The 121,734-nt window shown below is 46.2% G+C and overlaps 5 protein-coding genes and 2 non-coding genes across 11 annotated transcripts; 4 read left to right on the top strand and 3 right to left on the bottom strand.

Annotated features, from left to right (window-relative positions):
- Positions 1–3,283: 3,283 nt before the first annotated feature.
- On the bottom strand, positions 3,284–4,556 carry LOC124667994 (GDSL esterase/lipase At4g10955-like). The gene is made up of 2 exons (XM_047205206.1): positions 4,412–4,556; positions 3,284–4,288 (listed from the first exon to the last, which is right to left on the bottom strand). Exons 1-2 carry the CDS (start codon positions 4,540–4,542, stop codon positions 3,295–3,297), a joined length of 1,125 nt encoding a protein of 374 aa, XP_047061162.1. The 5' UTR covers positions 4,543–4,556; the 3' UTR covers positions 3,284–3,294.
- A 593-nt stretch (positions 4,557–5,149) lies between these two features.
- On the top strand, positions 5,150–7,507 carry LOC124667170 (cell division control protein 48 homolog D-like). Its single transcript, XM_047204488.1, has one exon. The coding sequence runs from the start codon at positions 5,150–5,152 to the stop codon at positions 7,505–7,507; it is 2,358 nt and encodes a 785-aa protein (XP_047060444.1).
- Positions 7,508–16,493: 8,986 nt separating this feature from the next.
- Positions 16,494–16,566, bottom strand: TRNAR-ACG. The gene has a single exon. It is a non-coding gene; the product is annotated as a tRNA-Arg (tRNA).
- Positions 16,567–16,709: 143 nt separating this feature from the next.
- On the bottom strand, positions 16,710–22,116 carry LOC124666184 (high mobility group B protein 14). Its single transcript, XM_047203532.1, has 5 exons — positions 21,884–22,116; positions 18,049–18,106; positions 17,925–17,969; positions 17,070–17,150; positions 16,710–16,989 (listed from the first exon to the last, which is right to left on the bottom strand). The coding sequence occupies exons 1-5, from the start codon at positions 22,066–22,068 to the stop codon at positions 16,951–16,953; spliced, it is 408 nt and encodes a 135-aa protein (XP_047059488.1). The 5' UTR covers positions 22,069–22,116; the 3' UTR covers positions 16,710–16,950.
- A 287-nt stretch (positions 22,117–22,403) lies between these two features.
- LOC124668942 lies at positions 22,404–22,556 on the top strand. Its single transcript, XR_006992004.1, has one exon. It is a non-coding gene; the product is annotated as a U4 spliceosomal RNA (small nuclear RNA).
- A 6,430-nt stretch (positions 22,557–28,986) lies between these two features.
- LOC124660904 (tetratricopeptide repeat protein 27 homolog) lies at positions 28,987–55,634 on the top strand. 5 transcript variants are annotated; one of them, XM_047198746.1, is made up of 21 exons: positions 28,987–29,390; positions 29,624–29,759; positions 30,573–30,880; positions 32,200–32,281; positions 32,792–33,092; positions 36,083–36,141; positions 36,490–36,579; positions 36,945–37,036; positions 37,122–37,220; positions 37,309–37,386; positions 39,801–39,885; positions 39,984–40,042; positions 40,111–40,180; positions 41,006–41,097; positions 42,062–42,124; positions 42,195–42,261; positions 42,626–42,841; positions 42,918–43,037; positions 44,038–44,190; positions 46,045–46,138; positions 54,966–55,634. In XM_047198746.1, exons 1-20 carry the CDS (start codon positions 28,993–28,995, stop codon positions 46,135–46,137), a joined length of 2,661 nt encoding a protein of 886 aa, XP_047054702.1. In that variant the 5' UTR covers positions 28,987–28,992; the 3' UTR covers position 46,138; positions 54,966–55,634. The 5 variants fall into 5 exon arrangements, with proteins under 5 accessions (XP_047054702.1, XP_047054705.1, XP_047054704.1 ...); XM_047198749.1 differs by having other exon boundaries at positions 46,045–46,163; XM_047198748.1 differs by lacking the exon at positions 54,966–55,634 and adding an exon at positions 54,375–54,950.
- A 5,890-nt stretch (positions 55,635–61,524) lies between these two features.
- On the top strand, positions 61,525–63,867 carry LOC124663397 (lipid phosphate phosphatase 2-like). Its single transcript, XM_047201104.1, has 7 exons — positions 61,525–61,767; positions 61,866–61,953; positions 62,113–62,222; positions 62,344–62,437; positions 62,573–62,761; positions 62,852–62,911; positions 63,655–63,867. Exons 1-7 carry the CDS (start codon positions 61,525–61,527, stop codon positions 63,822–63,824), a joined length of 954 nt encoding a protein of 317 aa, XP_047057060.1. The 3' UTR covers positions 63,825–63,867.
- The last annotated feature ends 57,867 nt before the right edge of the window (positions 63,868–121,734 follow it).

The raw sequence follows: 121,734 nt of genomic DNA, 5'->3' as shown, positions 1-121,734 counted from the left end.
AATAAGTGTCGCAACTTTGTGTACATACAAATGTATCTAGACATGTTTTAGTGTCTAGATACACCCATATTTAGAAAAATTTGCGACTCTTATTGTGAAACGGTGGGAGTATAAATTAAACTGTTTTCATTTTATTGGAAAGATGGAGTTCAGGTTTACATTGTGATCATGAGAAAACAAAAACATCAGTGGACATCCCAGGTTGTTGGCCACACATCCTGTAGGCCCTTTGCTCCAGCCATTGCCCACAGCGTCGCTTCCTCGTTGATCTTGGCAAGCAAGCTCTGGAGTATAAATTAAACTTGAGCATAGCACAACTTAGTAGGAACAATTTGGTGCATAACTAATAGAGAATGTAAAAGGAACTCAACACTGGATATTGTACTTGCATGAGCAAATGGTTGCAGATAAAATATACGCTATGGTGGAATTCCACTCGAAAATCATTGCACCGGACTGCAATACTATTGACCATGTATTAATTAGCTACTCCTACAAATTTCCGAAGCTCATTGAAGAAGAAAAGATCTGAACCTTCTATTGATTTGAAAGCTCAGATAAGATATATACCACACAATATATGGAGAGAGCAATTCGTGCGACATGGTAACTCACCTTCGAGACCTACTAATTCCCTGGGAACTCCTACATGTATTGTAGCTTTGGCTGGGAAATCACAGTCTTCAGGTTAGCCTATCAAAAATTGCCTTCAGGTGGTTCAGTAGAAAATGGCTAATGGAGAAGTCAATTGGTACATTAAAATGAACACCCGCGTTCGATTCAAACAGAACCTCGCCGAGGCGCCACCGCATCGCCAAGCCACCGGAACCGCGGCGGCGCAGAGCCACCGCATCTGGAAGGCCTGCAGCCCGGGGCAAAGGCCGAGCGTTTCGTCGCCGGGAGGGAGCCCCCAAGCTCCACCGCCCGGAGCACAAAAGCCTCCAGGGTGCATAAGGCCGGTGGCCGGCGCCGCCCCGGCTCCGAGTCAGACACGCCGTCGTCAGATCCGCCCGAGGAGGAGGACAACGCGTCGCCGTCCAAGAGGTTATCGCGCGCCCAGAACCTGCCCCGGTTCCTCCCCACCCCTCGAGAAGGTACCGACCGCAGGGGGGGCGCCAACAGCTCCGGCGGCGCGGCCGGCGACGGAGAGGAGTTTGGGCAGCGCGCCGGCGCCGCGTCCTCGAGGTCGCCCTGGTCGCCTTCGTCGTCGCCAGAGCCCATCTTACCTGTTTTTTTTGCCGAAAGGGAGAACATTCAGTCGATCGAAGTATAATCACGATGATATAGGATCGCATTGGTTAGACCCATTCCATCAAGATGTGTGGCCTTTGCAGAGCGGCTGTGGCAGATTTTGCATCTCCTGCGTGGGGAAACTGTCTCGCTGTTGCTTGCGGCTGCGGCCGTCCGTGTTTCTTGTGCACGGCAGCATGCGGGCATCGAGGTTTGGGGCACGGAGGCACAAATCGTGGGCGGCTGGTGTGCGGGCGTGGAGGCGCAGGGCGCGACGCCGTGGCGTGGGCGTGGGGTGCACAGGGCGGCGACCCGCTCGTGGGTGGAGATCGCGGATGGTGAAGGAGCACAACCTCGCACAAAGAAGGCTTGCTGCGAGGAAAGCGAGATTAGCGGAGTAAGTTGCGTTGGAGATCCAGAATGTAATCATCTGAAGCGATGCCGCCACGTTTGACGGAGAAGTGGTGGGGAGAATGGAAAGATCGTGTCCGTATGATGTGATTGGATATTTGGATGTACGGTGTAGATGTAATTTTCCTACGGCACTTCATGCCTTTATAAGTAGTAGAGATTTACAAATATAAGATGACTTCATAGTGAACTAGATATACACTGTAGTGAGTGAATCTACACATTAAAAATAGACTACATACATAATAAAAATAGATAAATCTACTAAAGATGAAAATATCTTATATCTTCTATCTTATATTAGTGAACTGGGGAGTAGTTTGGAACTGATTAAGTACTATGCCACTGGATGTAAATTGACTGAGATAAGACCGACGTTATTTAGGAAAAAGAGGCACAAAATACTTAGGGCATGATTCGTTGCTCGTAGTGATTTTTCCGTTTCTTTTCGTCGCATTTAATTTAGCCCAATAGCAACCGTATGAGTGAAAATTTGACTTGGGGCAACTTTGATAGTAGGTTTGGAAGCTAACAATTTCACTTGGGTTGGTCGGAGAAACGAGACGCACTACGATTGGTATCCTGCATGTTGAGGAAGGTTGTGATTAACTAAACTAGTTCAATCATAATCATCTTCAATCTTTGTAACCATTTATTGATTCGAGATAAGGTCTACGTCGAAAAAGACGCGCCTAGATGTGTGATTCCATTCCCGTCATCTGTTCATCGTCTCGTCGAGTGTTTCAAACTTGGTTTTGTGTTCCTTTTTGAGCCCTTTGTAAACAAGTTTTGTCAAATTTTCGCACACGGTCAACCATTTCAAAATTTCTTTGGGGAGTAGCTTGACCTCACCATTTCGTAGTACTTTCGTATTCAAAGTTTTTGGGTTTGACATTCGTAAACGAGTATATCTACAATTAAGTAGAGTTAGATGTGCTCGTATACGACAGTGAGATTAAGCTACTCCTCGAAGGAATTTTAAAACGCGCTACTGGTTATGAAAATTTTGACTATATTTGGCAAAAAAAAAGCTTCAAAGGGAATATGAAATTGCCATTCGATTGCTCCACGAAACCAAAAACCGTTCAAGGAAATTGATTCGTAACGTCAATACACATCTTTTTCGTGTTCATTATATTTTAAACCGACCCACCGTTTTGTAGATCGGGGAGAATGAAATAATGCAAATTAGTGGCAAACTTACTCCAGCCACGAAGGGGCCACATCTGAGCTCGCCAGAGCCTGATCACAGAAAAACTGCCGAATAAGCGTTTTACTTGGATTAACTTTTCTTTGCAAGCTCGTGGATGATGTAACTTTATTGGGATGATGGGCAGCGGGTACCAGACGCACTCTTTTCCTTCCAGAGTGGAGGTTTTTAATGAGGCGGTCTGCTATCCTTTTAATAGAAAATATTTCAAAAAAAAAACTTTTCTCTGCATTTGGACTGCTTTGAGAACCATGCTATACTGAAAATCTTTTCGTTGTGCCCTACCAAACAGCCCGTTTTCATCGCATACAAAGAAAACCAATTGTGAGCAACAATCAGGCCCTTCGACATGTGCATTTGTTCACTTTTTTGGGGTGAAATTCTTTTGTACTTATTGGCTCTTGGTTACAACGACAAGTCGACAACACAAGTGGCACACGAGCCTATCTCCGTGCGACCTGCGCGGCGTAGAGCGACCTGAGTTGGCGCCCTATGAGCTTGCTGTCGTTGAGGACAACCTGCAGCTCGACATCGTCCGCCCACCACTGCTCCAGCCCGTGCGCGGCGAGGAATTTGGTCGGCCCTTTGGACACCATCACCATCGTCGCCACCCCGGCCTTGCCAGCGCCATTGCCGGCCCCGCCGCGGTTGTCGACCGCCACGGCCGCCGTACCGCCTGCCGCATCGCTGGTGTAGTGGCAGCAGATGTAGTCGTTCGTGTTGATGTACAGGTAAGGGATCCATCTTGCCATCCCGGCTTGTGCTAGCGACGCCATCGCCTCGCTCTCGCTGTTGCCGCCGCTCGTGTCGGGTGCCGGCTGGGAGCCCACGAAGGGGATCCATGCACGCGCACGGCCCCACAGCTCGCCGGCCGTCTCGCCTAAGACCCTGAGGCTCATGGCCAGCGAAACGGACGGCGGGTTGAAGACGTGGCACTCAACGTTGACGCCCTCCTTGGCCAGCGCCTTGCCCACCTGCAGCGCGAACCCGGCGCCCAGCGAGTGCCCGCCCACGCACACGTTGCTGGCGCCGAACCTGCGCGCGACGTCCCGCAGCGCCGCCAGCGTGCCGGGGAAGCGGACGGATCCCTTGAGGCTGTCCCAGGCCAGACACCGGAGGTCGTCCACGACGTCGCGGCGGAACGTGGGCGCCCTGAGCAGCGTGCCGCGCAGCGCCACGACGGCGGCCGGCGCGCGGGTGGGGCGGAACGGGATGTAGTCCGACAGCGCTGCCTGGTGGTCCCACTCGAGGACGGCGCCGTAGATGGAGCCGTCCCGCTCGTCGACGAGCGGCTGGAGGAGCCTGTACTTGAACGGCCGCCACCACTGCGGCGCGAGGCCGGTGCGCTCGTCGCGCTTCTCCTGCCGGTCCAGCTCCAGCAGGTACGCCCCCTGGATGAAGCACGCGATCACCATCCGCCGGTAGCTGGGATTCTTCCTACATCCATCATCACACACAACAAACGTCTAGTAACTCCCGGCGGCGAAGCTGGCTGGCTGGGTACGATGCAGCCATGCAAGTGCGGGTGAGTGTAATTGACTAGCTAGTGAGTATACTGACCAGCTTGAGTTCAGGAGATCTCTCCAGTTGGTGCAGGGCAGGTTGCGGGGGCCGTACACATGGAACTCGAGCGGATTCGCTGCCGCCGTCGCCGCTTCTCCGGCTTTCTGGTCTGGCATCGCCTTGGCCATTGTCCCCTCGAGAAAATCAAGAGCACGCAGGAGGCTTGGGCTTGCGGATGATAAATATGTAAGGTCGGCAAGAATAGTTTGTTTCAAGTTGAAAAGAATCTCTATCCTATCATCATCCAACATCAGGGGAATATGGAACCTGCTTCTTTCTCCTCCCGGTTGCGCTTTCTCGTGCTAAATTAGAGCTAGCTAGTGGATCACAGTTGGAGTTGGGCGCACAGGATTCCCTAACAATTTGCGATCGTTAGGCGCTCCCACCGCATGGTGCGCCCTAACGAGCGATTCCGCTAATTATGGTACTCCGTATCGTAATTACAGGCTTAACGTGTTGAACGCAGAAATAGACCCAAGGCACAAAAGTCAATCGGTAGCCCACAAGCCGTCGGACATCTGCCAAAACGACTCACCAAAACAGGTTGTGACGCGACTCGGGAACAAAGCAAGAAACAGACTTCCCGATCGGACTCGAGTTCCGGGACGAGGCGGAGCAATCCCGTGTTTAAAAGGCAGGACTAGCCCGGTGTTTCGTCCTCACCAGAACACGATCAGATCGCAGATCGACCTGCCAAGCACCCAGAGTAGCACCACAGTTCGTTCTTCAATCGCGATGGCGAGCACGTTGTCTTCGAAGAAGGCGGCGAACCGGCTGGTGGTGGAGGAGGCAACCACAGACGACAACTCCATCTGCAACCTCCACCCGGCCACCATGGAGGAGCTCTCCATCTTCAAGGGTGACATCGTGCTGCTCAAGGGCAAGCGTCGCCGCACCACCGTCTGCATCGTCGTCCCCGACGAGACCTGCGAGGAGCACAAGCTCAAGCTCAACAAGGTGGCCCGTTCTAACCTCAGGGTGCGCATCGCCGACGTCGTCTCCGTGCACCTCTGCCCCGACGCCAAGTACGGCAGGCGCGTGAGCGTCCTCCCCGTCGACGACACCATCGAGGGCATCACAGGCAACCTGTTCGAGGCCTACCTCAAGCCATACTTTGTCGACGCCTACCGCCCGGTGCACAAGGGTGACCTCTTCCTCACACGTGGTGGTATGCGGAGCGTCGAATTCAAGGTGATCGAGATCGACCCTCCGGTCGACTACTGCATTGTGGCGGGGGACACGGAGATCTTCTGCGACGGCGAGCCGGTGAAGAGGGAGGACGAGGAGAGGCTGGACGACGTCGGCTATGACGACGTGGGCGGCATGGGCAAACAGATGAATCAGATCAGGGAGCTGGTTGAGCTGCCGCTTAGGCATCCGCAGGTCTTCAAGTGTCTCGGCGTCAAGCCTCCCAAGGGCATCCTTATGTACGGCCATCCCGGCTCCGGCAAGACGTTGATCGCTCGTGCGGTGGCAAACGAGACAGGGGCCTTCTTCTTCTGCATCAATGGCCCTGAGATCATGTCCAAGATGGCCGGAGAGAGCGAGAGCAACTTGAGGAAGGCGTTTGAGGAGGCCGAGAAGAACGCGCCGTCCATCATCTTCATTGATGAGATTGACTCCATTGCTCCTAAGAGGGACAAGACACACGGTGAGGTCGAGAGGCGTATTGTGTCTCAGCTGCTGACGCTCATGGACGGGATGAAGGCACGAGCGCACGTCATCGTAATGGGCGCCACAAATCGTCCCAACAGCATCGATCCTGCTCTCAGGCGCTTCGGGAGGTTCGACCGTGAGATCGACATTGGCGTGCCGGACGAGGTTGGGCGCCTTGAGGTTTTGCGCATACACACCAAAAATATGAAGCTCTCGGAGGACGTCAACCTGGAAGTGGTGGCCAAGGACACGCACGGCTACGTTGGCGCCGACTTGGCCGCGCTCTGCACGGAGGCGGCGCTGCAGTGCATCAGGGAGAAGATGGACGTGATCGACCTCGAGGACGACACCATCGACGCCGAGATCTTGAACTCCATGGCCGTCACCAACGACCACCTCAAGACTGCTCTAGTCGGCACTAATCCTTCGGCGCTTCGTGAGACCGTCGTGGAGGTTCCCAACATCAGCTGGAGCGACGTTGGTGGCCTTGATGGCGTCAAGCGAGAGCTGCAGGAGACCGTCCAGTACCCCGTGGAGCACCCCGAGAAGTTTGAGAAGTTTGGCATGTCACCTTCCAAGGGCGTCCTCTTCTACGGGCCGCCAGGCTGCGGCAAGACGCTGCTGGCCAAGGCGATCGCGAACGAGTGCCAGGCCAATTTCATCAGTATCAAGGGTCCCGAGCTGCTCACAATGTGGTTCGGCGAGAGTGAGGCCAACGTGCGGAAGATATTCGACAAGGCGAGGCAGTCGGCACCCTGCGTGCTCTTCTTCGACGAGCTCGACTCGATCGCGATGCAGCGGGGCGGCAGCGTGGGAGACGCCGGCGGCGCGGCGGACAGGGTCCTTAACCAGCTGCTGACAGAGATGGACGGCATGAACGCCAAGAAGACGGTGTTCATCATTGGTGCCACCAACAGGCCGGACATCATCGACTCGGCGCTGCTCCGTCCCGGTCGCCTCGACCAGCTCATCTACATTCCGTTGCCGGACGAGGCCTCGCGGCACCAGATCTTCAAGGCCTGCCTCAGGAAGTCTCCCGTGGCCAAGGACATCGACCTCGGCGCGCTCGCGAGGTTCACGACGGGCTTCAGCGGCGCCGACATAACCGAGATTTGCCAGAGGGCATGCAAGTACGCCATCAGAGAAGACATTGAGAAGGACATCGAGAGGCAGAGGCTTGGAAAAGAAGCCATGGAGGTGGATGGCGGGCAGGAAGATGAAATGGCTGAGATCAAGGCGGCTCACTTCGAGGAGTCGATGAAGTACGCGAGGAGGAGCGTGAGCAACGGCGACATCAGGAAGTACCAGTCGTTCGCTCAGACGCTGCAGCAGTCCAGGGGCTTTGGCACCGAGTTCCGCTTCCCTGCGCAGCCACAAGCTTCTGTCAACGCCTTCGACACCGCCGTGGCAGCTGATGAGGATGATCTGTACAACTGATCCAGTAACCACAGTTAGCAATTAGCTAGGCTTATAGCCTTAGACATATCTCCATGTATCTCTTTCCACTAAATAGTTTGCATTGCATACAATCCGAATGTTCCTGTTAATTCCTTACAAGATGCAGTATGTTTATGTTTTCCAGTTTCACTTAAGGACAGATTAACACAAAGTTCATATTCGTTTGACTCCATGTATCTCTTTTCTATTCTAAATAGTTTGCAATGCATACAATCCAAGAATTAAGAATGTTCCTGTTAATTCCCTACAGATGCAGTATGTTTAATGTTTTACAATTTCACGTGCGTGTCCTCCGTTTACAAAGCACAGAGATGGAGATTAACAGTAAGTTCCTACTCGGTTGACAGAAGTGTATGCTAGTTGACATTTATCCATACATATGCACATTATGATGAGCCCCTTCTCCCGCTTGGCGGGCTTGGTATGATATGTTCGTGATTCCCATTATCAAGAATAGGGTGACTTCTAAATGTACAGATAGAACTAGAAAGTCACGCCCGCTCTTGAAAAGGGGTCTCGGAAGGAAGAGAGCATTATGAATTGCCGATTTTTGGAGTTAGGTTTGAGTTAGGAGTTCTAGTTTTTTCCCGGAAGTGGCACACAAGATGAAGCATGGCCTTGGCATATGAGATTTGGCCATTTGCACTTGATAAAAGAAGATGAAAAAGCTAACATGGAAACTGGTGAGTATGTGAAACAGATCTTTCACGACCTTGCTCCGAATGGGCGACTGGCGATATGCCGTTCTAGAACCTTCCAGGCCTCTTCCCCCCTCGTCATCCCTCTCACCTAGGCCTACTCTCTTCGCCGCCTCCGTCCCCATGGCTCCTCTCTCCACTGCCTCCATCCCCATGGTTCCTTCCTCCTCCCCGTCCTCCCACAAGATTCCGGCTAACTTCACCGCCTCCATCCCCATGGTTCCTCTCTCCACTTCCTCCATCCCCATGGTTCCTTCCTCCTCCCCGTCCTTCCTCAAGATTCTGACCAAAATCTCTCAATCCCTTTTGCCTCATCTGGTGGTCCAGTGGATTTCTTTGAAAGGAAAGCTTATTTGGCCTTCTGATTGGGGAGATCTAGAGAGAACCGCCCTGAATCAGAGCTCCCTCTGGAGAGACCGGAGAAGCAATTTCCACAAGAATACTCAGATTCTTGTGATTGAAGACTCTGCCACTCTAATTAATCAGGCTAGGGCGCCAGCCTTCAAGGCGCCAGGGGATCAATGAAAGCCTTGGGATGGAATTGCCAAGGCATGGGCAAGGGTCTTGGCAATCCTAAGATGCTCCACCTTGCTAGAATGATCTCTGCAACGAAAGCTCAGGTAACCTTTATTTCCGAAACCAAGAACTGCAAATTCAATCGTTTAGATATTTGCTCTCGCTTTAATATGCATGATGCTGTCGTAGTGCCCTCGCTTAGAAAATCTGGGGGTCTCTGGATGATGTGGACTGACGAATTAGAAATCTCTGTACAAAGTGCTACGTTCCATCTAGTTTTAGCAGTAACTAAGGATAGGTCTAATGATCAATCGTTTGGTCTGGTCTGTATTTATGGGGATCCTTATCATAGGCAGACAGCTGCCATCTGGGATCAGATTGCAAATTTTGTGTATGATAATAGCAATCTGCCCATGCTTTGCATCGGAGACATGAACGATCTTATGTATGACTCTGATAAAAGCTCTCCAAATATTAATCGTGCTCGTCTGTATAATTTTCGTCAACATGTAAGAAATTGTGGTTTGTTTGATTTAGGCTTTAGCGGCCCTGCTTATACTTGGACCAATAGAAGATTCTCCTCTACGCCTTTATTTCAACGTCTTGATAGATGCTTGGTTAACCATGATTGGTGTGTTGCTTACCCAGTCTCAAATGTCTACAACATGCCTCTTTTGCATTGCTTTAGTGATCATGCACCTATCCTGTTATCTACTGATGGTAATACGGTTAAGCCTAGAAATTCCTTCAAATTTGAAAATTGGTGGCTTAAAGAGGATGACTTCCATGAATATGCTAAAAACAGTTGGCGGAAAACAAATGAAAAATCCTTTTGTAACAGAACTAATCATCTGGCCACAAGTTTAAAAGTTTGGTGCAGGAAAAAGAAGCCGTTACAGGAAGAGCTCAAGGAGCTGGAAGGAAAAATAGCTGCAATTCAGTCCAAGCCCCTTCATTTACAGGACCACTCTCAAGAAACAGAGCTAATCACAAGGTATGAACAACACATTACTAAACTCAATGATTACCATGTTCAGAGAGCCAAGAAAAATTGGATTAAGGATGGAGACAGGAACACTTCCTTTTTTCATAGAGCAATCGCTAAAAGAAGAAGGAGAAATACAATTTTTTCGGTTAAAGATGAAAATGATCAAATCCAATTTTTGCCTCATAGAATTGCTACCACTTTTGTGACTTATTTCAGATCTATTTTCACTTCTTCTATAAGTAACCACACCTATCAAAATACTGACAACCTTCCTACCAATTCTGATGATCCAACTTACACCATTCCGAGCAAAGAAGAAATTTGGTCCATCCTCAATGATATGAAGAGGAATGCTTCTCCAGGACCAGATGGTTTTAACGTTGAATTCTATCTGGCGACTTGGGAATGGATTGGTGATGATGTTCTTTGTTTGGTAAGGAATTTTTTCACCGATGCTATCCTGCCGGATCATGTTAACAACACTCACTTAGCTCTCATTCCTAAAAAGCTTGTCCCTCTTGTGCCTGCCGACTACAGACCCATAAGCCTTTGCAATGTCATATACAAAATCATTGCCAAATGTTTGGCTAATAGACTAAAACCCCACCTGCCTGATTACATTCATCCCTCTCAACAAGCTTTCATACAGGGCAGAAGAATTAGTGACAACATAATCATAGCGCAGGAGATCACTCACTCTTTTCAGCTCTCTAGTTGGAAAAATCAATCTTTCATGCTTAAAATTGATCTGGCTAAAGCGTTTGATAGGCTAGAATGGAACTTCATTCTTGCAGCTCTAGCTCGTAAAGGGTTGCATGGTCACTTTATCAAGCTCGTCCATTCTTGTATTTCTTCTCCGAGATTTTCTGTGATTATTAATGGCCAAGCTCATGCCAGTTTCTATAGTTTCAGGGGAATTAGACAAGGATGCCCTCTGTCTCCATATCTTTTTGTCATGGCCATAAATGAGCTATCTCTATCTCTACAGGAGGCTCTTGCAAGCTCTCAACTTACGGGTATTACTCTTGGTCCTAATTGCCCTCCGGTGCACTCCCTCCTCTTCGCTGATGACCTGCTTATTTGTGGCAAGGCTACTCTTCAGGAAGCGCAGCAAATGAAGCAAATCCTCATGTCTTTCTGTAATGTCTCGGGGCAGTTCCCAAACTGGTCTAAATCAGGCATCATCTTCAGCAAATATGTTGATGCTACCACTAAGCAGCAAATCAAAGCTTTCTTCCCTGTTCCACATATTGATGACTCTTTTACACACCTGGGACACCCACTCATTCTACCGCCAAAAAATCGCTCTGAGGCCTATAACTTTGTTTTAGACAAATTTAGGACTAAGCTTTCTACTTATAAGGCAAATTCCCTCTCTCATGCGGCTAGACTGGAATTGATTAACTCTGTTTTCTCCTCCATCCCGGTCTATTACATGTCCAACATAATCTTCTCTAACAAATTCCTTGCAAAGATCACTGCTATTATACGCAACTTCTGGTGGACGGGAGTCAATTCTGAACCTGTTTCAAAACCTCTGTGTCTCACGGCTTGGAAGAACATTTGTGCACCCAAATCGGAAGGGGGCCTTGGCATAAGAAATATTAAAGCTGTAAACCATGGACTCATTTTATCAGTGGCTTGGCGCATTGCTGACAACCCCGAAAGTCACCTTCACAAGATCTTAAAATCTAAATATTTTTATGACTCGTCCATTTGGAGGCCAAAAACAAATATCCCAAAATCTGCTTTCTGGACTTCTCTTCTCAAGGTCATTACTTTGCTACAGCAAAACTCTTTCTATCAAATTTCTAGCGGCAACATTTCCCTCTGGAGTACGCCTTGGTTTTCAAATTGGCAAGACATTTATAATGATCTAATCATCCAGGAGCCGGGTTATCAGTACCCTGCCTTGGTAAAAGACTTGTGGCTTCCTGACACCAAGGTTTGGAATACCCCTTTAATTGACACTCTCTTTCAGCATCACACTGCTGCTTCAATTAAATCAACTATGGTGATCCCTTTCGATGACGATGACATTCTCTGTTGGAATTTAACCCCGAATGGTAAATGCTCGACCAAATCTGCCTACAAAACTTGTCTCGAGGCTTTGCAAAATGCAGGTTTGCCAACGCCCGACACAGTTGATACAGTTACGAAACAAATCCTTCACAAGGTCTGGAACTGCAAGAAGATGATCCCTAGAGTGAAAACGTTTGCTTGGCGAATTCTGCGGCGTGCGATTCCTACAGGAGAAAGAGCTTCAAGGTATTCCAAACATATAGACCGTATCTGCTGCAGATGTGGCCTCCCGGAGGATGATTTCCATTTGTTCTTTACTTGTACTTTTGCTAGAGCAGCCTGGTTTCATAATCCATGGTTTATTAGAACTGACATCTTTGTGCAGAACGCCACCTCTTTGGCACAGGTCATCTCCAACATCTTGTCCTTGCAGCACCCCTACTCGGACCTCCAACATATATTCACTTTCCTCTGGTGCATGTGGAAATCAAGAAATGAATTCTTATTTCGCAGGAAAGACAGCTCTCCGCATCAGGTGGGAGGCAGAATGCAGGCACTCCTAAACGATCTAGAGATGATGGATCTTCGATCGAGCTCTACCTTAAATATGTTGACTACTGCCACCAACAGAGACCCAAAGCAAGGATTAACAGTTCCAACTGATTTTGTTTTCCAAGGACCCAAATTCTACTCTGATGCTTCTTGGAAGAAGAGAAGTGATGGATCTGCTGCAACGGCAGGATTAGGTATTTATTTTCATATGCAGGACAATCAACTCCACACTGATGTCTTCCTGCTAGCAAAGCACAGACAGGTTTCGTCCGCGTTGCAGGCTGAAGCTCAGGCGCTATGTTTGGCAGCTCAACTAGCCTCGTCGATGAATATTCAGATGCCAGTTTTTTTCACAGATTGCAGCAACTTGGCTCGGGCTGCTGCTGCTCCTGGTGCAAAAGACCCGGCAGTTCTTTGGGAAATTAGAAGGCAGGTTATTCAATTTCAGAAATCGGCAAAACCTCTGGGATCTTCAGTCTACCACATCAAAAGAGAAATCAATGGGGTAGCTCATGGTTGTGCAAATCAGGCAAGACGATCAGTACGATCTGAGCCTATCAGTTCTTGTAGGAACTCAGCTCATAGCAATATTACCTGTCCTGTGTTAGCTGCTGTCCAATCCATGCAGTTACTAGGATCTGTAATCATAGATGTACAATGCTTCTGAGTTGAATGAAATTTCAGTAGGGTGCGCTGCACCCTTCTCCGTTCAAAAAAAAAAAAAAAAGCTAACATGGAATTATGGAAACCGTAGAGGGTCTCCCCGCTGCCGCCTCCTCCTCCTCCCCTCCCCACCTTCCTCGTCGCTGCCAGAGGGCGCGGCCGGGCAAAGCCCGGTTGGCGCCAGCGATGGCGAGGCTCTCTCATCCTCTTGCTCGGGTCGGTGGACGCGGGGAAGCACATTTGGGCTAGGGCATGGCGTGCTCGTCGGACGCCACGGAGTGACGGCGCTCGGGTCTGACCTGTAGCGGTGGCGGACGGCGAGGTGGTGGTGTCGTGCCTAGTTAGTCGACGATGTCGGCTGGGATGGGCAGCGAAGGCTTTGGGCGACGCGGGTTTCGGTCGGCCGCTAGTGGAGGCGGCGTTGTGGTGGTGACGGCTCGAGCTTTCATCTGCGGAGGGAGGTAGGGAAGGTCCTGGCGGAGGGCTAGGCAACTTGGAGGCTGGTGGCATGCATCGCAGCCCCTATGTCACGCTTTATCTCTCGCTCGAACGAAGGTGGAAGAAGGAGAAGAATGCACTGGTTTTCCGGAGGCAAACTCCACGGCGCACATACACCGCTCCTTCTTATATTTCAGCTGGCTCACACCAATACTCACTAAGGCTGGACCACTTTCCCCCTTCTCGTCTCTCCTACCGCTTTTCCCTTGAGAGTCTCAGACGAGGGTTCGGGCCGAACCAGAGCCTCCTCCGGCGGCACGGCCGGCCAGAGTTGGTGATGGGGAGGTGCCGGTGTACATAGTAGCTTTAGTCTAGGGTTGGTTTTGGACACTATGGCCTTGTTTGGCGCTATGCCATGCTTTCAGGTGCTCTGGCTGCGAGCGAGCTGCAGCTTGGAGATGCTCCGCCTTCCTCTGCTCCAGGCGCTCTCATGGTGGGAGACGGAGTTAGAGACGGAGGTGGTGCGAAGATCCTATTCAATAAAGCTTGTGTGCGGGGGTTTGATTCGTGCGGATCTTGGGGATCTTGCTCCCCCTCCTTGTGGTCGTGGTGGTGAAACCGGAGGATGAGGAGGACCCTGTGCTTCATCGATTCAGAGCTCGGTGGGGTATATGTGTGCGGGCGCTGCTCCGCATGTCGGAAGGTGCGACTTTTGGAGTTCTCAAGCGGCGACTGCAGTGCGTCGTCGCTATCCAAGGCAGATGGAGCCACTTCGAGCTCGGGTCGCGCGACCCGAGCATCTTCTTCCTTCAGGCCGATGCGCCGATGCGAAGGATCTTCCCCGACCTTGGTAAGGGATCCATGGTCGCTGTCACCCCAAGTGGCATGTTCCCCGACGGCGGCGTAGACCCCCGTGCCTTGAGGTCTTGCAGATGCGGTGGAGAAGACCAGGGACCTGATTGCGTTTTCATTTTTCTTTCTTGGGTCTTTTCTGTAAAAAACTAGCCTTATCTTATATTCCCATATCTTTTAGGGGCTTAGATGTAACTTTGTGCCCACAGCTTGTTTAATGGAGCTTCCCGGGCCTTCGGGCTCCTACCCGTTCAAAAAAAACACCAATACTCACCACTTTCACGAGCATTATTACATAGGTTTTTTATACCCAAGCTAACACACAAAGCACGCACACATCTACTCTTGATGCTCGATCCGCATGATGCGGCCAGCGTGCACACGACAAGCACACACGCGCATGACACGGCTGCCTCCAACAGTTCCAAACGACCCCTATGTACTGCACACTAAGTGCAAACCAACACGAACATAGACTCACACACACGAGACACGCGTGGTTTATTTCTAACAGGGGCGACTCTGAGCCATCATGCACCAAACCAGAGCGCGTCTACGGCGGAGTGTCCACCGATGGCTTGAGGTCGACAGAGTGGCGTCTACCTCATAGAAGCAGCAACATGAGGTAGGAGGCGGTGTACAAGGTTGGCGGCCCTAGGATTATGTTGCAGCGAGGGTTGGACGAGGGTGGTGTGGGGGACGACATCGGATCCAGACTAACTAGGGTGATTGGCCGGATATGGGGAGGTGACTCGTGCGTGAGGAGTCGTTCCCGATTGTTCATCAGTGGATGAAACCGATTGGGAAGAAGGAGATTGATACGTCTCAACCGTATCTATAATTTTTTATGTTCCATGCTACTTTTATGATGATACTCACATGTTTTATACACACTTTATGTCATATTTATGCATTTTCCGGCACTAACCTATTGACAAGATGCCGAAGAGCCAGTTGTTGTTTTCTGCTGTTTTTGGTTTCAGAAATCCTACAAAGGAAATATTCTCGGAATTAGACGAAATCAACGCCCAGGGTCACGAAGTGGGGCGACGAGGCGCCGCCACGCCAGGGCCGCGCGGCCAGGCTAGGGCCCGCGCCGCCCTGTTGTGTGGGCCCCTCGTGTCGCCCCTAAACCTACCCTTCCGCCTACTTAAAGCCTTCATCGCGAATACCCCAGTACCGAGAGCCGCGATACGGAAAACCTTCCAGAGACGCCGCTGCCGCCAATCCCATCTCGGGGGATTCAGGAGATCGCCTCCGGCACCCTGCCGGAGAGGGGAATCATCTCCCGGAGGACTCTTCATCGCCATGATCGCCTCCGGAGTGATGTGTGAGTAGTTCACCCCTGGACTAGATGGTCGTCTTCTCCTCATGTGCTATCATTATCATGATCAAGATCATCTATATGTAATGCTACATGTTGTATTTCTTGGGATCCGATGAATATGGAATACTATGTTATGTTGATTATCAATCTATCATCTATGTGTTGTTTATGATCTTGCATGCTCTCCGTTACTAGTAGAGGCTCTGGCCAAGTTGATACTTGTAACTTCAAGAGGGAGTATTTATGCTCGATAGTGGGTTCATGCCTCCATTTAATCTGGAACAGTGACATAAAGTGTACTATTTAGTTTGGCCGGGGGAAGAGCTAGTGGGAAGGAGAGACATTTTTTGTGCAAAAAAAGTTAATTAGTTGTGACATTATACGCACAAATACTCATACATCGAGGTTAATGTATTATTCACTTCTTCTATGTGAGAGACTAGCCATTGATTGCAGTTGAGGAAGAAACTTGTACACCTCCTAAATAAAATGAAGAAAAATACAACATTCCTCTCACATTGTACAAGAATATCTATAGCATGTCGGTGACTAAATTTAAGTTAGTAGTATATAAATAGTTGTAAACCTTCTTTATATGGATAAGAGGTCCTATTATATTTTACCTAGATAAAATCCTAACTTTTATTTGTGATGGATGATGTGTACGTTTTCTTTCTATGCACACAAATGTTTATTTACATCAGAAAAGGGATGAAACTAGATGACCGTAGCAACGCACGAGCATTCAACTAGTAAATGATAATATGTGGACAATCCCGATATTTTTCGCTAGAAAGAAAAATAAAATATGAACATTCCTTTATTTTCAACATGTGGAGAACTCCAATATTTTCTGCAAGAAAGAGACATAAATTATGAACAATGCTTTTTTTCCAAAAAAAAAAATAGCGACTCCGCTGGGGATCGAACCCAGAATCTCTGGTTTCGTAGACCAGCGCCTTATCCATTGGGCCACGGAGTCCTTGCTTGCAAATGTTGGACCTGCAACACTTATTAACGAGTACTAGTAGGTGTATGCTAACTTAAACAGACCTCACATTATATTTTGATTTGTTTCATGTGAAACTTCAACATTCTATGCCAACCCTTCCCAGAGAGCCGGCCTTATGAATAGGGCTATTGAACTCTCACCGGAGAACAATATACGTATAATGCACTACGCAGCACAAATAATATTCTGGTAATAGCACCAGTACAAGATTTGGTGTCAGTGTAATACTGACCGTCACAGGAGTCAAACTATCTATAGATAACAGAGTTCATTACAAAACTTAGTCATGCAATATACAATTGGTTGATTCATCCAATTACTTGCGGAACCATCAGAACAACCCAATGTTCACTTCTACTCGTAGCCTGATTCCTCTGACAATTCACCATTTATCTGCATGAAAAATAGGATAAAGTATGATCAGATGAATGAAAAAGGATAAAATAAGTTAATATATATTAAAATAAAATCACCTTTTTCTTGTTATATTGAGCCATCGCCTTCTCAAACTCAGCACGCCTTTCCGTAGCTAGATCGTAATACTTCACTTTTTCCTGGTGCAATGAACAAGATGAAAATGTAAACATCAGTAGACGAAGTATGAATCATACTGTCTCAGTCTAGGAGGCATATTTTTCCGTTAGCCATAGAAAACTGATATACAATTCTACCAAATTGGCTAGCTGATGGCTGGTATTTAAGGCTTGGAAGAAGTCAGTTGATCTCTAAACATCACAGCAGTGACCTGTTTCTATTTTCCCTATAGACTAGATGTCATGAAGATAATAGCAAGGATGGGTTATTTTCATCATCAACGTGAGTAACTGCAGCTGTCAATTATTTTAGTGTTTTTAGCAAGTAGACACACCTAATAGCCAATATGTAAATCATAGTAGATGTGCAATAGTGTATCATCATGATCTATCTTAATCTTAGCTGACATCCTACAAATATATTCTGAGTATACATATCATTAAACTTCTACAGTTACTATGTCAATGCATCCTGTCAGTCAAGGCAATGGCTTGTATTTGACCGAATAAACCTGGCTACTGAATGAATAAAATATCAAGGCAAGTGGATTATATTTGATGATTTGAAAAAGAAGAAGTTTCTATTGATTTCCAAACACAAAATCACAAAAGAAGTGAATCATCAAATAAGCCGAACTACAACTCCACTTCACATGTTCCTATCAACCATGCTACACCATCCTCACAATGCAATATGTTCCTACGAGGCAGCAACATTAGATGACACAATTTTGTAGTGACTATCTACCTGATGCAACAAAACCATCATTAGGCTGTCAGAGGGAAAATACCAACCTCAAATGTCATTTTATTCCATTTCTCGCCGCATGCCCTCCCTATCTGCAGTGTAAGGTATATTACATTACAACGTGACTAAGAAGCTAGCCTGAAGTTTCAGATTTAACTGAAGAAAACTCACCTCCCGCATTGATTTTACACTTGGATTTTCTTCCTTAAATGCTACCCTGAAATCCTCCCTTCAAGAGAATATGGCAGATTCAGTAAAATGGTTTAGTGCCACAGATGAAAATTGTTAACCAGGCCAGTAAAATGAGCTTATAAATTTAAACAACATTGAGCACTTGCAATGCAGGATTTTTCTTGATCCCCACAGGAACTAACTGCATCCCCAGAGGATTATTTAAACAATTAAAATACACGAGTACGAAACGTAAGGACCGCAGAGAAATCTATCTATGAGTTGCAACAGGACCGAAATCAGGTTTTGCAACATAAATCACATGAACTATTCAAATGTTGCTGGATACTGTACAACGTTGCACTGTTTAGTTGATCATTTTATCCTAATGCTCTGGTTAAGAGTCTATGATGGAAATGAGAATGCTGTTTATTGCTACAGTCATCATGTGCATGATGAATTAATGTTCAGCACCAGGAGCAATAAGAAATAACTTATTTGTTTGTGTTACGCCTGATGCAATGTGAAAAAACCCCAAGGACAAACAATCAATGCGTTCAGCGATGATAGTGCAGCTAGAATATCCTATTGCAGTTATACTTCATCTTTTTTTTTTCCATGGAGCAGTTATTTTTATCAGTCCTTAAAGCATATCTGAACAACCAAGGAACATATTCGAATAAGTAAACACAACATATATATTTCCTATACATCAGTGATCAACCATTTACAGTGCTACTGTGAACTGAGTACATAAAGCTAAGGACTTGCAAATCAGGCATGTTAATCAAATTAGGAACAAAGGTGGTGCCTTTTGCGCACTTTGGAAATGGACATATCAGCATCCGATAGTCTCAGACCCTAAGTTCTCGACTTCCAATATGGGATCACAAAAATAAACTGCCTTCTAGTCTAGCCTACAGCAGTGAGTTCAGCCACCACCTGGCGAACAAGCGAACGCACCTGCTGTGAGACTGAGATAAAATTGTAAGAGCATGTCTAGTAGAGCCCCTAAACCCCTAAATCTGTAAAAATAACCGCTTTTTTACAGTTTTTGACGAAAAAATCGCAAAGACTAGAGCCCCTAAAACTGTAAAACTGTAAAAAAATTCCCAGGTCGGACTCGGGAATCCCTTCTTGGCCTGTAGAAACGAGGGTTGGGCAATCCAACCCGTCCCCGACCTGGGAACCCCTCGGACACGCGCGGGAGGGACATTTCAGCTCCCTCTTCCTCCCTCTTCCTCCCTCCCCCGATCCCGCCGCCGCCGCCGCCCTCCAGCCCCGCCGCGGGCCGCCTCCGCCGCGCCCGGCCTCCGCCGCGCCCCGCCTCCTCCGCCGCGCCCCGCCTCCTCCCGCCCCGGCCTCGCCTCCGCCGCCCGCCTCCTCCGCCCGGCCTCGCCTCCTCGCCGCGGCCCGCCTCTCCCGCCGCGGCCCGCCTCCGCCGCCGCCTCCTCCCCGCCCGGCGTCGCCTCCTCCCGCCCGGCCTCCTCCCGCCCGGCCTCCGCCGCCCCGCCTCCTCCGCCCGGCCTCGCCTCCTCCGCCCGCCGCCCCGCCTGCCTCCCGCCGCGGCCCGCCTCCGCCCGGCCTCCTCCCGCCCCGGCCGCCGCCACGGACGCCTCCCGCCCCGCCCGTGCCGCCCGTGGCCGCGCCGCCCGCCCGCCGCCCGCCCGGCGCCCGTCGCTCCCGCCCCCGCCCCCGCGCCGCCCGCCCCCGGCCCGCCGCCGGCCCCGGCGCCCGTCGCTCCCGCCCCACCCCCGCACCGGCCGCCCACCCGCACGTCGCCGCCGTGGTCGCTGCGACCCACGTCGGCGCGAAGCGGCGGCGTGCGGGGCATCACCTCGTGCCGGCCGTCGGCCCCGCACCGGCCGTCGCTCCCGCCCCCGCCCCCGCACCTCCCCGGGCACGGACGAAGGTGTCCTCCGGTGGTCCTCGTGCTGCCAAGGCCAAGGCGGCCTCTCCCGGCGCCGAGGAAGGCCGTGGCCAAGAGGAGGGCCCCGGCGAAGCTGCCCGCCCCGGCCGCCGTGCCGCCCGCCCCGGCCGCCCGGAGGTGCCGCCGCCCCGGCCGCCGTGCCGCCCGCCCCGGCCGCCGTGTCCTTCATGGACATGCTCAATGAGGTGGAGGTGGACATCAACGCTCCACCGCTTGATCCCTATAGGGATGATGATTTGGAGGGAGGAGAGGATGAGGAGGAGGAGGATGAGGAGGATGAAGACATCACAGAGATACAAGAGGAGGCGTTCACCCGCGTCCGCTCGTCGAACTACACCGACGCGGAAGATATACTCTTGGTTCGAGCTTGGGCGTCGGTGGGGTTGGATGCGGGCACCGGTACCGACCAAACCGGTAAACGGTATTGGCAGCGCATCGAGGACGCCTACCTTAAGATGAAGCCGAAGAGGAGTGGGTTCGCCTCGCGCTCATTCCGGTCGCTTCAAGGCCGGTGGGACTTGATGAAGCCGGCATGTGCGCGTTGGAGTGCCGCCATGGACCAAGTGATGGATGCGCCGCCGAGTGGCACCGTGGAGAGTGACTATGTAAGTTTGCAAACCTCGCATCGTATGGTTTCTCTCATGTGTGTTCTATGGTTTCTCTCATGTGTGTTGTGTGTGTTGCTTGGTTTGTAGGAGAAGATTGCCGGCTTGAGGTACAAGGAGATGGCCGGCTCCAAGGGCAAAGAATTCCCATTCAAGCATGTTTGGTCAATTCTTCAAACATATGACAAGTGGAAGTTGAGAGATGATGAAACCGCACCGAAGAAGTCCGCAATGCTTGACATGGATGATCCGGAAGTTGAGGAGAGGAACTTGAACAAGCCCGAGGGAACCAAGAAGGCCAAGCTTAGGGTGAAGATGGAAGGAGAGGCGGCTAGCCTAAGGAGAAGATGGATCATATGATGAAGGCAAGAGAGGCTTTGGCAACCAAGACGTTGGAGACAAAGCTTCTCATCACCGAGCAAAAGAAGGTGGTCAAGCTTGCACACATTGAAGCAAAGCGTGAGGAGGCAGCCCGCAAGGCCGACTTGGAGGAGAGGATGCTCAAGGTGAAAGAAGCAAAGGTATGGAAAGAACTCATGGTGGAAGAGAAGGAGCACATGATGATGTGCAAGAAAGACATGGATGAAGAGCAATTGCAATGGTGGAAGGAGTACAAGGAGGACATCGCCGAGAGGAAGAGGATGTTCGAGGGTCCTCCTCTACCTTTGTAGTTGACACTACCATGAGCGATGGCGGTGTCGACAACTCGCATGATGGTGGGGTTTGATGGTGGTGGAGTGGCCTAGCATATGGCACCGACGTGTAATTTTTGGTGATGGTGCCAATGAGATGGGCAAGATGATGATTATGTGATGTAAAAACTACTAAACCATGCATCCATGATTATTACTTTTGTAGTATGTTTGATGATTCATTGTGTTTTTGTGTCATATTGTGATGAATATGTGACAGGTTTAGAGGTTGGGGTTGAGGCAAAGAATAGAACCCCTAAACCCTCAAACCCCTAAAACGGAATATTCTGTTACACGGGTTGGGTTTAGGGGTTCTATTCTTTGCCCCTGTTTTTCAACCTGTAAATGTGTCCAAAACTTGCAAATCTCGGCCTGTAAATCCTAGAAAACTTTTACAGTTTTAAGGGTGCTACTAGACATGCTCTAAACAGAGCTCCCGCAAACCACAGGGAAAGAAACCTAACTAGTGCGACCGCGCGAGGCAGCAGCCCAGCTGAAACCCCTCTACCACGCATCCCCAATTGGTTGAGCGGTCGCCAGTTAGCAGATACGAGATTCAGTTCCAAATACAGATAGAGGGAGAGAGAAGAGGGTGCGTGCATACATACATGAAATAGAAGAAGGCGGTGGGGGGCTTCTTGGGGCGGTGGAGGTCGTGGAGGGTCCCCTTCTTCCCGGACGCGGGCCTCGGCTTCGGCTTCGGCTTCGACTTCGGCTTCGTCCTGGTGATCTCCAAAGGGGGCAGCCTGACAGTATTGAGGGGCTTCGGGGTCGTCTGCGACCTCGTCTTCATCCCGCAGGCGGCCGCCTCCCCTCGGACTCGCAGATGGCAGCGAGCGTAGGTTGGTTTTGCAGAAAGAGGAGGAGGAGGAAGAAGAAGCGCAGCGCAGAGCGCAGAGGAGACTCCTGGCTGCTGGGCTCTAAATTCTAGCGGGCCGGTGGACGGGACAGCCCAGCTAGGATAGCTGGAGGGGAGCCCAAACAAATGCTTCTAAATTCATCGAGTCGGTTTGTTTGCTCCGTGCGTGCAGGGTTGATTGCATTGCATTAGTCCCACCTCGGCTACGGAGGAGAGAGCGCGAGGCGTGACGGGGTATAAAGAGGGGTGGCCGGGTGCAGGAGAAAAGCATCTTTGCGCTTGGGGCAATGACGCAGCTAGTGAGGTAATACCGAGGCGCGTCAATTGCTGGTTGAAAACTATTTCCAAACCCCCTCTTTGGCCCTCACGGGTCACTGAGAATTTCTGGAAGGGCTCCCTCTCCTTCGGGCAAGGGGAAAGCCCTACGAAACAAAATCAAAATTTTGGGTTTTTCAGAAGCTCTTTTGGTTGCCCTGAGGAAATTGCACCTCTTTTTTTGATGATGCGTCAGAGAGGATAGATCTCGTCCCAAGACGAAGATGTGACGGCCGGCTTCCTCTCATGCCAAACACATCGTCGTCGGGTAGGACGTGCAAGGAGCCGTGGGGGTGGACAGAGAGAATGGGAGACAAGTCATACAAGACATGGCCACCACCATTTTTGTGCATGCCCAAAATAGACAAGTCCAATGGGTAGAGTAGATCAAAGAAATATTTTTTGAATTTATTTGGATGGTTAAGGAGAGATATAATGGAAGTAGAGATTAATCCTTTGTTGAACCAAATGTCATTTTCTTAGATCATGGCTAGGCATGTGGGACGATGGTATTGGATGGATCAGAGGGGTGCATTAGGCGTTCAGGTGTTGCCATTCAAGCTGTGATTAAGTTTTTTTTTTTTTGCGAATCAACAACTTTCATTCCTTAATCATCAGGCTTACAATCATTTTGCAGACAAAAGTAGGAATATAATTTAATCCAAAGACACCTACGACGACTAGTCGATGTCTGCTTAGCACAAAGATGTGCTCCTTCATTTGCTTCACGCCCAATGTAGCCGAGATGGAAGGACTCCATGTTACTACTCAGCTCTTCATTCATAATTGTTTGAATCACTATTTATGGCTCAGGCCAAATTTAATGCATTTTTGTAAGTCCAAAACTTCGGAAAAAATTATAAGTAAGAGAAAATGTTTCGAGTTCAAAATAACCCGTTGGTAGTGCCCTACCTAGTAGGTTTAAATCAAAACTTTGGGAAGGAAAAGAGAAGTAATGGTGTAGTCACCATCACATGTAAAATTTGAAAAAAATGCAAATAAGTTTAAGAAAATTATTTTATTCTAAAATAATTGGAAAAAAGAATGGTTTGGTAAATAGGGTCAGAGGTGACCCTAGGTTTTTGAATTAAGAAAAGGATTTTTGAAAATCATTTGATAAACCAAGAGTGGTTTAAGAAATGGAGAAAATAAGATATAAGGGTTTTGAAATTAGAGAGGATTTTAGAAACCCTTTGCTAAACTAGAGAAGGGTTTAACAGGTATGGAAGCGCTAAATTGATCTTTAAGAGAGGAACAAATGGGGAAGTTGGAAAATGGCCACAAGGTGCTTGGATTTTCTAGTTCAAGGGTAGGTGAGAACCTCATTCAAACTTGCATAGCCAAAGAAACACAAACAAATCAATCAAGGTCAAACCAAGTCACACAAGGCAATGCCATCATAGACAGTCAAGCAAGCACAACACACCAGATACAAGCATTTCCGGAAGTAGTGTTGAACAAGTGCCAAATGATGATCATGTCCAGATAAAATTTGGATAGGTTCCTAAATAAGGTAGTAAGCCTTGGCACGGTTTTTCTATAAAATAGTGGAGATACAAACATCTCCTAAATGTTATAGTCTGAAAAGTGTCTGAAATCCATTTATAGAACGTTTGTAAAATGGGGTTTTGCAAAATAGTGGAATCATACCAACATGTTGATCACTTTAGGTTTTAGAAATACTTAGTTTTGAAAACCTTTGTGTCAAGGTAAATCTTGGCTCTTAGTTTTGGAAAAGGTAAAATTAAATGAAATAAGATAATTTGCCAAGATAAAGCTTTTGTCAAATAGGTAGTAATATTTTGGATGATATGTTCACTAGGGCACCATGGTTGTGTTGGTTATCAATCTTGTTCAACAATCAACTCAAACGGTCAGGCTCAACACATCAAACAAGACAAACATGCAAGAATCAATGTTTCGAAAGGTTAACACAAAAAATATTTTGTTGCCCCTGATTTTTCACACTACTAAACTCTTCTTAACAAGGTTACGAAAGTTGGGTTGTTACAGATATATGACAAGCAGACAACGGAGAATATATGACTAGGGCTTACCATTGGGGATGGCCGAGGTCGAGGTGGAGGTTGCAATGCAGATTGACGAAGCCCTTGATCTTTGTTCGGTCCCGGTCGATGTCATCTTGCGCTCAGGATGCCGTCCCGCTCTTCCTCTTCGCGACAAAGTAATAGATGCGTCTGCGGTAGTGTGCAACCGCCGACATGATGGAGTGAGCGGTGAGGGAATTTATGCCACGTGTTCTCAAAAGGATGCATTATCCTTCTCCTTCCTCCAGAGTGCATCCAAAGGGCTCTCTAACGGGCGTGTCTCCATAGACGCATTTCCTCGGGGACACATGCCAAAATTTTGGTACGCCCTTGTTTGGTTGGCTCATCCGAACTCACCTAACGCGCTACAGTTCATTTTTACGCCATGGATGGGTAAACTAGGGCGCAAGACTCCTTCACCAAATTTTTAGGGGTTTTCATTATTTCTGCCACTATGACCAAGTTGAATCTCAGTTTTGCCATTTGACCGATCGAAACCTCAATCTTGCCATTGTTGTGTTACAATACTCATCAGTATTGCCACTCCATCATCTATTGAATTTGGCATGTTGAACCTCACGCATGTATGAGACTACATAAAACTACTTAAATTGACATTTATGATCCGCCACTAGTCTATAATCAGTTTTTCCATTTGGAGAGTGGAGGCAGTGAGAAATGCATTTAATATGTCAATTAGAATTACCAACAAAGAGTTGGATAACGTTATTTCTACAAAGGCACATCTCCATAAATGCTACACTTGGTATGACAACTATTGTTTTTGGTATGCATGAATTGAGTTAGTCTCTGAATTTGAAAAGTTAGATCCCACCGGTGAGAATGTTAGCACACTATCTATTGCTACTTTTGTAAGCTGCTAACCAACAACATAACACAAATTGTGGTAAGTAACATTTCAAAGGAGTCTTGCAAGAAAATTATTGAGGAAGTACTTGCAACAACTAAGAAGCTATGGGTTGCTTCTTGAATCGGCACACCGAACATAGAATCTTTTAGTGTTATTCTACAATTCACTCATGTCTCGCCTCATGCTCGTGTCATAGATGCAACCTCTTTGCCACTACTGTTCCACGTTGGTGGGTGGAGGGCAATACCATTGAAGGCATAACGGTGTGGCATTTTGCAGGCAACCGGGGACACCATGGAGTGGTGAACTACTTCTTTGCATTCTTTGAAGTGATGACATGTAGCTCCAACCAATCAATGAGATATAAATAAAGAGAATAGTATGAAGAATCTAGAATGGCAGAACTGATTATATACTAACGGTGAAGATGACCTAATAGAAAAACTGAGAAGTGTTTAACCAAGTAGTGGCAAATTAAAATCGATCAAATACAGTAGCTGAAAGATCGAGATGTCGCCTAGAGGGGGGGGGGTGAATAGGCAATTACAAACTCTTGCGGATTTGTCTTGTATGAATGCGGAATTAAACTATCGTTTAGTTTACAAGCACAAACCCTAAATATGCTAAGCTCAACTAAGTGTAACAATAGTAACTAGAGCTAAGCAAGATAGGCACAAGATATATGTAGCACAAGTGATAGCAAGATATATGTACTTCAAGCACGATGGCTATCACAAGGAAAGAGAGCTCGGGTATAGAAATAACCGAGGCACGCGGAGACGAGGATGTATTCCCGTGTTCCCTTGCTTTGCAACAAGGTACGTCACGTTTGGAGGAGTGGAGGTCCCACGAAGGATTCCCCGCGCCACGAAGGCTCACCCTATTCTCCGAACCACACCCACGAAGGATAATGGCCCTTTCCTTATGGTTAGCTTTTCCTCCGCTCCGGAGATGGCAAGCTCCACAACCACTTCACAAGCTCCACGAAGGAGAAGCCCGGGCCTCTTCACAATCTTCTTGAAGAGATCACCGGAGCACCAATCACCAAGCCAACTAGGAGGTCACCCTCCAAGAGTAACAAGCTCACGGTCTCTCACTCGAACAAATCGTGGTGGAGAGCTCAACACTATGCAATGATGCAAAGCAAGAACACCGGAGGTGTTCAAGTCCTTCACACTCAAATCCCACCAAAGCAACGAATGCTAGGATGAGATTGGAGAGGAAGAACAAGGGGAAAGTCAACCAAAGACTCCAAGATCTAGATCCCAAGAGATTCCCTCACTTAGAGAAGAAACGGTTTGGTGGAAGTGTAGATCTAGATCTCCTCTCTCAAATCCTCAAATATGAGCAAGAATGGTTGGAGGAATCAAGGGGGAGAGCAAGTTCTTCAAATAGCAACAATGGAGGTGAGAGAATGAGAAGAACTCGTTGTCTCAAGGTAGAAGAAAGGTATTTATAGTGGGGGAAGAAGAAATAACCGTTGGGGAAGAAACGGGGTGGAAAACGCATAAAAAACGCCTAAAAAAGTCGCCCAGCCGGTCAGCAGGCCGGCCGACCGGATCCTCGGGCCGGAGAGGCCGGTGGCCTGTCCGGTCGGACCGGCCCACCGACCGGGAGCGGTGCACAGCGCGCTGGGCGGCCGATTTGCCACAGGCGCGCGGGGGAGAGCAGCAGGCCGCGTGGGCCAAGTCGCGTGGAGGCGGCCCGGTCCGGATTCCGGTCGGACCGGAGGAGCAGCTGGCTGGGCCGGTCGCGGACCTGGCCCAAGACCGGTCACGGGCCGCGCGGGGAGAGGGCCGGCGCGTGGGCCGGTTGAAGTCCGGTCGACCGGAGGGAGCTGGGCCAGGCTGGCGCATGGGCCGGTGGCCGCCCGGTCGACCGGGTGGGCCGGCATGCGGTCCGGCGGGCCGGGCGGCAACCGGCCGCCTCCCCTTTTTTTCTTTTCTTTTCTTTTTCTCTTTTACCTTTTCTTTAATAACTATTGCTCCCGAACTCCGATTAACATGAAACCAATTTTGTTGGAAAGATAACGACGAATAGAACCCCAACAAAAACTGGAAATATGGAGACTCCTCACAGAACATTTTAGATGATTTTAGAGAGGGAGTCTCCCACCGTCAAGAAACGGTGAAGACGTCCAAACTCGAAAACGCAATAGAAGATGCATGCGGATTCCGTTTTCGATGAACTTGGGCTTGTTGTAAAGCTAGCAACAAGCTCAAGAACCTCACACAGAGAAACACCAAGAAGCAATAAGGATATGCAAAGTATGCAAGGGTTGAGCTCCCTAAGACGATGTGATCAAGTTACTCAACCGAAAGCCCCTCTTAATAGTGCGGCTATCTATCCTATAATCCGGTCTCCCAACATCCACCTTGAGACCGGTAAAAGGAAAACCTAGCAAGGTCATACCTTTGCCTTGCGCATCCCGCTTGATCTTGATGATAACTCTTCAAGCTTCACTCAAGCCGGAATGCCTCTCTTGACCAATGTTGCTTCGTGAAGACTCACAAATGCTCCCCATACACTATGATGGGAAAGCTCCATTGATGCACATCTTCACAAGTCCATTATCATCAAATGGACGGCAAGCTTCAAGTATGTGATTTACTTGAGACGCTCATCTTGAACTTGCCCAACTCAACCTTGTATCTTCACATACTCACATAAGATAGAGCATGGCTAATATTGATTTCCACATAAGAACTCCATCTTCATTTCTTCTTATTGATCATATCACATATATATATCTTCATACCGATGATCTTGATGCCAATACACAAGATATACCTTTATCTTCATGGTATCCATACTTGAATTCAACACATGGAGAGCAAGTAGTACCTATGGAATATTCCTTCATATAAACTTAATGAAAACATTAGTCCATAGGGGTTGTCATTAATTACCAAAACCACACATAGGGGCAATGTACCCTTACAGTAGCAATAGTGTAATTGGTCAGCATGACTATAAAAGTGATACACACTATTCAAAAAATCAGCCGAGATACCGATTTATCAGCCGATTTTATCGTGAATCTAGTGGTAACCGATAAGATTTTAGCATATCGGTCAGTTTATCGCGCCATCGATATTTCAGCCAAATTTCTGCATGAGAGCCGATATTTCGCTCGATTTTCAGTGAAATTTCAATGAAATTTGGTATGGCAGTCCATATTTTCGTCCTATGGTTTTGTAAAATTTTGCATTAGCTCAAATTTTCCATTATTATTGATTCAAATGCAAGGAATCAAGTGAAAATAACGATTTACAAAAAGATAAGACGATAAATGGCTGACGGATAAAATCTATTAATCGGCCGATAATCGATTAATCTTCATTTTAAAGCCAACCGATAAGTTAAGATTAACGATTTCTCGAATATTGGTGATACATGATATACTTGAATTTCGAAAGCTAGGTCACTAAGTTGAAGAGTTGGTCATTCCGCTTTTTCTAAAGCAATATTATAAGCACATTTTCATCTAAACTACAGTACCATGGTGTTTTTTTTTTATATATTTTCGTCCTCACATTACATCTCAGTTGGAATTTAAGATTTTCTAAACTCCTGGAAAAATTAGACATTTTTTTTTCTATACACTGACCACTCGCCGCCGCCATGGCGTCCAGCCCTCCCCCCACCTTCCTCCGTGAGGCCGAGCTCCGTCTCCTGCGCTGCACCCTCCCCGCCGCAGCCTCCCGACCCCCGGTCCCTTCACCTCCCCCACTCCACCCGCTCGGCCCCGTCGCCGCCTCCGCCCTTGCCGCTGTCGAGCTCGGGGACTACGCGGCTGCGCTCGCCTCCGCTGTCCGGCACATCCTCCGCGCCTCTGCCTCAACCGAGGCTGACCATGACTCCCCTGCACAGTTCTACGGCCACCTCGCTGCCGCTGTCCAGGCGTTCCTCCTGGGGGATGTCGGAGGGGCGGTGGACGAGGGGTTCCAGTGCAGGTGCGCGCTTGTTCTCTCCGCAGCGGTGGCGGCGCTGCTCGCATTCACGCAGCACAACGTGACAGGGTGAGTTGGACTGTAAACAGCATTTCATCATCATTATTATATGGGATAACTTGTTTAGGATATGGTTGCGTGGCTTGTAAAGTTTTTGAATCGACAATTCGATTACCTGCATCTTTTCTCCTGTGTAAGAAACTTCATTTAGTGTCTTTTTCAAGCCTCTAGACATTTGGAAGTTCTCTAGTAGATGCTAATGTGGCTAATAATCATTCGAGCCTGTTTCTAACTATTTGCAGGCCTTCAAGAAAATATTCACCCTCATCATTGGAGGAAAGGTGGTATAGTGATCCTGGCGGCAAATGGGAGGCATGGGCTTCTCATCATTTAGCTTCTTTTGGTTCCCATGTTCACGGGAAATTCTCGCTCTTGCAGGTATATATTTTCAGGCGGCTTGCTCATTTATCTGTCCAATCATTGTAATTTTACTGTATTGCAGTTTCTTTCAGCTTTATTTCTTTACTTTACTTGCACCTTTTCTATAATCTGTCTGCAGACAGTTGCTTTATGTTGAAATATCTTATTATTTGGTAATATACACTGGGACGATAGGTTTCTTATGAGCTACAAAATAGAGATTACTGTTAGCTCACTTGATGGATTTAACCATCCGGGATGAAACTTGACCTGTCCGAATTAGTCAATTTATGCACATAACACACACGAAACACACAATGACATTGACACTTATATTTCTAATTGACACTAGATGGTGGCTATGGTGGACATGCAAAGAAGTGTTAAGAAGGCTACTGTTCCTTTTGATTTACAAATTGGCACATGTACTATTAATCTAGTGTTTAGTAATTCAATTTAATTCAGTATCGCCTCCATCCCAAATGCGAGGCATATTTGATTCGTCAAGACAAGGCTATAGCATATTAATGGAGTAGGTTGGTCAAAGTCTTGTTTGAACAAGTTAAAATACCTCTCTTTTTGGGTTGGAAGGGGAGTATTCGTAAGTATGATTGGATGTTAGCAGTGTTGTTCCATTTCTTGGACCGACTTTTCATTGGAATTGGGGCTTATTAAATGTTGAAGTTTTGAAAGGTTAGAACTTATAATTAATGTTGTATGAGGGTACCTTTTGTTGGGTGTGATGATTGATTCTTGACATAAATTCAGAAAAAAATATATAGTGTATCTCAGTTATTGAGCAATATTAGCTTTTATCTTGTTGTTTTGCAGTTCATTGTCTTTGCGGAACTTCTGTTGACAAGCATAAAGAGTCTGGACTCTGATTTTTGGAGTGTGTCATGGTGGCTGTGCAGATTATCCATGTCCCAGCAGAATATTCTAGATGAGCTATCATCCTCTTTGTTTGATCAAGTACAGGTGCACAAAAATAAAATGTTGACCCACTTTGGTGAACTTGAAAGGGTTTCTAGCTACTGGGGTTCTTTCTTATGTGATGGAGAAGGCGCTTCTTTAGTCACAACTGCTCTTTTGGAAGCTGGACTTGCAGAGTATAAGTATGGCTGGGTTGATGCTTCAAGGTGAGAAATCATATTACAAGTTTCCTAGAGGATATGTGCGCTCTTTGTGTTCTCACAAGAACCTAAGCCTATGATCCTATACTTTCCCTAAGGTGATTATTCAAGATCACTAGTGGTAAACTGAACAGTAAGAATGTATCAAGACATTTGTACATGTAGATGTCAAACAGTGATCTCCAGTTGTTGATATATAATACTAGTTAGTGTCTCTTAGGTTACATCTAAAATGGACCAAACTTGGTGCTTTTAAACAAATGAAATAAGTGTACAAGTAGAAATAACTTAGATAGTAGATAGTTGATAAAAGTCAAAATGTCTTGTATGTCAGACACTCAAAAATGTTATTTCTCACTACCTGGGATGTTCCGAAATTAGTGTACAAGTAGAAGTAACTTAGATATTACCTCTGTTCCAAATTATAAGATATTTTGGATATTTCAATGTGGGGTACATACGGATAATGGGTGAACAGACACACTAAAATGAGTCTAGATACAAATATTCAGAAGTTAAAACATCTAAGATATTTTGGATATTTCAATGTGGAGTACATACGGACAATGGGTGAACAGATACACTAAAATGAGTCTAGATACAAATATTCAGAAATTAAAACATCTAAGAATTCGCAATAGAGGGAGTAGTAGATAGTTGGTAAGAAGTCAAAGTCTTGTAGTCCCTCCGTCCTATGAAACTTGTCTTAACTTTCTCAAAATTTGAATATGACTAGACACTATTTAGCATATAGATACATTCAAATTTTAACAAAGTTAAGACAAGTTTCATTAGACGGAGGGAGTATTTCAGACACTCAAAACACTAGTTCTCACTACATATGGACTGAAATGAGTGAACAAACACACTAAAATGTGTCTAGAACTCTAGATACAAATATTCAGAAAAATTAAAACATCTAAGAATTCGCCACAGAGGGAGTAGTAGATAGTGGTAAGAAGTCAAACGCCTTGTATGTCAGGCACTCAAAATACTATTTCTCACTACATGGGATGTTTAGCGGCTGTCGTGAAGTAAAAATGCTGCACATACCATGTCTAGACTGACTTAACGCAGAAGCCAATAACTAAAAAAAGCTTATTACACATCCAGGGAAATGTCTGGAAACAAATGTTCTCTATATAAGTATCTTCCATGATTGTTTGATAGCTTATCTGTGTTGTACTTCTAGATGCATACATGCCTGATACTATCATAGGGTACCTCAGCAAAGCTGATTCAGCAAACCCTATGCTGAATGGCAAATCTTTAGCCGATCTGAGCATAATACTCTTAAAATAATTTTGGTGTTTGTATTTGTATAGGTTGCATCTGGATAGTGCTCAAGAGGCATGTGGGATTCATCTTTCTCTCACAGGGATTCTTGGTTTTCGGACAGTGCACCAGGTAATATTGTGCTAGACCTCGTGCCACTTCCTGTTTCTGTTTTAGCTTCTAGAGCTTGATGATGAACCATTTCATTTCGCAAGGCATGCTTTTCATATGAATGTATTGACTTCGTTTTTCTCAAAATAGTATGTTCACTATTATAAGATGTTTTGGATATTTCAATGTGGACTAGATACGACTGAAACGAGTGAACCTACACACTGGAACACGTCTAGATACATGCATTTTCAAAAACCTAAATTATGTTATAATAGTGAACAGAGTTACAGAGGGAGTATTACACCACCTGATTCCCTCTTAATCTGACTCTTTGAGGACCTTGTTAGAAAATGAGAAAACAATGATGTATTCATCACATATATACTTAAATGCTATTACCTCCGTTCCGAAATGTAAGCCTTTTTAGAAAGCTATAGTACTTCATTTCTATCATTCATGTTTCTGTTGCATAACATATTTCGAATCATTATCCTTTTATCTTTTGAAATGATCAATTTTTTGGTATAGGTGGATGCGAAGTCCCAAATGGTACTTATTGCGAAGACCACTAAACCAGCAGCTGATGAGGGGCAATCAACAGAACTAACAGGAGCTCCGGGTGATGTTTTGGCTTTGAGAAAGACGAGGAGCTCTGTTCCTGGTGAAAGTGATGAATTTTGTGATATACTAAGAACGCCTTTGCTAGCGCAAGATGTTAATGACTCAAATAGTGGAAGCACACAAATATTACTAACTCCGGTCCAGCAGGCTGCTGTACTTGCACAATGTTTACATGTGAGTCGGAGGAGTCGGAGTGATGAAATGTCTGGTACGCTGATATTTTCATTTCTTCTTCTGTACACTACAAGATACATTTGTTCTGTTCTAAATAATAAATATGTAACATATCATCGGTCCCAAAATTTTCTATCTCAGTTCACAAATAGGCTGCTCTACTACTGGGTTACAGAAATGTCCTATTTTGCAATAACGATTTCAAAACTGTTAGATGTTAAAGCATGATATGATTGGAGAAGTTCCAGCTGTTGCTACCTTCTCTTTTAGCTGTTCCTTTTTTGTGTTTTGCCTTTGTTCTTTTGTCTGGGTCTTGTTGATCCTTCTGTTTTTGTACTATATTTTTATATTGTATATACTAAGCCTAAGCTTAGAAAAGCCCTACACCCCAAGTAAAATAATAAAATAGGGTACCAAATGTAGCAATTTCGGAACAGTGTAGTAGTAAATAGTGACTTGCGTAGTAAAACATATATTCCAAAATCAATGCATTTTTGTGCCTATTTTACTATAGTTTGAACTTTTTTACTAGGGGGTGTAGGATAAGCTATTGTAAGCCTAGCATGTATGTATAGGATCTCTAGCTAGTATGTTTCATACCGGGAGAAGTTACACCCATGTGTTTAACCGGGAGAAGTTACACCCACGTCTGTTTCATTGGATCTAGGTAGTATCTTCCAGTCCGGGGAGTATGTACTATGTAGCTGTAGTATGTATGACATAAGAATATTTAGGTAGTGTAATTCTTTTTTTATAAGTAGTATGTGGTATTTTTTTGTCACTCCTTTAATTGACTCGGATTTAGTACAACTTTGTACTAAATCCGATTCAATTGAAAGGGATCAGAGGGAGTAAAAAGTATGTACTGAGTTATTCACTTGGGATTTTCATGTAGTTTGCTTCCTGGAGTCTTAGAAATATTATGAGTATATTAGAAGTGTTAAAGTAGCATACATACTACTTCCTTTGTTACTCTGTAATTTAAAATAGAGGTAAGTTGTACTACCTCTGTTCTTTTTAATCGACGCGCGGACATGCATACATCTTCCACTAGCTAGATTTATCCCGCGTCGATTATATCCGACTGGAGGGAGTATGCATTAGCAAATACAATTGCTAGCACGTTGTTAGAGTACGTCATGGGCCTGGGCCCGTTAGTCTTATGGTTTGCTTAGGGGTCAAGTAAGCCTTGCTTGGGAGCCAAGTAAACCTCTCTATATATGGAGAGGAGATGTATCAATCTAATCAAGCAAGAATTAAGAAGGAAATCCCTTCCCTCTTGCCCGGCCGTGGGCAAAAGGCCCCCGGCCGGCCTTCTCGCGCCCTCGCAGCCCTCTCTCTCCCCCCCAAACCCTAGCAGCCACATAACACTTGGTATCAGCTTCCCGGGTTCGATCATGTCCAGTCCTCCACCGAGTTCTTCCCACCCGCCGCCGCCGCACTCCGCCGTCCCCGCCGTTCTCTCCTCGGCGGAGATCACCGCAGCCCTCCGCGATCTCACCACTGCTATCCAGGAGATCCGCCTCTTCCTGGCCGGTCCCTATGGGCCGCCGCCGGCGGCGGCGCTGCTGTCGTGGCAGCCGACGCACCAGGCGGCCTCCGCCGCGATCGCCGGGCCGCTGCAGCCAACGCTGCTGCTGTCGTCGCCGCCACCCGACGCCGGGCTGCTGCAGTACCCGCTGCCGCTGTCCACCATCTCCGGGCCGGAACCTACCTCGGCGTCGGGGGTCCCTCTTCTTCAGCAGCCGGCCACCTTCTTCCCCACCAGGACGCTGCAGCAGCAACAGCAGCAGCTGCCGCCGCCACCAACGCTACCGCTGCAGCTGTTGTCTTCACCGATGCTGTCCCTGCCGTTCGGTGGGCAGCTGCAACAACAGCTTCCATCGCCACCAACACCGCAGCAGCGGCTGCTGCCGCCACCGACGCCGTCCCTGCCTTTCGGCGGTGTGGGAGCGACCTTGGCCCCGGGCTCTACATCGACACCGCCCGGGATGCCCTTCCACCAGGTCCGTTTCCCTCCGTCGCCGTCACCGCTTCCGTCTTGGATCGCTATCCGCCACGTGTCGGCGGCGGTGAGATTGCAGGCTGTTGCGCGCGGCCTCCTAGTGCGTCGGCATGTGCGGGAGATGCGTGATCTGCAGCTGCAGCTCCTCCAAGTTGCGCTTCGTTGCGCAACGGACCTCGATCCCGTCCGCTGCGTCGGGGATCTTGGGCGTGCGATTTCCCCCACGGGCGGCGGCCATGCTGTTTTTCCCACGGGCAGCGACCTCAAAGTCTGTGCCATCGACAGTCATCCGGCGGGGAGAAGGCATGGTGTCACCGACAGGAGCACACCACGTAGCACCACCGCATTCCGCCGCCGGCCGCCGCGCGGGCTCCTTTTGTTCCGTTGGTTTCCATGGGATCCAGGTGGCTGTACAGGTGCACATCCGACGGGCGGATGGTGTCCACTTTATGTTCAGGGGTCAACAATAAAGCGTCCCAGTCTATTTCAGGTTGAGAGTAACAAAACAAGCCGAGATGTAAAAGGCTCGTTTTTAGGTGTTAGGGTTGTGTTGCGTCGAGTCATGGTTTGTTTAGGTTGCAGCTCGAGGACGAGCTGCATGTCCAGGTGGGGTGTAGTGTTAGAGTACGTCATGGGCCTGGGCCCGTTAGTCTTATGGTTTGCTTAGGGGTCAAGTAAGCCTTGCTTGGGAGCCAAGTAAACCTCTCTATATATGGAGAGGAGATGTATCAATCTAATCAAGCAAGAATTAAGAAGGAAATCCCTTCCCTCTTGCCCGGCCGTGGGCAAAAGGCCCCCGGCCGGCCTTCTCGCGCCCTCGCAGACCTCTCTCTCCCCCCCCAAACCCTAGCAGCCACATAACACACGTATACACATTTGGACTTGAATCTGTTTTTATGTTAATCTGACCCTTTCTCAGTACTATGCCTCAATATTTATAGCTCCATATAATCTTTTTTTCATCTACTTAAGAATGCTTCACTGATTCTTTTCGGTTCATGAATTTTATTTCTTCATAGGATGGGAGATGGCACCATACATAGAGTCAATTGATTCTCAAGATGATTCGTGCTACGTGGTATGTTTTAATTGCATCTTAATTAATTTCTGGAAACATGTGCACACAAATAGGTAAAATATTGTCCCTCAATTTGGGATTGCTCTGTATGCAACTTGGTTTTTATTTCTTACTCCCTCCTTCCCAAAATAGAAGTGCCTTTTCACGATGTTCAGTGCACGTCATTAACGAAGAACGTATACAAAATATATAGATTGGGAATATAATGAATGATATTTGTTGTATTTGTCTTGCAAAATACTTCAATGTCATTTCTTTATACTAATTTTGTAGGTAAATAAATTGTAGCCAAAGTTCGTTCAGTTTTTAACCTTAATTACTTATTGAGGTCTGCTCTGTCTCATTCAGGTCAGGAGCTTGTGTGATGTTCTGCGTATTAGGTGGGAGTCCACCCGCAGTCGGACAAAACAGCGTGCACTGTTAATGATGGAGAATTTGGTAAGTGCAATATCAATTCCTACACTATCCTGAAATTCCTCAATTTTTCAGATATACACCCTCCGTTCCGAGTTATACATGTTTTGGATATTTCAATGTGGACTAGACATGGGTTGAAATGAGTGAATAGACACACTAAGATGCGTCTAGATACATGTGATTCAGAAAAATGCCAGAACATCCTATAATTCGGAACGGAGGGTGTACTATATAAAGCTTGGTAGGAATGATTCTCTGTGTTAGTCCAGTGAACATAGAAACTGCTGGATCTTATTCCAAAGAAGTTATGACAAAGTATTTGTCTATGTGCTAATAAGTTCAATACATATGCTGCTACTAACATGAAAATTTGATGCATTCCTTAGGTTGAAGATATCAGCAAAGAATTTCCAGTGGCTTCAGAAAGAGCCAGATTGGTTTTTGCAGTCCATATGCCGACTCTTCCTGCATTAAGGAAGTATGTATTGACATGCCCAAACTTCGTACATTTTGCAGCAATGCCAGTCATTAAATGAGACTTATTTTGCTCCTTGTGAACTCAGAGAATATGGTGAACTGTTGATAAGTTGTGGTTTACTTGGAGAAGCTCTAAATGTTTTCAAAGATCTTGAATTGTGGGATAATCTCATCTATTGCTATCGGTATGCATTTCCACGTGCAAAGTAATTCTACTAATTCTGTCCTTTCAGCTGACTGCCCTGTAATAACTTAGTCTTCAATATTTGGCAGATTATCGGGCAAAGTTGCTGATGCAGTTAGTCTAATAAATACCCGTCTCTCCATTACACCCAATGACCCAAAATTATGGTAAGCAGATCTTGGAGACTATATTGAATATGTTTGGTAGGATATTTTTCATTTTTAATAGGAGTTGCACATTTCACATCTCTTCCAGAGTTTGCTATGTTTATTTCAGATTTTGCAAGGTTTACTTTTTTTTCGGACTTTCCACTACAAAAAGAACAAAACATATTATTACTAGGAGTTACCGTGGCACAGGTTTCTCTGTTTATGCACTTCCTAGATATTTTTGTCTTACCATGCATCGGTAATCCCATAAGTGGGAATTGTATACTACAGTCATCCTATGGCCCCGTCTTTTACTCGATGGCCACTCTTTACTTCATTCCATAGTCATCTTGCTCCACTTCCTGTCATTTATCCGCGTCTTCCTCACAACATTGGGGCATGCGTTGCTTTCCCCATCGTCTCTAACAATGGATGGTTATGCATTAAGCAACCTAGATGGACAATGAAAGGGTCACATGTCGCAACATCTTTTCCTTGCACTCTACAATGGCGGTTAAGGTGGGCGGTTAGCAGCGCCTCACCCTAGTATGGATGATGAAGGGGTTGTCATGTGGGTGGCAACCAGTTAGCAGTGCCTCACCCTAGTATGGATTTTGAACGGGTGGTATATGGCAACGCCAACGTCCGTCCCTGCATTTGATAACAGTTGTTAAGGTGGCTGGTTTTGTAGGCAGCTCCACATCATACAATGCCCCCAGCTCCGCTCTATGACGATTGACGAGTGCTCCTCTGGCGCTGCTCCTGCTCCAAAATAATCAATTATCGCTCTTGTTGATGCGTCGGCATGTCCATTCATCAAGCAAGAGAAGTGCATGCTTGGGTTTTTGGATATGTGATCCGGCTCACTGCCTTTTAAGTATTTCCCTTCACTGATTCGATCCCTTCAGGGTGCTGCCACCATGTCATAGATGCAAGGATTACCAGTCAGATCTGGGCTCTCTTTCCTCTCGCTCTCTCTGTTTTCTCTGCCTTGTCCTTGAGAGTCCCTAGTGGGAGCTGGGTCAATCTTGAGCCTTCCCCGGTGGCGTTGCTGGCCGAATATGGCAGAGGAGAGGGGCAGGAAGCCCCCTATACAGAGTAGTATTAGGTTTCCCCCTGTGTTCTAGTTTTCTTCGGCTTGTTGCTGGTGTGTTGGAGCAGAGTGCTGGATCTCCAGGGCCAGATCTGGTGCGCCCCGGAGGTTCTTCTTCCTCCCATGGAGCTCCATAGGTTGGAGCCAGAGGTGGGGAAGACGAACCTTGCCGGCATCTCCATCAGTAAGGCACGTAGGTTCGGTGCCGCTCTAGTTCTTCTATGCATGTCATGTCAGTGAGATCCTTTAATCCATGTCGGCGAGGTGCCCACGGTGGTAGGGATTTTGCTCAATCTTGGAGACGGGCTGGATGGTGGCCAAGCTTGGCTGCCGACTCTGAAGGCCAACATGTGGCCCTGATCGGCGCCAGCGACTTCGTTTAGTATTCGCTCAACCTCCGGTTGGAGGCCCTTTGCGGGATTCCCGGTGGCGTCCATCGTTCTCTGCTTCCCAAGTGGTATAGTCCCCTGTGGTGGAGAGGGCGACCGACTGCCAGATGCATCGGTGAAGAAGGATCGGATCTCATTTTCAGTTTGCAGTTTAGGGTCCTTGGTGCTTATTGTGACTGCCAGATGCATCGGTGGAGAAGGACTGGACGTCGGGACCTCATTTTCGGTTTGCAGTTTAGGGTCCTTGGTGCTTATTGTGATGACTTGGATGCTATTTACTTTTCTTTCAGGGTCGTCTTTGTAACTTATACTTCACAATTTGTGATAATGCAGCATCTAGGCCCTACCGGCCCATTCCCTTGTTAAAAAAAGTCAGATCTGGGGTACGAACTCATTGACTAGCCGTGGCTGGTCTTGACTAGTCGACATGGGTTAGAAGGAAAATTAGCTCCAATTAGTTACCTAATTGAGCCCCCCTCCACCACCAAGCAACAACAGATCAAGAGCAATGAAAGGAGAGGAGAAGCAGTACAGCAGCAGCTAGGGAATTAGAGCCGGTGGAGGAGCCTGGGCACTGCTGCAGCCAACGGAAGAGCAGATCAGCAGCCGGCAGGAACAAGTGGTGGTTCCATGGGCTTGCGTCTGCTGCCAAGGGAGAGGCAGCTTGATTTGTTTCTGAGGAGAGGAGTGGGTTGGGTGCTAGGTTTCCAACCCAAAGGGCAAAGCTGATATAGTCAAAATTCTGACTGGCGGTTTTTCTTTGTGGTCCCTCGACTCAAAATTGATTCCTGAGGGTATGGAAAATACTAGAATACGTAGCATAGGCTCTTTCTCTCTCTCATACTTCTATTTCTTTGAGATGATTTGCTCAGGCTTGTGCTATTTTGTATTTCTATTGGCACCAAATAGGTAATTTCTGTGTTTTGGTGAATAACTTTATTTTTATTTAGGTGTTCACTTGGTGATGCTACAAATAACGATGATCATTATAAGAAAGCATTGGAAGTCTCAAATAACAAATCCGCTCGAGCTCTGGTATCCATCTCTTTTGTTTTGCTCACCAGCCTCTTTTTGTGTTACTAGCGCATAATTTAATGGAAAGTGGTCTTACATTCTCTTATCTTTTGATGTAGCGTTCTCTGGCTCGTAGTGCGTACAACAAGAATGACTTCTATACATCCAAAATTCTTTGGTAATAGCAACATGCATGTTCGAAGTTGTTACTTGCTGGAAAATCACTTACCTTAGAACTTTGTGCAGGGAATCTGCATTGGCATTGAATTCATTGTATCCAGATGGCTGGTTTGCCTATGGTACAACTGCATGGAAGGTAACTTTTTTGAAACCATTTTATTTTGCATTGGAAATTTCTTGAGACGGGACTACAGCAGGATATGCATATGTTTTTTTACTAAGGAATATGGATGGTTTCCTCACTACCTATTTATGAATATATTCTGCCAGGTGATATGGATATGTGGGACTACAGCAGGATATGCATATGTTTTTTACTAAGGGATATGGATGTTTGCTTACTAGTTATATATGAATATATTCTGCCGGGCGATGTGGATATGTGATTACTCATTAAGTCACCACACAAACGTGTTCTAGTATCTGAGATTTGTCTGTCGGGAGTAAAGAGCAGTACCATGCAATTTCTTACTTTGAGTTAGGTCCCCGCGCCCACAGTGTGATCCAAATTATTTTCTTAGTCCCTGACACATATTCTAGTATTTCTACCCTTGTGCAATCATTTTTCTTCAACTGGGATATGCATCATGAGATAATTTTATTTTGTACTTTTCTTGCTACGATTAATGAAAGAGCACTTTCAAACATATTTTATGATCTTCCTGCAGAAAAAAGTCAAACAGGATCTTTTTTGTTAAACAATCAGTAAAATAATAGGAAAATGCTGGTTAGGCAAGCGAGATTATCATAATCTGCCAAAATGCTAAACAGAGGTTTCTTGTACGGCTAGTCAACGCAGTGCCTCAGTCAACTGTCTGTCTGCCTCTGCCCACTGTGGATTTCTTTTGCATGCCACCGTGTCATTGTTTCTTTTCACGTGTAGCTTCAACATATTTGGTTGCTCATATCATAATATATGATCATTGTTTATATTTATTTTTGAATTTTTTTGTTCATACAGGCTAAAGATCTTGAGAAGGCTTTGGATGCTTTTAGTCGTGCTGTGCAGATAGATCCTGAAAATGGAGAAGCATGGAACAATATAGCCTGCCTGTATGCTTACCCTACTATATATTTTCCTTCATTACTATGCTGTAGCTGTGATGGCTTCAGGTGTCCTGTTTCCGTATCCATTCACCTCGTAGTTGCCATTTGCTGCCATCCCTTTGCACTGTTGATATTTCTTTATTTCAATTGAACACTTAAGTTCACCACGGCAAACTATGTTGTATCTTGGTCTAGGAATATCCAGCTTTCATAAGAATGCACTGAGTGACTTGTGTATATAGATAGTTTATTTGGAAATTATAGTGTACCAAACATGCAAGTCAAAGCTGCTACTGCCTCCGTCCCGGTTTATAGCTCCTGCACGTATCCTGAAATCGTAAATTTGACCAACGTAATACAAGGTATATACTACAAAACATATATCATTAGAAAGTTCAGATGTTCTACTTTCTAATGATATAATTTTTGTGTTGTATAATTTATATTATGTTGGTCAAAGTGATGATCTAGGGATGCGCGCAGGCCCTATAAACCGGGACAGAGGGAGCTGTAATGCTCAGGTGGGGTTACATGTTCTGGAGGAGGAAGAACCGTTTTGTCTGCTTGTTGGCTGAAGAAATTTTCGTGATATTTCGATTATTATGAAAGCAAATACCATTTTGGTGTTTGTGAAGTAAATTTATTGGAAATTCTTTCTTCCTGTCGTACACTTGGTACATGGCTAGATGGTTTATGTGTGTGTGCTGCAAAGGCTGCAGTCCTTGTATTCCGTAGTGGTACATATAGAATAAAAGGTCGGTACATAGGTAAGTCAGTTTGGACCTGACAGCCCACTAGTGCTAACCAAGATGACAAAATAAAGTTTCCTACGGCTACCATATTCTCAGTTCCTAAGGCTTACATATTGATTAGTGCTACTAGTGACAACACATAAACCTACTAGATTGAATCCTAAGTTTATCACTAGATTTTCTCTTACCATTTATCTAATATATAGTCATTTTTCCAGGCACATGATTAGAGGGAAGAGCAAAGCGTCAGTCCAGTCATTCAGGGAAGCTGTTAAGTTCAAGTGTGTATCACCTCCTATTCCATAAGTTTATTAAGTAAATTGTTTCTTATTAAAATTAAATCATTTATAGGAGGAATAGTTGGGAAGTTTGGGAAAATTACAGTACGGTTGCTTTGGAGACAGGCAATATTCAACTGGTAAGAAATATATTGATGTCAGACTTCTAGATTTCTCAGTTGAAGCTACAGTTTTACTTTCCAGCTGATCACACACATCATCATGATCCCATTTATGTGATCTGATCTTGACATTATACTTGTTAATTATCTTTGTTTTTATTGAATGGAACTGAGCACATGAGAACCCTTCTGTTAGTATAATATGACCACATGAGAACCCTTCTGTTAGTAATAATATATCTAAATTGTTTTTGGTGTGAATGATATATCTGTATTATGTCGGCTAAGAAGACAGAAAATGCCACCTATTTATTCTCAGGCCTATATGCCAGCTATAACGTGTTGTAGAATGACATAACATAATGCATAGTATCCTGTGCAGACGCTTGAAGCTACCAAAATGGTATTAAATTTGTCCTTCAACAAGCGCTTCAATGTTGATTTATTGGACAAGGTGATGACCATCCTCGAAGAACAAGTTAAACATCTGAGTGATACTCAAGAAGCTAATTCCATAGGCAACACATCAGATGAATCAAATAAAGACACCAGGCAGTCGAGCCAATTATTAGACATGATTGGTGATATCCTTAAGCAGGTTCATAAGCTATTAGTTGGCTTTCATCTTTATTCCCGCATTGATCTGCAGTTTATCTGATTGGTTGTGTTTCTAGATTGTAGAAACTGGGTCTAGCATTCCGGAGATATGGGGATTATATGCTAGATGCCATAAGAGGAAGGGCAACCTCAAGAAATGTTCAACAGCTTTGCTCAATCAAGTTCAATATCTCCAGGTTCATAAACTTAGTCCACACTGAATGATTCAACTCTTTTATTCTTTCATTTTGGTTGCTATATGTCTTAATGTTTTAATTATGGTACATAGTACTTCTTTCCAGTAGTCTGCTTAGCCAACTGGAGATTGGGCACACACTGGGCAAAGTGCATGCTTGAACATAAATATATTGAACAATACAAGTTCAACAAATAGAGTCGAGCATGTTCAAATTGGTGTAACATGAAACCTATTAGCGCAGACATACCGGATTCTCCAAGTCAAGAACTTAGATACACTATATATTGAATAAGAAATGAGCACACACACGACACTGTATAGTGTCAAAAGGTGTCTGATTTTCTTTTCATAGTTTTCCCTTCAAATTGTCAAAAGAATCACGAGTTGCACGAGTTGCGCGTACGGAAGACCTAGCCCGCTCTGATACCATGTTAGGAATAAACAACTTGTATTCCATGGGTCCAAAGGCCACAATATATAGTACAAGTACAGGTGTGAAATATGCAGGGAACCCCCTAGCTACTAGGTACATTATACAAATATATCTCTAACATTTGTAAACCCTAATAATTTATCCTTAAGCATAGTAGGTAAAAAGGCCACCCACAACAGTTGCACCATGTGTGGCCTCCCCCAAACCCCCTCTTCTCTCACCTTTGTAGTTGCATATATGTGATTTATTCACTTAAGGTTAAACACACATTTGTACTGGCCAAATATTGAATTGCCCCCTTACTGTTGTTCGTATATCCCCACTATCTTCTTAAGTAGCACCAACTTTGATGGATGCATAGTTACTACTTCGTTTGAAAATCTTATGAATGCTGTGTAAGTGCTGACTTTTATTTTCTTGTTGAATCCAATTAATTCATATTTCATTGTTACTTTCTACTTGCAACAGACTTTATTGTATTTGTGTTCCATTACTCTTTTTTTGAGGAACTTATTCTATTACTCTTTACCATTTCACATCATCTTAGTGACTGTTATCCTCACAGGGTTCAGAATTATGTCATGACCATAAGAAGTTCAAGAAGTTCGCTCAAGCTTCTTTGCAGCTTTGCAAGTTCTACATGGAAATTTCATCCACGGCAGGAAGCAAGCGAGAATTATTGTTAGCTGAGATGCATCTTAAAAGCTCCTTGAAACAGGTGCCTGACTTTTCGTTGCGCCGCCACTATATATAGTTCATGAGGAAATATCATAAAATCTCATCCTTTCTGGCACATTTGCCATTAAACCACCACTTACAGAATTTTTTTCTCAGGGCCACCATTATAGCCAGGGGGCTGTGTCTTAAAGCCCAAATCTTACCCCTTAGGGCTCTTAACTGCTCCTTGAAACAGGTGCCTGACTTTTGGTTGTGCTGAGGAAATATCACAAAATCTCAACCTTTCTGGCACATTTACCACTAAACAACCACTTTCAGAAAAAAAATCACAGGACCGCCATTATAGCCAGGGGGCTGTGTCTTAAAGCCCAAATCTTACCCCTTAGGGCACTTAACAGCCTTGGCCCACATGTGCTGACAAGGCAAAGAACCGTCTTGTAACGCAGCTATGTAGCAGATGGACAAGGCACAAGTTGAGGCTGACCAGCCGGTGTAGAGCCTGCTCACCCGTGTGTGTCGCCTACTTGCTATTATTTTTCCTGCCAAGAAAGCTTTTGCGTTGCTGCCATCCACCTCATCCATCCTAGCACGCCATAATGGAGCGGTGAAAAATGGATAATGTTCAGTGAGGCAACCAAGCAACTCAAGCAGCTCGATACGTTCTAAGTTGGGGATGAAGGTGATCATCAAGAGTAACCATAGTTTAAAATAGCGGGCTATCTCATTTAGCCGCGATTTTTTTGAAGGCTATAAAAAGCTATAGCCGGGTTATAGCGGGCTATTCCATTTAGCCTTTTTTCAAAAAATTGGAATATTTCAGTCATATATTGCCAAAGATAGGAAAACTATGACTCAAATACGATTTGTGATACAACTTACTCAACTATTCGAGGCAAACAAATATTCAATTATTTAATTCACAAGTTTTATCTAATTATATTGAACGCAAATTCGGAAACAAGAAATAAAAAAGAAAAGAGAAGAGAAATTCAAAATGCAGGAGGTTTAGCGGCTAAATTTGAGGCTAAATAAGGGCTAACTAGAGCTATAGCCGGCTATTAGCGGTTTTTTCTCATTTAGCCTTCAACTGGCATAGCCGCAGCGGCAGGTCTCCCGAAAGGCTATAGCCGGGCTATAGCGAGGCTATAGCCGGCTATTTAAAACTTTGGGGGGAGTAACCTTTTAACGGCACTTGCTCTCAAATAGGTCCTGTGAAGCATGAACACCAGTGAAGCGTGAACACCAGTAAGCATTGAAGTGTGGTTCAAAGAAATGACAACAATGACGATACCGATGGATCATGCTGCTGGCACACCTGGTTTGACAGTTTGCATGTATAACCGAAAGTTTAGCAGCTGTAATCTTTTTCACACCACACATTTGTTGAATTTTAGGGATTTAGGGTTTGATCGATGTTGGGGATTTGCTTTGTAAGTGGCAGAGGTTAAAGTTGAAATGGGCTGAACTGAGTTCCACAAATGAAGTGAGTGACGCACTTGTGTGGCTTATACTGCTAGGTCAAGCTCAACCAGCGATTCGTCGATCTACTTACTGGTGGTGACGCACTTGTCTACGTCCTCAGCACTGAAATATGGGAGCAAGCGGGCAGTAATGCTGTTAAAGAGCCTGAAAGTGTGAGATCTGGGCTTTCAGACATAGGCTGCCCATAGATTGGTGGTAAAAATCGATATGGATACCTTGGTTTTGCAATATTTACTATTATTTTTCTTGAATGATCGCAAAAATGTAGAGTTTAGCCATCTTTAACTACAAAATTTTATTCACTGACCCACTTCTGAGGAGTTTTCATTGACAATAAAATATTGAGTAACCAAAGCAGTTCTCCTTTTTAATTTCCCCCAAACAACTCACTGTGAGATCTTATCTTATGTAGGCAATGGACTTCGAAGGTACAGAGGAATATAAAGAACTTGATGAGTGCCTTGTTCAATTAAAGGACCTGATTGGTGCTGCCTATACTTCTTGAGGTAGATTTGAGTTTTCTTATCTTAGGTTTGAGTTCTTATCTCTTTGTTTTCTTTTGCTTCAATTTCTTTGGCTGAGGCTGTTAATATTCTTGGTATCATGTCCTGAGACTTGTGGGGCTGTGGGCACTGGTCTTAGAACATGGGATGTATGTTTCTGAGTTATGTTGGTATTTTTGCCAACAATTTGTCATGTGTGCAAACGCATTGTTTGGCAAAATCTGCAAGTAAACGTGGTAGAATACGAGTAAAAGTATTCGAGGGGTGTCAATTAGATCCTAGCTCTATGAAAGTGCATCTCTAAGTCCTAAAAGTGGATAACTGGTTCATCACAGGTTGACCTGTCTACATGGCACGTTGACCGATGCCACATAGGCAATATTTCTGGAAAAGTCCCTACATAGTTCTCTCTTCTAATCTTATATCCAGCTTATTCATTCTCTTTTAAATTATGCGGTCTACTACATTTATTTCCGCACGGGGTGAGCACCGGACGAGAGGGGGCGTGCGGCTCTTTGCTCGCCATGGGGTCGGTGTCCGTGATGCTAGCATGGCCGTGTCCTAATTCTCTCTCCCTGGAATTTTTTTTAGAGAACAGGCAGCAATGCCCGACTTTAAATTAATAAAGCCACATAGTAACAAGTTATGGATTACACACTGCTGGGCATTCGCCAAGACCATAGTTCCAAATGACATCAAGCACACATAAAGATAGCTCATAGCGGGGAAGCACATGTAGAGCAGACCCGCTCCGGATCCCTCCGCTTACTTCTTCACACCGCCGGCGGCTTCAGCTGCACGTACAGCTCCCTTAGCTCGCGTGCCATCCAGCTTAGCCCCTCCTTTTCTCTTCCCTTGGCCTTTATGCTCCACAGCTGCAAAAAGATAATGGTTTTGTAGATAATGTCAGCTGGGTTAGAAATAAGTCTCTTTTCGATCGCAAGTTTGTTGTGCACAGTCCAAAGCGCCCAAGACTGGGCTAAGAAAAGCACCCACAACAACCTCCTAGGATAACCCGAAAAACCAGAAAGGATGGCGTGAAACTGAGCAAAATTGGCCGGGCACCAGTTACACCCAAGTAGCTGGCGCAAAACCGACCAAGAGAACGATGCCAAGGAACAGGCAAAGAAAATGTGGCTTGCATCTTCTGGAGCGCCGCACAGCGCACAAAGGCCGTTGGAAGGACCGTGTCTGGTGAGAATCTGTTGTCCTAACGGTAGCTTGTCAAGCGCCAGCTGCCAAGAGAAGATCTTGATTTTGAGCGGGAGCTTCGCCTCCCACAAGTCTTTAGCGTGGGCGATAGTCGTACCCTGAGAGAGCTGGGCGTACATGGATTTGACTGTGTAGGAGCCAGATTTTTCCAGGTGCCAAGACACCAAGTCTTGACCAGGGCAAAGAAGAACGGGGGTGAGCATCCCTTGCAGCTCTCCCCACTGGCGCAGACCCTCCTGATCAAGGGAACGACGAAAACGGACCTGCAGGGCGTGATGTTGGAGAGCATCTGCCACCGAGATGTCAGGGTTATCGCAGATGGCAAAGAGCGAAGGGAAGGAATCCATGACGGGGCCTCTCCCTAGCCACCAATCTTTCCAGAAGTTGGTGCGGACACCGTTTCTGACCACATGCTTCGCTCCGGCTTTGAACAGGTGTTTTATCTTGTGTAGGCTCTTCCAGAAGGGGGAACCCCCTTGGCCTGAGCCCGAGAACAGGTCAGAGGCGTCCCCATACTTAGCGCGGATGATACGAGCCCAGATCGTGTCTTCCTCATTATAAAGCCTCCAAATCCACTTGAGAAGCGACGCCAAGTTCATCTTTTTGGTGTTGAGCAAGCCTAAGCCCCCAACCTCTTTAGGACGGCACGAGGAAGGCCAATTCACTAGGTGATATTTTCTCTTTGGGCCTCGCCCTTCCCAAAAGAACCCGGATCCGTGGGAGTCAAACCTCGCATGAATCCCATCATGCGGGAGGAAGAGCCCCATCGCAAAAATAGGGAGATTATCAAGGCAGGAGTTAGAGAGGATGAGCCTCCCCCCGGAGGAAAGAAGTTTACCCACCCAGGGTTCGATCTTAGCAGCCAACTTCCTCACCAAGAACAACCACTGCTCGCACGTTAGCTTTCTGTCTGAGATAGGCAGGCCCAGGTAGGTGAAGGGGAAGCTGCCAAGCTTGCAGTTCAACTTGTTGGCGATGGTGTTTCTATCTGTGGCACGCTGTCCCAGAACAAAGACTTCGCTCTTGTGATAGTTGATTTTGAGCCCCGACATATCCTCAAAACACATCAGAAGGAATTTAAGGTTCGCGATATCCTCATCCGAGCCCTGGATGAGGATAAGCGTGTCGTCTGCGTACTGCAGGTGCGTAATTCCTCCTGGCAAAAGGTGTGGAACTAACCCATGAATATGGCCTGCCGACGCCGCGGCAGATAAGATCCCAGAGAGCGCTTCTCCGATAAAATTGAAGAGCAGAGGGGAGAGGGGATCTCCCTGGCGAACCCCTCTTTTATTCCTAAAGAACGGTCCCACCTCACCGTTAATGGATATAGCAGTTTGCCCCCCAGAGACCAGCTGCAAAATCCTGTGAATGTATCCAGCATCGAAACCCTTGCAACGTAAGACTTCCCCCAGGAAGTCCCAGTTCACCCTATCATAGGCCTTTTCAAAGTCCAGCTTGAGTAGCACCCCACTGTGCTTCCTCGTCCGGATGTCGTGAATGATCTCTAGGAGGGCAAGCGGACCGTCAAGGATGTTCCTGCCCTTGATGAAAGCCGTTTGGTTCGGGGAGATAATTCTGTGAGCGATAGGATCAAGCTTACAAGCATAGGCTTTGGAAATGATCTTGAAAATAACATTGATCAGGGCAATTGGGCGGTACTGAGAGATTTGCTCTGCCCCAGGTACTTTCGGGATGAGCGACAGGATGCCAAAGTTGAGCCTAGCAATGTCAATGCGCCCCAGCACAAAGTCATTAAGAATATGCAGAATGCCATGCTTGACCAGAGGCCAGAAACGTTTAAAGAAGACCACCGGGAAGCCGTCCGGGCCCGGAGCAGTGTCGGTTTTCATCTCTTTGACTATGGCCTCGAGTTCTGCTTCCGAGAAGGTGCGCATCAGGTCCTCATTTTCTTCTTCTGAGACGCGAGCTCCCTCACCCCATGAGGAAGGCGCCAGCCCACAAACCCTTGGAGCGGAGGAACCAAGCAGGTCCCTGTAGAACTCATAAACGTGTTGCTGAATCAGCTTGGGGTCCGAGATAGCGCCACTGTCAGTCCTTAGCCTCGAGATATTACATTTTCTTCTTCTCCCATTAGCGACAGCGTGAAAGTAAGCGGTGTTTGCATCCCCTTGCAGCGCCCACCTCACCCTACCACGCTGCCGCCAGTGCTCTTCCTCCATGCGATAAATCTGCAGCAGTTGCTCTTCCAAGTGGTATCTGGAGGCCCATGCGTCCTCGTCAAGCCCTGTGGCATCAGCCCGGCACGTCAAGCTCGGCGATCTGGGTCAGCAGAGCGGCTTTCTCAGCCTTGGTGTCCCTTCCAAGGTTTTGTTTCCAGCCTCTAAGGACTTGTCTAAGGCCCGCGGACATATAATTCCACCAGTCAATAATGTCGCGGCCTCCCACCTTGGTCATAAGTCTCGCCCACGAGTGCTGGACCAAGGGGACAAACTCTTGACGCTCAAACCAACTTGTTTCAAAGAAAAATCTGTTGGAGCGCACCGGGAAATCCTCTCCGGTGTCAAACACAAGTGGCGTATGATCCGAGCCTAGGCTAGTCTCAGCGGACAAGGAACACAGCGGGAAGATAGCTTCAAAGTCAGCAGACACAAACACCCGATCTAGCGCGGACCGGATCGGATTGAGCTGGGGATTGGACCAAGTGAACCGTGCTCCCGTGCGCGGAATTTCCCTCAGAGCCCAAGCGTCGATGGAGTTGTTAAACAAGTCCATCAGAGGCCAGTTGAGGTTGTCATTGCTCTTATCGTCGGCCGCTCTAATAAGATTGAAGTCGCCTCCCATGAAGATCGGTAAGGTGCACCTAGCCACCTTGGCCGAAATTTCGTCCAGGAACCCTCTGGAGCGAGCGTGATCTGCTGGACCATAGATACCGATAATCTCCAGCTTCTTGTTGGAGACGCGATGGAGAACAGCCAAACTCAGGAAGAATTGACCCCTGTCCATTCTTCCAACTTCAAACATACTGTCCCTAACTCCTAGCAGCATGCCACCCGAATGACCGTTAGCTGGGAGCCAAGACCAGAAAAATTTCTCCCCCACCTCCAAGCTAGCAAGCTCAGCATCCGTGAAGTCCTGTTTGATGGTTTCTTGCAGGAGAACTAGATCAATGCGGTGCAACCGGAGGTACTCTTTCAACAGGGTTCGTCTCCCCCGACGGCCGAACCCTCTAATATTCCAGATCAGGGCTCTCATTGGGACCCTCTGCTCAGAGCCCGTGCTTGGCGGGTGACAGGTCTATGACCGACAGGAGTGGGCCTGCGAGCAGCTCGCCTCTTGGCGACAGAAGGCTTTTTGGCTTTGCCCGAGCCCGCGGATGGCTCCTCCACAGTACCCATCTGAGAAGGATCACCAGCGCCTGCGGGTGGCTCCCCCATGGAGCCAGCCACAGCGCCACCACCAGGAGCTGCATGATGCGAACAGTTCCGGGCAGCCTCTTCCTTAGCCTTGGCCTCTTCTTCGATTCTACGTCTCGCTGCCAACAGCGCTGCTTGCGCGCGTTCACGGGCCTGGAGAAGAGCCACCGCTTGGGCCGGTGACCCTTCCGTTGATTTGAACAGGATGCAGCTATCCTTGGCGACTTTGAGGAGATGTTCCAAGGAGGAATCTTGAAAGGCAACAAAATCAGCTGGAGAAGAGGAGTTACCTGGAGCGGGGGTGGACGACGAAGGAGTAGCCGTGTCGATGACGCACTTGTCGAGGTTGTTCTTGTCCGCCGTGGCCCGGATGGCCCGCTCTAGGACCGGACCGTCAGCGGTTCCTTTGGAGCGAGCACTCTTGCGCAGAGCCTCCGCTGGGGAGGCCTTGGAACGAGGAGCACGCGCCACCGGCGCGCCCAGCGCCGAAATGGGAGTGTCCAAGAGGAGGAGCTGTCCTTCGGTGGGGTTGGTGTTGTTGATAGCCGGGGCTTGGTGGAGCGCAAGGTCCGGGGCTGGAGAGGAGTTGGAAGTAGCAGCAGCCGCCTCCAACATGAGCTTCCGAGAGGGGCGATCGTGGTTCAGCTTGCTCCTTTGTTCACTGTTACGCAGGTACTCTTGGTCCGAGGCACCCAAGGACATGGGCAGAGCTTTGCCCGGCGTGGGCGAGACAGGGCCAGCCGACGAAGGAGCCTCAGCAAGGACCTCACAGAGGGAATCAACACTGATAGCAGCCTCCGGGGATTGGCGCCCCTCAGCGGGAGAAGACGGCAGAGCAGCTTTGATGATTTGAGCGACCAGAGGGAAAATGTTGCCTGTGGGGGTCAAGTTGGACCCGTATTGACTGCGAGCCGAGGCAGGAATTTGTGGGCTGAGGTCCTTTGCGTTGTGCTGGAGGCAAGGTGACGGCGACACAGGGGAGGAGCCCAGGGGCACAGACTTACGGGGAACTTCCCCGCGCGCTCCAGGGGCAGAGGACGAGCCGCGCGAGGGTTTGTGAAGGTGGCGTCCCCGCCGCCCGTCCCAGCGCTCCTCATCAGTCTCATCGAAGTCTTCTTGTCTTCAGTACCATCTCCGGGAGGGTACTTCGGCGGGTCGTGTGGAGGGGAGTCTTGGACCGACTGAGCTTCACGAATAACTTGGATACGGTAGCCTTGCATGTTTACGAAGAGGGTGATGTGATCAGGCAGCTGGTCCCCTTTGCGGCAGCCAAAGGACATACGCACCGGCGCATCCGGGTGAGCCAACGAAGCAACGTCCACCCCAATCGGACGCCCCACCTCGCGCGTGGAAAGGAGAAGGCGGTCGGCGTGTCGAAAAGGAGGCGGCACACCGAGCAGCCTGACCCAAACCTCCTCCAGAGCTTCAGCAGCGAGAGGGTCGCCTTGCGGGAGAGTGACAATGGCCTTGAGCTTGGTACAGGGCAGAGTGAGGCCGCCCCCACGGATAGCAATACGGAGGCTCTCTTTAGAGGGGAACACCACCGCAAAATCCAAAGGACCAATCTGGCGCACCTGCCAATCCCAGTTCTCATCAACTAAGTCCTTGAACTCATCTTCCACCTGCTCCGCGGACAGCTGCCCGCCCCCCAGGATAACAGTGGCGGAGTTGGACACCGGCTTCTGTAGTTCTTCCTCAGGAACTTCTAGGCAGCAGAACCCAGGCCTCCCGCCTCCAAATCCTGCCCAGAAAGGAGCCAGCGCCTTGGAGACTGCCGCGCACATGGCGGAGAGGTGCCCGACTTTCTTACAGTTCACGCAGAATGGTTCATCGACGCAGGCGGCCCGGACGTGACCTTGCTTGCCGCGGTTGTAGCACGTGATGTGGGCCGCATCAAGGCCGGGGGCCCCGGCCCCCCGGGCCGGTGACCTGCCGGAGCTAGGAGCGAGAGACCTCCCCGGGGTCCCGTGGGGCTGGCGAAGGGGCCTCCTGCCCGCGTTCCGGCCGGAGTCGCGGCCACGAGGGGGAGGTGGAGGTGGCGGCGGCGCGCGCGATTCCTATCGTGAGCGTTCCCCCTCGGAACGCCAGGACGAGGAGCTCGCACGGTCCGCCTCACGGTCGCGTTGACGCTGTTGCCGACGTTGCTCTTCCTGCTCTCTGTCGAGCCTCTGGCGCAGATCTTGGTCGCGGGAGCGGGCATAGCCCTTGTTGAACTCGTCGAAGGGACGCTTGCCGTGGGAGTTCCTCTCCCTCTCCATGGCCACGAGGAGAGGAGTACGAGCTTCGGAGACGGGGTCGAGGTGGGAGGACAAACGTTTGGCGGCGGAGAGGTTGCGGCGGACGTCGGAGGCGGAGGCAGGGAAACCGAGAAGTGGATCTAGGGTTTGGGGAGGGAGCCAGAGCCACTTAAAAGTGGGCGGCGGAGGGGCAGAACCGTCCCACCTGGGAACCCTAGCGCCACCCAACCGACCATCCACCGCGTGGGCGACGTGGCGAGCATCCAACGGGTCCGATCCAGGGGCACCCGCGGAACCTGGGCAGACCGCACCATGGGCCGGCCCAAACCTTCCCTGGGCCGGCGAGGCCGCAACCCTCCCGTGGGCCGGCCCAGCAGGCCCAGCAGCTCCCAGCACCCCAGCATCCAAGGGAGGAGCAAACCCTAGCGGCGGCGGCGTCCCTCCCGCCTCCGGCCGCCCTACGGACGACGGCAGCTCCAGAACGTGCTCACCGACGCGGATCAGACCAGATCCAGTGCCCTCCCGACCAACCTCGGAGAGGCCCCTCCCCACTGGCGCCAAACCAGGCAGCGGAGGGAAGTGGGACGGCGACGAGAGTGGCGGGGGCGGCGCCGGCGAGATGCTCCTCTCCCTCGAGGAGCCACTGACGAGCACCAGCGGCGGACCAACCACCTGCTCAGGCCAGAACCTCCCCAGATTCGACGGAGCAGGGGGGCAGCGGAGGCGCCGCCACGTCTTCCAGCTCGCAGCTCTCCCCATCCGAGAGCTCCTGGGCCGAGCCCTCGGCCTCGGCGACGGCGGCGGCCAGGTGGGAGAAGCGATTCCCCTTGCTCCCCGGCGAGGCGCGCGGCTCCCGCCGACCCCCAGGGCGGCGAGCGGCGCGGCGGCGGCGGCGTTCCGGGAGGACAAGCTCCCAGTCGCCCCCCGAGTCGCCCGAGACGCAGCGCGCAGTTAGACACATAACTTCCGGGCGTGTCGTATCCGAGGACGCCATGTTTGGAATGGATGAAGTAGAATACTAGTAGCGTGCAGTTCCCCTGGAATTTTCTCTGACCCATTTATGTGTGATGTCTTACACGAACGCGTACCTCAAGCACTACACGACCAAAGAAATTGTAGATAATAGAGAGAGGTATATTGTTAGATTGACACCTGTAGGAGCAGGAAAAGCCAGAACAGGCAACTAATGGGAACCTGGGACGGAGGTGTTGCAGATCGGAAGTTGTGGAGGCATGCGCCGGCGTCGCTGCTGCTCGGACGGGCAACGGATCGAAGACACAAAATAGATGCAGCGACCAGTTCCCCATGTCGATGCCCTCCTCCAAATTTAAGGAATTTTTCTTCAATTAGCTCCGGTACAATTCCATGCAGTCGATCGCTCTCATCTCCTCTCTGATCTTAAACCCCTTATCACAGATTTTGATCTAAGATCACAGCAGTACCCGTCCTAACTTGGCCGATGTGGCAGTGGCGCTGTGGCGGCATGCCTAAATCTTGGGGGAGGCGGAGGCCTGGGGAGAGAGACACGAAATGGAGTGGGGCTACAGGCACCTCTAGGGGGTGGGGAATGGAGCTGCAGGTGAGGCGGACGCGCTCGTCTCCGGCGAGCTTGGACGAGGAGCACATGTGGAGGGTCAGGGACTATAAGATTAGAAGAGAAAATTCTTTAGGGATTTCTTTGAATTTTTTTCCCTAGGTGGAATTAGTAGACTGGTCATACCTAGGTAGGACCTGCGATGAGCCACTTTGAGGACCTAGATATGCATTTTCATAGAACTAGGATCTAGTTGATACCCCTCGAATACTTTTAGGACCTCTGATGTATTTTACTCGTAGAATACCATAAAGGTATAGACCAACAAATACTAATTAGGTGTGGCTACTGCCAGCTGTGCATGTATATGTATCCACTACTCTGCAAGTTCACATTGGAAGATGTGTCATTGTTTCGCCTGTAAATACAGAAAGGGATGATCCAATTTTGATGCAGTTTCTCTTTCTTGGTAGATCCGACTTGTGATTCAATCAAGGGTACTTGGTCACACAAGCCTGATTGGTGAACACTTGGTTCCGTTGATGAGCATCTTCATATGTCAGCTGATGGTTTAAGTGGATTTCGGGAGCCATCAACCCAGCATTTCTCCAGGAAAGCAAGAAATGTTAAACTGTGGTTCAGAAATAAATCAGATGGTTCAAACTTTTTTGTTACACCGTGTTTGGGTGTAAAGAATTGGCTTTAGAATCGCGGAATCTGGAATTGGGGTCAGTTTCCACCGTTTGGAATGGCCTAAGAATTTGAGTCCGGAAACGCGACGAGATTCCGAGGTACCGCTTCGCTATGTGCGAACCGTCCACGAGTCTTTCCAAGGGTTGGAGCTCGGAATCGCGTGGAATCTGTCTGCCCGCCCCACCCGCGCATACCCTTTCGTCCTGAGAGATAGAGAGGAGCGAGCGACTTCCCCTGCTTCCTCCCGACGCTCCTGAAGCGCCCGACACCCACCAGTGGCAGTGCTAGGTTCACCCCCTCCTCTTCTCCCTTTGACTTGCCTCCCTCCCCTGGCCCTATCCCCTGGGCGCCCCTTCGTGCGGTTCCATCTATGAAGAAATATTTTGAGATGTCATGTCTTGCTCTAAGAAGCTAGAATATTTTCGGTACTTCAAAACTATTTTGTGTCATGCGTATTCTAGTTTCCCCTTTATTCTGATTATTTTAATGTTTCATTAAGTGCGGAAAACAATATTTATAGATCATAATATAAATATATATGTATCCTATTTTTGTACATGTACACAAATTTACATTGTTCAAGCTCAATGAATCATCAAATTCCACATGTTGTACATCCAAAGAGCATTTGGAATTGGGCAAAACCTATGATTCTAACATCAAATTCCAAGCACACCTAAAGGTAGAATTCAAATTGAAAGGCAATTCATTTCCATCTTGGAATTGGAATCTTCAATCCAATTCAATTCCAAGCTAAATTCTCTGCAGCAAAACACTGTACAGTATTTTTCCCAATTCTGCTACCTTCTACGAATTAGGCAAAGTTACCACCAGAATGTAGAATTAGCTGGATATGGAGCCTTTTGGTGGTGGTGACTCAATTTCCTTGTTTTTCTCCCTTGCCATCATGCCACTCTTAGAAATATAGTTGTCATGCTAGGTAACTGATGTAGTTGTCATGGAAAACGTGGGTTCTGAATAACATTTATCGAAGAGAGTGTTAAATCCTTTTCATTCGGGTTGTTCCACCGATGGCGGGTGAGATCGTTGTTGTTGTTGGTCCCCAGATTCAATGAAAGGCATGATCGGCGGCTGAGCTTGGTGATGCGTACAAAAAATCTTCAACTCAGCGCATTGCAACCTCAGGAGCAAAAGCCTATCAAATCGCTGAGAGAGCCGCCAGGATACTATAGGCGAGCACATTCGATGAGGCCCTTGAGGATTGCAATCGTCGTTTGGGTGGTTAGAGCATCTTCAGCCGTCTCCCCGGAAAAGCCCTAGGACGCTTTTTTTTCCATCCGGATGGACGAACACGGTCCAGTCGTGCCTCGGGATCCTCGTTTTCGTTCGGATTTGGGCTTTCATTCATTCGGAGAGCCCAGGTCATCCCGGCCCCTCGGGAAGCGCTCGGGGACTCCGGACGAAACGAAAGCGCGGGAAACGCCGAGAAAACTTCCCACACAGCTGATGGCCCCGACTTGTCGGCGAGAAAGTCCGATCGTCGTCCTTATCGCATCGTCTTCCGCGCGCTGTAAAAGACTCCGTCGGTCAGTCTTCGCCAGACGCGTAGCTTTCACGCGGCGAGTTAATGACGTCGCCTCTGATTCACGCGCGTTGCCCTCTATTTATCGCCGAACTATCGCGTCTGGCCGCATTCACCACGCCGTCTCCCTGTTCTCACACCACCAATCTTCCCCAATCTCATCGAGCGAGAGCTAGCGGCAATCATCAATGGCGAACAATGGCTTCGGCCGCCGCTCTCTTGGTAGGGGCGGCTCGTGCATATGGCGGGCTACCCTGCGCCGTCGGACTTCCGTGTGCACGGAGGATGGCAACTCAGCGCTGGCGGCGGCCCGATCCCGCCGCCGCCGATGGGTCGCGCCGCCCTGGAGGCGGAGATCTACGCGGTGCTCGTCACTCTCAGTGACGAGCAGCGTGCGGAGGAGCGCTTCTTCCCCGACAATTACGAGGCGTGGACGCATTTCTTCCGGCAGAGGTACGAACGCGAGCTCGCCCAGTACGATGGGCCTCCTCCTCCCGCTAAGAACAACGCCACCGGCTGTCGCCGCTGGTGGAGCGCGCCTGGCCGCACCCTCGAGAATGTGCTCGCGCACATCGAGGGTGGGAATTCCCCCGTTCTGGGGATGCCACCGTCGGTGGCGGCTACCGTGTCGCGCCGGCACGGTAGCTCCTGGACGCCAAGGAGGATGGCGCCATCCTCCTCCTCGTCTGGGTCAAGGTCGGCGTCCAGGTTCGGCGGATCGGCTCCTCTGCCATTGACATCGGCCTTCGTCAAGAAGGAGCCGGCGTCTCCACCGCCGACCAAAGGGCGCAGCAGCGGCGCCCTCATCATCCGCAAGCAACCTTCCTCTCCCTCGCGCGACCGCAAGAGGAAGTCGTCGAAGAAGGAGGCCGCCGCCGCGAACCAGCTCGCCGAGGAGGAGGCCAAGCGCGCCGAGGACGCCGCGGTGGCGGAGGCGATCGCCAGGTCGCTCAACGACCTGGTCCCCGCCGACAACGCGCTCCCCATCGACGCCGCGCTCGACTGGTCCAGGCGGGACTGGGAGCGGCAGGAGGCGGAGCAGCAGCGTCGCCTATTGGACCTGGCTGCTGCGGGGCAACACGTTGTCCACGCCGCCGCACCGGCCGCCGCAACGAACGTCGCGCCTAAGCCCGTCGAGCTGATCAAGCTCGAGGAGAGTAGCGACGACGAGCTATACCGGCCGACGCCGCCACACGCCGGCGACCCTGGTCAGGGTTCTAGCCGCTGGTACGAGGCGCCGCCGCCCAAGGACGCCGGCAACTCGAGCGACGACGATGATGGCGGCGACTACACGGCCTTCTACCGCCATTTCGGCATGTAGAAGGCCGCTATTAATTTTAGTTTATGTTTCCATGAGGCCGAATTCAAATATATGTACGAACTCGCCTATATATGTCAAATATCTTTAAATTTTGCTTATTTTTATATCCGAATTTCGCTTTGTTTTCTCTGAATTCGCCGTTTTTTGTCAAACCTTTTCATCCATCCTGGGCTCGCCGCTGGCAAAATGGGCCTCCCAGGCCAAAAAAAAATCCACCTGGCGCTAAATAGCGCCGGATTTCGGCTTGGGGAGCTCCAACGGCTAGAGATGCTCTTAGGAGGATGGTTCTATCCCCACTCCACCAGAGTTCAAACCCCAGGTTTGACATATGTGTGTCTCACAAAGGCGAAATATTCATTCAGTGGGAGGCGATGTTCTCGTCGACAGCGAGGCGCATGTGATGACTTTGTCAATTTCAAGATCCAATTCATGACTCAGTTTTCCGGAGGTGCTCATAGAGGTAGAGTATACGTGTGCGTCATAGGAATGCGTGTATACGCGTGTATGTAAGCGTCTGGGTTTATACTTACTTTCTAAATAGAGAAATATTATCTGTGCCACTGTGCCAGCATGAGTTTCCACTGAATACGAAATGCTGGAAAATAGTGATACATCAGCAGGATATGTTTGAACAGTTACCTCCACAAGATGAACAATGAAATGAAAGTAAAGGCCCAGTCCTCCTCTTTAAAAGCAGTTACTAATCCCTCCGTCTCAGTTTACTAGCATTCTCTGTATCACTACATCGCCAATTTGATCTATATAATTTAAATTATATAATATAAAAATTATATCATTAGAAAATAGAACATCTAAACTTTCTAATGTTATAATTTTTATAACATATAAAAGCATCTCCACCGGCAGCCCCTAAATAGGCGTCGGCAGGGGCGTCGGGATTGCCGTATGGGGTGCCGACAGAGAATCCTTTATTTGGGGATGTTGCTCCCACACCGGCGCCCCCGATAGATTTAGAAAGTCAAATTCAAACTTTGAAAACAATATTCATACGAAGTTCGAACAAAATTTGTACAAATTTAAGGTGAATTCAAACTAAAAAAAAAATCTAGCAGCACTGGGAGTCGAAGGCGCTGAAATCCAGGCCGTCGCCATCGGCGCTGGATGACCCGAAGGACCAGCTGTCGGCCTCGTCGGCCTCCTCCTCGTCGGCCTTCTCCTCCTTTGGTGCCGACAACTCGGATGGTCCGGCGAGGTCGACATACCGCCGCATGCCGCGGGTCGATCACGATATGCCGGTAGTCTTCGTCGACGGAGCGGCCGAGGATGAAGTTCTGGCCGGGGAACTCCTCCTCGTCGTTGTCGCCATGGAGGGCCGCCTGCGCCTCGGCCTCCTTCTCCCACCATTGCTTCTTCGCCGGCGGAAGTGGTGGCGAGGCCACGGCGTCCTCCTCCTTGATGCGGGAGCGGCGGCCCGACCCCGTCGTCCGACGGGGCGGAGCAGAGGACGCGCGCCTTGCCTCGTCGCGGATGACGACGCCTCCGGAAGGAGGCCCGGGTGCGGCCGAGCGCGTGCGCGCGATGGCATACGATGATCCGGTGCGCGAGCTTCCGAACGCCGCGGTCCTTTCCGGTGCCCTCTGCAGGGTCGGCGCCAGCGCCATGCCCACCGCCTGCGGGAAATACACCGGCTCCCGTTGCCCGCGGACGCGTGGACGGAAGTCATATTGGCGGAGCGTGTCATCGACGTCGCGACCATACCACCAGGCACGACGACCGACGTTGTTGAAGCGGCCGCCCGAGCGGTTGTTCGTCCGCGCGAGCTCGATGACGCGCTCGTCTTCGAAACGCCGTGCCCAGGCCGGGCTGTCGAGAGCGTTGCCCGGCAGGCTTCTCTCCTCCGGCGTCATTTGGCTCCGCCGTTCCTTGGCGAGGGCCCTCGTTTGTGCTCCTGGCGGTGGCGGCGGCGGCACGCGAAGCTGCCGTTGGAGACGTTCCAGCCGTGCGGCAGCTTGTACTGTACTGGCACGGGGATACGGTGCCAGTACAATACGTCGTCCTCGTCGAGGCTAAGCTGCAGCGAGCGGAGCACGCCGCCGCCGTTGCCGCCGGCCTGGTCGTTGTGCGCCATCGTCGGCGGGTGTGTGGGAGGTTCGCGCGGAGGTTGAACTGCGGTGGCTAGGGTTGGACGACGGGGAAAAGCGAGAAGTGCGCGCCGGTGGGGTTTTAAGGGAGGCGGCGGACGCGCATTGAAGGGGCGTGGGTAAGGTAGGTGGATGCCGCGTGGCCAGTCACCGCCCTCGCCGTTTGGGTTTCCGCGCGGGAAGCCATTAGCGCCGATGACCAACCTCCCCGCGTCTTTTCCGATGCGAACCGGCGCGTTCTCTCGCTGACAAGGCGTCCCCACCCGCGAAAACCATCGTTCCGCGAGGCGCCGGCACGCCCGATTCGTGCCCTTGGCGAAGAGGCCGGCACAGGGTTGTCGGCGATTCTATTGGGCTCGAAAACTAGCCGGCGCCGTTTGGGACGCACCGGTGCAAGCATATTTTCGCTCCCGGCCCCGAAACGCTATCGGGGCCGCTATCGCTATCGGGGCCGCCGGTGGAGATGCTCTAACTAGTGCTAACTTGATCAAGTTGCGACCTAGGGGTACGTGCACGCTTAGAGGGAGTACTAAGCAAGTAGTTGCAAAATATATGTGTGCCTCGCTGGTTGTTAAAACCGCTTTCTCACATGTACGTTGTTGTTTTGGTGGTTTATGGAATGTACTTTTTTTGAAATGACTCGTGAGTCTTGAGCACGATAGACTAGACTAGACTTGGCACCTGCAATTAATTGCTTAGAATTTGTAGTTGCTCATCAAGTAGGATGCGGTTTAGGTGTTTCGGTGGTTTATGAAATGTATATCAAATGACTCGTCAGCACGACAGACTAGAGTTGACCCCTGCAATTTCTTAGAATTTGTAGTTGCTCATCACATAAGGTGGGGTTTACGCGCCGCGCCACGAACGCTGCATATACGCGGTTCAACCGGTTAATCAACTCCACAACACCTAAATACCTAATGCCGCTTTCGCCAACCCCTGTTAGGCCTGCATGTAAAATAAGAAAAAGAATTGGCCATCAATTTCGCCAGTAAATATATAAGATATATCCACAAAATATATATCATTGGAACATATTTTGTCGATGGACTACTTTTTAAAACTACGTGCAAAAACCTTACAAACTAGAGGGGGTATAAACTTTGGCGGTCTCCAAAAATAAGGCCATAAATAGGTCAGCTCTAATTAACGAGAAGCTACCCAGCAACTTCCAGTTGTTGGGGTTTATAAACAAAGGTTTGGCTGCGATCCAGATTCTCGATCGCAAGAAAAAGAAGACGACCGAGAGCGAAGTCAAAAACAATCCCAGCAACACTACGTTATAACAGCGTTGTCTCTTTCTTTGCCTCACCGGCCTACATTATCTGAATTGCAAACGAGGTAGCTGGTTTAGATCGACATAAGAGATAGAGATGCAGGCGTCGTCAGCTGCTGCCGGTACCAGCATTCCGGCGTGCGCGTTCGCCACGATACGGTCGCATGGCGTCAGGGTTGCGAGGTCCCACGCGTACGACTGGCTGGTTCTGCTCCTCCTCGTCGCCGTCGAAGTCCTCCTCAACGTCATCGAGCCGTTCCACCGGTTCGTCGGCGCCGGCATGATGACTGACCTCAGCTACCCCATGAAGAGCAACACCATTCCGGTCTGGGCCGTGCCGGTGCGTGCGCCTCTTCCATGTACCCTGTCGTTTTGGAAGTCTTCATCGGTTGAGTTTCAAATTAAAGATCTTTTCTTCCCTCCCAATCGCATGAACAGGTCATTGCAGTCATTGGACCTATGATCATCTTCATCGCCGTCTACATCCGGAGGAGGAACGTGTATGATCTGCACCATGCTATACTCGGTACTTTGTTATTTTCCGAGTTGATAATAAAAATGCAATGTGCTCGCAAGAAAGGAAAACAAAAAAAGGCTCCTTGATTATATCCTGCCACTGTAATGTTTTCTGTTGGAATCGTTCTAAGTTCTACTATCGTATATGTACAATGATCGTCACAAGCAGGCATTTTGTTTTCTGTGCTGATCACCGGCGTCCTGACCGACGCGATCAAAGACGCCGTCGGTCGTCCACGCCCAAACTTCTTCTGGCGCTGCTTTCCTGACGGAATCGCTGTAACAACTATCACTCGAACTTCTCTGAATTTTACAACTTAATTAGTACTACCAAGTCTAGCTGAACTTCAGATGCCGCTTTGCTTGCACCCATCCTTAGTTGTGTTCACTTGATGTCCAGGTGTACGACAACGTGACCACAGGAGTCGTATGCCACGGGGACCCGGGCGTGATCAAAGAAGGCCACAAGAGCTTCCCAAGTGGCCACAGTTCGTGTGAGACTCGATTCAGTTGCACTGTTTCTACTGTCACAAACTGATGGCAGCAACAGACCAATAATATGTTTTCCATACGTGTGCTCGCTCGTTATTGCTCAGCTAGCTAACAAGCTTTCTGCTGCGCCGTGGCAGGGTCCTTCGCGGGTCTGGGGTTCCTGTCGTGGTACCTGGCAGGGAAGATCACCGCCTTCGATCGGCGGGGGCATATCGCCAAGCTGTGCGTAGTCATCTTGCCTCTGCTGCTTGCGGCGCTGGTCGCGACATCACGGGTAGATGACTACTGGCACCATTGGCAGGATGTGTTCACCGGAGGCATCCTTGGTATATTGCTTCACGAAGCTGCTTCCTTTTCTTTTAATTATTGTTCTGATCTGTTGGTTGGTGCTGATGAGGTTTTTCATGTCTATGCAGGAATGGTGGTCGCCTCCATTTGCTACCTGCAGTTCTTTCCAGCCCCTTCTAACGAAAATGGTATGCTTCTCTTGGAGGTGGCGTTTTGGCTCACAAGTGCATATGCACATGCACCTATTATAAAAAATAATTTAAAAATGTTACTAGTTCTGAAATAAAATTTCAGGTGTACATGTTGACATCCTATGTTCGTACACAAATTTTCGTGAGAAAAAAACATTTTTTGTGGCATGTATAAAAAAGACAAAAAAATTGTCTTGTACATAGTCGTGTTAGAGCATCAAAATTTATATTTTTTACACGAGACACAGAAAATATTCCTTTTTCTCAAAAACTTGTGTGCGAACATAGAATGTCTAGACATACATACGCAAATTTATTTTAGATTTTTTTGATACTTTAAAATGTATTTTCACACAAAAAATTCATATGCACCCGTGAGCCGAATTAGATTTCCCTGCTTCTCTTCTCCTTTCTTTCTTTCTTTCTTTCTTTTTTTTCTTTCTTTCTTTCAAGTTAGTGCAGACTTGAATTTACATGGATCCATGACAAGTGTTGTACACTTGTAATGAGCGATACCAGATCGGAGATCTCCAATGAAAATAAAATTGGACTCTCAGGTCTTGCTGCTAGTATACACCGTGACTGAATGTAACGCTGCAAACAGCCGACTATCCTAATTACAACACCATTTGCAATTTTGGCAACGTTCTTCCCTTCCTTTTCTGCCAAACAAGCTAATGCATGTATACTGCCCTCGAATCGGTGAATAACGCACTATCCACGCGATGGCTCGGCTGCAGGGTGTTGGCCTCACGCCCACTTCAAGTATGTCACCGAGATGGAAGATGCGAGCCGGACGCAGCACGCTACCGAAATGAATAACACCAACTCAACGACAATGGTCGTTGTGGAAGATCAGACGAGAGCAAATGGGAACCGAACGTTGGACGCAATGGAGTCCGGCAGGTAGGGCAGGGCAATGACCCCCATCCATGCATTGTCGATCAATCCGTTGGCACCTAAGCCTTCTTGGAGATGCCGCTTTCAAGTTCCAATGTGTAATTTGGCGATTAACCACACGTCATAGCGCTTGTATTGCTCATGTATAAATAGGAGATTACAAACCTTATCTTAAGGTACAATTCACGTACAAGTATGGACAAAGGACTATATACAAGGAATTACACATAACCTAATCTATATACAATATGCTTTGGTTATATGTCTAACACAATGTATTGTTGAAAATGTCGATGAATCTCTGTATTTATTTATATACAGACTGCTTCAAATGTGTATAATTCATTTTAGAGTAGGCGATCAACTTATCTGACGTGCGTCGAAATAAGGTCAACCCAAAATCTGTAGTCCCACGAATGTAGCGAAGAACATGCTTGACAAGGAACAAGTGATTGGCACAAGGATCATGCATGCGCAAACAAATCTGCTGAACTACATATCATATATATCCGGAAGGGTGAAAGTTAAATATTGCAGAGCGCCGACTATACTGCGATACTCCGAAGGATCATCAACAGGTTCACTTGATTTGGCGGACAGTTTTGAAGTGGCATCAACACGAGTCGATGCCGATTTGCATTGTAATATACCAGTGCGCTCAAGAAGTTCCAGGGCATATTTTTCCTGAGAGGGAGCCAAACCATACTAGGTGCGCTTGCCAGCCACACCAAGAAAATAATGCAGATCTCACAAGTCAGTCATGCTGAACTCCGAACTAATAGAGGTAATAAAACTCTGTAAAAATCTGTAGAAGATGTTACCAAAATAATGTCATCCACATACAAGAGAAGATATGCCATATCAGAACCACCATGATGGACAAACAATGAACTGTCTGACTTGGATCCGAGAAATCCCATGGTGGTGATGTGTGAAGCAAACCACTGAAACCACGCTCGGGGTGTTTGTTTGAGACAGTAAAAGGACTTGTTGAGACGACACACTCGATTAGGATGAAGATGATCAATAAATCTAGATGGTTGGCGAGCATATAGTGTTTCTGTAAGAGTGCCATGTAAAAAGGCATTCTTCACATAGAGCTAATGAATAGACCAAGCACGGGCAATGGCAAAGGAGAGAATCATACGTATGGTAGCTGGTTTGACCACAGGACTAAAGGTTTCACCCAAATCCACACATTCACATTGAGTGAAGCCTCGCAGAACTCAGCGTGCCTTATACGCGTCCAGAGAACTATCAGACTTCAATTTATGTCAAAAAGCCCACTTCCCTTGATAATGTTGGCACTACAAGGTGGATCAACAAGATCCCACGTGTTGTTTGAAAGCAGCGCACTGTACTGATCAACCATGGCAACATGCCAATTAGGATCCTTGAGAGCTCCACGATAGGTCTTGGGCAAAGGAGACAAAACATCAATGTGAAGATCAAAAATTTCCTTAGGGCGGTGGGATATACCGGACTTGGCATGAGTCTGCATGGTGTGGGACGGAAAAGCAACTTGACGAGAATCTGCAATACCTCGTCGTGGCGGAGGAGCGCATGAGCGGTAGCCTCTATGGTTGCGAGAATGGTGAAGTGGCAAATGGGAAAGTATACTCATCAAGGACAACGTGTCGAAAGATGATGATGTTTTGAGAAGTGCAGTCAAAGCACCGATACACTTTATGGTTAGGACGATACCCAAGGCATGGAACTAGGCGCAAGCTTGTGCACAACCGTGGAAGAGGTGTTAGGGTAGCACATACGACCTAAAACTCAAAGATCGACATAAGTTGATCACGATCATAGAGAAGCTGATAAGGGATCTTATTGGCTATGGTTGTAGGCGGAAGTCGATTAAGGACAAGGGCAGTGGTGTGCAAGGCTTCAACCCAATAACGAGGAGGCATGCTAGCTTGAAAAAGGATACTACTAACCATGTTGTTTAGAGTGCGAAGTGTACATTGAGCCTTGCCATTTTGTTGCGAAGTATATGGATTGGAGAAGCAAAGAGCGACGCCAAAAAAAATTATAGCAAAAATGGTTAGGTTGAAATTATCAAACTCACGTCCATTGTCACATTGAATAGCTTGCATGCGAAGATTAAATTGGATTTGAGCAAAAGCATGGAACGAAGAAAGACGTTGAAAAGTTTCTGACTTAGCTCGAAGAGGATAAACCCAAACAAATTGTGTATAATCATCAAGGATCAACTAGAAACACTCTCAATCGGTGACATAGGCATCCCTGCTGGGCCTGCCGAATAACGTACCCGGGAGTAACTGAAGGCCCACGACCCGAAATTTTATGAAGCTCGGAAGCCCAATAAGCGTCGATATGGAAAAGAGAGATAGATTAGGAATAATAGTCTTGTATCATTACGGGAAGGACTCAAATAAGTCTCTCGGACTTTGTAACTTGTACGATACGAAAACCTCGGCTCCACCTCCTATATAAAGGGGAGTCGAGGGAGAAAGAGAGGATCGAATCATTGTTAACACCAACCCTAGTTTTTAGAAGTCGAGCACCTTTTCGGCTGAAACCTTCGAGATCTACTTACCCTCTACTTTCCACGAAACCCTAGTCTACAACTTGTAGGCATTGACAAGTTAATACCTTGTCAATTGGCGCCGTCTGTGGGAATTGGAGGCGACAAGGAGCTGATCTCGATGGCACGTTCAACATCATCGACTTCATCGGTGGCAAGCAACGCGATGGACGGAGGTAAACAGATCAAAACTGGTCTCGTTGATTTTGTTCCTCACTCTCCCGCCCGTGTGGATGCATATGCCTATCTGGAGGAGCCAATGAAGATGACGTTCGGAAGCTTCCACTTCTGCGTCGGAAGAGAAGGATCACATCGCCTAGCGGCGCCGATTTTTTCGGGACCGTTAGCGGTTGATTCAGATTTCTCGGGATCATCGGCATCAATCGAGTCAAGCGACGAGGAGACTTCGTAGGCAAGCTACGTCAAGCCCGCCGCCGGCGGAGAACTCACCGATCTGCCCGGCGGGATGTCTTTCGGGTCGTTCACGGATTCCGATCTGGACAACGACTCGGAAAGCATCGACAGCTTCAACTTCATCGATAGATCAACTTCTATCCGGGAGGTCTTCGCCGATTGTTACGACGGTGTCACCGACCCCGAGGATGAAAACACAATGACAAAATATCATCAAGTCTGTGCAATTGGTGAATCAAGTCACCGGGAGGATGAAACATCAGAGGCTTTCGATGATTTGGGAAATCCATACATCGATCCCGCTGATCTCACGCGAGGATTGGGAAACAAATACGTCGGGCCCACACCGCAGGAGAAACTACAACTTCCGCAGGTAGCCTAGGACAGAGCAGCAAGAGCCATGAACGGCACGGAGCCGATGACCACCACCGCTACATTACAAGAGATGCAAGCGTATCAATATAGACTCGCTCGTGCCAGACGGGAGATAGAAAAAGAAAAAGTTATACTATAGCAGAGAAAAGCTGCGGCCTCAGCATCGAGTAGGCGCAGAGCCAACCTGAGCCAACACTCACAAACTTTGGGAGATAGTCACCGAGCAGCGCGCGCGAGAGGAAGATCGCGGCTCGCCCATGTGCCTAAGCATGAAAGAGAGAACCTGATACAGAATCTCGACATGTCATTTATGTCGATAGATACAAGAGGGCACATCATTCCCAAAACACCGGAAGCAGGATATATGGTGACACATGCTTTCATATTAGCATCTAAGCCACCTGCAGGAGATCCTAGAGAAGCGTTGTACAACATGGCCATGGAAGGAGTTGGAGTCATGGGGATAACGATACAAGGAGCGAGTACACCGCAACCCTAGAGCGCACCAAGGCAAAATAATCTTCAACCTACTTCGGCAGCGCGAGATCCTCCTCGAGCTGGGGATCCAAGAGACACAACGATACAAGCGCGAGTCGATAGAGCACTGCAGGAGAGAAGAGAACGTCGGCAATCACCGGAAGTCAACAAAGAGGATATGTGCGGGCTCCCCTGTTTTACTCGATGAGTCCGTAAAACTCGGGTTCCTGCTGGGTTTAAGCTACCCAACAATTACAAAAAGTTTGATGGATTGCAAGATCCGGAGGATTGGCTAGTAGATTACCTCGAAACAGTGAAGTTAACAGGTGGAACTCGAACAACTGCCATGCAGAGCATCCAGGTTCACCTCAGTGGAGCCGCAAGGTCGTGGATAAAGAATTTACCGGAAGGATCCATTGAGGACGTGTTCGTAAAAAAATTCCACTCAACGTGCAAGAAACCGGCGTCAATAGAGGTGTTGAGAGTCTGAAAACAGAAGTATGATGAACCAATGAGGATGTACATCCAACGATGGAATATCATAAAAAAAATCGGCAGAGAACATATATGACGAAAGAGCAATCGACGCATTTGTTGCGGGGATCCGAAGAAGAGACTTAATCGAGGATTTGGGCAGATCCAGGCCACGAACAATAGCAGATCTCATGGAGATAGCGAATCGCTGGGCGGATGGTGAAGATGTTGTTCATAATAAACGGCACAGATCACCCGAGGAAGATCGCAAGAGGAACAACAACCAAAATAGACGACGATATTCTCGTCAGTACTCGGATTACGACTGTCCCAGCCAAGTGGCGGATGGCTTCCGAGGAAACAGTGGAGGAAATCATCGGGATGATTACCAGAGGGGCAATGAGCAGCGCAACGATCATCGAGACACGCCGAGCTCCAGCAGACAAAATAATCGGCCAAGGTTCCCGAGGCCATATAATATATCACTCACAGATCTTCTGAACGGGCCGTGCCAGATGCATTTTTTCATCGACAGTGATGGAAAAAGATAGTCAGGACACCTTCAGAAGGACTGCCGAACATTCCTAGCTTTGCATAGTTACGCGGAGCACACAAATGCACAAGCAGTAAACAGGGGACCAAGGAGTGAGGTTCACCTGCCACCTCCACCCGCGATTACTAGTGAAAATCAACATCAGTTGCAATTAGCGGCAGCTCCAACAAACCCAGGACCTTACATTGACACAACAGGAGCAGTGTCGATGATTCAGAAAGGGAGACCCTCGAATATGACGCAGAAGGTAATTTCGCGACAGGTATACATGGCAGAGAAGATGCCTCCACCAACCATCGAGTACCTCAATTGGTCGGCACAGGACATAGGATTCACTCAAGCGGATCACCCACCCCAAGTACCTCGACCAGGACAAGCAGCCATGATTTTACCGGCAGTGATCGCAGGATTCTAGGTCTCGCGTATATTCGTAGATGGAGGGAGCAGCTTGAATCTCATATACGCAGACACTTTGAGAAAGATGAACATCTCTCTGGCAAATCTAACTCCAACAGATACGCGCTTTCATGGCATCACACCAGAGAAGACGAACTATCCTTTGGGCAAGATAAACCTCGGCGTGCAATTTGGAACTCGAGAAAATTACAGAAGAGAGAAGTTGGAGTTTGAGGTTATCGACTTTCCGTCGTAGTATCACCCTATATTGGGTCAACCCGCGTATGCCAGATTCATGTCTGTGCCGCATTATACATACTGCCTATGGAGGATCCTTGGTCCCAAAGGTCCAATCACAATGAAGGGAAGTTTTGCTTTAGCAGATAAATGTGACAACGACTTTCGTAAGCTTTCCGAAACTTTTGGGGTGCAGGCTGAGTATGCAGCTTGTAGGCTCACCACCGACTACGACGTGCTACCCGACGGAGGAAGACCGCTCAAGAAGCAAACCTTCGACACCTCTAAGAACTCAAAGGAAGTACAGATTCAACCGACAAATCCTAAGAAGATGACATCCAATCCAACAAACATGGATAGCGCATAGGAAAGCGCACTCGTCGAGTTCCTCCGTGAGCGCTGGGAAATCTTTGCATGGTGTCCAGCTGACATGCAGCAGTACCCAGGGAACTCGCCAAGCACCCTGATCCATGGGCTAGGCCAATCCGACAACATTTGCGGCGTTTTTCAGAGCCAACCCGCAAAGCTATGTTGTCAGAAATAAATCGACTTCGAGAAGCAAATTTCATCAGGGAACTACATACATAGGCCTCATGGGTCGCTAGCCCAGTTCTGGTCCCGAAGAAAAACACTAATATGCTTCGCATGTGCGTCGACTTCACGTGTCTCAATAAACACTGTCCAATGGATCACTTTCCTCTCCCGAGGATCGATCAAATTGTCGACTCCACAGCGGGACGCGAACGTCTTTTCTTCCTGGACGCGTATTCTGGTTACAACCAGATCCGCCTAAAAGAAGAAGATGAAGTCAAAACAGCTTTCATAACCCCCTATGGCGTGTTTTGCTACAGAATAATGCCCTTCGGGTTGAAAAAACGCGGGAGCTACCTATCAGAGGATGATGCAGAAGTGTCTCGCCACACAGATTGGCAAGAACGTTCAAGTATACATCGATGACATCATCATAACAACAAAGCAGGGGTTATCTTTGATTGATGATCTTAGAGAAACCTTCGACAACCTCGAAAAGTTTCGCTTCAAGCTAAACTCGACGAAATGCTCCTTCGGTGTTCCTGCGGGAGAACTCCTGGGGTACTTAGTATCAGCCAGAGGAATCGAAGAAAATCCCGAGAAAATACAGGTCATCGTGACGATGAGGAAGCCAACCAATCTCAAGGAGATACAACATCTGACGGGTCGTGTCGCAGCTTTGAGAAGGTTTGTCGCCAGGCTAGGAGAGAAAGCGCTGCCCTTCTACGCGCTCATCAAGCAAGGAGAAAAGTTCGAGTGGAACGAAGAAGCAGACAAAGCTTTCGAGCATCTGAAGCGCACAATCTTGACACCTCCAGTGTTGGTGGCTCCGAAGTAAAAAAGAACCACTCCTGTTATACATTGCGGCCACACCTCAGGTGGTCAGCACAGTTCTCGTGGTAGAGCGAGAAGAAGAAGGGAAGATCCATGGAGTTCAGCGGCTAGTATACTTCATCAGCGAGGTGATATCACCATCCAAGCAATGTTACCGTATCAGAAACTTGCATATGGAGTATTCACAACAGCAAGAAAGTTGTGACACTATTTCTCGGCACACCCGATAATAGTAGTCAATGAGGCACCTCTATCGAACATCCTGAATAACCCCGAAGCCACAGGACGTGTCTCCCTTTGGGGCATTGAGCTCTCCCCTCGGGACATCACATACGAAAAAAGAAAGGCGATCAAGTCGCAGATTCTGCCGGACTTTGTCGCAGAGTGGATGGAATTACAAAATACGGGACCCCCAGATTTGTCAAGCACTTGGCATATGAACTTCGACGGGTCCAAGAGATTGGAAGGAGCTAGAGGAGGCGTGATACTTGTGTCACCCCAAGGCGACAAAATGAAGTGTATACTGCGGATGACTTTCCCCAACGTGTCCAATATCGAGGCAGAGTACAAAGCCCTCATACACGGGATGAAGATGGCAAAGGCATGCGGCTCAACTCGATTAAAAATCTTCGGCGACTCACAGTTGGTGGCTCAATAGGTGATGAATAAGTGCGACGCAGTCAATGATAGCATGATAGCATACAAGGAGGTGTACAATGAACTCGAGAAACTGTTTGATGGTTGCGAAGTAAATCACATCAGCAGACTTAGCAACGACGAAGCCGACATTTTGGCAAACATCGGCTCGCAATGCTTACCAATACCACCTGGCGTTTTCTGGGAGGAGATAAGAGAAAGATCGACTAAGGCGAAGAAAGCACCGAAGCAGCCGAAGAAAAAAAGAAAAAGGCCAAGGAAGGCTCGGGGGCTCCAGCAGCTCAGGCGACGAACGCATCGGAAGACGAAGAGGAACCTGAAGAGGTTATGATGATACAAGTTCCATGGATGCAGGTTTACGTGGCATACATCACAAGGAAAGAGATACCCGAAGATCCGGTAGGAGCACGGCGGGTTATCCGACGATCTAAGGCGTTCACCATGGTTAAGGGAGAATTATACAAAAGGAGCATCTCAGGAGTACTGCAGCGGTGCATCACACCCGAAGAAGGTCGAGTTTTATTAAAAGATATACACGAGGGGGTATGCGGCCACCACGCAAGCAGTCGAGCTATAGCAGCCAAAGCTTTTCATGCAGGATTTTATTGGCTGACAACAGTCGAGGATGCCAAAGACATAGTACGCACGTGCAATGCGTGTCAGATATTTGCGGCTAAACCTCATTCACCGGCAGCAGAACTGATGCCAATACCATTGGTGTGGCCTTTCGCGCAATGGGGACTCGATATGGTGGGGAAATTACACAAGTCCTGGCCAGGAGGAAACGTGTATTTACTTGTAGCTGTCGACAAATTCACCAAGTGGATAGAGGCAGCGCCAGTAACTTCGGCAAATGCAACATCAGCAGTGAACTTCGTGAAGGGGGTAGTTTTTCGGTTGGCGTCCCTCACATCATAGTTACGGATAATGGAAGCAACTTCACATCTCGAGAATTCAAGGAGTATTGTGCAGAAGTAGGCATCAAACTACATTTCGCATCGGTGGCGCACCCGCAAACTAATGGCCAAGTCGGGAAAGCAAATGGTGTCATCTGCAGTGGCATCAAGAAGCGGCTGATAACTCCATTGGAGAAAGCTCTGCACAATTGGATCGATGAGTTACCTCACGTGTTATGGAGCATCCGAACAACACCCAACACAACAACCCAAGAAACTACGTTCTTCTTGGTTCACGGAGCCAAAGCGGTACTCCCCATAGAGATAGAGCATAATTCTCCAAGAGTCGCAGAATATGACGAAGAAACTTCAAGAAAGGCACTGGAAGATGATGTCGACGCACTCGATGAAGCAAGGGATGAAGTATTGTCAAGAGTAACCAAGTACCAGCAGAACCTCAAGAATTATCATAGTTGACGTTTGTGACCCAGGTCCTTTCAAGTTGGCGACCTAGTTCTTCGGCTCACGCAGGACAGCCATGAAAAATTCGAGTCTCCATGGATAGGGCCATACATTGTCACTGAAGTAATTCCAGGAGGAGCATACAGATTGAAGGACAATAAAACAGGGAAGGACGAGCCAAACCCGTGGAACGTGGCACAGCTTTGGCGGTTCTACGCTTAGAAAACAATATAGTCGACTCTGTAAACATACATTGTACTGAAGAGCTCGCAAGTTTTCAGACGCACTCTTTTCCTTTCAGGGCACCGAGTGGGGCTGAAAGGTTTTTAATGAGGCGGGCTTGCGATGCTGCAATATAACAAAAATGGTAAGGATATATATTTTTCGGAAGGCTCGGAGGCTCGTACCCGAAGAATCCACAAAATATAATCGACAACCAAAACATAGCTCTGAATTACTCGTCTTGGTTGCAAACCTCGCGATTAATAAAACATAAATACGTCAACAAGGACACTCGGGGGATGGAAGAGAACAAAATATATACAAACTTGCTTTGTCTATACATAAGTCTCGCAATAATGTTTACAGTATATATGACCCGCAATATACAAACTTTACACTCTGGCTCAAATCAAGCACAACGGAAGGAAAAGAAGATGAACATCTATAACAAATCATCTATGGTGACTCTTTCACCCTCAGCAGGAGCGTCCAGGGCATCCGCATAATGGTAGTCTTGAAAGAAAGCAGCATCTACCCTCAGAAGTTCTTCAATCATCTTCTCAGCAATGAGCGTCACCGCATCATTCAGCTTATCGACGTTTTTTCTCCTCTGCTTTAATTTTGAATGGCAGACGTCTATAAATTTGTTCAGGTCCAGTTTTGAGTGACAAATCTTCAACCAGATCAAAGCAAACCTAGCGCCAGCCATCAGCTGAGCTTTCACAAAGTCATGGATTTGAGATACGCTCTTGAACTTGTGCATCAAATCAGGAAGAGTTGCATGTTGAGGATTCCGTGGAAACATAGCGTTGTACACCATGGTCAGCGTACTAGTGCAGAAGTCAAGAAAATCTCGAACATGGACTGCACGGTCTTGAAATCGCACAATCTGGCGAGTACGATCAACATCAGCCCAAAAGTCGATGTTGTTTTCTTGGGCAAGTCGAAGAAGAATCTCAACTCGCGCATCAACATGTTGTTCCTCGGCAGCAACGTCCAGGAATGAGCCTATGTGAAGCAAAAGAAATAGAAAGGGGCAAGGAGAAGTATGAAGAATAGCAGCAAAAAGGAAGGACAAAAAATTTCACACACCCGCCATATCTTGACTTGCTTCGGTTATAAGGTTCAACATGTAGTCTTCACGAGCGGTAGCCCGCAACGCATCAGCTACCGCAGTTTCCTTCAACTCCAGGGCCTCTTGCGCCTGTCGAAGAGCAGCTCTTTCACGATCAGAGGATTTGCGGGATTGGTCCATGATAGTGATAGCTTGTTTTTTCATGGCTTGATGCTGTCGTCGAAGCTCGGCTAGCTCCTGCTGAGTTGAGTCAGCACACGGAGAATCATCCAAGAAAACATCGACAGGCGTCCGTGTAGAGCGAGACGTGGCAGGTGAAGCAGGGGAAGGACCAGCAGGCTCAGTATAGTTATCAAATATGAACTGGAAGTGTAACATCCCAAGTTTCAACTCAATAAAGAAAAGAAATTTCAATTACTCAAATTTTGGAAATAACAAAAACTTTTCTTTACATATAGTGCTATACATAAGTGTTCATGCATTCTTGTATGCCATTGCCATGATGAGTGTTTATGAGTTGCTCTAATGTGCTTAAACCCTAACACATGATCATAGAACCCTAAATTGAGAGAAATAAAGAAAATAGAAAAGAATTCCATTTTCACTCTCATACACATTTAACCAATTACGCAAATCATCAACCAAGGCCCCAATTGCTTGTGCCATTGCTTGTGAAACACTTTTATATCAATAACAAACACTTTGGCATCAAAGAAACACAAATCAAATCAAAGGAAAAATCAAATCCTTGTTACATATGATAATGGTCACTTTGCCCCTTTTTAACATCATGCCCACTTTGAGCCCCTGGTTTGGCAGATTTCTAAACTAAACTTGGCCAACTCTTTCCACCTCATCCAAGACAATGTCAAGGTGAACATTTTTGGTGTTTACCATCATGGTTGACTCTGCCTAGTTTGACCAGAATAGAGGTGACAAGTGGAGACTTTGAATCAAAGAGAAGATCACCTCAATTTTGAAACTTTGCAAACCAGCAACATTTTGAACACCACCATCACCATTCTATTCCCATATTTATTCAAAGCAACTCCACCAAAAAGAATTTCAAAATTCAAAGAAAAGTTTCATGCGGCCATATTATCAAACACCTTGCAGGCAACATTTCAGTTTGGACACACACCCTAATATCCACCAGATTTTAGCCTAAATCACTTTAGTTCTGAGGTGATAAGTGCCTCTCTGTGTCTCCTGCATCAAGCCCTGTCCTTGCCTTGCTGATTAAAGTGTGGAGAAGCCCTAAACTATGCAATGTCGTGCACCATGCCGGCCAGCATGCCACTCACTTTTCTGCCCCTCCTCTCTCACTTTAACCTTGCCCAGTACTCTCCCCTGAGTAGACAACCGATTCAGTTGAACTCCATGATCGCAGAAGAACAGCCTAGTTTGTATCAAGAGTTTGAACAGTTGAGACTGGAACTAGTTAGTGAAGGATTCCTAGCAAGCATCGAGCTTCAACCCACTTTGATGTGTCAGATCAAGGAAGCCCAGAAGGGAAATGCCAGCATTGATGGAATCAAGAGTCAAATAGCTGCATGAAAGGCACCGGGATTCACCGAAGATGAAGAAGGAGTGTTGTGGTACAACGGATATTTATGTGTGCCGTCAGATTCAGAGTTGAAGCAAATTATCCTGAAAGAAGCCCATGACACCCTTTACTCCATTCATCCCGGAGGAACCAAGATGTACCAAGATTTGAAGGAACAATTTTGGTGTCATGGAATGAAGAGAGAGATTGGAAGCTACATCGCCAAGTGTGATATCTGTCAAAGAGTCAAGGCAGAACATCAACGACCCGCATGATTGCTGCAACCACTACAGATTCCGGAATGGAAATGGGATTCTGTGGGAATTGACTTCATCACCGGACTGCCCAAATCTAGTAAAGGAAATGATTCTCTCTGGGTAGTGGTCGATAGATTGACCAAAGTAGCCCATTTCATCCCAGTCAAGACCACCTATCCGATAGAGGATCCCAATTCACCTCAAGATTCTGGCAGAAAGTACATGAATGTTGACCACCAAAACCCACCGGCGAGCAGCGACGGGCAACACGTAGAGCCGGGAGGCTCCCAGGACTGCTGGTGGGCCCTAGTCCCTCGGGCGACGCCCCGCAATGCTCCTGGTACGCACGTCCGATGCTGGTGCAAGGGCGTGCCACCTGACCTATACCTGGTCAGAAAGGTGATGGATTGCCTCAACTAGTTTCCTGCATGGCAAACACGCAAACATTAAATACGAGCCCCGATCGGCTCTTAGGTTACTCTGTGGATCGGCTCTAAGAGCCGATTGCCCCATGGAACACATTGGATTTTACATTAACATGGGGGTTCTGCTTAATCAATATCAAGATAAATCAATCTACGACAGCTTAGGGTTTTCACCGCATAACCGGAACATCCTACACGTAGATGAGCCTGGCAGACACGTAAGATAATAGAAAACTAGTCCTAAAGAGGCCTAAAAACCAACATAACGTCGATTCCCGGAACAATCCTTTTAGAATCAGCAAACCGTACCTCACGCACTACTGGATCGTTCAACCCATTTGCAAGGCCTAATCATGCAGATATCAAACTAATCCTTGCATAACAAGGAGCAACTATAACAGATCAATTCTACTTAGACAGAGATTAAGCAAGGTGCTGCCCTTACACCCAAGATAGGTGTAAAGGCAGCTAGATGTTAAGGGGCGGCATAGCTAAGCAAATATACCAGAAAAGTATCCACGTCAGCCCCAAAACGTCTACGATAACAGTGTTGCTCGCCATCAACAAGGCTTCAGTACGAGCAACACTAAGTAACGAATAAACAGATACTGCCTAGATCGCAAGATGCGATCTAGGCAGCATGGCGCTTACCCAGAAGAAACCCTCAAAACAAGGGGTGGCGATGCGCCTAGATTGGTTTGTTGTGAACGTGATCGTCCTCCTTTCTCAATAACCCTAGATACATATTTATAGTCCGTAGATTCTCTAACTTGGGAATAATCCCAACCGTGTACGAGCTAAACTCTATCTTTTAATCCTAACCGACGTGTAACCTACTATAAATTACAGATACACGGGCAATCTATCCCAAACCCTTACACGAGGCCGATTCATGAATATTTCCCGTGTATATTCTCCAAGCCCATCTCAATCACGGCCCACCTCCTGACTTGGTTAAAATCTGGTGATAACACATGCCCCCCGGGTGGACACTTTGGAACAACTTGGTTTTCAGGTGTTTGGAAGCACGAGCATCGTTCCCGCTCAGTACAAATGAAGGCTAGCAGTAGACTGGGGAGCGACAAATCAAGAGAGCAGTAACTGTCATAATCATGCTTGCGGCAAAATAAATTAACGGAGGCATAAAATTGATACAAGAACTTTGAAGCAATGTAAATCATCGAGGCTTAATTGACTTTTGTTCAGTCATATGCATGCGTGAGCATGTGCCAAGTCGATATAAATGAATTATTCGGAGGAGGATACCACAATGCCATACCTACTTATGAATAAAACAATGCAAGCAAACATCCATGACATGCTACTCATATTAATAAATTGGAGCTAAACATGAGAGATCATGAACTACTAGACTTTCTCAAATGACATATACCTCACATGAACCAATTAAGCATGCTCACATGGATGAGTATATGTACAAAAATGAAAACAAATAGAGTTCATACCAGCCTCTCACCACAATCCAATTGTCGTAGATCGTCATTATTGCCTTTCACTTGTGTAGCTTGGATAATATGAAATGAAAACCACGCTCCAGCCACCGAAGACCATTGAACTCAAAATGAACTTTACAAACCAAAGAAGAACAGCAAATATTTTTGGTGTTTTCGAATTGGAAACAAGAACAAGAGGAAACAAGCGAACAAAGTAAAATCTTTTTGGATTTTCTTATAGCAAACCAACGATAGCAAATAAAGCAAAGTAAAAGAAAGAAACCAAAATAAACAAAGGGTGAAGAGAAACAACAGAAATATTTTTGGTCTTTTTGTGTTTTAGGAAAGAAACAAAGCAAAAACAAGAAATGGCAAACTAGAAGACTCACATAAACACAAAGCAGCAGAAATTCGTCAAACTTGACAGCAGTACAGTACTCGATTTTTAAGAAATTCTTCCACTGCTCAAATCGAAAAGTGTTCAACTAATGAAAGTTAGATAACACCCTGGGAAACATGATCAAAAATTGGCTTCGCAAAATAACGTTCTGGCTGTTTTTGAGAATTTTTATGGTGACAGCCCAGAATCTGTTTTCAATCAGCACTTCCCCAAATATCATCTCCCTCTCATTAGAAAACCACTCAAACAAACTAAACAAGTATATACAAGTATCCAGCAACCATAATATTCAAAGAATGAGTGATGCCGGTATACCTCCCCCCAAGCTTAGGCTTTTGACTCTTCTTGATCACATTATATCACCCTTCTCTCTTGACCTTTGAAAACTTCTGCCACACCAAACTTCTCATAAACTTCATTAGAGGGGTTAGTACTCAAAAACTTTAATCCACCTTAGTCCTGTAGTGACACATTGCAAGAACTCAATAAAACATTAGCTACAGCTCTCCACGTCTAGAAAGCCTTACTTAAAATCTACAAGAGACAATGCAAAAAACAGAGACAGAATCTGCCAAAACAGAACAGCCAGTAAAGACGAATTTTTAAGAGGTACTTCCGTTGCTCAAATAAGAAAACTCAAGACTAATGAAAGTTGCATACATATCTGAGGATAACTCACGTAAATTGGCAGATTTTTATAAGTTACCTACAGAGAGACATACTCAAATACGTGACAGATAGAAATCTGTTTCTGCGCAGAAATCCAAATCTAGTATCAACCTTCTATTAGAGACTTCACTTGGCACAATAATGCAATAAAATAAAGATACAAAGGTATTGCTACAGCGAGTAAAACAAGTGGAGGAAGAAAGAGATGTTGTTTACCCCCTCTATGCATATAAAAAGTATTTGTTAACAAGGTTGATCAAGTCTTGCCACCAAATAAATTTTACATAGCATAAGAAGAAATAAACCTCAAATCAATCATGTTACCTTGAATTGTATTGATATGGATCCAATCATAAGAGTTTGATATTCTTCTTTAGGCTCATATATAGGACAATCAATTGTTCCAATTTTGATAGTTCTCACATTAGAAATAGTATTGACTCCACATACTTTATCAATCCTCTTGGGGAAATAAACGGTATGCTCCTTATCATCAACATTGAAAGTAACCTTCCCTTTGTTGCAATCAATAACAGCCCCTGCGGTGTTAAGAAAAGGTCTCCCAAGGATAATAGACATATTATCATCTTCGAGCATTTCCAACACAACAAAATCAGTTAATATCAAGCGGTTAGTAGTAACTTGAACAGGAACATCCTCACATATACCAACGGGAATAGCGAGTAGATTTATCAGCCATTTGCAAAGATATATCGAGTAGGTATCAACTTATCTAAATAAAGTCTCTTATAAAGAGAAAAAGGCATAACACTAACACCGGCTCCCAAGTCACATAGAGCAGTTTTAACATAATTATTCTTAATAGAACAAGGAATAGTAGGTATACCGGGTCGCCCAAATTCTTTGGAACTTTGCCATTGAAAGAGTAATTAGCAAGCATGGTGGAAATTTCCTCATTGGGGATTTTCCTTTTGTTAGTAACAATATCTTTCATATACTTTGAATAAGGAGGCAATTTAATAGCATCAGTCAAAGGGATTTGCAAGAATAAAGGTTTCATCCAATCACAAAATTTATTATAGTGTTCTTCTTCTTTTGATTTTAGTTTCTTAGCAGGAAAAGGCATTTGCTTTTGCACCCAAGGTTCTCTTTCATTACCATGTTTCTTAGCAATAAAATCTTCTTTAGTATACTTTTTATTTTTAGCATGCTTTTCAGGTTCATCTTCAACCTCTTCTTTATCAGAAGCATCATTCTTATCATTATCATTATTATTATTATGTTCATTACCACTTTCAGTTTCAGCATCGGAAATAGAAATACTATTAGGATCATTAACAGGTTCAGAGGATTCTACAACATTTTTATGTTTCTTCTTCTTTTTCTTAGAAGGAGCACTAGGTTCAATTCGTTGAGAATCTTGTTCAATTCTTTTGGGATGCCCTTCAGGATATAGAGGATCCTGGGTAGAGACACCGCCTCTAGTTGTTACTTCATAAGCATGTTTCTCTTTAGAATTATTTTTTAACAAGTCATTTTGAACTTTAGTGAGTTGATCAATTTGAGTTTGAACCATTTGAAAATGTTTAACAAGCATCTTAACATCATTGGAGGTTCTCTCCACAATATCATGCAAATTGCTAATAGCTTGAGAATTTTCCATTAGATGATTCTCTACTCTTATATTAAAATTTTCTTGCTTAACTATATAATTATCAAACTCATCTAAGCATTGAGCAGGAGGTTTTGAATACGGAATATCTTCCCTAGTAAAGCGTTGAAGGGAGTTTACCTCGATCATGGATGAAGGGGGAATTATCTCACATATATCTTCTATTGGAGGTAGATTCTTCACATCTTCGGATTTAATACCTTTTTCCTTGAGAGACTTCTTAGCTTCCCTCATATCTTCATCATTCAATTCAATTAAACCCCTCTTCTTCAATATTGGCGTTGGAGTTGGTTCAGGTATATTCCAATCATCATGATTCCGACTTATTCTAGCCAATAATTCTTCAGCTTCGTCTGGAGTTCTTTTCCTGAAAACACAACCAGCACAACTATCCAAATATGCTCTAGATTCAATGGTTAGTCCACTATAAAATATATCAAGTAGATCATTCTTTTCTAAATCATGTCCAGGTCGAGCTCTGATAAGAGAACAAAATCTTGTCCAAGCCTCAGGCAATTTCTCTTCATCTCCCTGGTCAAACCTATAAATTTTCTGTAAAGCAATATGTTGAGCACTAGCAGGAAAGTATTTTCGAAAGAAAACATCACGCAACTTCAGCTTGGACTTTTAATAGAACCAGGAGGCAAATTATTATACCAAGTTTTAGCATCATCCTTTAATGAGAAAGGAAAAAATTTAGCAACAAAGTAAGTACGCATCTTGACATCATCAGAAAACAAGCTACTCATAGAAGAAAGTTCAATCATGTGTTCTACAAGCACTTTCTTTTTCAGTACCACAAAAGGGTGCTTTCTCTACAATAGCTATATGAGATAGATCAAGAGAAAAATCATAATCTTTATCCTTAATGCATATAGGAGATGTGGCAAATTCAAGATCAGGAGATAGCTTATGTCTAACAGTATATTGTGCGAGAAACTTTTTAATTTTTCTTGCATCAGTAGTAGCATTGCATCTATTAATAAAATCATCATTTAGCTCCACATAATCTTCATCAGGATCATCACTAGAATAATCAAGTTCAGGTGAATTAACAGGTGTAGCAGCATTAGGAGTTTCAGCATTTTCAATTTGTCTAGACCTAACAATTGTAGCATCTAGAAAGGATCCCAATGAACCACTATCATCAAGCACAGCAGAAATATTATCAATATTATGAGAGTTTTCAGATTCAGCAGAAGTACCAGCAAGTGAAGCTTGCGGCGGTGAAACAAGTTGACTTATCATAGATGGTGAATCAAGTGTAGCAGAGGTACTCAGAGTTGTACCTTTTCTTGTAGTGGATGGTAATATGGCGACTTTAGGATCGCGAGTTTTACCCATGATGGAGAATTTGCAGCGAACAATATCAATCCAAGTGAACTTCTAAATAAAGCTATGCTCCCGGCAACGGCGCCAGAAAACAGTCTTGATGACCCACAAGTATAGGGGATCGCAGCAGTCTTCGTGGGTAGTAAAACCCAATTTATTGATTCGACACAAGGGGAGACAAAGAATACTTGGAAGCCTTAACAGCGGAGTTGTCAATTCAGCTCGCACTCGAAACGAGACTTGCTCGCAAGAGTTTATCGTAGTAACAGCTTTATAACAATAGCGAGTAGTAGAATAACAGCAGCAGAGTAACAAAGACAGCAGTAGTAATTATAGTAAACAGCAGGATTAAAATACTGTAGGCACGGGGATGGATGACGGGTGTTGCATGGATGAGAGAAACTCATGTAACAATCATAGCAGGGCATTTGCAGATAATAATAAAACGGTGTCACTACAACATATGTGACATTATATGACGCTCATTCCATGACGTTTCAGTCAAAAAACGTCATAGTTTCTAAAATTTTGACTATTCCCTGACGTTCTTTCACTGTATCGTCACGGAATGAGCGTCATAGAATGTCACATTTGTTGTAGTGTGTCGAAGTACAAAGCAATCAACAGGCATGTGTTCCAATTATAGTCGTACGTGCTCGCAATGAGAAACTTGCACAACATCTTTTGTCCTACCAGCCGGTGGCAGCCGGGCCTCAAGGGAATGTACTGGATATTAAGGTACTCCTTTTAATAGAGTACCGGAGTAAAGCATTAACACTCCGTGAACACATGTGATCCTCACATCACTACCATCCCCTCCGGTTGTCCCGATTTCTGTCACTTCGGGGCCATTGGTTCCGGACAGCGACATGTGTATACAACTTGCAGGTAAGATCATAAACAATGAATATCATGATGAAACAATAACATGTTCAGATCTGAGATCATGGCACTCGGGCCCTAGTGACAAGCATTAAGCATAACAAGTTGCAACAATATCATCAAAGTACCAATTACGGACACTAGGCACTATGCCCTAACAATCTAATGCTATTACATGACCAATCTCATCCAATCCCTACCATCCCCTTCAGCTTGCAGCGGGGGAATTACTCACACATGGATGGGGGAAACATTGCTGGTTGATGGAGAGGCGTCGGTGGTGATGGCGGCGATGATCTCCTCCAATTCCCCGTCCCGGCGGAGTGCCAGAACGGATACTTCTGGCTCTCGAGACGGAGTTTCGCGATGTGGCGGCGTTCTGGAGGCTTTCTGGCGACTTCGACTTCTCTCCGTGCGTTTTTAGGTCGAAGGCAATAAGTAGTCCGAAGGAGGGCGTCGGAGGCCGGCCGAGGGGGCCACACCACATGGCCGCGCGGGCCCCCCTGGGCCGCGCCGCCCTATGGTGTGGGGCCCTCGGGCCTCCACCTGACTTGTCCTTCTGGCTCCGTTAGTGTTCTGGGAAAATAGGGCCTTCTGCATAAATTCCGAGGATTTTCCTGAAAGTTGGATTTCTGCACGAAAACGAGACACCAGAACAGTTCTGCTGAAAACAGCGTTAGTCCATGTTAGTTGTATCCAAAACACACAAATTAGAGGCAAAACAATAGCAAAAGTGTTCGGGAAAGTAGATACGTTTTGGACGTATCACCCTGCTCAAGGCAAGCTAACACTCTTGCAAAGTCCCAAGTGCAAAGCTCTACAAGAGCAAGGCACCATCACTCTTTACTTTATGTCAAGTTAACCTATCCCATGTTTTTACCTTACAATTATTTTGCTTATTGTATTTCAAAGTTTATTTTGATTCATGATTCACTTGGTCTAGAGTAGAATAAGAGCATCAAGGTTAGCTTGGAGCAAATCAAAGCTAGATAGCACCCCTCATGACTAGTGGCTAGTGCTAACTAAATAAAATTGACTACTCTAGATGGGAACATGTGAAATGACTTTGAAAGGTTTTGAAGGTGAAGGTGACATGAATGACTTGGTGAATTTTGATGAAAACTGATGATTGGGTTTGAATGCGATACCTTTCCAATTATACAAGTACCCCCACAATACCTGATTATGGGTAGGGGTTACCTATAAGTTTGTGTATCTTAGTATGGGTTCCCTCTAAACAAGCATCATAGGGGTTATGCCGAGGCTGCCTCCGTTAAAAGTGAAATGATGTGAATATGAGGTGAATGTATGACCCAAGCCCTGTGCAGTTCCCGGGTTGACGGTTTGTTTTCACCGGGAGGCCAAGCTCATGGGGAGAGGTGCCTATACTAGGGTATATAAGTGAAAGGTTAGGGTTGATGATCCGCGCACTGAGTTACGATGATTCGGGGTTATCCTCGACGGATGTAATCAAAAGTTGTGGCACAAGAGTACAACCTCTGTAGAGTGTTAAACCTATTCGAATAGCCGTGTCCACGGTTACGGACGATTGGAAAGGCCATACTGTTCCGTTGTCAGAACTTTTGTCTTAAAAAGGAATGGTGAATTGAAGGTGACTTGACTTGAATCTTACTTGATTTGTGGGAATGACACTAATGTTCCCACTTGAGTTAGTTAGCTAAAATGAGGAGTCTTTACTAAAGGTTTATGAACTAAACTTGGCTTTATGCAAAAAAACCTAGAGCTTAGCACCCCTTATTACAATTGTCAAGTAATTACATTAGTATTAGTTTGCGAGTACTTTAAAGTACGCATGGCTGTGTCCCTGGCTATTCAAATGCCAGACTACGAAGAGGAGCAACAGTATCAAGACGACGGACAACAGGACGTCTACGATAACTGGGAGCATCTTCTAACGTCAAGCGTTGCCTGTGGAATAGATAGTCCACTACTACTTCGCTTCCGCTACGTATTGTGTTGTTGGTCATTAGATCAACTATTTGTGTAATATTGGATCATGTGATCTATTGTTGTAAGACGATTATGTGTTGTAATAAATGATGACTCTATGATATTCAACTGTTATGTCTCGCAAAAACAATCTTCCTGAGATTGCGATGTATGGCATAATAGGCATCTGGATTTAAAAATCCGGGTGTTGACAGGAAGAAAGAATATTGACATCAATCATTCAGCAAAGATCACTTTTCATTAATATCGGAAATATTTTAATTGGGGTCCCTTCCAAAGGTTTGACTCCTAGCGAATCAACAAAGATAGCCGCAAGTCACAAAGATAGCGACAACTACAAAAAAAAGGAAAAACAAAATAGGGACATGTTGGTCTACTTGACCTCCGTCCTGGCAGTGCAAGTGGATGCAGTAGGTTTCGGCGCCAAGTAGGCGAGGATTTTCTTTGAGAGAGGCTTGGCAGCCTTCACCAAAGCTTTACACCTCTCCTTATTCATCCCTTTGGGGCTACCAGCTTTCGCCCAATCGACTTCCTGCTGGCTGTCGGCTACTAGGGCGATGGTGAAAGTGCATGGAGCCCCCATGTGTGGTTTTGGTAATTAATGACAATCCCTATGGACTAATGTTTGCATTGAGTTATATTTGTAGGAGTTGTCCATAGGCAATTCTTGAACCATATGTTGGCTTCAAGGTTGCAATAAGAAGAATTTGATGAAGAATATCAAGTGTCAAGTATGTCTTGAAGATGAAGATAAAGTGAGCCCTCAAGTTACTTCAAGACATCAACATGATGAAGAATGAAGAAATGAAGTGCAAGTTCAAGATGAGCCAACTCGAAGAGTTCATAAGCTTGAAGCTTGCCATGGAGAAATGAAGTGCTAGTTCAAGATGAGCCATCTCGAAGAGATCCTTTGATTGACTCTTGTCATCCATAAGGTGATCATGGATATGTGAAGTTGCGCCGAAGAAGAAGCTCTCCCATGGTGGTTTATGGGGGAGCAATCTACAAGACTTCGTCAAGCAAGCACAAGCAAGAAAGACGTTCCATCTTGTTGCGGTCAAGATCGTCATCATCGAGCTCAAGTGGAATGCGCAAGGTTAAGGTTTGCTCTTGATAGGGTTTCTTTCTCACCGGTCTCATAGTGTAGTTGGAGACCGGTTTATAGTTTAGTTGCCGTACTATCAAGAGGGCTCTCGAGTGAGTAACTCGATCGTATCATTCGGAGAGATCTCAAACCTTTGCATCCTTGCATCATATTTCTTGGTTGTTATTTGGACCTTATCCATGTGATGTTTTAGAGCTTGTGCTTATTCTCATGGCAAGCTCTAGTTCATCGAAAACGGATTTCGCATAGATCACTTGTTGCGTTTTCGAGTTTGGTTCATCATCTTTCTTGGTTTATTTGGATCTTATCCATGTTATGTTTTAGAGCTTGTTCTTATTCTCATGACAAGCTCTATTTCATCGAAAATGGTTTTTGCATGGGCAACTTGTTGCATTTTCAAGATTGGAGGTTTTACCGGTATGTCTTTTATAGATAGGTCAAACCTTTCATCATTTGTTTCTATCCTCCCTTGTTGTACTATGATGGTTTCCTGCATGATCTTGTAGAGCTTATTCCTAGCTTTAAAACAAGCCCAAGATCATCAAAATCGGAGTCCGGATGCTAAAGTTATGCCCGTTTCAGTTTGATGTTTCCGCCAATTTTCAGGGGGGGCGGATATTCCGGCCCAAGTTTGGGGCGGACAATCCGGACCCCCCGAAAAATCCGGTTTTTGGGAAAATCCGGCCAAATATCCGGCCCCCTTATTAAGAGCAGTTTTCTCAAGTCCTTGGCCGATTTTCGGGGCCCGGATATTTTGCAAATATCCGGCCCGAAAAATCCGGCCCGAGCTGACCCAAACGGTCATATTTCGATGGGAGGGGGTATTTAAGACCCCCTTCTTCCTCCTTGGGCAGCTACCTCTTCCCCTTTATGCTCTCCACCATTGTTGACCTTGAGAGCTTGCCATATCCCTCTACTCCTCCTATACTTCTTGAATCTTTTTGAGGGAAAAGGAAGAGAAGATCTAGATTTACATTTCTACCAATCAAATCCCTCTCTTTGTGAGGGGAATCCACTAAATCTAGATCTTGGAGAAATTTGGTGTTCCTCCTCTTATTTGTTCTTCCTCTCTTATTCCCCCAATAGCTTTTTTAGCTTTGTTGGAATTTGAGAGAGAAGGACTTGAGCATCTTTGTGGTGTTCTTGCCATTGCATTATTTGGTGCATCGGTTTGAGTTCTCCACGGTGATTCGTGGAAGTGAAAGCAAGAAGGTTGTTTCTCTTGGGTCTTTGGACCCTAGACGGCTTAGTGGCCTTTGTGGCATCTTTGTGGTGTTCTTGGGGACTCCAATTAAGTTGTGTAGAATCTTCAAGGGCAAGGCCTTTGTGGCATCTTTGTGGTGTTCTTGGGGACTCCAATTAAGTTGTGGAGAATCTTCAAGGGCAAGGCCTTTGTGGCAATTTGTTGGGAGCCTCCAATTAAGTTGTGGAGATAGCCCCAAGCTTTGTGCGGGTTCGGTAACCTCCCTAAGGTTACATAGTGGTTCGAGGACATCCCTCTTGGTGGGAATTCTCGAGGAGAATACGGTGGCCCTCGTGCTTTTGGAGTGACTTGTCCTCCACACCGCTCCAACGGAGAGTAGCACTCGCAAGAGTGTGAACTTCGGGCTACATCGTCCTCGCCCGCGTGCCTCAGTTATCTCTATACCCGAGCTCCTTACTTATGCACTTTACCTTGTGATAGCCATCGTGCTTGAAGTTATATATCTTGCTATCACATAAGTTGCTTGTATTGCTTAGCATAAGTTGTTGGTGCACATAGGTGAACCTTTGCTTAGAATAAGTTGGTTGTGCACATAGGTGAACCATAGTCTATAGGCTTTGGTCTTGACAAAGTAAACGCTAGTTTTATTCCGCATTTGTTAAGCCCATCTCGTAAAAGTTTTAAACCGCCTATTCACCCCCCCTCTAGGCGACATCCGTGTCCTTTCAATTGGTATCAGAGCAAGGTCTCTCATTCTTAGGCTTCACCGCCTTGAGAGTAAAGATGTCGGCTAGAGGATTAGTGCACGATACCACTCTTATATTAGATGGCACAAATTATGATGTTTGGAAAATTTTCATGCTTAGTCATTTTCGGGGCATTGACCCTCATATGGAGAAAATTGTAGATATAGGTTTTGTCCTCCTATGGATTCACAAAATCTATCTTTAGAGGATGAGAAAAATTTATATCTCAATTCTCAAGCTTCTTATGTTCTTATGAATGCTTTGCGAGATGTAGGTCTTTTTCCATACTTGGCTTTTTGGAGCGCTCATGAGTTATGGACAAAAATTCAAGATAAATATGATGTGTCCAATATTATTAAGGATGATTGCATTGCTTCCACTTCCGGCCGTGATGAGTTCTCATCTTCATCCACTTCACCAAAGTGTGTCAAGACACAAGGTAATGATATGGTGAGTGGTGATGAAAATTGCAATGTTGATATTGAGCTTTCTATTGATGATTCTTCATCTCTATCTCATTGCAATGCTTCATCTACGGACTCAAACACATCTAGCACTAGAAATTATTTACATGCTTGTGTTGATAGTCCTTGCATATCATGTGTAAGTTGCTTGAAAAAATCTAATGATGATATGCTTGCATTGTCTTGTGGCCATGATAAAAATGCTTCTATTTCCTCTAGTTGTTGTGTGTCTAACAATGTAAAGGAAACCAAAGATTCTATTGGTCAAGACAAGATCTTGAAAGGAGCCTCAAGTAACTCCTCATCTTTATCTCACGATTCTCATATATGCCTTATGGCCAAGGGTTCCACGGTACCTCCTACCACGGAACCTAATATTTCTCGTGGGGATAAGGATGAGGATGAATATGAAGAAGATGATTGGGTTGTCTCTCTACGCGATAAGGGTAAGAGTGTATTCAAGATTATTTGCAAAGATAAAATTTCTAGCACTCACTTCTTTGAAATCTTGACTACCGCTATTGAGAGTCAAAAACTTATTTGGATGCATGAGAACACCATTGATAAAAAGGGTGCTCTTGAATGTGAGTACGCCAATGATGTGGCATATCTAAAGGATGAACTTGAAGAAGAACAAACCACCAATGAAGCTCTTGAGGAAACCTTTGCTCTAGAATTGTCTAGAGAAAAGGAAAACCATGATAGAGCTCTTGAGGTGGCAAATGAACTAAAGCTAAAAAATGATAAACTTGTGTTTGTTAATGCTAAACTCCTTGAGGATTTTGAGCAACTCAAAAAGGGCTCAAGGGTCATTGAGAGTGCGCTCACCAAACTCACCGAGTCGCATGAGCAACTTAAAGCTTCTTATCTAAAAGAGCATGACAACTTGCCTTCTCCCATTGCTATTAATAATGATGCTTGTGCTACTAACTCTACTTCTTGTGAAGCATCTATCTTGAAGGAGAATGTTGAGCTAAGGGCTCAACTTAAATTGCTAACTAGCAATTATGGGAAATTGGAAGAAAATCATGGAAAGCTTTCTAGCTCCTATGAGGATCTTCTAGCTTCTCATGATAGGCTAAAGTTAGCTCATGAGGCTATCATATCAAAGGCAACACCTTGTGAGCCTCATGTGGATACTAGCACTACTACTCAAAATGCTATATTGTCTTGTGTTAGTCCTAGTAATTCATCCACTCATAGTATTGCTAAATCTTGTGATGAATTATCTTCCTAGCCTTGTTGCTCTAACAATGAAGGTTCTACTTCCTCTAGTACTTGTTTTGTTACTAACCATGTAGAGGAAATCAAAGAGCTCAAGGCCCAAGTCACTTCCTTGAAGAACGACTTGGTAAAGAGTCATGAAGGGAAATGCAAACTTGACAAGATGTTGAGTGTGCAACAATCCCCCAATGACAAGAGTGGACTTGTATTCAACTCCAACAACAAGAACAAGTCCAAGAACAACAAGATTAAGAAGGGCCAACTACAAGTCAAAGACCCGGCCAAGATTGTTTGCTTCAAGTGCAAAATTGAAGGGCATCATGTTAGATCTTGCCCTTTGAAGAAAGAGCAAAAAGGGAAGCGGCCTCAAGCTCAAACTCATATTCAACCTCAAGTTGAAGAAATGCCACTTCCCAAGAAGAATCAAGCCAATGCTCCCATTGTGGAGAAATCTAGTGAGAAGAAGGAGAAGAAAAGAACTTGCTACATATGCCGTGAGAAGGGCCACATCTCCTCCTTTTGCACGATTGGTACCTCATCCAACTCTATCACCATTGATAATGTTTATTCTCTTCGTAAGGATGAGGGTGGCAATGTGTTTTCCAAATTTGTTGGTGCTCAAAGTGGTGTCAAGAAAAGAACCATTTAGGTTGTCAAGCCTATTGTGACTAACCTCTTAGGACCCAACTTAGTTGGGGACCAACAATCCAAAACTTGATCAATAGGTGCTTGTTGGAGGGCATTGGAGACTTGGCTACATCATAAAGAATTAAGGGATCTTCATCATTTATATTATATCAAGCCAAGTCTTTTGATTATCTTGCTACTATCATATATCCAATGTTCCTCCTTGCGGTAACATGTTCTCAACTCATTTATATTGAAAGTTACTCGCCCCTTTGCATGTGTTAGTTTTGTTCCTAACATGTGTTTGTATATGTTGTGCTTCCTAATTGTTTTGCTTGAGAAATCAAGTCTATGCATGTTGGGTTGCACACCATGTATTTGTGTTTGTGTTGGAGCCTCTTTGCATCTTGTTGTATCTTATATGGCTCTTATGAGCGATTAATGGACAATCCAATTTTGGAGGAGTGATATTCCTTTGGGAATTTCATGATCCTAAACAATGTGTGTACATGAGGAATATCACTTAGAATTGATATTGCGAGATTATCTAGTCTCTATGTGGTATGTCATCTTCATGAGAAATTCAAATTCTAATGTCCATTAATATCTCTACTTGGATCTTATTTGTGAAAGTTTTTCTTGGCATTGTTTTTCACAACGTGTCCCTCAATACATTTTTGGAAAACCATGTGCTTCAAGTCATACTATTAATTGCTTTGCATGTTGGTATGAATACTATTAATTGCTTTGCATGTTGGTATGAATACTATTAATTGCTTTGTTATTGGTATGAATACTATTAATTGCTTTGCATGTTGGTATGACTAATTGAAGCTTTCAAGAAACTATCTTTGCATGATGGTTAACTCTTACTCCCTCCGTTCTGAAATAGTCTACATTCTAGCCCCAAAATTTGTTCTGAAATACTCTACATTCTAGCTTTTAGTCAACAACAACACTGAAAACGATGTGGTTTTACTCTCTTTATTGGATGTTGTTATTTTCTATGTAGATTGGATTGGTTGTTCACATATCTAAGTAGTACTAATAAATGCAATACTAGTTTGTCTCATTTTTCCTAAGATGTAAACTAAATTAGAACGGAGGGAGTATCTTTTACCATATGCTTTATTCATTGTAAATATGATCTTATGTATACTTACGAACTACCACCGGGAAATATTTCCTAATACCTCTTGTCCTAGGACAAGTGGTAATCAATTATGAGGTAGATATTTATTGATCATATCTACATTGGCTCTTGTGTTCAAATTGCCTTATTTATTGCCATGAATTTGTTTTGCTTTGACTCCCATGTGTCTTCCTTGCATCTTATGGATCTAATTTGACTATTCAAACTTTCTTAGCATTTTAGTAGATATAGGTAGCGTGATGATCCTAGTTTTGTGCAGTTTGTATTCATATGAAAAATCCTAGATAATGCACTAATCTTGGGGGAGCTCTTATATATTTGTTAGAATGCTTAACATCTCTTGATCATTATCAAAAATTTGGTTTTGGGAGATATAAAATTTTCTTTTTGGTACTTTGTGCCATCATAATAAGTGTCGAGGGTTTGGTTTATTTGTTGGAACCTTGCTCTCTTGGGAGTTGGTTATCTCATTCCTTTGTGCTTAGGTTTAATTAGCTTCTTATAATGAGATAATTCTTTGGAGTCAATCTTGTGTTGATTTGATTCTTTGATATAATTTGGGCAACCATTGTCTCTTGATTTATTTGGTGTTTTGTCCAAATTGTATCTTCCTTTGGTTCTTGAAAGTATTGTGCATGCATACTTAATATATGTATATCTTATGACATGTGTCACTTTCTTTGATCCAATATATAGGGTAAACTCCATCAAATCCTAATTTGGCTAAGATGTGCATGAAATTCAATTTCATATCTATATGCACATAGAATTGTGGAGTTTGTCCTATATGTTGTAGTGTGTCTAACTAATTCGGACCCAATTAGTTTGGGGACCATTTTGTACTTACCTTTGTGTTAGGTACAATGGATATGCATTGGATGCTTGTCTCACTCTTGGGAATTAGTGGTGACTCAATGGTAACTTGAGGCAAGCTAGGATGGTCAACGAACACATATCTACTACATCCACACCAATGTTATCTCGGTAACAAATATCTTTTCATGCATATTTTTCTAGCATCCAACCATGTGGTTGCATCTTGGCATGAATATCTTGATTTGCAAATATTGTGCTTCTTGAAAAAGTTTTTATGAAACCTCTTTATTGTGAATGTGAGTAATTTGAGATGAGTGCATTTGTTGGGAAGTAATTTAAATCATGCTCATGATTCATCCATCCCAACTATGCCTATCTAGCAATTTTATTGCATATCAATTCCTCAAGGCTCTCACGTGTGCAATATAGATGAAAGTGCTAATTTAGTTCTTTCTTTTGGTATCTTCTTTGTGGTTCATTTGATTGCTTGCTTCATTTGTTGAAGCTTCTAGACTTTGTTATCTTTTTGCAATCTTTGATCCTATCTATACTGTGATTCCTTCCGAATATTCATCATTGGATACGTGCATTTGATTCCACTCAAATTATGAGAAATGCACACGCTATGGAGGAACTCTCACTATATTGGCCTTCTAAATTTTTCACCCATTTCGGCAATTGGTGCCAATGGGGGAGAAGTTTGGAGGGTTTAAGGGAATTTGGTTATGTCTTTGCTTTGTGCTTAAGCATGTGCCTTTATTGCATTGCATCTTGTTGCTTTGCATAGTTGAATAGTTAGAGGAAACTCCACTAGGCTTTGAATGCCAATATATGCAATGAAAGCCAAGATCATTCATACACGCATATATTATGGGGGAGTTTGCTCTATATATTCAACTTGTTGGTTACTTCAATTCCTTATATAAATCCTCTCAAAGAGATTGTCATCAATTACCAAAATGGGGGAGATTGAAAGTGCATGGAGCCCCCATGTGTGGTTTTGGTAATTAATGACAATCCCTATGGACTAATGTTTGCATTGAGTTATATTTGTAGGAGTTGTCCATAGGCAATTCTTGAACCATATGTTGGCTTCAAGGTTGCAATAAGAAGAATTTGATGAAGAATATCAAGTGTCAAGTATGTCTTGAAGATGAAGATAAAGTGAGCCCTCAAGTTACTTCAAGACATCAACATGATGAAGAATGAAGAAATGAAGTGCAAGTTCAAGATGAGCCAACTCGAAGAGTTCATAAGCTTGAAGCTTGCCATGGAGAAATGAAGTGCTAGTTCAAGATGAGCCATCTCGAAGAGATCCTTTGATTGACTCTTGTCATCCATATGGTGATCATGGATATGTGAAGTTGCGCCGAAGAAGAAGCTCTCCCATGGTGGTTTATGGGGGAGCAATCTACAAGACTTTGTCAAGCAAGCACAAGCAAGAAAGACGTTCCATCTTGTTGCGGTCAAGATCGTCATCATCGAGCTCAAGTGGAATGCGCAAGGTTAAGGTTTGCTCTTGATAGGGTTTCTTTCTCACCGGTCTCATAGTGTAGTTGGAGACCGGTTTATAGTTTAGTTGCCGTACTATCAAGAGGGCTCTCGAGTGAGTAACTCGATCGTATCGTTCGGAGAGAGATCAAACCTTTGCATACTTGCATCATCTTTCTTGGTTGTTATTTGGACCTTATCCATGTGATGTTTTAGAGCTTGTGCTTATTCTCATGACAAGCTCTAGTTCATCGAAAACGGATTTTGCATAGATCACTTGTTGCGTTTTCGATTTTGGTTCATCATCTTTCTTGGTTTATTTGGATCTTATCCATGTTATGTTTTACAGCTTGTGCTTATTCTCATGACAAGCTCTAGTTCATCGAAAATGGTTTTTGCATGGGCAACTTGTTGCATTTTCAAGATTGGAGGTTTTACCGGTATGTCTTTTTTAGATAGGTCAAACCTTTCATCATTTGTTTCTATCCTCCCTTGTTGGACTATGATGGTTTCCTGCATGATCTTGTAGAGCTTGTTCCTAGCTTTAAAACAAGCCCAAGATCATCAAAATCGGAGTCCGGATGCTAAAGTTATGCCCGTTTCAGTTTGATGTTTCTGCCAGTTTTCAGGGGGCGGATATTCCGGCCCAAGTTTGGGGCGGATAATCCGGACCCCCCGAAAAATCCGGTTTTTGGGAAAATCCGGCCAAATATTCGGCCAAATGTCCGGCCCCCTTACCGAGTAGTTTTCTCAAGTCCTTAGCCGATTTTCGGGGCCCGGATATTTTGCAAATATCCGGCCCAGAAAATCCGGCCTGAGCTGACCCAAACGGTCATATTTTGATGGGAGGGGGTATTTAAGACCCCCTTCTTCCTCCTTGGGCAGCTACCTCTTCCCCTTTGTGCTCTCCACCATTGTTGACCTTGAGAGCTTGCCATATCCCTCTACTCCTCCTATACTACTTGAATCTTTTTGAGGGAAAAGGAAGAGGAGATCTAGATCTACATTTCTACCAATCAAATCCCTCTCCTTGTGAGGGAAATCCACTAGATCTAGATCTTGGAGAAATTTGGTGTTCCTCCTCTTATTTGTTCTTCCTCTCTTATTCCCCCAATAGCTTTTGTAGCTTTGTTGGAATTTGAGAGAGAAGGACTTGAGCATCTTTGTGGTGTTCTTGCCATTGCATTATTTGGTGCATCGGTTTGAGTTCTCCACGGTAATTCGTGGAAGTGAAAGCAAGAAGGTTGTTTCTCTTGGGTCTTTGGACCCTAGACGGCTTAGTGGCCTTTGTGGCATCTTTGTGGTGTTCTTGGGGACTCCAATTAAGTTGTGGAGAATCTTCAAGGGCAAGGCCTTTGTGGCATCTTTGTGGTGTTCTTGGGGACTCCAATTAAGTTGTGGAGAATCTTCAAGGGCAAGGCCTTTGTGGCAATTTGTTGGGAGCCTCCAATTAAGTTGTGGAGATAGCCCCAAGCTTTGTGCGGGTTCGGTAACCTCCCTATGGTTACATAGTGGTTCGAGGACATCCCTCTTGGTGGGAATTCTCGAGGAGAATACGGTGGCCCTCGTGCTTTTGGAGTGACTTGTCCTCCACACCGCTCCAACGGAGAGTAGCACTCGCAAGAGTGTGAACTTCGGGCTACATCGTCGTCTCCCGCGTGCCTCAATTATCTCTATACCCGAGCTCCTTACTTATGCACTTTACCTTGTGATAGCCATCATGCTTTTTTTTGACACATGATAGCCATCATGCTTGAAGTTATATATCTTGCTATCACATAAGTTGCTTGTATTGCTTAGCATAAGTTGTTGGTGCACATAGGTGAACCTTTGCTTAGAGTAAGTTGTTGGTGCACATAGGTGAACCATAGTATATAGGCTTTGGCTTGACAAAGTAAACGCTAGTTTTATTCCGCATTTGTTAAGCCCATCTCATAAAAGTTTTAAACCGCCTATTCACCCCCCTCTAGGCGAAATCCGTGTCCTTTCAGATGGTTCCTTCAACTCCAACCTTCAATTTTTCCTGTCGATAAACCAAGGTAGGATCTTCCTTGCCCAGGAAGAGGTGGACAAGCTCAGAAAAAATTGTAGGTTGTGTTTCTTTAGGAAAGAAGTGGGGAAAGAGTCGCCTAAATGTGGCACGAGCATTGGAAATATTTGTGTGTGCCAAATCGCCGTGCAACTCGAGGATTGAAAGAGTGTCGAGGAGACGATCCTTGACCCCCTCGTGCAAGGTGAATTCTTCACCCATCCTTCCTGCTGGAACAAAAGATGAGTTCATCAACATTTGAGAAGCAAATCAAGATAGAAATAAAGACAGGCGAAGAAAAAAAAGAAAACTTACTAACAAATCTCCGATTTTGGGTGTCGAGCCGATCTATTATGGCATTCTCACGTGAGATTTACTGTGAAAACTTGTCACTCAAAGCATTCTTGGCATCGTGTAGCCTCTGGCGGAGATCTCCAACAGCTACAGCATCTTTTTCGGCCTTCGCGCGAGCCTTTTCGCTGAGCTCCAGCTTAGCCGCAAGATCATCAGCGCGTTTTTCGGCATGGCGGAGCGCCTCTGAAAAGATAGTCAGGAAGCAAAGACCAATAATCAGAAGTCAAAAACAGGTGGTAGGCGAAGAAACCAGGTCACAGAAAAGAGGCAACATGTTTTACCTCTCAAATCTTCGGCTTCATCACGAAACCCAATAAACCGGGTTCCAATGTTGATGAGATGCTTCATCAGAGGCTATAAGGAGTACAAGTCAGGAAGCAAATCCAGAAGAGGCAAAATTTGACGGCAAGAGAAAAATAGACAACTCATACAAAAACAGCGAGAAAGAGAGAACCTACATCATCCAAAGAAGGAGTCGAGGAACTCCCCGCAATAATCTCATGACTATCACCAGCTCCGATCCTTGTTTTATTCGGCGAGGGGGCTCGGGGGCTGGCTATAGGAGTCGATGTTTCCACGTTCTGTTGAGGGGGAGGTGAAGATTCCGTGGCAGTACAGTGCTCTTTAGAAAGAACCATGGTATTGGATGTGCTCGTTGGAGCTGTACCATAAACTGCGGGTTCTTCTTTTTCTTCCCCCTCTTCGGATCTGTCAATATAGAAAAATGAGCATTCCGAAGAAAAAGGAGTTAGCCGAAAACATAGCAATAAAAAGACTTACGAGCTAATGGCGCCAGCGTCATTGTAGGGGTCGAAGGCAACCTCCTCTTCAGGTGAAGTTTCTTCGGCAACCGATTCAGCGGTCTTGGAGGTGCCGGAATCTTTGACATCGTCCCTCTTCCTCTTGCGCCCAGGAGAAATGGTGAGAGGAGGAGAGACGGAGCGGTTAGAGTCAGTACGTTCTGACTCGGTTTCTTTTACGGAGGACGCCGCGGATTTGTGGGTTCCTACGACTTCGCTCTCAGGGCGAGAGGTTTCTTGCGAGTCATCGGTGACAAAAGCTCGCTCATCCACCTCTCCACCTTCAGGAAGGGGGGAATAAGAAATAATTTAGTGGTCCTATACATGCAAAAGCAATATAAAGGTGATTAGACAAGGAAAACACAAAAGCAGTCGACAAAAATAGTAAAGCAACTCGAAGGGCAGACACTTACTTCGGGTAGAGCGTGGGAGGCGCTGTATGGCTCGACGCGGCAAGAGGAAGGAACATCGTGTTTTTTGCTCAAGGATGAAAAACGTCGGATGAGTTTCTCCAAGTCTTTCATAGGGAGATCCTTGGACAAACGATCAACGTCTTTCTCGCCAGAGTACATTCAAAGGGGATTTTTGCGAGCCTGCATAGGCTACACCCTAATCCTAAGGAAATACGCAGTTATTTGAACACCCGATAGTTCCTTTTCGCGGGTGTTCTGGAGTTGATGGATGCGCTTCATCAGGGCATCGGTAGCCGTCTTTTCTTCGGTAGTAGCCTCTGCGTCCCAAGATCGGCGTTTGAGAATTTCTTCGGCGGGCTTGAATGGAGCAATGCCATATTCCTGGGAATTGACATATTCATCGTGGATGTACAACCATCTTTTGCGCCACCCTTGGACGGAGTCGGGGAATTTGACATCAAAATACTCAACGTCGGGTCGAACGTAGATGCAAACGTCGCCCACATTGTAGATGACGTTGCAGGAGTTGTTGCGCCGGAGGTAGAAAATGCGCTTCCATAGACCCCAATGAGGATGGGTGCCGAGGAAGCACTCACACAAAGTGATAAAAATCGAGATGTGGAGGATGGAGTTGGGGGTCACCTGGTGTAGCTGGATCCCGTAAACAAAGAGAAGACCACGAAGGAATTCGTGGATAGGGGTGGAGAGGCCCCGAATGAGATGGTCAATGAAGGTTACCCGATATCCGATGAGGGGACGCGGGAATCTCTCGTCGCCAGGGAAGATCAACGAGTCCTTCTCCAGCAGGCCAAGTTTCTTGAGTGTCCTGGTTGGAGATCTTGGAGCGCTCCCATCCAGAGATCCCAGTCTTGTCCATCAGAGTGTTGGTGCCTAGAGCTATGTGTCTGGTCAGCTTTGTGCGCGGCGGCATGCGGGAGTGTTTTGGTGGAGCAGAGGAGCGAGAGAGAGCAAGGGCTCGCGGAGCTCAGAGGGACAACAATGGCGGAAGCAAAGGAGGAAGAAGATGTGCGGCGTAGTGAAGGGAGAAAAGGAAGAAGGTAAGGTGGCTTTATAGAGAGGAGTCGATCCATCGCGCCGTTGGATGAAAAGGAAATGCATCTTAAGCCTTACGCGTGTCCACAAGGGTACAAAGGTCTTTTCAGGGAGAAGTTATTGGACAGGAGTTACTGCAAGCGTGCCAGAAGTTACGGAGGACGTGTGTCCCCCACTTGTGCAACGTGTCGATGGTGCGGAATTTTGGGCCCACGTTTCAGCGAAGTGACAGGTGCCGTGGTTTCCCAAGGAAGCAATCGTGGCTATCGTTAGCACTGATGTCACTCTAAAAGAAAACCTCGAGTACTTCTACCAAATATAGCGACAGGAAAATTTCGACTGGTTTGACAAGAGAAACTTTGAGAGCCCATGATCAAATACAAGCATTTCCTCGTATGCTCGGGGGCTACTCTTATCAGAAGTATTGTTCATACTTCTGATAAGAGGACAAGATGGCGAAAGTGTTGGAGATATGCCCGAGAGGCAATAATAAAATAGTTATTGTTATATATTAGTGTTCATGATAAATGTTTACACTCCAGGCTATAATTGTATTAACCGGAAACATTAATACATGTGTGTTGTGTAAACAACTAGAGTCCCTAGTAAGCCTCTCATTTAACTAGCTTGTTGATTAATAGATGATCATGGTTTCCTGATCATGAACATCGAATGTTATTAATAACAAGATCATATCATTAGGTAAATGATGTGATGGACACACCCATAGTAAGCATAGCATGAGATCGAGTCATTAAGTTCAACTTGCTATAAGCTTTCGATACATAGTTACCTAGTCCTTCGACCATGAGATCATGTAAATCAAGAGTGGGATTTGTCCATCCCGATGACAGATAGATATACTCTGGGCCCTCTCGGTGGAATGTCATCTAATTAGCTTGCAAGGATGTGACTAGGTCACAAGAGATGACATACCACGGTACGAGTAAAGAGTACTTGTCGGTAACGAGGTTGAACTAGGTATGGAGATACCGATGATCGAACCTCGGACAAGTAAAGTATCACGTGACAAAGGGAATCGGTATCGTATGTGAATGGTTCTTTTGATCACGAAGTCGTCGTTGAATATGTGGGAGCTATTATGGATCTCCAGGTCCCGCTATTAGTTATTGATCGGAAAGGAGTCTCGATCATGTCCGCATAGTTCTCGAACCGTAGGGTGACACACTTAAGGTTTGATGACGTTATAAGTAGATATGGAATATGGAATGGAGTTCGAATGTTGTTCGAAGTCTCGGATGGGATCCATGACATCAGGAGGAGTTCCGGAATGGTCTGGAGAATAAGATTCATATATAGGAAGTCACTTTCCAAGTTTGGAAATGATCCGGTGCATTTATGGAAGGTGCTAGAATGTTCTAGAACCTTCCGGAAGAAATCACCATGGAAGGTGGAGGCCCGGATGGACTCCACCAACCCTAGTCGGCTGCTTGCGCACAGTTGACGTGGCGTAGTAGCTTCCTTGTGACGGTAAAGCACTCGTCCGTTGGGAACCCCAAGAGGAAGGTATGATGTGTACAGCAGCAAGTTTTCCCTCAGTTAGAAACCAAGGTTTATCGAACCAGTAGGAGCCAAGAAGCACGTTGAAGGTTGATGGCGGCGAGATGTAGTGTGGCGCAACACCAGGGATTCCGGTGCCAACGTGGAACCTGCACAACACAACCAAAGTACTTTGCCCCAACGAAACAGTGAGGTTGTCAATCTCACCGGCTTGCCGTAACAAAGGATTAGATGTATAGTGTGGATGATGATTGTTTGCAGAGAACAGTAAAACAAGTATTGCAGTAGATTGTATTCGATGTAAAAGAATGGACCGGGGTCCACAGTTCACTAGAGGTGTCTCTTCCATAAGATAAATAACATGTTGGTGAACAAATTACAGTTGGGCAATTGACAAATAGAGAGGGCATGACAATGCACATACATGACATGATGAGTATTGTGAGATTCAATTGGGCATTACGACAAAGTACATAGACCGCTATCCAGCATGCATCTATGCCTAAAAAGTCCACTTTCGGGTTATCATCCGAACCCCTTCCGGTATTAAGTTGCAAGCAACGAGACAATTGCATTAAGTCCGGTGCGTAATGTAATCAATAACTATATCCTCGAACATAGCATCAATGTTGTATCCCTAGTGGCAACAACACATCCACAACCTTAGAACTTTCTCGTCATCGTCCCGCATTTAATGGAGGCATGAACCCACTATCGAGCATAAATACTCCCTCTTGGAGTTACTAGCAAAAACTTGGCGAGAGCTTCTACTAACAACGGAGAGCATGCAAGATCATAAACAACACATAGGTAATAGATTGATAATCAACATAACATAGTATTCTCTATCCATCGGATCCCAACAAACACAACATATAGCATTACAGATAGATGATCTTGATCATGTTAGGCAGCTCACAAGATCCGACAATGAAGCAGATGAGGAGAAGACAACCATCTAGCTACTGCTATGGACCCATAGTCCAGGGGTGAACTACTCACTCATCAATCCGGAGGCGACCATGGCGGTGTAGAGTCCTCCGGGAGATGATTCCCCTCTCCGGCAGGGTGCCGGAGGCGATCTCCTGAATCCCCCGAGATGGGATTGGCGGCGGCGTCTCAGTAAGGTTTTCCGTATCATGGCTCTCGGTACTGGGGGTTTCGCGACGGAGGCTTTAAGTAGGCGGAAGGGCAACGCGGGGGGCCACACGAGGGGCCCACACACTAGGTCGGCGCGGCCAGGGCTTGGGCCGCGCCGCCCTGTGGTGTGGCCACCTCGTGGCCCCACTTCCTTTCCCCCTCGGTCTTCTGGAAGCTTCGTGTGAAAATAGGACCCTGGGCGTTGATTTCGTCCAATTCCGAGAATATTTCCTTACTAGGATTTCTGAAACCAAAAACAGCAGAAAACAACAGAATCGGCTCTTCGGCATCTCGTTAATAGGTTAGTGCTTGGAAAATGCATAATAATGACATATAATGTGTATAAAACATGTGAGTATCATCATAAAAGTAGCATGGAACATAAGAAATTATAGATACGTTTGAGACGTATCAAGCATCCCCAAGCTTAGTTCCTACTCGTCCCGAGTAGGTAAACGATAACAAAGATAATTTCTTAAGTGACAATGCTACCAACATAATCTTGATCAATACTATTGTAAGCACATGTAATGAATGCAGCGATTTGAAACAATGGTAAATGACATGAGTAAACAATTGAATCATAAAGTAAAGACTTTTCATGAATAGTACTTAAAGACAAGCATCAATAAGTCTTGCATAAGAGTTAACTCATAAAGCAATAATTCAAAGTAAAGGTATTGAAGCAACACAAAGGAAGATAAAGTTTCAACGGTTGCTTTCAACTTGTAACATGTATATCTCATGGATATTGTCAATGTAAAGTAATATAACAAGTGCAATATGCAAGTATGTAGGAATCAATGCACAGTTCACACAAGTGTTTGCTTCTTGAGGTGGAGAGAGATAGGTGAACCGACTCAACATAAAAGTAAAAGAATGGCCCTTCGCAGAGGGAAGCATTGATTGCTATATTTGTTCTAGAGCTTTTATTTTGACAACAAGAAACAATTTTGTCAACGGTAGTAATAAAGCATATGAGTTATGTAAATTATATCTTACAAGTTGCAAGCCTCATGCATAGTATACTAATAGTGCCCGCACCTTGTCCTAATTAGCTTGGATTACCGGGATTATCATTGCAATACACATGTTTTAACCAAGTGTCACAAAGGGGTACCTCTATGCCGCCTGTACAAAGGTCTAAGGAGAAAGTTCGCATTGGATTTTGTCGCTTTTGATTATTCTCAACTTAGACATCCATACCGGGACAACATAGACAACAGATAATGGACTCCTCTTTAATGCATAAGCATGTAGCAACAATTAATGTTCTCATATGAGATTGAGGATATATGTCCAAAGCTGAAACTTCCACCATGGATCATGGCTTTAGTTAGCGGCCCAATGTTCTTCTCTAACAATATGCATGCTCTAACCATTAAATGAGTGGTAAATCGCCCTTACTTCAGACAAGACGGACATGCATAGCAACTCACATGATATTCAACAAAAGAGTAGTTGATGGCGTCCCCAGAAACATTGTTATCGCTCAACAAGCAACTTAATAAGAGATAAAGTGCATAAGTACATATTCAATACCACAATAGTTTTTAAGCTATTTGTCCCATGAGCTATATATTGCAAAGATAAAGAATGGAAATTTTAAAGGTAGCACTCAAGCAATTTACTTTGGAATGGCGGAGAAATACCATGTGGTAGGTAGGTATGGTGGACACAAATGGCATAGTGGTTGGCTCAAGGATTTTGGATGCATGAGAAGTATTCCCTCTCGATACAAGGTTTAGGCTAGCAAGGTTTATTTGAAACAAACACAAGGATGAACCGGTACAGCAAAACTCACATAAAAGACATATTGTAAACATTATAAGACTCTATACCGTCTTCCTTGTTGTTCAAACTCAATACTAGAAATTATCTAGACCTTAGAGAAACCAAACATGCAAATCAGATTTTAGCATGCTCTATGTATTTCTTCATTAATAAGTGCAAAGTATATGATGCAAGAGCTTAAACATGAGCACAACAATTGCCAAGTATCACATTATTCAAGATATTATACCAATTACCACATATATCATTTTCCGATTCCAACCGTATAACAATTTAACGAAGAAGAAACTTTCGCCATGAATACTATGAGTAAAGCCTAAGGACATATTTGTCCATATGCAACAGTGGAGCGTGTCTCTCTCCCACACAATGAATGCTAGGATCCAACTTTATTCAAACAAAACAAAAACAAACCGACGCTCCAAGCAAAGTACATAAGATGTGACGGAATAAAAATATAGTTTCACTAGAGGAACCTGATAATGTTGTCGATGAAGAAGGGGATGCCTTGGGCATCCCCAAGCTTAGACGCTTGAGTCTTCTTGATATATGCAGGGGTGAACCACTGGGGCATCCCCAAGCTTAGAGCTTTCACTCTCCTTGATCATAGTGTATATCATCCTCCTCTCTTGATCCTTGAAAACTTCCTCCACACCAAACTCGAAACAAACTCATTAGAGGATTAGTGCATAATCAAAATTCACATATTCAGAGGTGACACAATCATTCTTTATACTTCTGGACATTGCACAAATCTACTGAAAGTCAATGGAACAAAGAAATCCATCTAACATAGCAAAACGAGGCAATGCAAAATAAAAGGCAGAATCTGTCAAAACAGAACAGTTCGTAAAGACGAATTTTTAACAGGCACCAGACTTGCTCAGATGAGAAAACTTAAAACTAATGAAAGTTGCGTACATATCTGAGGATCACTCACGTAAATTGGCATAATTTTCTGAGTTTCCTACAGAGAATTTTACCCAGATTCGTGACAGCAAAGAAAACTGTTTCTGCGCAGTAATCCAAATCTAGTATCATCCTTCTATTAGAGACTTTACTTGGCACAACAATGCAATAAAACTAAGATAAGGAGATGTTGCTACAGTAGTAAACAACTTCCAAGACTCAAATATAAAACAAAATTACTGTAGTAAAAACATGGGTTGTCTCCCATAAGCGCTTTTCTTTAACGCCTTTCAGCTAGGCGCAGAAAGTGTGTATCAAGTATTATCAAGAGATGAAGCCTTGACATTCTTACCAGGGGTTTTGCTACCCTTCTTACCCACATAAGCTTTCTCTTTATACTTAAGAGAAGAAAAAGTTGAACCCAAGGTTTCCATAGCTTCTTCAAGTTCACCAATCCTATTGATTTGATTATCATGGACAACACAAGTTCCTAGAACACTAATTCTTTCATCAATTCCTCCTAAGGATTTATCAAGTTCATCAGTTTTATCAAGCAGCATTTCCAATTTAGTTTCAACGCTTGGAAATTTTTTCTCTATGGTTTCCAATTTTTTCATAACGTCCTCAAGAGAGATTTCGCTTTTAGTTTCATTAACAGGTGGTATTCCAACTAGATTCTCAATGATGCAACTAGCTTCTAAAGCAGGAGTACCTAGGAAATTACCCCCTGAAAGAGTATCAAGAACATACCTATTCCAACTAGATATTCCAACATAAAAGTTCCTAAGTAGGATAATAGTGGAGTGTTTCTTCGTGCACCTATGATGAGCATCACTAATTCTATACCAAGCATCTTTAAAACTTTCTCCACCTTGTTGTTTAAAAGAACGAACTTCAACTTCAGGATTACTCATTTTAGCAGCAGTAAATAAAGTAAACTAGATAAAGTAAATGCAAGTAACTAATTTTTTTGTGTTTTTAATATAGCAAACAAGATAGTAAATAAAGTAAAACTAGCAACTAATTTTTTTGTGTTTTGATTTAGTGCAGCAAACAAAATAGTAAATAAAATAAAGCAAGACAAAAACAAAGTAAAGAGATTGGATTGTGGAGACTCCCCTTGCAGCGTGTCTTGATCTCCCCGGCAACGGCGCCAGAAAAAGAGCTGCTTGCGCACAGTTGATGTGGCGTAGTAGCTTCCTTGTGACGGTAAAGCACTCGTCCATTGGGAACCCCAAGAGGAAGGTATGATGTGTACAGCAGCAAGTTTTCCCTCAGTTAGAAACCAAGGTTTATCGAACCAGTAGGAGCCAAGAAGCACGTTGAAGGTTGATGGCGGCGAGATGTAGTGCGGCGCAACACCAGGGATTCCGGCGCCAACGTGGAACCTGCACAACACAACCAAAGTACTTTGCCCCAACGAAACAGTGAGGTTGTCAATCTCACCGGCTTGCTGTAACAAAGGATTAGATGTATAGTGTGGATGATGATTGTTTGCAGAGAACAGTAAAACAAGTATTGCAGTAGATTGTATTCGATGTAAAAGAATGGACCGGGGTCCACAGTTCACTAGAGGTGTCTCTCCCATAAGATAAATAGCATGTTGGGTGAACAAATTACAGTTGGGCAATTGACAAATAGAGAGGGCATGACAATGCACATACATGACATGATGAGTATTGTGAGATTCAATTGGGCATTACGACAAAGTACATAGACCGCTATCCAGCATGCATCTATGCCTAAAAAGTCCACTTTCGAGGTTATCATCCGAACCCCTTCCGGTATTAAGTTGCAAGCAACGAGACAATTGCATTAAGTCTGGTGCGTAATGTAATCAATAACTATATCCTCGAACATAGCATCAATGTTTTATCCCTAGTGGCAACAACACATCCACAACCTTAGAACTTTCTGTCACTGTCCCAGATTTAATGGAGGCATGAACCCACTATCGAGCATAAATACTCCCTCTTGGAGTTACTAGCAAAAACTTGGCGAGAGCTTCTACTAACAACGGAGAGCATGCAAGATCATAAACAACACATAGGTAATAGATTGATAATCAACATAACATAGTATTCTCTATCCATCGGATCCCAACAAACACAACATATAGCATTACAGATAGATGATCTTGATCATGTTAGGCAGCTCACAAGATCCGACAATGAAGCACATGAGGAGAAGACAACCATCTAGCTACTGCTATGGACCCATAGTCCAGGGGTGAACTACTCACTCATCATTCCGGAGGCGACCATGGCGGTGTAGAGTCCTCCGGGAGATGATTCCCCTCTCCGGCAGGGTGCCGGAGGCGATCTCCTGAATCCCCCGAGATGGGATTGGCGGCGGCGGCGTCTCAGTAAGGTTTTCCGTATCGTGGCTCTCGGTACTGGGGGTTTCGCGACGGAGGCTTTAAGTAGGCGGAAGGGCAACGCGGGGGGCCACACGAGGGGCCCACACACTAGGTCGGCGCGGCCAGGGCTTGGGCCACGCCGCCCTGTGGTGTGGCCACCTCGTGGCCCCACTTCCTTTCCCCCTCGGTCTTCTGGAAGCTTCGTGTGAAAATAGGACCCTGGGCGTTGATTTCGTCCAATTCCGAGAATATTTCCTTACTAGGATTTCTGAAACCAAAAACAGCAGAAAACAGCAACTGGCTCTTCGGCATCTCATTAATAGGTTAGTGCCGGAAAATGCATAATAATGACATATAATGTGTATAAAACATGTGAGTATCATCATAAAAGTAGCATGGAACATAAGAAATTATAGATACGTTTGAGACGTATCACCGGCCAACCAAAGGGGAAGGTGGAGTCCATGGTGGACTCCACCTCCATGGCTGGCCATAGGGGAAGGAAAGGGAGGAGTCCCACTTCCCCTAGGTTTCACCCATATGGAAGGTTTTGAGTTGAACTCTTATTCGGATTTTGGGCAAACCCTTGGGGGTTCCACCTATATAAAGAGAGGGAGAGGGAGAGGGCTGGATACTACTTGGCCGCCCCACCAAGGGGCACCATGGCCGGCGCCCCAAGCCCCTCCTCTCTCCCAAACCCTAGCTACTCCCTCCTCCTTCTTCTCCTGCAGCGCTTACGGTGAAGCTCTGCCGGAGATCTCCACCACGACCGTCACCACGCCGTCGTGCTGGCGGGATTCCGAGGAGGATCTACTACATCCGTTGCCCGCTGGAACGGGGAGAAGGACGTCGTCGTCAACACCGAATGTGTGACCGAGTACGGAGGTGCTGCCCGATTGTGGCACCATCAAGATCTTCTACGCGCTTTTGAAAGCGGCAAGTGACCGACTACATCAACCATGAGATTTATCTCATTAACGCTTAGCGGTCTTCGAGGGTATGTTGATCTTCATCTCGTTGCTACCATCTACTAGATTAGATCTTAGCTTGTTATTCATTCTTGCGGTAGGAATTTTTTTGTTTTCTATGCTACGAATCCCAACAAAAAGACAAGATAAAGTTGGCGAAAAATAGCGAAGAGTGAGCCTACAACCAAGTACAAGCACTTGGTTGTAGCCTCGGGGGCTACTCCCATCGGGAGCGCTGGTCGCGCACCCGGTGGAATTGAAGATAAAGAGATGGAGCAGTAGAAAGTAAAAAAAAAAAGATAACAAAAAAGCGAGAAGACAATGCAAGTTGAGCCTACGACCAAGTTCAAGCACTTGGCCGTAGCCTCGGGGGCTACTCCCATCGAGAGCGCTGATCGCGCACCCGACGAAATATGAGATTATATCATTTTCGATTTTTATATAACTCGAAATATACTCCCATCAGGAGGACAAGATATTATGTCATCATAACTCGAAGAAATATGCCATTCCAACAGCCGGAAAAGGCACTCGACAATATATTCTCAGAACGCGTACGTCGCGATAAAATATATGTATGCCGTAATCTTTTACGAAGGTAAGTCCCCAGGATCCGTCCTGTGCGGTGTGGTATCGCACCCGAATGTGCTCTACTACTTTATCCGTGTCAAGAGACGCGAAGAAAAATCCTAATGGACGCGTTAGGTACTCGATAAAACTTAACTGGAGTTCGGCATATGGTAAGACCTTAAGCGGCACATGTCAAATTAAACCAGTATCCCGAGGTCGAGTCCAGGGACTTGACCTTAAAGTAGGTTTTCGCGGGATTGCCGCAAGAGCAGTTAACTGATACCTAATCCGTCAGATGAATCAGCCCCTTTTACCGTTATCCCTGTACAAGATATAAATAGTTCAAGCAAAAATATAACAAAGATTCATAGAACTTATGGATTGTTTGTATAGTGGAGATTTTACTCGATTCTACGATTCAAGCAAAATCTCGGGGCTACTGACATAGGCATCCCTGGTGGGCCTGTCGAATAAGGTACCCGGGAGTAACTGAAGGTCCACGACCCGAAGTTTTATGAAGCTCAGAAGCCCAATAAGCATCGATATGGAAAAGAGAGATAGATTAGGAATAATAGACTTGTATCATTGCGGGAAGGACTCAAATAAGTCTCCCGGACTTTGTAACTTGTACAATACGAAAACCTCGGCTCCACCTCTTATATAAAGGGGAGTCAAGGGAGAAAGAGAGGATCGAATCATTGTTAACACCAACCCTAGTTTTTAGCAGTCGAGCACTTTTCGGCTGAAGCTTTCGAGATCTACTTGCCCTCTACTTTCCACGAAACCCTAGTCTACAACTTGTAGGCATTGACAAGTTAATACCTTGTCAATCGGTGAGGTCGATAAGTCACAATGAACTTATTGAAACGGACAAGGCGTTACACTTGAAGAGGAACTAAAAGGAAGACGGGCATGATGTCCTAGTTGACAAGCTTGACAAAGACTTGATTTATTCTTAATTCTACTCTGAGGAATAATTGAAGAACGAGCTAAAGCTTCCAGGACGTGACGAGCGGGATGTCCAAGGCGACTGTGCTAAAGATTGGGATCGATAGCGACATAGGATTGATAACGACTCGCTAGAGGAGTGCGATGGAGAGGGTAGTGGGGTCCCGAGCTGTTGGATCTCAATATTTTGGTCCTGGTCTGGTGGTCCTTCATAGAGAAACCAAAAGGATCAAATTCAATGGAGAGTAAGTTGTCAATGCTAAGGATTTGAACAGAAACAATATTTTTTGACAAGATGCGGATTAACCAAAACATTGCAGAGGTGTAATGGTGGCCTATACATGGAAGAAGGGGTGGTAGCGTGTGGCTGGTAGCGGTGATGGACATGGTGGCGCCATTACCGATAATGACCGCACCGGAAGGAGGTGGTCGTGAGACCGAGGATAACATACCAGGGTTCGAAGCCTTATGCGAGGACGCGCCCGTGTCCATGATCCCATTTTCCTTGCGGGTGCTGCAGCGACATGGTGTTGAACTGGTTCATCAACGACTATTGGTCCCATGAGCCGCCGGAGTAGGGCGAGGGGTTGCCATAGCCATTATATCTGGGAGTGTCATAGCCATGGTTGAATCCTGGAGTACCGTAGCCGGCATGGAAGCCAGGGATGCCATAACCACCAGGAAAGCCGTGAGTCATCATGGGAGTGGCAGCCTGTCCATAGTTCACCGGAGGAGGCGATTGCATGCGGGCCATGGGCGCAGGCAGAGCGTCGGTGTACGACCACATCCTGATGGCACCGTTCCAGGGCTTCTGGTATGTGGGGATGGCGAAGGCGGGAGTGTCGCAGTCTGAGGTAGCATAGGTGGGGTTGGCATTGTTGTTACCCCGACCCTTGTTTTTGTTCTTCTTGTTGTCGGCCTTCGTGGGCGCGCAAGTTGGCTTCTGCATGAGAGGTGCAGGGGCCGATGTAGGCGGAGCAGGTGCACTCGGGGAAGAGAAGAACACTGTATCGTCCAAGGCTCGGCGATTTTTTCCCTTCATCTCCTGCAACATGAGTAGCGAGCATGTATGTGCAAAGGTCGGGAACGGGGTCATCACAAAGATGAGATCAGAGACATGCTCATACTTTTCATTGAGGCCTTGGAGGCAGCAAAGGATGAGTTCATCATAAGAGGCAGGAGCACAGACGCCTGTGATGACATCAGAGAGGCTGTTGATCAGCAGGAAGTAATTGGCGATGTTAAGCTCACCCTGAGACACACGTCCAAGCTCGGTGAGAATGAGTTGCCGGTTTTTCTTGTGGTCATTGAAGAGATCGTCGATGGTGGCCCAAAGTTTATGAGTAGGAGCATCCGACTCCATGTTGGTGTCCAAGATCTCCATGGAGACTAGCCCACAGATCCAGGATACGATGGTGGCGTCGAGGAGAACCCACTCGGGGTGAGGGTTGAGGACGATGTGGGAAGGAGATGATCCTCCACAACGTACTTGCGCACGTCAGCTCGAAAGAATTTGCGCCACTTGCCATAGGTAGCGGCGGAGAGGTCGAGGGTTATGGGCACAAGCGTCTTGATGTTAGGGAGTGTGATCACCTGAGTGTGGAGGGCGAAGAGGGAGAAGTAACCTGCAGCCACAAGGCTTTGAGCATCGGCGAGTTCCTCCTTTTTCTCATTCTCGGACTGCGTCATGGTGGTACCGTTGACTAAGATTCGAGCATAAGAAGAGGGAGGCCGGCCAAAAGAGAGATCTGTGGTGGTGGTGATTTAGGGTTTGGCGGCGGAAGAGAGCAAAGCTAGGACGGGTTAGGGTTTCACTCTGATACCATGTAATTTGGGGATTAGCCACACGTCATAGCGCTTGTATTGCTCATGTATAAATAGGATATTACAAGCCCTATCTTGAAGTACAAGTAGGGACAAAGGACTCTATACAATGAATTACACATAACCTGATCTATATACAATATGATTCGGTTATATGTCAAACAATATATGGTTGAAAATGTCGATGAATCTCCGTGTTCATATAGAGACTGCTTCAAATGTGTATAATTCCTTTTCTTTTCTATAGCTGATATTGAAGCAACTTTTTTCCTTGTGATAAAATGGAGATTTCATTCATTCATAGGACAAGTTACAGATAAATTTTGGAGGGACAGTCAGCCACGAGTTTCCCTTGCTTGCAACAGATGCAATTTTTACCCACAAGTGGGCTGCTCATTAGAATGTCTGAGAAAAGCTAACAAAACTCGTAATCTCTCTAATTTCACCTAACATAGAAGCAATTTCAGAGCAGTGAAAGTTGTGGTTGTAACCATCGTATGCTCAATCTATCAAGTAATCACACGATGGGGACACCGAATTTTTTGTTAACGAGTTTCGGCGAACGTGCCTATTTTCTAGGTGTCACTACACGCGCTCCTCCTCAATGATATCGCAACACCGAACTCCATTAGTACAAAACCATTGTCACTGACGACTTTTCTCTGACGAGTCCTGATAAATCCATTAGGGCCCTAGTCTTCCTGGAGGTCATAAGGTGGCTGGTGGATTCAGTGACCCCTTAGAACCTCCACCCATCAGGCGTAGGGCAACTGCTCATCTCTGACATGTAGCTATGTACACTGGTGGAAAAACAGGCTTCGGGTGAGTCCCATAAGTCGCGATGCTGCAGAAACCGCGACTAATGGTACCTTTAGTCGCGGTTCGGGAGGCGAACCGCGACCAAAGGCCTGGGCCCAGGGCGCTCGGTGGCCAGCCGGTGCACGTGGGGGGCTTTAGTCGCGGTTGGCCTGGCCAACCGCGACTAAGAGTGCCGAAGGCCTTTAGTCGCGGTTGGCCAGGCCAACCGGGACTAAAGCCCCTCCCCTATATATACCACCTAGCAGCCAACACTTAGCCATTTGGTGCCATTCTCTTCACAAACTTCACAAGTGGGTGTTAGGTTTGCTTTTGGTTCCTCTTATGCACATAAGGTGTTTGATGAAATGCCCCAAGAGCATGAAACAAACATGATATGAAGTGTTGGAGCCACACTTGAGCTTTCTCATTTATTTTTTCCTCCTCGATCGCGGTTAGCAACTTGAACCTTTGATGTGTCGTTGATAAAATGTGCATGTGTGTGTAGTTCATTGTTTAATTTATATTGTTTGTAGCTAGTTAGTTTAACAAATGCATGATGGTTAATTATATATTTTATATTATAATAATGTAGATGAATCAACAATGGATGTACGGTAACCGACTCTCCGGCGAGTTCAGTGCGGGTTTGAAAGATTTCCTCGTAGTGGCTAATGCGAACAAGCAGGGGGGTTTTGTTATCTGTCCATGTGTTAACTGTAAGAATCAGAAGGGTTACTCTTCCTCAAGAGATGTTCACATGCACCTGCTTCGGCACGGTTTCATGCCAAGCTATAATTGTTGGACCAAGCATGGAGAAAGAGGGGTTATAATGGAAGAAGATGAAGAAGGGGATGATTTCATCGATGAAAGCTATCTTGCTCATTTCGGTGATACTTTCATGGAGGATGCTGAAGGTGAAGGGGAAGGTGAAGGGGAAGGTGAAGAAGAGGCACGTGATGATGATCCCGTTGATGATCTTGGTCGGACCATTGCTGATGCACGGAGACGCTGCGAAACTGAAAAGAGAGGGAGAATTTGGATCGCATGTTAGAGGATCACAGGAAGGCGCTGTACCCGGATGCGATGATGGTCCGAAAAAGCTGGGCTGCACACTCGGATTCTGTCGAGATGGAAGGCACGGGCAGGTGTAGCTGACTCGGCATTTGAAAACTTGCTGAAAATGTTGAAGAATATGTTTCCAAAGAATAACGAGTTGCCCGCCGGTACGTACGAAGCAAAGAAGGTTGTCCGCCCTCTAGGTTTAGAGGTTACGAAGATACATGCATGCATCAACGATCGCATCCTCTACCGCGGTGAATACGAGAATTTGAATGAATGCCCGGTATGCACCGCATTGCGTTATAAGATCGGAGGCGATGACCCTGGTGACGACGATGTTGAGGGCCGAAACCCGGGAAGAGGGTTCCCGCCAAGGTGATGTGGTATGCTCCTATAATACCACGGTTGAAACGTCCGTTCGGGAACAAAGAGCATGCCAAGTTGTTGCGATGGCACAAAGAGGACCGTAAGTCGGACGGGGAGTTGAGACACCCCGCGGATGGAACGCAATGGAGAAAGATCGACAGAGAGTTCAAAGATTTTGCAGCTGACGCAAGGAACATAAGATTTGGTCTAAGTATGGATGGCATGAATCCTTTTGGCGAGCGAGCTCCAGCCATAGTACCTGGCCCGTGACTCTATGCATCTACAACCTTCCTCCTTGGTTGTGCATGAAGCGGAAGTTCATTATGATGCCGGTGCTCATCCAAGGTCCGAAGCAACCCGGCAACGACATCGATGTGTACCTAAGGCCATTAGTTGATGAACTTTTACAGCTGTGGGGCAGACCTGGTGTCCGTGTGTGGGATGAGCACAAAGAAGAGGAATTTGACCTACGAGCGTTGCTTTTCGTAACCATCAACGATTGGCCTGCTCTTAGTAACCTTTCGGGACTGTCAAATAAGGGATACAATGCATGCACGCACCGCTTACATGAGACCGAAAGTGTACATTTGCCAAATTGTAAGAAGAACGTGTACCTTGGGCATCGTCGATTTCTTCCGAAAGGTCATCCGAGTAAGAAAGAAAGGCAAGCATTACAACGGCAAGGCAGATCACCGGCCGAAGCTCGCGGAACACACTCGGTGCTGAGGTATTTGATATGGTCAAGGATTTGAAAGTCATCTTTGGAAAGGGTCCTGGCGGACAATCGGTTCCGAAGGGAGCCGACGGGCACGTAGCCATGTGGAAGAAGAAATCTATATTCGGGAGCTAGAATATTGGAAAGTCCTAGAAGTCCGCTCCGCAATCGACGTGATGCACGTTACGAAGAATATTTGCGTGAACATCCTAAGCTTCTTGGGCGTGTATGGGAAGTCAAATGATACAAATGAAGCACGGCAGGACCAGACAAAGTTTGAAAGACCCCGATGACCGGCATCCGGAACGGTTTCAAGGTCGTGCCGGCTACGCTACGACCAAAGAAGAGAAGGTCATCTTTTTTGAATGCCTGAGCGAGTATGAAGGTCCCGTCAGGATTCTCGTCCAATATAAAGGGAATAATCAACATGGCGGAGAAAAAGTTCCAAAACCCGAAGTCTCACGACCGCCACGTGATTATGACGCAATTGCTTCCGATTGCTTTGAGGGGCTCCTGCCGGAAAATGTTCGAGTAGCCATTGTGAAGCTATGTGCATTCCTCAATGCAATCTCTCGAAGGTAATCAATCCGAAGTTCTACCACGGTTACGGAACGATGTGATCCAATGTCTTGTTAGTTTCGAGTTGGTGTTCCCGCCATCCTTCTTCAATATTATGACGCACCTCCTGGTTCACCTAGTCGATGAGATTTCCATTCTCGGTCCTGTATTTCTACACAATATGTTCCCCTTCGAGAGGTTCATGGGAGTATTAAAGAAATATGTTCGTAACCGTGCTAGGCCGGAAGGAAGCATCGCCAAGGGCTATGGAAATGAGGAGGTAATTGAGTTTTGTGTTGACTTTGTTCCCGACCTTAAGCCGATTGGTCTTCCTCAATCGCGGCACGAGGGGAGACTAAGTGGAAAAGGCACGATCGGAAGGAAATCAATGATATGTATGGACGGCCATTCTCCGACCGAAGCACACCACACGGTTCGACCAATTCCAGCTTGGTGGCTCCGTACTTTGAGAAACACAAGAATATTTTACGCTCGGACAACCCCGGGAAGCCTGAATCCTGGATTAGGAAGGCCCACATGGAGACTTTCGGCAGTTGGTTGAGAAAACATTTAATGAGTGACAATAAGGTTGTAGATCAGCTGTACATGTTGGCCAAGACACCATCTTTGACTATAACGACTTTCCAAGGGTACGAGATAAATGGGAATACATTTTACACGATCGCCCAAGATAAAAAGAGCACCAACCAAAACAGTGGTGTCCGCTTTGATGCAGCAACCGAGAATGGGCAAAAGGTCACATATTATGGTTACATAGAGGAGATATGGGAACTTGACTATGGACCCTCCTTTAGGGTCCCTTTGTTCCGGTGCAAATGGTTCAAGCTAACGAGGAGGTGGGGTAAAGGTGGACCAGCAATACGGAATGACAATGGTGGATTTCAACAATCTTGGTTACCTTGACGAACCATTCGTCCTAGCGAAAGATGTCGCTCGGGTTTTCTATGTGAAGGACATGAGTAGCAAACCGAGGAAACGGAAAGATAAGAAAACGATCGGTACATCATGCGATGATCCAAAGCGCCACATTGTTCTTTCGGGGAAAAGAAACATCGTGGGAGTGGAGGACAAGACGGACATGTCGGAAGATTATAATATGTTTGCTGAAATTCCGCCCTTCAAAGTGAACACCGACCCAAGCATTAAGTTAAATGATGAGGATGCTCCATGGATACGGCACAATCGTAAGCAAGCAGGGACACAAGGGAAGAAATGATGTGTAATAATTTATTGTACCAAACTTTGTTGAATGAATCATGTGAATTATATTACCCGTGATGTGTTTGGTGTCCATTTTCGAATGATTCAATTGACTCGAGATAGCACTGATGATACATGAAATTTGGAGTGACTAAGTCATACTCCTGCATACATGAAATTTGGAGTGACTAAGTCATACTCCTGCATACATGAAATTTGGAGTGACTAAGTCATACTCCTGCATACATGAAATTTGGAGTGACTAAGTCATACTCCTGCATACATGAAATTTGGAGTGATTTAGTCATACTCCTGCCTAGGCGTATAATATGCATACTCGTAGTCTTCATAGCCGCCGCCGTTGTGCTGGTAGTCGTCGCCTTCTAAGTTGCCGGCGTCGTCGTCGGCTGCTTGTCGTCGTCGTCGTCGGGCGGCGCTCGTGGCTCGAACCGAGGGTAGCGCAGGCGGGGGATATCGCCGGCCGTGATGTAGTCCATGACGCTCGCGGAGTCCGGCCGTACCACCATAGCCGACGGCCGGCCTCGTGGAAGTTTCCGGGAGGCGGACCGTCCTCCTCATACCCGGCGAGCGCCCTCTCACACCGATTGATGAAGAAGGCGTCCCAAGTATGCTGGTTATCGGGATGCCGGCGGGGATTCATCCGCTGCTCCGGCGTGAGGTCGAGGTAGTAGTGGTTCGTGATGGCCGCCGGCGCGCGGTACCACGAGGGACGGGAGGGACCGGCACGCCGCCGGCGCTTAGGCTCCGGCCGGCGGGGACGCGGTAGCCCGGAGGGCAAGGGTAGTTCGAGGCGCAAAGCTCCTCCACCTCGCTGGTAGGTTAGAGTGGGTGCGGTGGAAGCCATGAGAGAGTGATGAGAGATTGTAGAGATGATAATGCTGGCCAAGCCGGGCTACCTATATGTAGTGACAAATGGCGGGAAAAATGGGAGCGGGAAGACAGGAGGCGGGAAGAAAGAGGCGGGGAGAAAGTGGCGGGAAGAAATTGGCGGGAAAAAATTGGCGGGAAGAAAGAGGCCGGAAGAAATTGGCGAGGAAACAATTGGCGGGAAGAAAGAGGCGGGAAGACGGGGAAGAAATGGCGGGAAGACGAGGAGGGAAGAGGGGGTCGGCGGAAAGAGGCGGGAAGAGGGGGCCAACGAACTTTTGAATTGAATTAGTTTTATTTTTATGAATTTTTGATAATTTGTATTTTTAAAATTTTGAATTGAATTAGTTTTATTTTTATGAATTTTTTGATATATTATATGTATTTTAAACATTTTGAATTGAATTAGTTTTATTTTTCTTAATTTTTTGATATATTATTTGTATTTTTAACATATTGAAATGAATTAGTTTTATTTTCCTGAATTTTTTCATACATTATTTGTATTTTTAACATTTAGAAATGAATTAGTTTTAATTTTCTGAATTTTTTGATATAATATTTGTATTTTTAAAATATTGAATTGAATTAGTTTTATTTGAATTAGTTTTATTTTTCTGAAATTTTTTGATATATTATTTGTATTTTTAAGATTTTGAATTGAATTAGTTTTTTTTTCTGAATTTTTTGATATATTATTTGTATTTTTAAGATTTTGAATTGAATTAGTTTTATTTTTATGAATTTTTTGATATATTATATGTATTTTAAACATTTTGAATTGAATTAGTTTTATTTTTCTTAATTTTTTGATATATTATTTGTATTTTTAACATATTGAAATGAATTAGTTTTATTTGAATTAGTTTTATTTTTCTGAAATTTTTTGATATATTATTTGTATTTTTAAGATTTTGAATTGAATTAGTTTTTTTTTCTGATTTTTTTGATATATTATTTGTATTTTTAAAATTTTGAATTGAATTAGTTTTATTTTTCTGAATTTTTTGATATATTATATGTATTATATGATTTTCAAAAAAGAAAAGTATTTTCAAAAAAGAAAAGTATTTTCAAAAAAGAGCTTTAGTCGCGGTTGGCCTGGCCAAAAACCGGGCGAAAAACCCTTTAGTCGCGGTTGGGGTCGCCAACCGCGACTAAAGGTAACCCTTTAGTCGCGGTTGGCGACCCCAACCGCGACTAAAGGGGGTCCCTATAAATACACGCGCGCCGCCCGCATGCGGTTCTCACTTCGTCTTCCTCGTTCGCGCCGGCCCCTCCTCTTCTCGACTTCGTCGTCGTCGAGCTGCCGCCGTGCGCCTCGACGTCTCGCCGCGCCGCCGTGACCGCCGCCGCCGCCGCCGCCGCGCCTCCTCTTCTCGATCCGTCGCCGGCCCGGCCGTAAGTGTCGCCGCGCGCCGCGCTGCCCTGCGCGCCGGCCCCTCCTCTTCTCGATCCCGGCCGCCGACCGCCGCCGCGCGCCGCACCCGTGACCGCCGGCGCGCACCGCCCGTGACCGACGCCGCTGCTCCCTCCTCTGGGCCACCGTGACCGCGCCGCCGGCCGCACGCGCACCGCCGCCGCCGCACCGTACCGGCCGCACCAAAGGACGAACAAAAAGAAGTTTTAGAAAAAAAAATTAACAAAAAAAAACAGTTTTTAAAATTTGCAAGAATTAGTCCGGATTTTTTCCTTTTTTTTTGTTATGTTTGTTATTTTTAATTTTAACTATATACTTAACAAAAAAAACTTAAAATTTTGTAATTAACTATAACTTCAACTTAACAAAAAAACTTAAAATTTTGTAATTAACTATAACTTCAACTTAACAAAAAAACTTAAAATTTTGAAATTAACTATAACTTCAACTTAACAAAAAAACTTAAAATTTTGTAATTAACTATAACTTCATATATAAAAACTTAACAAAAACTTAAATTTTGTTAAGTTTTGGCCCGTCTTCTCCGCGAGCCTCGACACGCGCCGTGACGCCGCCGCCGCCGCTGCCCAGTACGTCCCGTCGCGCGCCCCGTCCGATTCTTCGTCCCCGCCGCGCGCGCGGCGCCGTTCCTTCGTCGTTGTCGCCGTGGTGTCGCCGCCGTACCGTCGCCAACGCCGTCAACGCCGTCAACGCTACCTCTATTCATAAAAATGTAACGCCGCCGTACCGTCGCCAACTTAAAAAGAACTAAAGTTTTGACTTAATAAAAATGAACTAAAATTTTGACTTAATAAAAATTGACTTAATACAAAATGAACTAAAATTTTGACTTAATAAAAAATGAACTAAAATTGTAACGCCGCCGTACCGTCGCCAACGCCGTCAACGCGCCAACGCTACCTCTATTCATAAAAATGTAACGCCGTCAACGCTACCGCCTCTATTCAACGCGCCAACGCCAACGCCGTCAGCGCGCCACCGCCACCGCGAGGGTTATGTGTCCTCGTCACCGCCACCGCCCTTTCGCCACCGCCCTTTCGCCACCGCCACCGGTCTCTCGGTCACGCGGTCACTGCGTCCCCCCTCTCGCCTCCCGCTCGTCGCCCTCTCTGTTTATATGTAGAAGAGATGTGATAATGCATATACACAATTAATTTGTTTTGACTACATGTTTTCGGGATCGACATATGGCGGACGATAGAGCTGACCCGATTCCGGACAACTATGATCCGGACGCTGAAGACCATATGTTCGGCATCATAAAAGGTGATATTCTATATGTGCCGACCGGAGAAGAAGAAGATGATATCTCTTCTTATCTGAACCTTGAGGGTGAAGATGAAGGGCGCCGTCAGCAAGCAGATGATGCCGAAGAAACGTCGATAAACGACGATCTTCAATTGGAAGTAGCAACCACCTCCGGCGCCGAGGTATATATATATACATATTGAGCGTACGGTGATACAAACTAACTGATTTGAATAAATGTGTGTGTACTAACGCGCGCGACTCTCTTTCTTATTTTAGCCCTCGGCCGGATCGTCGAAAAAATCGAGTACGTCGTCAAAGCGTGGCGCAACCAAGACGATGAAACCAAACGAAACATGCACCATCGATGTTGTCGATGAACAAACCGGCAGGCCGCTGGAGCCCAGCAAGAACGCCACCAAGTTTGTCAGCCAATGCGGAGCCGTTGTTAGAGACAACGTCTCGATCACCGTCCAGGAGTGGAATGAGCCAAAGAAGGCACGTCTTGGTTTCACTTTTGTCGATAAGAGAACAAAAAAGATTGCTTCAAGAAGCTTATGGAACATTTCGTTCTACCTCCGGAATACCGCGAGATACGATGAGGCGGGTAACAAGATTCGGGAAAACAAGGAGAGGTGCAAGCTAGTCAAACAGTTCGCTCTTTCTAGGATGGCCAACGCATTCCGGAAATACAAGCAAAATCTAGCCCATGACTTTGTCAAGCCGGGCAAGACTCCGGATTTCACGAGGACAATATGAGAAACTGCAACATGATTGGCCAGAATTTGTGAAGCAAAAGAAATCAGAGCAGTTCCTTGAAATATCGAAAAAAATAAGGAGAATGCGGCCAAGAAGGAGTACAATCATATCATGGGGCCAGGAGGGTATCGCTTTTGGCAGCCTAAGTGGGAGAAGATGGAGAACGAGCTGAGGGCGCGAGGAATCCGTCCGAGTACGGAGGGATGGGACCCAAGGGCCAAAAGGCTGGTGGTACGGGCATGGGGGATCGCCGAACCCGGAGACGAGGGAGTGTGTTTATCGGGGCAAAATAATTACACCCACCCAAAAGCTTATTGAGGCAATGAGGGAAGCTCAAGAGGGGAGGATCAAGTTCAACGGAGAGAACGACGCCACGACAAAAGCCCTCGGGAATCCCGAACACGGAGGACGTGTACGAGGCATGGGGCCCATTCCGTGGAAAGTAGGGTTCCCCGAACGATGACCCGTACGGTTACGAAGCCGTAAGAGAAAGATGGATCGGGATGCGGATGTTGTGGCGAAGTTAGTAATGGAAATGGATGTGATGAAGAAAACCGTGAGTGTACTAGTCGCCGAAAGAGATGCAGCTCGGGCGCAGCATGAAGATCATCCAATGGATCTCGGAAGCCAGCAGCGGAGAAGAAGCAGCGTGGCTTCCATGGAGGCCTCACCGGCTGGTGCACCGACGATAGAAGTTACTGCACCGGAGCCTCTGGTGGTCGAAATTACTGCACCGGAGCCTCCTCGCTACCCCGTGGACGATATAAAGGAGATGAAAGCATGTCTTCTGTATTATCCTATCGGGAACATGTCCATGAAGGTAGCCATCGGCGGTGCTTTGCCACTCGGAGCACTCCACCACAACAACCCCATTCAAGATGGCTATGCTCGTGTGACGGTGGAGGAGATAGTCCAAGGGTTTGAGGACCTGGACATTGACATTGCTACACCCGAAGGGGTGAAAAGACTTGGAGATGTCAAGCGCCGAGTTCATTCTATGGCGAAGAAATTTATCAAGTTTCCAGGCGAGGCGCCAACAAGTCCACCCCCCTACGGTGGTGGTGGTGGTGGCGGTGGCGGTGGCGGTGGCGGTGACGGTGGCGGTGGCGGCGGTGGTGGTGGTGCTTCACCTACACCTCCTTCACGTCAGCCGACGCCGCCCCCCAATTCACCTCCGGCGGGTAAGCAGATGCCGCCCCCCAGTCCTCGTCCGGCGGGTGATCAGCAGACACCGCCCCCCAATCCACCTCCGGCGAAGAAGCGAGAGCGATCCTGGGTTATTAACCCGGACCCTTATGTACCTAGAACCACAAAGATACCGAGCCATCATCGAAGCCTCTCATCCCGAGGCCTTGGGAACTTAGTGTCGAGGAAAATGCGGCGGCCGTGGCTGCTCGGCATGAGAAATGGAAGGAGGAGTGCAAGAAGAAAAGAGAGGGCGAGCCCAAGCCGAGTATATTCGACAAGCAAAAGCGAGTGGGCTAAGTCATTTTTGAACACACCGTCCCAAGCCGCGAAGAATCCGCCCGACGACTATTTACGTGAACTTCGTAGGCAAGCACTCGCGTTCAAGAGGAACCAAGAGTTGGCGGAGAAGAAAGCCTTGGAGGACGAGGCCGAGACAAAATTAGAAAGGGGAAAGAAGTTGCCCAGCTCGGGGAACAAAGTAAACAATCGATCGCCCCGCTCATAGTGCAAGCCGCCGATCCGGATGCCTCCGATATCATAGCAGCTGCGGCAGCTTATGGATTGACGCGTAACGAGTGCCGAGAGAACAAGCGGCCGACTTAGGTATCACTCTTCGTGCACTTGCTAGGCCTTGATGAGGCGCCAATGAAGGACGTAGTATTTACATATGTGAAGAATGGCCCTCTCATCGAGCCTGCGCGAGAAGAGGATCTACCTCGACAAATGAAAGGTCCGCTAAATTGGTACAAGGGTTACATAAAACATAAAAACGCCAAAGACTATATCTATGCGGAAGTTAGATATGAGCATCACTTCAAACATTACTGGGTACAAATTCATCTGAGTGAATTGTTCCAGTCTGTTCAATCTGCGCGACCTCGACAAATCTATCATCGGTTGCTACGTTACGTAAGTGATTTATTAATTTCTACCCCATCTCGTTCATTGCCCGCACTATATATATATATATATTGTCCTAACTATCTTGTTGTGTACGCTATTATGCAGAATGAAGAAGCGGGAAATGCGAATAAGGAACATCCATGATGTTGGGTTCATTGACCCACACATCATTAATTCACATGTGTTAGAACACCACCCCGCCGACGTGGAGGATGACCTGTGGCGGTTTATTAGAAAACAGCAACGAAAAGTGATATTCTATTTCCTTACCATTTTGGGTGAGTGTTTACTGTCTTGAGCACATTCTCTTTTGTTTACTCCATGCATGGTATGTGGCTAATCGATGAGTTATGCATGATCGTGCATGTATCGTGTCCGCGGGTTCCACTGGATTCTTATGGTAATTAAAGTTCAGACCTCCTCGGTTCTCGTCCACGACTCTCCGAATATGGATCCGGCGCTTTGGGGCGACATGAGAAAAATGATGCAAAAGTAATTATTTTCATTCATTTGCGCTCTATATCGATCGGCCTATTTCGTT

The sequence above is a fragment of the Lolium rigidum genome, chromosome 6, assembly GCF_022539505.1.
Source record: "Lolium rigidum isolate FL_2022 chromosome 6, APGP_CSIRO_Lrig_0.1, whole genome shotgun sequence".
In the NCBI taxonomy this organism is placed as follows: Eukaryota; Viridiplantae; Streptophyta; class Magnoliopsida; order Poales; family Poaceae; genus Lolium; species Lolium rigidum.
The sequence above is the reverse complement of the archived record's forward strand: the minus strand, read 5'-3'. Positions and strand labels throughout refer to the sequence as shown.

Bases quoted from the DNA above. Each gene is read 5' to 3' on its own strand.
- LOC124667994 (XM_047205206.1), bottom strand. From the start codon at position 4,542: ATGGCCAAGGCGATGCCAGACCAGAAAGCCGGAGAAGCGGCGACGGCG. The intron at 4,289-4,411 runs GTCAGTATACTC...TGATGGATGTAG, and splicing joins GATCTCCTGAACTCAAGCTG to GAAGAATCCCAGCTACCGGC.
- LOC124667170 (XM_047204488.1), top strand. From the start codon at position 5,150: ATGGCGAGCACGTTGTCTTCGAAGAAGGCGGCGAACCGGCTGGTGGTG.
- LOC124666184 (XM_047203532.1), bottom strand. From the start codon at position 22,068: ATGAAGACGAGGTCGCAGACGACCCCGAAGCCCCTCAATACTGTCAGG. The intron at 17,151-17,924 runs GTTGGTATTTTC...TCATTGCACCAG, and splicing joins GGAATAAAATGACATTTGAG to GAAAAAGTGAAGTATTACGA. The intron at 16,990-17,069 runs GTGATTTTATTT...TTTTTCATGCAG, and splicing joins CTCAATATAACAAGAAAAAG to ATAAATGGTGAATTGTCAGA.
- LOC124660904 (XM_047198746.1), top strand. From the start codon at position 28,993: ATGGCGTCCAGCCCTCCCCCCACCTTCCTCCGTGAGGCCGAGCTCCGT. The intron at 40,043-40,110 runs GTAATAGCAACA...AACTTTGTGCAG, and splicing joins TATACATCCAAAATTCTTTG to GGAATCTGCATTGGCATTGA. The intron at 40,181-41,005 runs GTAACTTTTTTG...TTGTTCATACAG, and splicing joins ATGGTACAACTGCATGGAAG to GCTAAAGATCTTGAGAAGGC.
- LOC124663397 (XM_047201104.1), top strand. From the start codon at position 61,525: ATGCAGGCGTCGTCAGCTGCTGCCGGTACCAGCATTCCGGCGTGCGCG. The intron at 61,954-62,112 runs GTACTTTGTTAT...CGTCACAAGCAG, and splicing joins TCTGCACCATGCTATACTCG to GCATTTTGTTTTCTGTGCTG. The intron at 62,912-63,654 runs GTATGCTTCTCT...GCTCGGCTGCAG, and splicing joins AGCCCCTTCTAACGAAAATG to GGTGTTGGCCTCACGCCCAC.